The sequence below is a fragment of the Lathyrus oleraceus genome, chromosome 2, assembly GCF_024323335.1.
Source record: "Lathyrus oleraceus cultivar Zhongwan6 chromosome 2, CAAS_Psat_ZW6_1.0, whole genome shotgun sequence".
Lineage (NCBI taxonomy): Eukaryota > Viridiplantae > Streptophyta > Magnoliopsida > Fabales > Fabaceae > Lathyrus > Lathyrus oleraceus.
The window spans coordinates 479798919-479915749 of NC_066580.1; the positions used below are offsets into that span (position 1 = coordinate 479798919).

Genomic DNA, 116831 nt, shown 5'->3' on the forward strand with positions numbered 1-116831 from the left:
CATACATCAGAGTATATGACTTCAAGAATTTCCTTCGACTTATTTCTTGCATCCTTATTGAAGTTGTTCTTATGTTGCTTCGCTTGCACACATTCTTCACAGACTTCATTTGGAATATCGATTTCTGGTAATCCTGAAACCATATTTCTTCTCTTCAAATCTCGAATGTCTTTGAAATTGAGATGGCCAAGTCTATAATGCCATATCCATTCATCTCTGCTGGTTGTTGTTGCAAGACACTTGTGCTCCATCATATTTAGTTCAATCTTGAAGGTTCTATTCTGAGACATTGGAGCCTTCAAGGTCAACCTTCCATTTAAGTCGAGAACTCTCATCATCTTGTCTTTGATCGACACTCTGTAGTTCTTTTCAACTAAATGCCTTATGCTGAGCAAATTGCTCTTCATGTCTGGTATGTACAACACATTTAAAATTACTGACCTCTTGCCATCTTTCCTCATAATCAAAACATCACCAACACCTTCAGTTGCTAGAGTGTTGTCATTTGCAAATTTCACCATATTCTTCATTGAGGGCTTTATGTTAACCAACCAATATTTTCTTTCAGACATGTGTGATGAGCATCCTGAGTCCAAGTACCACTGGTCCTTGAATCTCTCTTCTTCTCTTGTTGTAACCATCAGCAACGCCTCTTCTTCTTCTTCATGTTTCGCCAGCTTTGCATAAGTTTCTTGATTCTTCTGCTTTTCTGGACAATCACTAGAATAATGACCATACCTTTGACAATTGTAACACTGAATGTGACTCTTGTCTGCCTTTTGACCACCACCTATTCCTCTACCTACAACACCACCTCTTTGGTTGCCTTGGTTCCAGGGTTTTCTCTTATTCGACCAGTTTCCTTCTTGTTGATTTGACCAGTCGAATTGTTATAACCTCATCTGCCTTTGTTGCCTTTCCAGCTTCCTTTGTCTTTTCTTTCTTTTGGTGATTGAGCTTGAAAATCCATATCACTCTTCGACTTTCCTGTAACTCTTTTAACCATTCTTTGTTCATGAGATTCAAGCGTCCCTTGAAGCTCTTCCTTTGTCAATTTTAACAAATCTTTCGACTCTTCTATGGCTACTATCACATGGTCAAACTTTGGAGCCAACGACCTCAAGATCTTTCCAACAGTAGATCTTGATGTCAACACTTCTCCACATACCTTGATTTGATTCACCAGTTTCGTAACCTTGGTGAAGAAATCAGTTATGCTTTCACTGTCTTCCATCTGAAGCAATTCATACGCTCTTTTGTGAGTTTGTAACCTCACCTCTTTCACCTTCTCCGCGCCTCCAAATGATTTCTCCAGAATTTCCCATGCTTCTTTCGCTGACTCTGCATCACTAACCTTTTCAAAGTTATATGTATCAACACATTGATGGATTATAAAGAGAGCTTTATAGTCTTTTTTCTTCAATTCTTTATGTGCAGCATTTTCTTGATCTGTCGTGGCTTCTACAAGCTTTGTTACTCCTTCCTTCACAAGATCCCAAAGATCTTGATAACATAACACAACCTTTATCTGCTTGCACCGATTCTCATAATTTTTGTTCTTGAGAATCAGAAGATTTGCTGGAAAATGCCCGTTTGGATGATTCGTTGCCATGGTGATTTTCTTTCCACAAATCGATTAAACCAGAGCTCTTGATACCAGATGTTGGAAATCCCCAAAAACCTATGGAGAAAGAAAGAGAATTTCAATCAATCTTGATGAACAAGATTGTTATCACCCACACGATGATAATAAAAGAAAAGAACACTGGAGAAAGAAATAGTGTAAAGAACGATGAAGAAGAAGAGTAATAGAATTCTGCAGAGTTTCTCTTTGTCCACAAACTGTGGAATACTTCTTATTCACTTTGCAACTGCAAAATACTGCGAATACAATGTTATGAATACTCTATTCACTTCTATTACAAAAATAAGGGTTACTCCCTCTATTTATAGATTTAGGTTAACTTGGACCTCAAGCCAAAACCCAAAACTATAAAAACCCAAAATAGCTAACAATACTAAAATAGGCATAAGTCAAAATCCTGTGTGAAGCAACATGCTTCGACACTTCGATACACTAACACAACTTAACCCACTAGGTGGTTCGACACTTCCTTGTTCCTGTCGAGCAATCTGTTTCGACACAAGGAATTACAATTCAACAATTCTTTTAAGATCAATGTTTCAGAAACACTTTTTAATCATTTTAAATAGAGAAAATATTTTTTAAATAAAAAAATTATTTTTATTTTTAATGCAATAAATAAAAATATTTAAAAGAAAACATATATTTTTATTTTTTAGAAAAATCAATTATTTTAATATCCAATATATTAAATACAAATATTGAAAAGAAATACATTTCTAAACTCTTAATGAATGCTTCTAAAACATTTATTAGCAATTTTAAAATTTTTTATATAGATGTGAAAAATAGAATTTATTTGGGCGGAAATATTATTAATTAAGACAACACGCTATTTGTTTCATTCGAAAAAGTTATTAGTTTGCAGTTAACAATGATGTTGATTGTTTTGCCACGTTGTTCTTTACTTTCCTTTTCTCGCATATTGGATTTTGTCGTTTTCTTTTAATTTGAAGTTTTACTTCCACTTAAATATATCCAATATATACTTATTGTATTAAACATTTATAATAATCAAAAACTATAATCAAACAAATTTGTCAAGACTAACTTTTATTTCATGAAGTGGGTTCAAACATGTAGTTCATAAACTCCATAGAATCCAAGGGAGCCATTTATAGTTCAGGTAGGGATTAACCAACAATCCCCCACCATTTTCAAAATATATCTAGATCCATTATTCAAAAAACTTCATGGTTTCAGATAAAGGTATCTTACGATTTGAATCATTACTTAGCAAATTAAGTTTTCACTCATCCCCGAATAGATTGATAGAGAAGCTTTGAACCAATTATTCATTAGAACAAGCGCGCATAACTCACACATGAAATCTCGATATCATTGATCAAATTATAAATATGACAAATTTAATAAGACTTTGTGTCTCATATCATTTTCATGAGAATTTAAGAGTCAAGTCCTTGAACTTTATGAAGCGACATCACTTTATTCTCATATAGGAAGACTATATCTGAAATGCATTCATAATTATACATTCCAGTAAACATATGCTATATGTCTATTAAGAGAAAAAAACTCATCCTACCAAAAAATTTCTTATGGTCCAAGTACTTTTACCGATTTGAATGTATCTAACGTTAACCTTGAGATGTATCTAACGTCAAGTACTTCAATCACTCTAATAGTGTACTGTCATTATTGAACTCAAGTACTAATATTAATCAAGTGTGAGTTGAGTTTCCACTATTGATGATTAATTAGATATGAACTTGTCCTACATCCCTAATGATGTCTTCATTGTCTTTAATTATATCCAAAGACATCATATCATTTTCAATCACTTCGTCAAAGAATTGTAAGATTTTTCAAACTTTAATAAATTTCGAATATTGAATTTTTCAACTAATCATGCATATGATTACTCTATGTATTCTTCATAGTATTTAACATCTATCATCAAACCATGATACTTTTGACATATTAGTGCAAGTATCATATACTAAACATATTCTTTATTCTTGATAGTTTCGATAAACTATTATTTATGACACTTTTATCATTCATTTTGTTATATACATAAATTTTATGTCATTCTTCATTTGCTAATCTTTTTAATTTGAAATTTTACTTCCAATTAAGTATATCCAAAATATATTTAATGCATTAAACAATTATAACTCTATAGAATTCATTTCTATTCTTTTAAAATAAATAATTTTCTTGGTGTCCCGAGTTCAACACACAAGATGTGCAATTATTTCAGAATATTTTTACTTTTCAAAATTAAACAAATAAAATCATAAAACTAACAACACCAAGACTTGAAACTAAGACATCAACTATGTCACCATCTACTTCAACCACTATGCCATTTTCTTGCTCATTAATTAACTTATCAAAAAATATATAAATATATATTTAAGATATGTTAGAAACTCTCCAATATATTTTACGGTCGATCAAACATTCGTCGGTTGTGTCTTCTTCCAAGACATTGAGGACTATAATCAGAAAAAGAATTGTGTGACAAGATATTATGCACAACTATTTTATAAAATAGTCGAGATATCAAGGGAGCCATTATAAGTTCAGGTAGGGATTAACCATACAAAGATGGACAAATAGTTCAAAGAGACTTTATTATAATAATAATAATAATAATAATAATAATAATAATAATTTTGTTTCAAAATTAGTGAAATTACTATTGCCTTGTAGAAATTATAACGCTTACCACATGTGAGCTTTTGTTGATACAAATTACTACCTATTGTAGGGGTTGTTTGAAAATATGTTTGTTGAAGAAATCTCACATCGCTTAATTTTGTACAAGAAGGGGGAGTCCAAATCTATATAAATGATTCAAGTTCTTCGTTATAAGATACACCACTCAAAATAACTTTAAGCTTTGATTTCTTTGTTCTTTTATACTCTTGTGTTAGAATATTGTGAGATGTAGTTAAATATATTATTTGATGGTGTGGGTGTACTAGGGGCCTGAGGGTGACTGATGGTAAATAATGTGTTGTAATAATTTTCATATAATGTTATTCTCTGGTTGTCATTTAATAACCGTCATGTTTTTTTCTCCAATTTTAGAGTTTTCCCGTTATGTCATTGTGTTGTGATTATGTTCCTCTTTTTCTCTATGCAATTGTTTTTCCTAACAATTGGTATCAAGAATCTTGGTTTTGGGGGTATAAATTTTTTAGTATGCTCTGTGGTTGCAGTTTTGTCTGATCTTCCACATCATAAAAGAAATTGTATACTCTATTGGTTGGAAAAAAAATTTGTTGTAAATCAAAGTTGTTTTGATACAATTAGGATTATAGAAGGCGTTGAAAGGAAATATTTCCAGCATGGACTACGAGAAGTGGGAGTAACTATATTTGAGAGTTTTGAGTATAATCCACATGTCTTTGGCTAAGAATATTCTTGCGAATATTCTTGGCACGTCGTCAGCCAAAGAGCTTTGGGAGAAACTTGAAGAGCTTTATCAAGGAAATGGTATATCAAATTGGTTGTTGTTGAATGATCAATTTCATAGCTTGCATATGTATGAACATACAATAGTACATGGTCATCTAAGTATTATCAATGGTATTATTTCTTAATTAGAAACTATTGGAGTTAAGATTAATGTTGAAGATAAAACTTTGAGACTCATATGATATCTTCCATTTCTGTTGAGCATATTAAACATGTTTTGATAAGTAAACTTTGAGTTTTGAAGAAGTTTTTAGTAAAATTAATTATGAAGAAAGAAGATTAAAGAGCGGGGATAATACTTCATCAAACTCAATATTGGTTGCTAGAGGAATGCTTCATATAAAAAACAATGAAATAAGTGTGAGATGTTGGAAATATGGAAAGATTGAATACATAAAGTATAAATGTCATGATTGGATAGTGTTAGAGAAGGATTCTGAGTTAAATACTAGCAATGTCTCCCTCGATGTTGAAGAGGATGATCTTCTCTGAAAATTGCGAAGTGTGTCCTCATGACATTTTTGTTGTCATAGAAAAGAACGAGTTATTGCTAGCGGATTAACACATGGACATTGATGCAAAGTGTGTTGTGAGATTATGTCGATGTTTGAAGAGCTTCCTACCAACATGAAAGTTGCACCATAAGTTTTGAATCTGATTTTTGACATGTGAAAATTCTTGTTGTGGTGTATCTTCAAGTGATTATACTTCTTTAGGTGAAATATGATAGTTTTTGAACTATGATTATTGGTGAAGACAATGTGAAAATTCTTGAAATGCTGCAGCTTTAAGTGACTATACTCTTTATGGTGGAGTATGATTGTCGTTGAAGACAATTAAAGCTAATGTATTATTATGTTCAATCAAGGTGGAGATTATTGGGGTTGGTTGAAAATATACATTTTGAAGAAGTCTCACATCGCTTAGTTTTATAAAGGAAAAGGGAGTCCAAGGTTATATAAATCATTCAAGGTACTCGTTATAAGAAACACTAGTTAAAAACACTATAAGCTTGTATTTGACTATTTTTTTATTCTCTTATACTCTTGTGTTAGAGTGTGGTGAAATTTAGTTAAATATTTGTTTTGAGGAGCATGAGTGTATTAGGGCCTGAAAGTGGTTGAGAGTAAATTATGTGTTGTAACAGTTTTCACATAATGTTATTATTTGATTTTCATTTGACAACGATCATAATTCTTCTCTAGTTTTAGAGTTTCTACGTTATATCATTGTGTTGTGATTATGTTCTTCTTTTTCTCTATGCATTTGTTTTTTCTAACACACTTTGAAGTGCTTATTTATTAAAATAAGTAAAGTTGTGTAGTGTTTCAACTCTAGATGTTTCAAAAATATAGAATTAAGAAGACATTGACACAAAAATTTGAATAAAACAAGAAGAATGAGCAAAATTGATAGATTTCTTAAAGCTAAAGTTTTTGCCAACTTCTTAAAAAAAACGTGTTGCGTATGAAAAAGTAGTGCTCACGTTTTAACGATCCTCCAAAAGCCACATCAACTGATGACACTCAAACATATGATATTTTTGTTATTACATTCTTTTAATTGTAAGTACTTTTACTATTCATGCATTTCTATTTTGCATGTTTTTAATATAAAAAAAATAAAATTCATTGAAAAAAACAAATACAGTCGAAATCATCATAATCAAATGAGTTTTATATATTGAAAGTTATAATGATAAAATAAAATAAAAAACTAATGCACTCAAAACGGAAAGAAAATAGAAGAATCTACAAAAGAGAGTAGATGGTTGTGCATATATAAGTCGTAGTGATCAATAATAAGTGATATTTTTATGAATTTGTATTTTGATTTAATGGTAAAAAAAGAAAAAGAAAATCATTTTAACTAATTAGTGAATTCTTATGTATCCATTTTTTAATAATAAATTCAATTGCAGTTTTGATTCTAACATTTTATTTCATTTATGGAGTTGTTCCTTCTATTTTAAGGAATAGACATTTTCATCATAAAAGAACTTTATACCAGTAGTCTATGACTACTCTGTACTTTATCCTATTTTTATAGGGTTATTTATTTTGAAGCTGACAGTATGTTATGAAAAAAAAATGGAAATTTTTAGTGCTCATGAGTTTAAGTTAAGTATTAATATCTTTATTGTAAATTAACATTTTAATTTATTTTAAAATAAAATGAAATGAAAACTAAATTAGAGTATTTGATTGGTTGAGTTGAGGGTATCTATACTCAACTAAATTTAAAAGTATTAAAGTGTTCACAATAGAACAATAGTTCTCTTTCATTGGATATCAATGTACCACCTTGTTTTAGTAGTCCAACAATTAGAATTTTATTATTTAAATTGTAAATAAATAATTAAATAAATAAGATGTAATAGATTAAAATTTGTTGATATATTTTGGACAACTAACAATTAAATTGATTTAAGGAAACATCAATGTAATACTTTTTAATCATTTTAAATAGAGAAAATATTTTTAAATAAATAAATAAAATTTATTTTTAATACAATGAATACAAATATTTACAAGAAGACATATATTTATAATTTTTAGAAAAATCAATTATTTTAATATCCAATATATTAAATAGAAATATTTAAAAAAAACTACATTTTTAAACTCTTAATGAATGCTTCTGAAACATTCATCAGCAATTTTAATTTTTTTATATAAATGTGAAAAATAGAATTTAATTGGCCGGAAATGTTATTACTTAATTAAGACAACACGCTATTAGTTTCATTCAAAAAAAAGTTTTCCAGTCAACAATGATTTGATTGTTTTGCCACGTTGTTCTTTACTTTCCTTTTCTCGCATATTGGATTTTGTCGCTTTCTTCTCATAATTCAAAAAATTCGTCGCAACAATGGCTTTCCATATTACAACATCCTTAAAAATAAAAAATAAAAAAAATAAAAAAAAAATATATATATATATATATATATATATATATTATCATCTATTTTATATTATTTTATATATGTTTTAAATAAGAATCAGATTTTTTTTAATATCTAACTTGTATAATTAATTGATGATTATGTAAATCTTTTTATATTATTAATATATTTCGATTAAATTATATATATATATATGTATATATATATATATATATATATATATATATATATATATATATATATATATCAACTTACCTCAAGAAAAAAAATTAATTATATTTTTTAAATTTATTTTAATTTAATAATTAATTAAATAAAAAAATAATTTAATTATTAAATTAGATTCAATCCACAAAGATTACAACTTAAAATAAATTAAAAAACTTAATTTTAAAGTGAGTTGATTTCATATATATATATATATATATATATATATATATATATATATATATATAATCAAGAGAGAAATATGTAAGCATGAAGGAAAGGAATAACTAATGAGTAATGAATGGTAAAGACTAGGCTTTTCCATACTTTTGTTTTAAAGAAAGGTTCTATCATACTTTGCTTAAGAAGCCATATCTTAATTATCGTGCTAAATGAAAATTAGCATCAAATCTCAAAGACTTTGCTAGAAAGAAAACATTAGAAATTCATATTCATATTCATAGAGACTTCACTTTCACACAATTTAGATATAAAGAGTTGTACGATTATGCTCAAATGCTATAAATATACAATTTTTTATTTTTATTTTATAATTTAAATATTTAATTTTAATATAAATCATTTAATCTTGATTGAATACGGATAAACTAAATGTTTGAATGCATGAATTCTTGTCTCTAAAGAGTTTAATCCTTAATTGAAGGGGTTTATTTTGCATTAATAAAAAAATTATTTCTCTTAAATGGCACTTTTTTCTATTACAAAAAATAACAATTATTCCTTCTATTTAATTTTTAAATTATTAAAATATTATTTTTGATATTATTATTTTAATATCATTTAAAAAGTAATATTAAAATAAAATTATAAATAACATTCCTACTCATCTATCATCATCCACTGAAGGCAAATATACAAAATTCAAAAAAGTCAACATCTTAATACTAATTAATGTGGTGTTGACTTGAAGTTTCTACAAAAGTTTAAAATAATTTAAATAATACTTATTACATTTTCATAGCTCGTAAGAATATAAGAGTGATATTTAAGAATAAATTTAACAAATTTTTCAATGCATCTAGTTTGAAGATGTGTCTTAAAATCTAAATTGTGACCTTCACCGACTTCGTATTTTAAGTGGATGCTATGGTAGATGTTATGCACACAATATTATCTTATTATACACTATCAACACCTAATTTTGTCTATATTTTTTAGTTTTATCATTCGCTATGAACATCTTTATTAGAATCTTCGCCATAATGCCATCAATCCATTTGTGGTAGATGATTTGAATAAGAGAAGTGAAGTAGAAAGAAAAGAGAGATTCGAATTTGATATGAGGAGAGTGTTCGATTTCTAATTGAAATTTAGAATCATTTGAAGTGAAGAAGAAAGAAAATGAATATTCATATCTGTCATGGACCGACCAAAGTTCAATGAATCAAAATTCAATCTATGTTAAAGTCATTTTATTTGATTTAATATATAAAATAGTTTATATATTTAAAAAAAATACATAATCTCTGATCTCTAATTAAACTTTACTTATCTTAAATCTTGGATTGATTTACGCGTTGGAATGCTAATCATCAACAAAAGTTAATCTCATCATTTTTTATTCCTTCGAGAGATAGAGTCCCAATTTTTGGTTCTCAGACGGAACAATGACGTCGTTTGTGGGAATGGATTTTTAATTCCTACGATTTTCACGAAAATCACGTTCACTTTGCAAATACCATCAAACGAACTCAGAAAATTGTGATTCAGATCCAAACTTCCGATTCACCTATTTGTAACTTTCTCGGGTTACTGCGACAGGAAACCGTTTGGTTTTCGACTCAGATGATCGCCGCGAAAAACGTTCGCTTTTCGGTTTCATCACTCACGACTCCTTCAGATCTCAAATTTGAGTAGCGTAGGGAGGCGAACACTGAGGTCCATGGAAAATAGTTTGGTGAACCTTCTAATAGGCCGCGATCCTCGTCATCAAGATCTCCATCTTCTGCGAGAAGTCGACAGAAGAGTGGAAAAAAGGATTACAAGTCCAGATCTAGGGTTGGGTCGTGGCCTGAAGGAAAATTTTGTGAATGCCGAACTCAAGCCTCATAACTCCATGCCCAACTTGGCTACACCCATATTCTTCGTTGTTTCTGGGATGAATCTAGGTCCAACACCAGAAGGATATGGCAAATTTCTAGTTAATGGTGCGCGGGTACTACAAGTTTGTAGTTAACGTCGGGCTCCGATCCCCCACCGGGGTGCCTCGTGGAAGGGCCATGGAATTTACACGAGATGCACCAGGGTTTTCACCAACCAAATCACAAAGCAGAGGCCTACTAGGAGTGCTCGAAGAATGATACATTGGATCTCAATTGCAAAGGAGTCGGCCAGTAACAACTTCTAAACTGCCACCCTGCATTTTCGTTCCTAAGGAAAGACTAGATGGACTAGTCGAGAAATACCATCTTCGTTCGACCATGATTTCGGACCCAAGGAAAATCGACCGGCAAGCCAAAGTCACCAAAGAGGACCATGGACCTACTTGGAGTAGATATCCACTCTGGGGTCGGCTGCATGAGGAGCATCACCGAAGTATTAGGCAAAACTAGGTAGCGAGCTCTAAGTTTGAGGGTCGAACTCAATCTACCTGACACACATCAACAGACAAATGCAAATCAAGATACCCTAGACATTGTCCAAAGAAAAAGGACCTCACTGAAGCGCGAGGCTTGTAACACCCCGATTAAAATAAAAGAATTATTTAATTGAGTTAATATTATTTTATTAATTTAATTAAATAAAGTTGAATTATTGGATTATTATTATTATTATAGATGTCATTTATTTTAATAATAATTAATTAAATAAAATAATTGGAATATGAAGAGTGGAAGGGTAAAAGTGGAAATTGGATAAAAGAGGCCAAAGTGAGGACTCAGGTGGTTTTTCACGTGTTTTGCCTCAGAGTCAGAGAAAGGGGGGAGAAACGCTGAAGAGAAAGAGAAGGAAGAGGAAAAGGCCAAAGATTGCTCAGAGCTTCCTTCAATCCAAAGAGGTAAGGGGTCTGAACCTTATTAAACAATAATATACTGAAAATGGGGAAATATTGGATGAACGAAATTGGGATTTTAATCGAAGGAATTCGTAGAAATTATATGCAATGATGTTAGGATTTGTGAAATCGAATAGGAGACTAATTGTATTAGATGATATGAGTGATTTTGTGCGAAATTTGGACTGTGGGAGGATGAATTCGGATAGATCCCGTAGCAGAGAAAGCCATTGCAGATCTGGAGATCTGGTTTCTGGTCATACGCGTATGGCACTAGGCAATACGCGTATGAAATGGCTGGTACGCGTATGGCGCTAGGCAATACGCGTATGGACGAGGACGATGATGTTTTGAACGTGAAATTGTCTCTGTTGGTACGCGTATGGGGATGTAGTACGCGTAGCATACGCGTATGAGAGTGGGCATTACGCGTATGGATTTGGTCAGGCGTGGGCAATACGCGTATGAGCATAGGCAATACGCGTATGGGCAGACTGTGGTCTTTCCTGGGCTGTTGTTGTGCAGTTTTTGGTTGTTTAGGCTGAGCGAGGTAACTTAGCTGATGCATAGTATATGAGGGATCACTTCCCGTTGCTTTGAGTGGTATAGATATTAGTAGAGTGTGATAATACTGTGTTTCATTATGTGGCATGATGTGATATGCTTTGTGATAGAATGTGTTAATGATGATGATAACATGACTATATGATGCTGTTGTTGCTATTTTGATTATGATGCATGCTTGGTGTGCATGCATTCATGAAAGGCCGATGCCTAGTGATGAACGGACTGAGTTCCAATGATGTTGTTGACTCCGGGCTTGTTGAAAGGCTTGGTTCCTTACGGGGAACTCGGATTCTATGGTGATGAATCTGGGAGTGGTGATCCTGTAGTTGGTCACAAAATGGGTATACCGAGTCGTGTTGAGTCATGCATGGGTGTGTGCATTGCATTTGATATGTTGTTTTGTTGATGTTCATGAGTACGTTGATTATGATGATTATGATGAGCTGTGTTGGCATATGTGAATTATATTTATGTTTATATTTCTGTCGTTATATTATTATTTAATAATGTAATTCTCACCCCTTCTGCATGTGTTTATGTTCATCTATGATGAACAATGTGCAGATAAAGTGGAGTAGCTATTGTTGAGGTTCGAAGAATAAGTGTAGAGTTATTCTACAGAGTCGAGTCAAATGCTCTGGTCATGTGACACCGGGGATTATGGGATTCGATAGCTGAATTATTATTACTTACGTTGTTTATGATGACTAATTTGTTGAGATAATGTTGAAACATTTTTATAATATTTATGTTGTTGTCCGCTGCGAAGTTTTAATAAAATAAATAATATGATTTATGTTGTGATGCGATAAGTGTTATGTTTTAAGAAATGTAAACTCTTCTACATGTTGTACTCTGATAATCTATTTAAATATGTCGTTTGGGTAGAAGGGTGTTACATTAGTGGTATCAGAGCATGGTCAGTCCAGTCGAGTCATAATGTGATGTTTTCCCTGTTGGTCGATTAGTGTAAATGACACTGTCGATATTTAACGGTTGTAGTTGTGTTGTGCAGAGTATGGCTGGAGAAAATGACCGTGCGATTGCCGAGGCTTTGGCTGCTATGGCGCAAGCTATGCAGGCACAGCAGAATCCGCCGGTCGACGAGTTTAAGAATTTGGGAAGGTTTCTGAAGAATAACCCTCCTACATTCAAAGGGCGCTATGATCCAGATGGTGCTCAGATTTGGCTGAAGGAAATTGAGAAGATTTTCCGGGTGATGACGTGTACTGAAGCACAAAAGGTGCAGTTTGGTACGCATGTGTTATCTGAAGAGGCTGAAAACTGGTGGGATAACACTCGCCAGAGAATTGCAGTACCAGGTGCTGAGATGACTTGGGAAAGGTTCAAGACGGCCTTTCTGGAGAAATATTTTCCTGCTGATGTGCGATGTAAGAAGGAGATGGAATTTCTAGAACTGAAGCAGGGTAACATGTCTGTTGCTGATTACGCTTCGAAGTTTGAGGAGCTGGTGCAGTATTGTCCTCATTACAATAATGCTGATGCTGAAGAATCCAAGTGTGTCAAGTTTGAGAACGGGTTGCGTCCCGAGATCAAACAAGGCATTGGTTACCAGGAGATTCGTAGGTTTCCTACACTGGTTAACAAGTGCAGGATATTTGATGAAGATAGTAAGGCTAGGACTGCTCACTACAAGAGTCTTAGTGAGAAGAAGAATAAGGATCGTGGTAGTCCTTATGCATCTCCGAATGGTAAAGGTAAGCAGAAAGTGGTAGATGAGAAGAAGCCAAGTGGGGGAGGATCTCCCATAGCTGGTAAATGTTTCAAGTGTGGCGAGCCAGGCCACCGTGCTGATAGCTGTACCAAGAAAGTGCTAAGATGTTTCCGATGCGGTCAGGCTGGTCATAGAGTTACTGAATGTAAGGATGCTGGTCCGACATGTTTTAATTGTGGCGAGAAAGGCCATATCAGTTCGCAGTGCTCGAAACCGAAGAAGGCGGCTACTGCAGCTCATACTACTGGTAGGGTGTTTGCTCTGAGTGGGACTGAAACTCCTAAAGAAGATAATCTAATTAAAGGTACTTGCTTGATTAATAATGTTGAATTGCTTGCCATTGTTGACACTGGTGCTACCCATTCGTTTATTTCGTATGAGTGTGCGACCAGGATTGGTGTGATTATGTCGTCCCTAGGCGGAAGTATGGTGATAGATACTCCTGCTAATGGTTCTGTGAAAACTTCTGTTGTCTGTCGAGGTTGTCATTTGACGATCTTTGAGAGAGAGTTCGTGGTGGATTTGGTGTGCTTACCCTTGCACCAAATTGATATTATTCTGGGAATGAATTGGCTAGAATTCTATGGCGTGTTTATCAACTGCTATAGGAAGACGGTGCGGTTTTCTGAAGTTGGTGAGAATGATGAGGCAAGATTTCTATCTGCTAGGCAGGTGGGGGAATTTGTGAAAGATGAAGCTCAGATATTCGCTTTATTTGCGTCTCTGCAAGCGAATAAGAAAGTGGTGAGTGTAGATTTGCCTGTTGTCTGTGAATTTCAGGATGTGTTTCCGGAGGATGTAAGTGAATTACCTCCAGAACGTGAAGTCGAATTTGCCATTGACTTAGTACCAGGTACGAGTCCAGTGTCGATGTCTCCTTATAGAATGTCGGCAACTGAATTAGTTGAATTGAAGAAGCAACTTGAAGAATTACTTGAGAAGAAGTTTGTGCGTCCAAGTGTTTCTCCTTGGGGTGCACCAGTATTGTTAGTGAAGAAGAAAGAAGGTACGATGAGGTTGTGTGTAGATTATCGGCAGTTGAATAAGGTGACTATCAAGAATCGGTATCCATTGCCGAGGATTGATGATTTGATGGACCAGTTGGTTGGAGCTCATGTTTTCAGTAAGATTGATTTGCGGTCGGGTTATCATCAGATCCGAGTGAAGTCAGATGATATTGCGAAGACTGCTTTCCGTACGAGGTATGGTCATTATGAATACACTGTGATGCCGTTCGGTGTGTCTAATGCTCCAGGTGTGTTTATGGAATATATGAATCGTATATTTCATCCATACCTTGATAATTTTGTTGTGGTGTTCATAGATGATATATTGATATATTCTAAGACGGAAGAAGAGCATGCAGGACATCTGAGAATTGTTTTGCAGGTGTTAAGAGAAAAGAAATTATATGCAAAGTTATCTAAATGTGAGTTCTGGTTGAAGGAAGTGAGCTTCCTTGGCCATGTGATTTCGAGTGGTGGGATTTCTGTTGATCCTGCTAAAGTTGTTGCTGTATTACAGTGGGAGACTCCGAAGCCTGCTACTGAAATACGCAGTTTTCTGGGGTTAGCTGGTTATTATCGCAGATTTATTGAGGGCTTCTCTAAGTTGGCATTGCCGTTGACGCAGTTGACTAAGAAGGGTCAAGTGTATGTGTGGGATGCAGCTTGTGAAGCGAGCTTTGTTGAGTTGAAGAGACGGTTGACTAGTGCTCCAGTGTTGATTTTGCCTAATCCTGGTGAGTCCTTCGTTGTTTATTGTGATGCTTCCTTGATGGGTCTTGGTGGTGTTTTGATGCAGAATGGTAAAGTTGTAGCTTATGCTTCTAGACAGTTGAAAGTTCATGAGAGGAATTATCCTACGCATGATCTAGAACTTGCAGCTGTTGTATTTGTGTTGAAACTGTGGAGGCATTATCTGTATGGTTCCAGATTCGAAGTGTTCAGTGATCACAAGAGTCTGAAGTATCTGTTTGATCAGAAAGAGTTAAATATGAGGCAGAGAAGGTGGTTAGAATTACTGAAGGATTTTGACTTTGAATTGAGTTATCATCCCGGTAAGGCTAATGTAGTTGCAGATGCGCTGAGTAGGAAGTCTCTACATATGTCTATGATGATGGTTCGGGAGCTTGAGTTAATTGAACAGTTCCGTGATATGAGTTTGGGTTGTGAAGTTTCCGCTGATAGTGTAAAGTTGGGTATGCTGAAGTTGACTAGTGGAATTCTGGAAGATATTCGGAATGGTCAGCAAGTTGATGTCGCTCTAGTTGATCATATTACTATGGTTAACCAGGGTAATGGTGGTAATTTTGAGATTGATGAGAATGGCATCCTGCGAATTAAAGGTAGAGTTTGTGTTCCTGAGGTGTCTGAATTGAAAAAGAGTATTCTTGAAGAAGGCCATAGGAGTGGATTGAGTATCCATCCAGGTGCAACTAAAATGTATCAAGATTTGAAGAAGTTGTTTTGGTGGGCTGGTATGAAAAGAGATGTTGCTAAGTTTGTGTATGCCTGTTTGACTTGTCAGAAGTCAAAGATTGAACATCAGAAACCGGCAGGTATGATGCAACCTTTGAAGATTCCGGAATGGAAGTGGGATAGCATTTCCATGGATTTTGTGACGGGATTGCCGAGGACGGTGAAAGGTAATGATTCTATTTGGGTGATTGTGGATCGATTGACTAAGTCGGCGCATTTCTTGCCGATGAAGATTAATCACTCTTTAGAGAAGTTGGCAGAGTTGTATATTGAGGAGATAGTGAGGCTGCATGGTATTCCATCCAGTATTGTGTCCGATAGAGATCCCAGATTTACTTCTAGATTTTGGGAAAGTTTGCAGAAAGCGTTGGGGACTAAGTTGAGGTTGAGTTCAGCTTATCATCCTCAGACTGATGGTCAGACTGAAAGAACTATCCAATCCTTGGAAGATTTGTTGAGAGCTTGTGTGTTGGAACAGAGTGGTTCTTGGGATAGTTATTTGCTGTTGGTGGAGTTTACTTATAATAATAGTTTTCATGCTAGTATCGGTATGGCTCCATATGAAGCATTGTATGGTAGGAGGTGTAGAACTCCATTGTGTTGGTATGAATCAGGTGAGAGTGTGGTACTCGGACCTGAGATTGTGCAGCAGACGACTGAAAGGGTTAAGATGATTCAGGAGAAAATGAAGATTTCTCAGAGTCGTCAGAAGAGTTATCATGATAACAGGAGAAAGGCACTTGAGTTCCAAGAGGGAGATCATGTGTTCTTGAGAGTTACTCCGACGACAGGTGTGGGTAGAACTTTAAAGTCTAAAAAGCTTACTCCGAGGTTTGTGGGTCCGTATCAGATTTTGAAGAGAGTTGGAGAAGTGGCGTATCGGATAGCTTTACCGCCGTCGCTTTCTAATCTGCATGATGTGTTTCATGTATCTCAGTTGAGAAAATATATTGCGGATCCTTCGCACGTTGTTCAGTTGGATGATATCCAGGTGAGGGATAATTTGACCGTCGAGGTGTTGCCAATTCGGATAGATGACCGAGAAGAGAAGACCCTGAGAGGTAAGAATATTGCTCTAGTAAAAGTTGTTTGGGGAGGTCCAGCTGGTGAGAGCTTGACTTGGGAGCGTGAAGATCAGATGAAGGAGTCGTATCCGGCTCTATTTGCTTGAGGTATGTTTTCGAGGACGAAAACTCTTTTAGTGGGGGAGAGTTGTAACACCCCGATTAAAATAAAAGAATTATTTAATTGAGTTAATATTATTTTATTAATTTAATTAAATAAAGTTGAATTATTGGATTATTATTATTATTATAGATGTCATTTATTTTAATAATAATTAATTAAATAAAATAATTGGAATATGAAGAGTGGAAGGGTAAAAGTGGAAATTGGATAAAAGAGGCCAAAGTGAGGACTCAGGTGGTTTTTCACGTGTTTTGCCTCAGAGTCAGAGAAAGGGGGGAGAAACGCTGAAGAGAAAGAGAAGGAAGAGGAAAAGGCCAAAGATTGCTCAGAGCTTCCTTCAATCCAAAGAGGTAAGGGGTCTGAACCTTATTAAACAATAATATACTGAAAATGGGGAAATATTGGATGAACGAAATTGGGATTTTAATCGAAGGAATTCGTAGAAATTATATGCAATGATGTTAGGATTTGTGAAATCGAATAGGAGACTAATTGTATTAGATGATATGAGTGATTTTGTGCGAAATTTGGACTGTGGGAGGATGAATTCGGATAGATCCCGTAGCAGAGAAAGCCATTGCAGATCTGGAGATCTGGTTTCTGGTCATACGCGTATGGCACTAGGCAATACGCGTATGAAATGGCTGGTACGCGTATGGCGCTAGGCAATACGCGTATGGACGAGGACGATGATGTTTTGAACGTGAAATTGTCTCTGTTGGTACGCGTATGGGGATGTAGTACGCGTAGCATACGCGTATGAGAGTGGGCATTACGCGTATGGATTTGGTCAGGCGTGGGCAATACGCGTATGAGCATAGGCAATACGCGTATGGGCAGACTGTGGTCTTTCCTGGGCTGTTGTTGTGCAGTTTTTGGTTGTTTAGGCTGAGCGAGGTAACTTAGCTGATGCATAGTATATGAGGGATCACTTCCCGTTGCTTTGAGTGGTATAGATATTAGTAGAGTGTGATAATACTGTGTTTGATTATGTGGCATGATGTGATATGCTTTGTGATAGAATGTGTTAATGATGATGATAACATGACTATATGATGCTGTTGTTGCTATTTTGATTATGATGCATGCTTGGTGTGCATGCATTCATGAAAGGCCGATGCCTAGTGATGAACGGACTGAGTTCCAATGATGTTGTTGACTCCGGGCTTGTTGAAAGGCTTGGTTCCTTACGGGGAACTCGGATTCTATGGTGATGAATCTGGGAGTGGTGATCCTGTAGTTGGTCACAAAATGGGTATACCGAGTCGTGTTGAGTCATGCATGGGTGTGTGCATTGCATTTGATATGTTGTTTTGTTGATGTTCATGAGTACGTTGATTATGATGATTATGATGAGCTGTGTTGGCATATGTGAATTATATTTATGTTTATATTTCTGTCGTTATATTATTATTTAATAATGTAATTCTCACCCCTTCTGCATGTGTTTATGTTCATCTATGATGAGCAATGTGCAGATAAAGTGGAGTAGCTATTGTTGAGGTTCGAAGAATAAGTGTAGAGTTATTCTACAGAGTCGAGTCAAATGCTCTGGTCATGTGACACCGGGGATTATGGGATTCGATAGCTGAATTATTATTACTTACGTTGTTTATGATGACTAATTTGTTGAGATAATGTTGAAACATTTTTATAATATTTATGTTGTTGTCCGCTGCGAAGTTTTAATAAAATAAATAATATGATTTATGTTGTGATGCGATAAGTGTTATGTTTTAAGAAATGTAAACTCTTCTACATGTTGTACTCTGATAATCTATTTAAATATGTCGTTTGGGTAGAAGGGTGTTACAAGGCTCATTCAACCCAAGGCCTCAAGGAAGAGCAATGGTTGAAGACCTTGGATATCGTCTGGTCACTCCAGATCACCGTCAAGGGTTAACCACCCCGACAGTTCTTTATTTATTTGTGATAAATTCAATTCATTATTAATATGAAAAATATGTGTATATCTATTTCTTCTTCTACTATGTGCCTCTCTCTCTCTCTCTCTCTCTCTCCCTCCGATATGAATACATTTCTAATACAGGCTTAACGCACTAATGTGATTCTGACACGGCTCACGCATATTCAGATCTCATTGTGCACTTGATACAAAATTAATGCACTTATGCGATTCTGGTACGACTAAAAGCACACTCCGCATCTGGTTGTATATCTGATACGGACTTAACACAGTTTTGCGAATCTGATACAACATAAACACGCTCCAGGTCCTATTGTGTATCTAATACAGACTTAACGCATTTATGAGATTATGATACGACTTAAAATGTATCGTTTGCATGAATGTGTATTCGATACATACTTAACTCACTTATGCGATTCTGATACGACTTAAGCACATTCTGTGCCCAATAGTGTACACGATACAGACTTAGCACAATTCTGCAATTCTGATATGACTTAAATGCACACCTCGCATTTGAGGCCTATTAAACACACTTCTGCCTAGCTGGAACATTCCCCATTTGAATCTAGCCAATCCTAAGGCATGGGTGGTGGAGCTTGGAGACGTCTACCTATATCAGAGCCCAGCCTCGGGGGCAGGGACGTGGATCCTACCCTTGGCCGGGGAACAGTCCTCTGTGACGTGGAGTGTAGTTTAAAATACGATCACCAGACATCTACTTTCTCGATCATTGACATTCCCTATAGAGCAAAAAAGAACCGCCAAATGCAGTATATGCATATTCAGGGTAATACACTACTGTAACCATCGCTAGAAGATAGCGATCAAATATAGAGAAAAAAATGATAGTCGATGTTAATCAATACATCTAGTTGCAAGAAACAAGAAATTTCTAGGGGCATATTTTCCACTACATTACAACCACATGCATTATTTTCTTCATAAGGCAAGCAGGTAAATCTCTCACACCCACACAGGTGTTTCTCCATCATTGACGAACACCGGTGGTCCTTTATAAATTCTAAAACAAATGAAAACTCTGCATGATAAAAGATAAATTCTCGGAGTTACAACAAGTCGTGAACAACGATAATGATAAAGCAAAGGTTGTGGAACATTAAGTCTTAGGCCTTTGGCCGGCACGAACAGTTGCCCTTAAGACTCGCTGGGAACTCTGGGTATCGGAGGAGTCTTTAGTAGTCGTGGCCGGCCCTTGAGAATAGTTGCATAGGTGCCAGATGGCAATTACTTTCTAATTGCCAAAGAGTAATGGAGAACGTAAGCATTAAATGCAATCCCATCATTGAAATGTTAAGCCTTTTTTCTCTTGATGAGTGACCTAAAAAGGTGCAGAGTGGTGTGATATAACTTAATGTTCACTTGATGGCTCTTGAGTTTGGGTGGGTTCTCAAGACGAAATCTGACTATTGATCTATACTTGCTTCTTCCTTCAATCTGATATGTTTGATTTCCTTTGCCTATATAAGGACAGGGAAATAAAATGGAAAAATATTTTGCCCATTTCTCATATTGATGTCCCTTATTTCCTTTGCACCTTTTCCCTATTCTATAAGAGCATTTTTCCATGAGTAATCATCATTGTATGCTCAAAGTCCCAAATCCTTAAAGCTTCAACCTTCGACCTTCAGTCGCCTTCTTTGCCTTTACTGCCATTGACTTCATATTTCAAGATACCTTCCCTTACCTTCAGCTTTTTCATTCCATCATTTTACTATATTTTTGCTATTATGAATGATAACCATATCATCATCGAGATTGATCTGGAGGGAAATACTTCTTCTTCGAGAGAAGAGGAATGAAGTCTGATTCGATTTCTATTCCTTTTGTAAGTGGGAGTTTTACACGGGAAGTCGTCCTTTTGAGTGATGCTTCAAAAATGGATGGATCTTTTGGAGAATCTCTTTTAGATTAGACTCCTTCTATGGATTCTTTGGGGACTCTCTTTCTGGGGATACTTGATAGAGGTGAAAACCTTGTTGAGAAATTGATGTCTCCTCCTAGCGTGACTGAGGCAGAAGTAGAATTTGTCCGTTGAAGGAGGGAGAGTGCTAGCTTCTTCGTTAAAAAATATTGGGGGTGACTGGCCAGGAACCTAGCGATGTTGAAATTTCTCGTCACTTGGAGTGTTAGGGGTAGTTTGATGTCGTATCTTGGGTCAACCCTAGTGACCATTATAAAGCTGATGTGTTATCTTGTAAGGGTCTTTAATTAATTAAACTGGATAACGCCAACATATATCATTGGGTGACTTCCATAATAGTTAGGACTCTTTTCATCTTGAACACTGTTGAGGTTGTCATACAAGTTGAAATCACATTTGGTAATCCCTCAGATTAGTTAATCTTCCCAATAGGCTTAGATGAAAGGATATGCAACTCCTTTGAGGGTTTTTCGGTTCCTCTGTATGAATGCCTTTTCACTGGGTTAGGAATGTGATTTCCCTTATCTGGTTTTGAGATGGTTGTCATGGGTCATTTAAAGGGTTATTCCCTAACATCTTCATCCCGAAGCGTGGGATTTCATAAAGGTGCTTCGACTCTATGTTGAGTATAAATCTTAGAAGCCTTCCTTGAAGCCCTTCTTCGATCTTTTCTCAGTGGCTGGTACTTCGCTAAATGATGCTCAAGACCAAGGATTGATCTCTCTTCGTCCCCGAGTACCTTGGTTTAGCCATTTTGCCTCTGACTGGGGTGATATCCTAGAGCATTTCATTATGGTGAAACATGTCACCTCTGAGTCTCATCTGGCTTGTTGTTCATCTTCGGCCCCGATGGGGTGTGCCATCTCTTGCAGAGGGGTTTTTCAGAAGTATTGATCTTGGGTTTATTTCCAGTAACCTATTTCTTCATACCATTTTGGGTTAACTCCTTTATCCCCAAGGAAGTAAAGATGAAATATGATTTGTTTTCCTGGTATCAGGGACTCGTATATGAAGAAGGATTAGGCCTTGGTGAAGTACTCTTTTTCCAACAAAATAATAGACGGATAAATAGTTGGTCCATTATTAGTAATTTGATCATTCTAAGAAACAATAACTCTTTGGCGATAATGGGGTTCGGGGAACCCCTTTTTTAACATTCTGCTTGTGCCTTGTAGATAAATTGGAACAGTTTAACAAAGCTCTTGCATTTGCAAATGATCGGGGTCTTACAACCATATCGTCTCTCTAAATGCATATGGCTCATATTGTTACTTCTACTCTTGTTCTGGAGGTTCGGGTGTCGGCTGTAGTGACGACTCCGGTGATGACAACACTATTATCCCGTGTATATCTCTTGAGGTGGAACAATTGACTATTGCAGCACCTGAATTTTCTATCACTTTGTTTTAAGTTCGCGTAGGCGGATTACACAAAACTAGGTTATTTAGGTAGGAACTCCTTCCAATTGTATCTAATACAACTCTCGAATATTTTAGTTGGGTGAATAACTCCTTATTCCAATCCATCACATGGATCATTTCCAACTCTTGCTTCTAAACGTATATAATCTTTTTATAATTTGTTTAGTTAAGTTTGACCCATTGTTTTAGCAATTGGATATTACAATTATCCCATCGCACCTTACTAATATAGAACATGCACCTCGCGTAGGCGAAACCTACATTATTCGATACTAGTCTTGATGAGTGCTAACACTTGGAAAGCATAAACTTAATATTTAATTTGAGGGAATTTGCAATTATTCTGATCTCACCGGCTTATTTATCATATAAATCGTCTCTCACATGCATCAACATACATACAAAATGAAACAGTTATGACCCCTATCACAATTGTTCCCCCAGGCCAATGAGAGAACCTAAGCTAACCTAATAACGATCTAAGCTTCTCCAAGAAATATCTTCAAGGTTGTCCTCCTTTGATATTATATTCTTATCTTTCTTCATAATATTACATTACATAAAAGAAACTCGTTTTACATACAAGGGAGTGAGATGAGAAAAGAAGTTACATTAAGAGATTAAAAGAGAGGCGCGACAGGCAGGTTGTATTTTAAAATCCCAAAACAAAATAAAGGAAAACTAAGGCCATAACCGATCACCACAAGACAATAATAATAAACACATTATTATTATTATTAATTTAAATTATGTTAATTAAATAAACCAAATTAAATTTCGACGACTGATCACACTACGCGGAGTTAGCCGGCGACTGAACAATTCATTTGAAATTGATGTTGATTTTCGCATTAACACTTGATACTTGAATGCACAACTCTTGCGCAGTCACAACCCTAATCATATAACTCTTTGACAGCACAACCTTTGTACCGTCATGAACCCTAATGCACCAATTGCATATTGTCAAACACACCTCGATTGTTAATTCAGTATAATTGATCAACATGTTATTGCTTCATCATACTTTCGTCGGATTCTGAAGCAAATGACCATTGATCACTCAAAGGAAAACAACCATTAAGTGTTTGAATGAACGAAACAGAAATAGTATATCATATATACCATATTTTGCATCAGAATTACTTATATCATATATATAACTTGATCGATCTCAATTATGTAACCTATGGACGATCGATGTATCGCTGCTTCACCATACTAACGTCGGATTCTGAAGCATAGTCAACATCAATTATCCAAATCGTACACACATGATGCCAAATTTAATTACTCATTTATTATTTAATTCATTCTGTCTTTTAATCGCATTATAGAAAATACAGAAAATAAACAGCTATCAGATGCATGGTTTCGCAAGTGGATCTGATACCACTGAAGGAGAATAGCGATCCAAAACACAACGAAAATTAAAAATTTCTCCTTTGGTGATCCTTACGAATGGGCATGATCAGTGATAGAATCGTTACCTCTTGTCGCGATTGAAACCTTGCCATATTTCGTATTCTACTTAAGTGCACCGTACCTTACGATGTTCTACAATTCACTTAAGTGCACTATATCTTACAATGTTCCTTATTTACTCTATCTCTCATCAATCCGTCCTTTTGTGTGTGACCTTGTAGGTTTTCGCGGCATTGACAATTATATTAAATCACGTATTTAACATAATAAATCGTGAGCTTTATCTAGCAACACATAACTTCTACCCAAGACACGAAAATGTCATGTGATCTGACAAATCCTTTTGTGCTAATACTTGTGTGTACAATTCCTCTTTTGCCCTTATGTCTATATTGAACACAAGGCATAGACTGTGTCATCCTTATCCAATTCAATATTGAGCCCTTAGACATTTATCCTGTTACGCAGGATGCGAAAATTCCATCTAGGTCACTCATGTCCCTTAGCATGCTTCGTGGAGTACCCGTCAACTGTCTTTATGGTCATCTAGTTACGGGCAACATTTGATCAGCAATAAAGCACTCGACTCTACATCTAGGGCCCATAGTTGTTTCAGGTCGAAGGTTGGTATACACCACTATCACCATGAGAATTACTTATGACATTTTGCATAACATTCTATATAGTATTCTCATAGCGGGTCAATCCAGTATAATTACTACTCCTAATATTCATACCTATGTTTAAGACTTGATAACTCCTTATCCATGATCCATGAGATGCGATCATCAGTCTATATACATAGTAGTCTTAATGCTTAAATATTATCCCACTTCACAAGAAAGCTCAACTACGGATACTTTAAGAATAGTGTCCTTATGTTTAATGGGATCTCATGATTAAGTCACATTTGATACATTAAACGGACTAGCTATTCTAGGGACTTTATTAAACAAACATAATAAAGAAAAAAAACATTTTATTATTAATAAATAATTCGATACAAGTACCAAAAGTATTGACCTCTAGGGCTTACACCAACAGTTCTGAAGGTTCGGGTGTCGACTGTAGTGACGACTCCGGTGTTGACAACACTATTATCCCGTGAATAACTCTTGAGGTGGAATAATTGACTATTGCAGCACCTGAATTTTCTATTCATGAGTCTCCGTTGTCCCTTTCTCTTGTTAAAATAACTTGAGGTGGGCTCGCCTATCAAAGTGTACCGAGCATGAGGCTCTCACTCCTTTCTTTTGGCTTCCCGTCATTATTCCATCTCGAGCTCTTAGCACCCTAGAGGAATTTGTTGTTGTCGTGGCAAATGAGGACCTGACTTTTGTCTAGGGATTATCAAAAATTGACAGGAAGAGTCATTTCGCAGATGTTTCTCGTACTTTGTTCAAGGTCGGATCCCTGATCTCGATAGTAGCTGCTGGTCAGGACAATATGTTAGGATCTAGCAAGTTTTTGAAGGAGCGGGATGAGCTGGGGGAGAAATGTGAAGCCCTTGAGTGGGGCAATCCATAACTAAAAAGGAGTTGACTCTTCTGCGAGCAAAAGTTGAGGCAATTAACTCTTTGCAAGAAAAGGTCGAATTGGTATGGTCGTTCGTCTACTTTGGCTGCTCAAATAAAGAAATTGATGGCTTCTCTGCCTGATGTAGAGGAATGTCGAAAGAATGCTTCTGAGAAAGTTACAGAGGCGTACCCAGCGTTTGAAACATATCAGAAAATTCTTCAGCAGAAGAAGGATGACCAAATCAATATTTTGAAAAGCCCGGAGGAATAGATAGCTGTCGCACGACAGAGATCTTAAGAATCCCTTAATCGAGTTGTGGGAGTCGTATTTAGGGTCCATAATCAAATATTGGAGCAGGCACAAGAGCTTTGTCCCGGTCTTAATGTCACTGCTGATCAACTATATCCTTTTTTAAAGGTTTCAGGACAAATTCCCGAAAATAATCTGTGTGCCCTAGAATCGGATGCCAACGCTTAAAGACTTCTCCTTTCCCTTTTTTTTTCTTATTTTTTAAGATTGCCTATCTTTCTCTCTTCTTCTTTTTATTATTTTTTCTTAGTTTCATCTATTCTATTATACTTGTTTCAATTGAAGGAGAAAGAAGAATAGAAGAACATCCATAATCGCCTCTTGCTTTATTTTGTTTGTTTATGTAAAAACACCTCTAAAGCAAACCGATGTGGGTGCTCTAAATTCTCTAAAGCCATTAACATCCCATTCCATCTCTCTTCTCACCACATCACTAGTATACACACCATATTCTCTATTTTATTTCGCTTTCAAGATGTTATTTGGGTGTATAAAAATATGTATATCTATGAAATATTTCTGTACAAAAAAATAAACTCATATTTTGAAATGATAGAAATAAACTCATACATCATTTACTATTTTGATTTAAGTAGAGATGAAAACATTGCTTTCAAACAAAAAGTAAAGAAGATAACATCATCCTAAAATGCGCCCGCCACCAGCAACAGTAACTTTAATCATACTCTCTTCTTTATAAACAATCTCTCTTCCCTCCATCCTGCCTTGTAATCCTCAATTCAATTCAAATCCCCTCTCTCTCTCTCTATCTCATTATTACTCTCTCTTCTGTTCTCTCTTCCTCTTAATAACAAACAATCAATGTCTTCTCCCATGTTGCTTCTTCTACTACTACTATGTTTCATACTCTGTTTTTCACCCTCGTCTCAAATTATTCTATTACCCTTAACACACTCAATTTCCAATACCCAATTCAACAGTACCCACCACCTCCTCAAATCGACCTCAACCCGCTCCATAAAACGCTTCCACCACCAACACAACAACAACCACCACCAACCCCAAGTTTCTCTCCCACTCTCTCCCGGTAGTGATTACACACTTTCTTTCAACCTAGGTTCACACCCTCCACAACTCATAACTCTCTACATGGACACAGGCAGTGACCTTGTCTGGTTCCCTTGTTCTCCTTTCGAATGCATCCTCTGTGAAGGAAAACCACAAACCACAAAACCCGCAAACATCACAAAAGCACACTCTGTTTCCTGTCAATCCCCTGCATGTTCCGCTTCACACGCAACCTTGTCTTCTAGTGATCTCTGTGCTATTTCTCGTTGCCCTTTAGACTTCATTGAAACTTCTGATTGTTCTTCTTTCTCTTGTCCACCTTTTTACTACGCTTATGGCGACGGAAGCTTCGTCGCTAATCTATATCGTCACACACTTTCTCTTTCTTCTCTTCTTCTTCATAACTTCACGTTTGGTTGTGCTCATACCGCCCTCGCTGAACCCACCGGCGTCGCTGGTTTCGGCCGTGGACTTCTCTCTCTCCCTGCTCAGTTATCCACTCTCTCACCTCATCTGGGTAATCGTTTTTCTTATTGTTTGGTTTCTCATTCATTCGACAGTGACCGAGTTCGTCAACCGAGTCCACTCATTCTCGGCCGTTACGATACTACCGCCGGAGAAGATATTGAGTTCGCCTACACTTCCATGCTTTCGAATCCTAAGCATCCTTATTATTACTGCGTTGGTCTCGCCGGAATATCCGTCGGGAAGAAAACTGTGCCGGCGCCGGAGATTCTCAAAAGGGTTGACGAGAAAGGTAACGGCGGGATGGTAGTTGATTCTGGAACTACGTTTACGATGTTGCCGGAGATTTTTTACAACGCGGTGGTTGCTGAGTTCGATAAACGAGTTGGACGAGTTCACAAGCGAGCGAGTGAGATAGAAACGAAAACGGGTCTTGCTCCGTGTTATTATTTAAATGGATTTTCACAGATACCAACGATGACGTTGCATTTTGTTGGGAATAGTTCGGGTGTGGTGTTGCCTAGGAAGAATTATTTTTATGAATTTTTGGACGGTGGTGATGAGAAGACAAGGAAAGGGAAAGTTGGATGTATGATGCTGATGAACGGTGGTGATGAGACTGAGTTAGATGGTGGACCTGGAGCTACACTAGGGAATTATCAACAGCAAGGATTTGAGGTAGTGTATGATTTGGAGAAAGAGCGCGTGGGTTTCGCAAAGAAAGAGTGCGCGTTACTTTGGGATAGCCTTAATAGTGAGAAAAACTAACGTCCACGGTGTTCTGAGTATCACTCGATTATTTGCATCTAACTGAAGTTTCACTTATGGGTCGGGTCGGGTCGGGTCTAATGTAAATGTTAAATAATGCGGCGATGATTCATCCATGGCCCGTTATCTTATATGTGTACATGAGCCAAGTTGATAAGATAGATTTAATTTAATTTAATGTTTGTTTATATTGTACTAATAGACATTATTAATTCATTATGTAATTAACACTCGGTAAAAAGTGGAATCTGAATAGAGTGGTGTATGTTTTAGTTATTTGTTAATACTTTGGGATAAATTATTTTTAAATGTTAATAATTCTTTCATAATAAAAATTTATTGTATTTTGTTATGTTAAAATGTTACGGATTTTTTAAGTATATTATTAATTTTATGTTCTAAATTTTTTTATTATAACGATTTGTTAAGGTTTTTATTCAATATAAAGTATAATCACTAGGGTCATATTTCATACTTTCATAAGACAATTTATGTAACTGGTAATTGATTTGCATCCAACTATATAAATTTTAATGTCTTAATAATCATATCACACATAATTAAAATTTGATAATGATTAGACGGTAATTAGTGATTTACGGTAGATTATTCACAACAAATAAATAATTGTATCGAACTCAAGGTTTTTTTTTCATTTCCTATAAAAGGTGGTATGTTTTCGGCAATTCTTAAATGTGATGAAATATGACTTAAAATTTCAAGTAATAAACAACGAAGAGGAAAAAAAACATGTTTTGAGATTGTGTGAAATCAAAAAGTTAGAAAAGTAGGCAGATGGCGACTTGATTTGATTGACAATAGACCGTAAACGATGGTGGTCAGTTGAACGAGCAACAAGTTTGATTCAGGCAGTTAACAGGTGTTGGGCTGTTCGTTTGGTTCGTAGATATGTCCGTGTATAAGTTGTGTTTTTGCAACATTAAACTTCCGTTGAATTTCAACCGTTATAAATATGTATCTCTATCATTTTTGTCTTAACAACCATAAGAATTTCAGAGTTTAAGACATAGATAAATGTTAGGACTTAGGAGTTCTATTGGAAAACTTAAAGAGACAATTATATAAAATTATTGGAGTTCTTAGAATTTAGAAAATCCTTGGAGGTGTCTAAAGAGATTGAGAAACACTTATAAACTCCTTGGTCTTATGTCATTCATATATAGAGAATTGAAGATAGATTGAGAAACACTTGTGTAGAAAATAAGGTTTATTCTTAGAAACTTGGATAACTATTTTTTTGTAACTCTTTTATAATTTATTGTAACAACTTCTGTAAGTATAGTGAAATGAAGAGACGATCTCTCTCCTAAAATAGATCAGTATGATCAAACTGGGTAAATAAGTTAATTTGTGTTATCGTCTTTTAATTTTTCTGCCTTGTTGTGGATCTGATTTCACTTTTGGCAAGTTACCAAGTTATGTTATTGTTTTTGGCCATTTGTATTGCTTTTCATCATTATTTGACTCATACATTGAATTTCTTAGTGTGTTTGAAGTTATCAACAAATTTGCTAGAATTGTTAGAGTTTTCAAAACAAAGGGTGTCCACCGTAGAGGCAAACAGATTTTGTTTACAAGTGAGCGCCATGAGTCTAAACGGTAGATTGAGCAGTTTTTCTGAGACAATGATTTTGGAGGGGGAGGCATCAATGCCTGCACATCTAACATAAGCAAAGAAGACTGAGATGGTGGATAAATCCAATAGTGTCATTATCTCATGCTTTGGAGATAAAGTTCTAAGTGAAGTTGTTAGGGAGAAGACTCCAACTTCGATGTGGAAAAAGCTTGAATCGTTAAATATGATCAGGTATTTATCTCCTAAGTTATGTATGAAATAACAACTCTACTCTTTCTGAATGATTGAGAAATCCATAGATGAAGAGTTAATAGAATTTCACAAGATCATTGATGATCTAGAGAATATTAATGTGAGGATTTATGATAAGGTCGTGGCTATACTCTTGTTAAGCTCATTACTCATATATTTTGAGCACTTCAATGGCTCCTTTATGTATGGTAAGGAAGACATTATTACTTTTGAATAAAGTTCAGACAATTGTGAGATCCAATGAATTTTGAAAGGTGAAATATTTGAAGAGAAGGAAATGAGCATAGAGGGATGTACGAATCAAAGAGTTGTGACAAGTCATGGTTAAAATGATCCACTTGTCAAAAAATGAGTCACTTCATGAGGGATTATTTTGAGAGGAGGGGCAATAATAATTATATTCATATTATAGTTGCTTGGGATGAGGATAGTTGTGAGAGTGTTTGTGCACTAATTGTTGGTGTAAGCCCTAGAGACCAATACTTTTGGTACTTGTATCGAATTATTTATTAATAATAAAAGGCTTTTTCTTTATTATGTTTGTTTAATAAAGTCCCTAGAATAGCTAGTCCGTTTAATGTATCAAGTGTGACTTAATCATGAGATCACATTAAACATAAGGACATTATCCTTAAAGTATCAGTAGTCGAGCTTTATTGTGAAGTGGGATAACATTAAAGCATTAAGACTATTATGTATATAGACTGATGATCACATCTCATGGATAAGGAGTTATCAAGTCTTAAACATAGGTATGAATATTAAGAGTAATATTTATACTGGATTGACCCGCTATGAGAATACTATATAGAATGTTATGCAAAGTGTCATAAGTTATTCTCATGGTGATAATGGTGTATACCACCCTTCGACCTGAAACCATTATGGACCCTAGATGTAGAGTCGAGTGCCTTATTGCTGATCAAACATTGTCCATAACTAGATGACCATAAAGACAGTTGATGGGTACTCCACGAAGCATGCTAAGGGACATGAGTGACCTAGATGGAATTTTCCCATCCTGCGTAACAGGATAAATGTCTATGGGCCCAATATTGAACTGGACAAGGATGACACGGTCTATGCCTTATGTTCAATATAGACATAAGGGCAAAAGGGTAATTGTACACATAAGTATTATCACAAAAGGATTTGTCAGATCACATGACATTTTCGTGTCTTGGATAGCAGTGATGTGTTGCTAGATACCGCTTACTATTTATTATGTTAAATACGTGATTTAATATAATTGCCAATGCCGCGAAAACATATAGGGTCACACACAAAAGGACGAATTGATGAGAGATAGAGTAACTAAGGAATACCGTAATGTACGGTGCACTTAAGTGAATTGTAGAACATCGTAAGGTACAATGTACTTAAGTAGAATACGAAATATGGTAAGGTACCACGCGCTTAAGTGATTTTGGCATATTATAAGATATGGGCCACATACACTTGAGTGGTCTTTTTAGCTTGCAACCCACACAAGTGGTTCTATAAATAGAACCCTTGTGTAGAAGCATTTGTGTAGTTGCAATTTCGTTTCTCTCTCTCTCTCACTCAAAGCCTTCATTCATAGCAGCTAGCACCGAGATTGAAGGAATCCGTTCGTGTGGACTGAGTAGAGGCGTTGTCATCGTTCAACGTTCGTGATCGCTCCGTAGATCTGCATCAAAGGTTACAATCTCCACAAGAGGTAACGATTCTATCACTGATCATGCCCATTCGTAGGATCACTAAAGGAGAAATTTTAAATTCCGCTGCGTTATGGATCGCTCTTCTCCTTCACTAATGATGTCGAGTTTGGAGACTGGAGAGAGTTAGGTCATGGAATCAAGTCTCTCTTAACACATGTGTTCAAAAAAAAGAATACTTTGAGACTTTGAAGCAGGCGGAAGGTGGAGTACTTCTCATTGATGACAATAAGGCTTTCAAAGTTCATGATATTGACACAACCAGACTTAAAATATTTAATGATTATGAGTTTCTTCTTCACAACATGAGGTATGTTCCATAGCTTAGGAAACTTTTTTATCCATAAGCATGTTTTTTGATCTAGACTATTGCATCACAGTTTAATATGGAGTGTTGAAGATTTTGTATAATAGAGTGATCATAGAGTTAAAGAGTCTAAAATATGTGGCTTATATATTTTTAGAAGGTTCAATTGTTGTTTCTCAATCATCATTAACTAGTGAAGAGTTTTATGATAAGAACAAGTTATATCTTTTGATTTCATGGGTGATTGTCTTAGAGAACTTTTATAAATTTAGCAGAAGACAATGGATAAAAACATATTTGTTAGTTGAGTTTTTTATTGAGTTTTTGAGGTAAGAATGGTGCCAAAATAACTTACCTAGTTGGTAGGTGTTCTTGTATAAGAATAAACTTCAAAACACTTATGGAGGTTTGGAGTAGAAAAATTCTAACTTAGATTTGCCTATTGTGTAAATCAAGCTTATCCATCTTGATGGAAAGGTTGTGAATTGTGTCTTTAATTGATATCCAAAAGGTGGTAATGGTTATGTGATGTGAGATGTGGGTCCCGGAGGAACAAAGTTAATCATTAAGAAATACATTACTTTCAGTGAGTCTCGTCAAGGGAGGGAGAGTAAAGATTTAGAGATGAAGGTTTTACAAACTATGGCGGAGAAGACTCAATTTGAGGTGGAGGTTCCTGCAATAGATACTAGTTATAGTGAGAGAATAATTGCAGATGCCTCTGATTATCATTTGACTCGTGATAAGGTAAGGAGGTATATTATACCATCTCAAATGTACGGTTATGTTAGTCATGAGTGTTATGCTTTAAATATGCATGAAGGGTTACATAAATCATAAATAAGGACCTTTAGGGAGGCATTTGAAAGTAGGTGGAGTAAATATATGGTTAAAGAACCTAAGAAAAAGCGATTGGATGCAAGTAGGGGCATTATTGGTTGCGGTAAAGCAGCAAGCAAAAGTAAGTATTTTGTTTTATCGTCTCCACAGGGATTAGTGCGACATCAAATGCCGTTCAACGGTCTCTATGTTTCTAAGCTTGATATTAAGGGTTTCAAAGTAAATAGATGTGGAAAGCAAGACATATGCACAAGTAATTAAAGTAACGAAGAGAACTCATCAAGAATGAATTTCATCCACCTATCTAATACGCAAATTTATCAATCAATTGTACATAACCTAAAACACTTATAAATATCATCACGTATCGCTCACATCAGTGTTCATATCTGCAACACTTACGAGAGTTCTACCGTATTGTCTAATCGACGATCTCTCGTCCTATCAAACAATATGAAGAATTAATATTTGATACTCACATGAATGTTAAACCTAAATCTATGTCTAGAGTTTAACGCCTAACAGATGATTATCCTAGATCTAGATTCGAAGAGTATTTCTCAATAAAGGCTCAAATCAAAAGATAAACAAGTGAACAAGGATAACATCGATGTAGATTCAGAAAATAGATCGTATGCAACACCATGATTAATAAATATACATAATATCAAAGTAATCTTTCATACAAGACCCTAATAAGAAAGGTACGAAGAGAAGATGAACAAGAATCTCTCCACGTGTCAAGCAGATTGATGCAAATCGCACTCCAAATCTTCAAGATTCCAACCCCTAATGTTGTTTCTAAGCTACACTCTCCAAGAAATGGTTCTGATGGAATTGGGGTTAAAAGTTTCCAAAACCATCCCTAAAAATCGGTTCACAAATGAATATATAGTGTCTGAATAAGTGGAATCATTCTAAGCCCGTGCAGAGCCCGCTTAGCGCGACCACGATAAAAAATAGAAAACCGCCATAACTCGTGCTAGGATCACGCTTAGTCTGCTCCTAGCACAAGCGCACTTAGCACGCTCAAAGCATTCTCCTAGCACGAAAAGTGCAATTTTCTCCTGTCCTTTTTTTTATAAGCGCGCTAGGACCGCGCTAAGCCCACTTTGCAAAACTTTGAATCTTCCAAAATGCCACTTTGGGTCTTGCTTTGTGCTAGCAATTATTCAAGGCTTCCAATATGTTATAAAACCTACAAAAATACACAAATTTGATCAAACAAAAGATATTTACATGAAAATGCAAACTACACAATGTATGCGCAAAAGTTGAGGTTTATGCATGAAAATCAATTCAAAGAAGTCAATAAGTTCCAATTATTCACACACACAATTACCACAATTTATCACTTATCAAACTCTCCCCAACTTAGAACTTGTTTGTCCTTAAATAATAATCAATTACCCTAAAGAAAACAAAAGTAATCAACAAGTTTTTACAAACGGAAACAAATGGAAGGTTCAAATTTCAAAAGTACAAGCAAAGTAATGCTTACCACTATACTACAACGACACAATAACTATGAAACAAACTCTAAGCACAAAACACATGTAAAAAATTCTAAAGTAATACATTTTTAAAGATGAATAACACCTACACACAACTTCATCAATGGATGAAGAACAAATAAGAGGGACTTTACTCACGCCTAACAAACTTGCTAACATCTAGATCAAATTATTCATTTATCCAAAAAATTCATATCGAAAGTATAAAACACAAATCACAAGGACTTCAAGGGTTGTAATGTGGATTGGGTAACAAAGAAAGGTCATTGAAACAAAAATATTGCCTAATCATATGAGAGTGATCACCTATCATAATCTCAAGCATTCACAACTTCATTCACTTTTTTTCTCTTTTCCCAATTGTTACACCATTACACACAACTTATTAGCACAATGTATTTGCTATTTTATTTTTTATTTTTCAAGGCTTTTTCTTTTTCACTTTTCTCTTTACTTTTCCAAATTTTTCTTTTTCTTTCTCGACCTCTTCGTAACCAACATTTTCTCCCCAACTTGAATGCAATCAAATATTGTAATGTGAATGCTCCCAAACTTTCTAAGGCAAGTGTAAAAATTAAAACCACAATTTATGATTGAGGGTTCAAGAAAAAATTTCAACATACAATCTAAAATCAACAATGAACTAGTTAGTTATGTACAAGTTCCAAAAGTTGACATCAAAGTGGATCCTAACACAAGGCTCAAAAGGGGTAATCAAATTCTCACCCACTCACAAGGTAGGCTTGATCATTTTAGTGCTTTCATACAAATCAACACAAGTGCAAGATTAAACATAATTCAAACGAGTTAAAACAATAATTATTGGTATCATGTGTATATAGTAAACAATGGAAAGACTCCTCACATTTGGCTATGATCTAAAGTGATTCAAACGTGAACAAGTATTGCAAAAGAATGAATGACATAGTATTTGTACATTGCATAAGTTTCATATTCATGATATGTTGTAGAAAGAATTAAACATGTATCTTAATAATGTACTTTTATTTCAAACTTTTATCATTACCGTGACATTTTCTTGTTGATCCAATCAAACTTGAAACAATCACTCCATGCCTCCTCAAGCCAATCAAAAACAAGCTTTTTGGACAAATACAAAACAAATCTCTAACAACTTGATAACTTAATATTAAACTAAACTATGAAACATAAAACAAAATCAATTCAAAATGGGTCAAAAGACCTGAGTGAAAATGGATAAGTGGCTGATATATTTTTCCATGTGCAGCAGAGCGCGCTAAGCGCCCTCTGGTTGCACTAAATGGCATCAGCAAAATAAGGTTTTTCAAAAATGCCAACTTTTTTCAAACTTTTCATCCACTATCACTCTTTAATAACTATACTACTAAATGAAAAACTATTAAAGAATTAAAAGGTTGGGTTGCCTCTCAACAAGCGCTTGTATTACATCGTTAGCTCGACGCCTTTATTTATTAGACGCTCCTCCATGTTGCCTCTTTTGCGTGGCTAGTTGTTCGCCCAAAAGCTACCCCGTACCCAACACTTGAGTAACATGATGGAAAACAAGAATATATACAATATAAACAAGTATAAAGAAAGTATATATACAATATAGATACATTTATATACAAGTATCTCTATATTATACACAAATATACAAAGCTTAAAAAGATAGAAATTATTGTGATGCTTTCAATATCTAAACACCAATCCCCGACAACGGCACCATTTTATTGGTTGCGATAAAGCAACAAGCAAAAGTAAGTATTTTGTTTTATCGTCTCCACAAGGATTAGTGTGACATCAAATGTCATTCAATGGTCTCTACGTTTCTAGCTTGGTTTTAAGGGTTTGAAAGTAAAAAGATGCGGAAAGTAAGACATATGCACAAGTAATTAAAGTAATTGAGAGAACTCATAAGGAATGAATTTCATCCACTTATCTAATACACAAATCTACCAATCAGTTGTACATAACCTAAAACAGTTATCAATATCATCATGTATCGCTCACATCAGTGTTCATGTCTGCAACATCGACGAGAGTTCTACCGTATTGTCTAATCGACGATCTCTCAGCCTATCAAATAATATGGAGCATTAAGATTTGATACTCAAGCAAATGTTAAACCTAAATCTATGTCTAGAGTTTAACGTCTAACAGATGATTATCCTAGATTTAGATTCTAAGAGTATTTCTCAATAATGGTTCAAATCAAAAGATAAACAAGTAAACAAGGATAACATCGATATAGATTCATAAATTAGATCGTATACAACGCCATGATTAATAAATATACATACTATCAAAGTAAACTTACATACAAAACCCCAACAAGAAAGGTACAAAGAGAAGAATGAAGATGAACAATAATCTCTCCACGTGTCAAGCAGATTGGTGCAAATCGTACTCCGAATCTTCAAGATTGCAACCCCTAATGTTGTTTCTAAGTCACTCTCTCCAAAAAATGGTTCTGATGGAATTGGGGTTAAAAGTTCCTAAAAGCATCCCTAAAATTTTGTTCACAAATGAATATATAGTGGCTGAATAAGTGGAATCTCGCTAAGCCCGTTCAGAGCTCGCTTAGCGCGATCACGATGAAAAATAGCAAACCGCCATAACCCGTGCTAGGACCGAGCTTAGCCCGCTCCTAGAACAAGCGCACTTAGCATTCTCAAAGCATGCTCCTAGCACGAAAAGTGAAAATTTCTCTTGTCCCTCTTTTTCTAAGCATGCTAGGACCGCGCTAAGCCCATTGTACAAAACTTTGAATCTTCCCAAATGCAACTTTTGGTCTTGCTTTGTGCTAGTAATTATTCAAGGCTTCCAATAGACTATAAAACCTATAAAAATACACAAATTTGATCAAACAAAAGATATTTACATGAAAATGCAAACTACACAGTGTATCCTCAAAAGTTGAGGTTTATGCATGAAAATCAATTGAAACAAGTCATAAGGGCCAATTATTCATACACACAATTACCATAATTTAGCACTTATCAGACATTTGGAAAGATCAATAATCAAGCGTGACATGAACTTGATTAAAGTTGTTAACTGATGATTAATATTAGATAGAGAAACAAGGTGGCTGATAGATAAATTAGCATCACTTTAGTTTAAAGTCAAAGTGAAAAATTGTAAAAGTATGCTTTAAAAACTCAAGCAATAAAAAATATAAAATATATTTCGAGATTGCTATAAATTAAAACACCACAAAAGTAGGTGGATGGTGGCAGAGGTCGTCTCGGTCGACTGCAGGCTAAGGAAGTTTGTCGTTCAATAGCGGTGGTCTGCCGATCGAGCAACATGTTTAGTTCAAGTGGATTGTGAGTATCACACATGGTCGTTTCGGTTCGCAAATTCATTCGTTAACGAGTTGTGTTTTGGATCCATTTAAAATTTATTGGATTTTAACATTTATAAATATGTATCTCTATCGTTCTTGTGTTAACAGTCTTCAGAACTTCAGAGCTAAAGACAGAGAGAATGGTTAAAAATCCTATTGAAAAACTTAGAAAGACAATGGTAGAAATTCTTTGAAGTTCATGAAATTTGGAAAATCCTTGGAGGTATCTATAGTGATATATTTGTAAAAATCATAATAGGGCGATACAAGACCAACCATCATCAGGCGCCTGCCCCTGAATATGTCGCTAAGTATGATCCACACTCATTAGGTGACTCTCCCTGAAGGGAAATGTGGATGATGACATGTACGTAGACCATAACCACGTGTGGAAGAAGTCATGACCATGATTCCTTAAGAAGTAGGTCGTCAACATGTTCCCTAGTTAAGGTGAAGCGGTTACTACTTCTAGGATTCTCCAAATACATACCCATAAATCTCTATAAATATATCAAGCCTTAGGGTTGAGAAAGGACATTCGAAATTCACCATAAAATACCCCTAATGCAGAGCTTCTCACTCTCGCGAGCTTGCTCTCACCTCACAGAAAACATCTTCAAAACAGGACTTCTCACCCGCGCGAGCTTGCTCTCACCTCACAGAAAACACCTCCAAAACAGGACTTCTCACTCGCGCGAGCTTGCTATAACCACCACAAACTCTAAAGTCTTTGGCAACCCCTATCAAAGTAGGATTGCTCTGCATTTGTATTTTTTTAGCAAATACATTATCTAAGGAGATTGTGAAACACTTTTAAACATCATGGTTTTGTGTGATTCATATATAGAGATTTGAATAGAGAATGATAAACTCTTGGGTAAAAAATAGAGTTTGTTAATGGAAACTTGGGTGACTATTTTCTTATAACTCTTTTATAATCTTTTGAAAATATAACGGATCGAAGAGTTGCTCTATCCCTAAAATAGATTGGTTTGATCGAATTGAGTAAACAAATTTCTCTATGTTCTTGTCTTTTGTTTTTTTCTGATTTATCGTGAATTTTTTTTCACTCTTGAAAAATTACTAAAATATAAAATTATTTATGGCCATTTATTTTAATTAAATTTTTTTTTTGTCTTTAAAACTACTAACAAATTCATTGAAATTGTTACAATTTTCACATTAAAATATCGTTCATATCAGTGTTGGAATCCTTCCATATACACTCTCTCTTTTGAGGAGCAACATGTACGTCCACCCTCGACTCAATGATTACATTTTCAATACATCAAAAAATCTCTGATTTTTCGAAAATCAAAATCAAAAATATTTTATAACACAACAACTACATCCATCAATCCAACAAAATACTTGTAATAAAATGTCAAAGTTATGAAAGTTCATCGAAAAAGTAGTGATTCAAACTCGAGGTAGAAACAAGTTTTGATTAATCAAAAAGTTTAACATTTATAATAAACACTACATCTCTTAGAAATGTCAGTCTAGTGATAAAAGTCTAACCATATAACTTTAATGAATTGAAAATAGGTTGGGTGATTAAAAACAATATATGTTAGGACAAGGAAACACTACCCAAAATAAGTTTGGTGAAGTTTGGTTGGAGCATTACCATCAAGATTGTTCATTATTGTCACGGAAGATATGGGACATGGAATTCCTGATGTTTCCTTGCCTGGACTCTTCCTAGCGTCCCCTCACTAGTGGTTAGGGTGTTCACATTTATGAATCCATAATAAACCTGGTCCTAAACTAATTCAATATTAATTAGGAATGAGTTACTTCAAATGAATAACATTTGAGTCAAAAAGTGTTTAGTTTGAATCATTAAAACTAAGAGTCCCACATCAAATATGATATTAGATAAATATATGTTTAAAAATGAAATAATCTTTATTTTACAAATTTATATTATAACCATAATTCTAAAATGATAATAGTTGGACACTTCTATCATATTTTTGCTATCAGTTCGTCAAGTTCAATAGTATTTGACATGAGTAGTGTATTGAAACATATATTTATATTGAAATTCTCAATTCATCTAATTCATTTTTTAGGAACATTCTAAATTGTCAATGTTGTTATTTAACAAAAGGATCCATTCAAATTCTATTTTGTTCCGGAACGATCCTTCTAGGGCATATACTATTGCCTTCTTCTATCCCATTCCATCAACTTTACAAATTTCAAAACTCCGAAATATTTCTTCAAAAGACTACAATTTTTTTCTAATCATTAAACAATATTCAGTAGGTTTAAATTTATCATGTATTTTTCATTTACATAGTATTATAAGATTTTGGAAATCTTAGGTTAGTTGTTATTGTTTATGATAACAAGATGGATTCCTCTGAAACCATGATGAGGACTCTCTAGATGGACCCTTTTAGATGACAGGAATCATTTATGTTTTGCATATGTTTAAATAAAGCCTCATCTTATTTTTAATTCTCATTTTTATTTGAAATTATAGAGAAATAAAGGATAATAGTAATATTTAAAACACAATAGACTTAAGTGAGGTTAGTCGTCACAGACTCAAGGTCCGAAATATGAGTCAAGAAAGACATCACAGATCCAGGGTCTGTAGTATGAGTCAAGGAAGATGTCATAGATTATGGTTACGCAATATGATTTATGATTCAGGACAGACGTCTGAGACTTAAGGTTCGCAATATGAGTCAAGGCAATCATCTCACATTAAGGATTCTTAGTGTTTGGATAATTCATGTTCTCATACGCAATTTAAAGTTGAGCCTCGGACATTAACTCAAGCTTAAACTCTTTTTCCATGACGACCATTTAATTTAATTTTGGTTTGTCAATTATTTGAGACACTGAAGTATGTAAGTCATGATTGAAAGATATTTAATATCATGCATCCTAATTTTGGTTTGTCAATTTTGGGGTCTAATAGGCATATTCGTACCGTTTATTTTTAAAATAGTTTAGTTTAATAAAATTTGGGAATGTTGAAAAAAATAAGTGTGAGTTGAAGATATTAAAAAATAAAATGTGAGAAAGACTTACATTGATTAGAAAAGTGAAGATATGAACATTTATAAATGAGAGAACTCACACCTATTATCTTAAAGTTTTTGGTAAGTATGTGACGTGTCTTTCACAAAGCGTGAGCCTTAGGTTCGAGTAAAGAACCAACTCACTTGTATCGAAAGTCCTCCCCGCATGGTGGTGGGTAGGAGGCATGTCCCATTTGAAAAAGTGTCAACAATGATAGAATTCTATGTGGATGAAAGAGTTTATGTTTGAGAGGGAACATTATGGATAGACTCACACTTGAGAAGGAATGATGAGAGAAGTAAATATGAGTTGAAAGTGTTGAGAAACAAAGTGTGGAGAAATCCCACATTGATTAAGAAAAGTAGAGACTTAAACATTTATAAGTAAGAGAACACACACCTATTACTTTAAAGTTTTGGGTGAGTATGTGATGTTAGGGGTGACAAAACGAATCCGATCCGGTGGGTATGTCCGTTTTGCCCGCACTTTAGTATGGGGCGGACCAAGGATTTAGGCCCTCACCCTCTAATGTGTCTACCCCACCCCGTCCCGTTTTCTTCGCGGGCTTTTGCGGGCACATGAATTTCCCTAAGTTTTTGTATTTTTAAATTTAAAAGATGCAGTGTCTGCGGGCTTTCCCAACCTCGCCCTCACAGTTTTGCGGGACGGATCTAAATTTTAAACTCACATCTTCAACTATATCCGTCCCATCCCGCCTCATTTTTTTCCACTTTTGTTAGACGGATTTAAACGGTACGAATATGCCTGTTAGACCCCAAATTGACCCAACATAGAATAGATTCCACCAAGTAAAAATAATTATCTTGGTGAAAGATTTCAAAAAGTAATAATAAAAAAAGTAAAGCAAATACAACTATGGCTGCGGTTTCTAAAGCACAAGGAAACAAAATGTGGAGATTAAAAAAAGCTAGGACCGCCAAAAAAGAGATACACTCCAATAACAATTCAAATAAAGGATATGATGCCATTATTTATTTGTCTTTTATGCTGATGAAGTTCCGTAGTGCAGACTGTGGAGATTCGCTAGGACAAAGTGAGAAAAAAAAACTGTTTTCTGAAAAAGGAAATAGAGATTGAGATTATCGACTTGGAGGGAGGAAGTACAGACTACAGACGGCCCCATCCCATTCACATCCTTCCTGTCTATTCCTCATTGTAGACGTGCACTGATGCTGCATGTACGTCGGTAATAGATTTGATTGATTTCAGAGCTTTTCCAAGCTAGGACAAACAAAGCCAGGACCACGTTTTTGTCTCCTAAGAATATACAATGTATCCTTTGACTCAAAGAATCACAATGGTATCGAAATACTAGTAGTTTTTTAACTTATTTGCTCTCAAAATGTATTCCAAATATAAGCATATCTCATGTATTGTCACAAATATGACTCAAACTAGTCATACATATTAATTCAAACAACATAGTGTTTTGCTTTCCACCATTTAGTACAACATAGCCTTCGAGACGAGAAAGTGAAAAAAAAGAGTGTTTTACTCGGCTGAAGGTGCAGACACGTCCTTGACTGATTCACGCCACGCGTACTCTCTTGCACCATCCTTGTCAACAATCTTGATAACAAAGTTTGGAGGTGCGACAACCAACCTTAATCTGATTTCCATAATGCACTTATCAACAAGATCGATTGCTTCTTCCACGGACATTCCGCTATGGAAGTGTCTGTCCATCATTGACAGTGAGAAATAGGAACCGTAACCAAATGCTCCCTTTTCGAGCTTGTGAAGTGTTGCAATGTAGTCGATGTAGTATAGTGATGGGCCTATATCTTTGTCATAACCAGCAAGAAGGATGTTCACAGAGTAAGGGTTCTGAACAAAATAATCAAATTCACCTTATCAATAATCACAATGCAACATGGCTAATAAATAGTAGCTAAACAACTTAAATCTAAGCATATCAGTAGCTGCATTTATAAAAGCTTTTAATTCTTTTCCCAATTGCCATAAGCCCTATTTGGATAAATAGCTTGATTAATCACTTAAAGTATAAGTGCTTATGTATAAACTATTTCTATACAAATAGACAAGTCAAGGATTGCTGATTGTTTATACCTTAACATGATAGCCACTAGCCACATCTTATGTTAGTTGTTTAGTTTTTCAGAAAATGCCAACTTGCAATTGCCAACCTTATTCTTGATGAAATCAAACTTAAGTCTTGTTTGGATAAACAACTTACTTAAACACTTTAAAGCATTAGCATTTATCAAATGCTATTTATATAACAAAATCAAACAGTAGAATGAAGTCAAACCATCATACGAGTTAACGAAGTGGTTATAGCAACTAGAAACTCACACACAGATCAGTAAAAGTCAGGGTTCCAACCCTGATGATGACATCTAAATTCAACCTAACAATATCGACTTTTGTCAATTGAACTAGAATTTGTAGACATCAAACCGCCAGTTTACCGCCAGTTTTATGTATGATATAAGCTGTTTTAGTAAACTATTATGGAGAGCTAATAGAAATAAGCTAAAAACAGCTTTTGGATAATCCTATGTTGTTTTTATTAGCTCTCATAAATCGTCTCGGGAGTGTTATTGACAATAGGTCAAGTTAAACAAGTCAATCCAAACAGGCCTATGAAAAAACATGCAATTATTGCCTATGGTATCAAAATGGTACTAACAATTAGGGTTTCAAAGAAAGAACAAAAGGGGTATTTGGATACCTTGCGGAGAGCGGTGGCGAGCTCGCCACGAGTGAAATTAGCGGCGGCGGCAGTGGTGAGAGGGATCCCATTACGGAACTGATACAAAGCAACGTTCTTTTGAACATACTCAGTAAACTGAACCCTAAAAGTGAAACCCAATGAATCAAAATCAAAACTTGTGGTTACTCAGTTAGAAAGAGAAGAAGAAGAAGAAGAAGAATGAACCTGTCACCGGGTTCGCCACTAGCAGCAATGAGTTTATGGGAATCGAGGAACATGATCTTGTCTTCATTGGATTTGTGTACGAGGATGCTGTGTACTGCTGATGAATCTGCCACCACAATAGCGAAGTCATTACCTACTAATCCGAATACGCACTCCATGATTGATTTCTGAGTTTTTCTGATTTTCGATTCTAATTTCAGTCACCTGAAACTGTTTATGCTGCAAAAATATAACTCCTTTTCGTGTTGAAAACGAAAAGCCATGTCAACTAGTTACACCCCCTTAATCTTAATTACACCCCCTTTCAAAAAGAAAAAGAATATAAAAAAGAAAAGATACCGACCTTGTATTATTAGTTTTCGCGCTTTCTTGGAACGCAGGCAATTCCAATTCCATCCTTATCAATCAACATCATGTGCTTCACAACAATTCTTGTTCTTCATTCTCCTTCGGACCGGAATTCCTTCTTGTAAGTAGTACTGCTTTTGTTTTATGTTGCTTCTCATTTCAATTTTTTCATAAATTGTTTCTGCTAATAGTTTTGAAGGTAATTCGTATTCAAATACTCGGGAAATTTGTATGAATGAGTACTCTTCCGAGGACGAAGTGTGAAAGAGACAGAGATATTACGATAACAAGAAGTGATATAAAAGATGAATCATCTTCTAGTGTTAAGGGGTCGAAGTTTAAGTCTGGTAGTAGTGGTGGCATAACCAAATCAATTCATCCTCCGATTGAATCGCATTGGGACCTTCCTACACCAAAAGGAAAGAAAAGAGCTTCCTTCTCCATCAAGTCAATGCTGTCTTACCCTCTTATGAAATTTGGAAGGAGTAAAAGTATGGAAATGGTTCTAGGAGGAACTCATGATCCAAACGATGAAAAAATCGTTGAGAGTTTTCGTGAAATGCTTTCTCAAGAGGGGTTATTACCACCTAAACACAATGACTATCATACTCTTCTAAGGTAAAAGATACCATCTTTCTGTTTTGAGTCTGCGTAGGCAAGTTTATATGGATTTTGTTTCTTAATTGTGTTAATTCCCTTTGATGTTAAGGTTTCTGCGCATGAATGATTTTGATATGACAATATCCAAAGATATGTTTCTCAATTATCTTAAATGGCGAAAGGAATTTCGAGTCGACATGATTCATAAGGTGAATTTTGATACGAAAACTTTTTAGAAACTTATTATGTAATTTTAATGTTCTTTACATATGTTGTGTTCATGCTAAGATTCGGTTTAATAATGATGCCACTCACCCTAGAGGAATTTGATTATTATTTTTATGTGATTCGTTTTTCGGGTACGTAATCAGGAATTCAAATTCACAGAATACACAGAAGTGAAGAAATGCTACCCTCATGGATACCATGGAGTTGATAAATGTGGCAGACCTGTGTATATAGAAAGACTTGGGATGATTGATGTTAACAAACTGTGGCAAGTAACAACACATGAAAGGTTTATAAAACATCATGTGTTAGAACAAGAGAAAACGCTACGAGTACGATACCCTGCATGTTCATTAGCAGCTAAAAGACACATAGCATCCACCACAAGCATCTTGGATGTCAAGGGAATAGTAAGCAATTTTTTTCATTTAGTTTAATTTTTTTGTTAGGACTTGTTTTCCATTTTCTTTCATAGTGCTTCATAATCAACTGTATGAAATAGCAGCGCTGATTCGGTTATCTGGTTGTATTATTATTCTTCAAGGGAATGTCGAATTTCTCAAAGCCCGCAAGGTACTTGTTTATGGAAATTCAGAAGATCGATAGCAGTTACTATCCTGAGGTACTTTTTGATGATCATTGCTCATAAGAAGATGATTTGGATATATATGTTTTGAATTGATGTGTGAACAAGTTAGATCATTATCTGATAATGGAGGTTGATTAGTATTCATCTTTATTTTTGCAGACTCTAAATAAACTCTTCATTGTTAATGCTGGTTCTGGATTCAAGATATTGTGGAAAGCAGTGAAGGCATTCCTAAGCGAACGCACAGTAGCGAAAATTCAAGTACGTATAGTTTCTATATTGCACATTTTTTCATCTCAGATGCAGGGTCGTCTTAAATTTTTTGAGGCCCTGTGTAGGTTAGCTATGGTTCAACTTTGAAAAAATTGATATAGGTCCTATTTAACTGCGGTTTAATCGTTTAAAATATTTTATGAGGCCTATTTAGGCACGATTTAACCATGAAAATTTTTGGACCCCGTGTGCGGTAGCCTTCCTTGCATGCTCTCAAAACGATCATGCTCACATACAATGAAATTGCACAACTATATTTGATTATACCAATCTCTATTAGACAAACCCGTGTTTTGATTGAATCTCCAACTTTTCTGTTTCAGGTTTTGGGTCCTGATTATCCTAGTGTGCTGCTAGAGGCTATTGATCCAAGGTAAAAAGACTTTTGCATAGTTAAGCCATGAATTTTTTGTGTTGTAGAAACTTTGGGAAGTTGAAACCTCTTCGATGAATTTGTTACTACTTATAATTGTTTAATTTTACAGTAACTTGCCAACTTTTTTGGGTGGTAATTGCATATGTTCTGATTACGGAGGTTGCTTGATGAGTGATCAAGGTCCATGGAAAAATCAAGAGTTCTTAGAAATGATTCAGGTTTGTCAATATCATGAACACATTATTTGCTGGTAGAAATAACTCACAAGGTCGCATAATTATTCGCGCAGACAGTTTCTTTAACAGAAGAAACCGACGGTGCGTGCGAAAACAACAATGTGGTTTCAGAAGGATTCTTGATGCACAAAAAGGTAACAAAAACATTCACAATTTTTTGTACCGATCACACATCGATCCTTACTTTAACATACTCAAATGTAGGTTGACATGAAAAACAAAGACGATGTTAGAACAGATCTACCATGTAGGTTAGCATTACAAAAAATCGATTGCCTTGAAGATAGTCTGGGAGACATCAAGAATGTGAGTTTTGATACAATGATTTATTTCCCCGTGTTAAACATAGGTAATTAATTCAATATGGTTAGGGTAATTTTCTGATGTATTATACTTGTAACAGAAAATCAAGACACTGGAAGATGCACTTCAAGAAACTAAGATGGTGAGTTTAGCAGCATTGTTGAATCTTTTCTTTGTGTTTTGTCGTTTTGTCAAATCAACGTTTGTTCTTTTTTCTTTTTCAGGCATTGAAAGAAATTGGACAACATATAGAACAACAGAAAATGTGAATTTCTCAAGTGTAAACAAAATTGCAATGAGACAGCAACTTATATTCCTATGATCGGTTATGATCAATGAAAGTTAAAAGAAGACTGTTAATATTATATCATAGTGGTTAATGGTTATGTAGCAACCTAAAATAAAATTTGGTAAGTGTCTCTGACTAGGTGGTGGAAATAGTTTAAACCTATAAGGTTGATGATCTAGTCTATTTTAGATATAAGAACAATTTTTTTTTTAATCATAAATATATATTTCCACCATATATATGTGATCTAATCTAATATTTTTATTTAGGAACTAAGTTGATATACATAAATAAATATAAATAATTGTTTTTCATTTCAATTATTATGATATTCAATTTTTTATTTTGAAATAAATTATATATATATATATTTTTTATTCAATAATTTACTTTTTCTCTTATTTTAATTTTTTATTTATAAATATCAATTAATGCATAAATATACAAAAATATGCTATCACGAAAGATTGAATTTTAAACCAACTATTTACGCTAATTTTACTCAATTAGGACATACCATTTTTTGTAACTCAACTATATAACTTTTTTATTTTAGTCCCCAGTAATTTTATTTGTTCGATTTTGATCCTTTCAAATACATGTTATTTTGCTTTTAGTCTTTGCTTTTTTGTTTAAATATTTATAAATATATGTATATATTAGACTAAATATAGGGATCGTTCTAATATAACCCAAACTTATAAGGATTAAAACAAGAAAACAAAGACCAAAATAAAAATGAAATATAAAAAATATTATGATAATTTCAGTTAGTTAGTTCCTCGTTTGCAAAGTAACTACCTTTTAGAGATAATCTTGGTGTAAAACATATCAAAAGACATTTAGAACTCGATGCTAAAGAAGTAGCAAGGCTCTACTAAGATGAAACGTGCACAACTAAAAATTCTTCGCAGAGAATTTGAGATTCTTTGTATGATTGAGCACAAATTTGTCACGTATTACTTTGTAAGAACTCTAATTATCAACAACTTCTCGGTTCACGGGGAGATGCTGGATGAAATCTTGGTTGTTAAGAAAATCTCGAGGCACTACGCCAAAAACTGGAATAGACAGCGCCCCTTAGAGGGCGCTTTATTACAAAAGCGCACTCTAAAGTGAAGAGAAAAAATAAGGAGCGAACAACTGGAATAGACAGCGCACTTTAGAGGGCGCTTTTGTAATAAAGCGCCCTCTAAGGTGAAGCGAAAAAATAAGGAGGAGATAGAGGGACAACAATACAGGGCGCTTTTTAGAAAGCGCCCTCTAAGGTTACCCTTAGAGGGCGCTTTTAAAAAAGCGCTCTATAAGTCCATGTGCATTTCCAGTTTATAAAGCGCTTTTGGAAAGCCTTAGAGAGCGCTTTTAGAAGCGCCCTCTTAGGCCCCCTTTAGAGGGCGCTTTTGTAACAAAGCGCCCTCTAAAGTGAAGCCAAAAAAAATGGAGGGACAACAATAGAGGGCGCTTTTGTGAAAGCGCCCTCTAAGGTTACCCTTAGAGGGCGCTTTTGAAAAAGCGCTCTCTAAGTCCATGTACATTTCCAGTTTATAAAGCGCTTCTGGAAAGCCTTAGAGAGTGCTTTCATAAGCGCCCTCTTAGGCCCCCTTTAGAGGGCGCTTTTTTTCCACAAGCGCCCTCTAATGTCCCCTTTAGTAAACATTAAAATTATAACATACTGCGCGTTTTGTTATTTCACTATCTGTTATTAGCGTTCTTTTTCATGTTAGGGTTCTGAGGCGTTTTCCTTCCACCTCTGTTAGATCTACATGCGCGTTTCCTCCTTCTACCAATCAAAGGTACACGCTTTTCCCAATTACTGTTTTATGTTATTGCTTTGTTTTAGCTTTGCCCAATTTCTATTTTACCTTATTACTGCGCGTTTCCTCCTTCTACGTTTGTTTCGACCATGATAGCGGATGCACTAGGAAATTGACGGTTGATTTTTAGTGACCATGATTGCGGATGCAATGGGTTATACGACCTATGAACATCTGATTTTGTGTCAACACCAGTATCATTAGAAACCTAGGTCCGAATGTGTTTGAACTCTTCTGAAATTGTTTTTTATTTATTCTAATTAGTAATGGATAATACATGGATGTCTTCCAATCGATTGTCGAGAGAGTACGAGAATGGGGTATCAGAATTCGTTAAGTTTGCCGTTGCGCACGCCGAAGACCCCAGTAGAATGATATGTCCTTGCTTGGGTTGTTGTTATGGGAAACGGGTTGACGCAGTTCAGTTGACATCGCATCTAATGAGGCATGGAATTGATCGAAGTTATACATGTTGGAATTTGCATGGTGAGAAAAGTAACGAGAATGTTGAACCGGGGGATAGTACGACCTATGCCTCAAACTATAGTGGCGCAGATACATACGATTGTGATCGAGTTGAAGAGATTGCAGAAGCACTTGAAGGAGATCTTAAGGATTGTCCCGAAATGTTTGAGAGGTTGGTAAGTGATGCAGAGAAACTTTTGTATGATGGTTGCACTAAATTCACAAGATTGTCTGCGGTATTAAAGTTGTACAACTTAAAGGCGGGCAATGGGTGGTCGGATAAAAGTTTCACAGAGTTATTAGCCCTTTTGAAAGATATGCTTCCTGAGGATAATGTTCTTCCCAATCGAACATATGAGACCAAAAAGATGTTGTGCTCTATTGGCATGAGCTATGATAAGATACATGCATGTCCAAACGATTGCGTTTTGTTTCAAAATGAGTATGCATCGTTAAATGAGTGTCCTAAATGCGGTGTCTCGCGATATAAGAACAAGTTGTCTCCAGCAAAGGTCTTGTGGTATTTTCCTGTTATTCCGAGATTTAGACGCATGTTTCGTAGTGAAACCGATTCAAGACACTTGACCTGGCATGCAGATGAAAGAATTATAGATGGAAAGTATCGACATCCGGCAGATTCACCACAGTGGTTGAAAATTGATAATGATTATCCTGAATTTGGAGAAGAATCAAGAAACCTTCGCTTGGCATTATCTACTGATGGAATGAACCCACACGGTATCCAGAGTATCTCACACAGTACATGGCCTGTGATTATTATGATTTATAACCTACCTCCATGGCTATGTATGAAGCGTAAGTACATGATGTTGTCTATGTTGATTTCTGGACCTAAACAACCAGGGAATGACATAGACGTGTACTTGAAGCCCTTAATCGAAGATTTAAAGATTTTGTGGGAGACCGGTGTGGAGGTTTATGATGGATATAGGAAAGAAAGTTTCAACTTGAGGGCGATGTTGTTTGGCACAATTAATGATTTTCCAGCATACGGAAATCTATCAGGGTATAGCATAAAAGGTCAATGTGCGTGTCCTGTTTGTGAAGATAAAACAGATTGGAAGCGCTTGGAGTTTGGTCAGAAGAATGTCTTTCTCGGTCATCGGAGATTCTTAAATTCAAATCATCACTACCGTGGATGGAGAAAGGCGTTCAATGGAGAGACAGAACAAGGCAGAGCTCCACCTATATTGACGGGTGATCAAATTTTTGAAAAGGTGAAAGATTTGGATACTCAGTTTGGCAAGCCTTTTGCCCACACACTTGTCAAAAGTGGGTGGAAGAAGAGGTCAGTTTTTTTTGAATTGCCGTATTGGAAGTCCTTGTATGTGAGACATTTTCTTGATGTTATGCATATTGAAAAAAATGTATTTGAAAGTGTTATTGGCACGTTACTCAATATACAAGGAAAGTCTAAGGATGGCCTTAAGGCAAGAAAGGACTTGATAGCGATGGGAATAAGAACTGAATTAGGACCCTTGAAGAAAGGAAAACGAACATATCTACCGCCTGCTGCTTATACTCTATCTAGAAAGGAGAAAAAAACATTGTGTAAGTTTCTAAGTGAAGTTAAAGTTCCAGAAGGGTACTCTTCAGATATTAGAAGACTTGTGTCTATGAAAGACCTCAAGTTAAAGAGTTTAAAGACCCATGATTGTCATGTTATAATGGAACATTTTCTCCCAATAGGTATACGTTCTATTCTTCCAGAAAAAGTAAGAAGCTCTATAACTAAGTTGTGTTCTTTCTTCAAGTCAATTTGCAGTAAGGTGATCAATCCTGCGATCTTACCAATGTTGCAAAAAGAAATCGTTATTACTTTGTGTGAGCTTGAAATGTTTTTTCCTCCATCATTTTTTGACATAATGGTACATCTAGTTGTTCATCTTGTGAAAGAGACACAATTGTGTGGACCAGCTTATATGAGATGGATGTACCCTGTTGAACGTTATATGAAAATATTAAAAGGGTACGTGAAGAACCGAAGTCGACCAGAAGGTTGTATGGTTGAAAGATACATTGTTGAAGAAGCGATTGAGTTTTGTACTGAATATTTGTCTAATGTTCAGTCAATCGGACTCCCCAAGTCTCAGCTTGTCGAAAAGAAAGAAGGAAAAAATCTAATTGGAAATAAAATCGTGGCAGTATCAAGGGTCGAACGGGATCAAGTGCATTTGTATGTTCTGCACAATGAGAATGAGGTTGAGCCGTATGTTGAAATTCACAAGGATGTTCTCCGAGGTTTAAATCCCAATAGAAATGAAAATTGGATAGTACGAGAGCACAATCGATGTTTTATACCTTGGTTTAAGGATCATATTTATTCAAAGTATTATTCAGATCCCGCTTCAATAACAGAAAGGTTGAGATGCTTAGCATATGGTCCAAGTTTCCATGTTTTTTCTTATAGCGCATACGCGATTAATGGATACACATTTTATACCAAAGAACAAGATGATAAAAGTACTATGCAGAATAGTGGTGTCACCGTGGTAGCTGAAGCAATGCACATATCAAGTGTGAAGGACTTAAACCCCAAATTTGCAAATCTGTCGTATTTTGGTGTTATCGAGCGCATTTGGGTGTTTGATTATGAGAAGTTTCAGATTCCTATATTTGGTTGCAAGTGGGTTGAAAATAATAACGGCATTCGAATGGATAAGTCAGGATTTTTGCAAGTGGATCTTAATAGGGTGGGATACAAAGATGAGTCTTTTATTCTAGCCTCTCAAGCTAGACAAGTGTTCTATGTCAATGATCCGAAAAGTACGAAATGGTCTATAGTTCTTTTTTCCAACAAAGTAATTGATGAAAACACTGGAGATCAAGGTGATATTGATGTTGAGATTGAATCGTTTACCAGAAATGATCAAGATGAGAATATTATATCAAATGATTCATATATTAGAAATGATCATAATGAGGGTATTTGGATCAATCCAACCGTCCGTGTTGTTAAGAGACATGTAGAACATATTCCAACCAAGAAAAGAAAGAGAACTTAGTGAAAAAGGTACAGGTCAAATGATTTTAATTGTTTTCTTTATTACAGGTAAAATGACTTTTATGATTTTAATTGTTTTTACATTTGTCATCTGATTTTAATTGTTTTCTTTTTTACAGGTAAAATGATGATGCTGGATATTTGTTTAGATGGAGATGCTCTATTGTCGTCAAGCCTCATTCGCGTAGATGATGATGCTGGATATTTGAAAGTATCCCTCTACGACAATGGAACATGTCCATCTAAACATATATCAATTCTATCTTCAAAAGATAAGGGTTCAATGTTGGCAAGTTACATTGGTTTCCTTGTTCGACAACATATTCCGATTACATGTGATAATTGGAGAAGTCCGGACTTGAAGGTTGGCAAAGAAAAAATATGGTCGGAGATACAGATACTTACCATATATTGTTATATGTTTTTTGTTGCATCAACTTTGCAGCCCTGTATTGTAGGCAGAATTTAGGACTTCTCAAAGTTGATTTCTTGTTACTTTGTCGTTCATAAAATACACCACTAAATTCTCTGCGTTTAATTTTTAATTTTTTTTCATCAGGCTTATGTCTCAATAGAGGATGGGTATCTACCTAAAGTTACTTTTGTAGTGGTCCAAAAGAGACATCACACCCGTCTCTTTCCTGTCAACCCCAAAGAGACCGATAGAAGTGGAAATATTATGCCAGGTTTTTTCAATATATTTCTCAACGCAGCTGGTATATATTATCATTTGAATTTATCACGTTTTGCTGATTTTGTTGTTCTAAATTGTCAAAGGAACCGTGGTAGACACCAGCGTTTGTCACCCTAGGGAATTTGATTTTTACCTTAACAGCCATGCATGAATTCAGGTAATATTAGCTATGTCATTTAACTTTATGCCATTGTTTACTATTTGTTGCTCAATCGCCTTTTGACAGTTCTGTGTTATTTGCATTTGGACGTGTTCTTTTTGCAGGGGACTACTTATGCTGCCATTTGTTGTTTTGGTTGAGCCTTATTTTGTATGGATGTGCGATAGAACTACTAGACAGCTTTTGGATATACAGAACATGTTTGCCACCATGGGTGGATGGGCGTTTTTGTTTAGTATTGGTTAGAACTACTAGACAGCTTTTGGATACAGTGGTCACTGGGTGTTGGTTGCTATGTTTTATTCTCTTAATTGTAGTACTTTGAGAATATGTTGTTGTATATTGTTGATCAAAGAATCATATATTAATGTTGTATATATGGAGGATTAATGTTGTATATAAATGGATTCATGTTGTATATGTCAATGGATTAATGGTGTATAACATTGGATTAAAGGATGAAATCAATATGAATTTTACACTTTTGCAGCATGCGAACAGGTTACCAATTAAATATATATCCACTGTTTTTCAAACAATTTTTTTTAAAATAACTAACACTTTAGAGGGCGCTTTGTCCAGAAAGCGCCCTCTAAACACTTTACATTGACAACTTTAGAGGGCGCTTTTTCCTGAAAGCGCCCTCTAAACACTTTACATTGACAACTTTAGAGGGCGCTTTTTTCTGAAAGCGCCCTCTAAACACTTTACAATGACAACTTTAGAGGGCGCTTCTTCCAGAAAGCGCCCTCTAAACACTTTACACTGACAACTTTAGAGGGCGCTTTTTCCAGAAAGCGCCCTCTAAGGTGTCCCTTTATGGACCACTCCAGAGGGCGCTTTTTTCTTAAAGCGCACTATAATGTGGCCACTTTAGACAGCGCTTTCTCCAGGAGAACAAAGCGCTGTCTTTACCTATGCCAGCGCCAGATTAGAGGGCGCTTAAAAGCGCTGTTATAGGCCAAAATAAGCGCCCTCTTTTCCCTTATTTGGCGTAGTGAGGTCTATGACTGCAAGATTTGACTATATTTTATACTCCATTGAAGAATCCAAGGATGCCACTACCCTATATATTGATGAGTTGCATAACACTCTTTTTATGCATGAACAAAGAATGAAGGCACACAAGGATACAAATGACGAACATACCCTTAAAATTTCCCGTTTTGGCAAGGGTTATGGTCGTGGTAGAGGTCATGTAGGGTCAATAGGACATGGAAGAGGTAGAAAAGTAAAGGATTTTGTGGAATGCCTCAAGGGTCACAAGTTGGACTATATTATAATGAGTATTCTAGTTTGGAGGAAAATGCTTTTTTTTAAAATTTTGATTAGAGTGAAGACTTGTTCCTCATGGCTCAAATGTGAGCATTAACATCAAAGAAGAAGTTTGGTTCCTTAATTCTGGATGTAACAATCACATGATATGAACTAAGGAATAGTTCTTTGAGTTAGTAGACACTTTCATAAAATTAGTGAGACCTGTAGTCGATTATAATATTTCAATCATGGAAAGAGGAAATATAAAGTTATGCATAAGAGGAAAGATTCAGGTCATTATTAATGTATATTACCTGTCAGATAAGAGAAACAATGTTTTGAGCATAGACTAAATGTTGCAAAAGAATACAACCATTGTGTTTCAAAATGATATCTTCAAGTTTTCTCATGGAGTGAAAAGCTTGATTGTGTCCACAAAAATGTCCTTACGTAGAATGTTTATGATTTTTACACATGTTGTGGTTCCTATGTGCTTACATGTAACCAAGGAGAACAATAGCTATTTGTGGCACTACATATATACTCACTCGAATTTCAAAGGATTAAAAATCCTATGAAGAAGAACATAGGATGTGTTGCTTTATTTGAAGAGGCTTGATGATATATGCTCAGACTATGAGACTAACAACCAACATAGGGATAAAATCCCTAAATATGTTGCATGGAGAGCCATTAATAAGTTGAAGCTCACACACTCTCAAACATTCCGGACTAACTAATCCAAAATTTAATGGAGGTAATAGGTATTTGATTATATTCAAAAATTATTTTAGTAGGAAAATCAGACATATGCCTTGCATGAAAAACCAAATTCATTTAATGTCTTTAACGTTGTGTTTGGATTGATGAAATGGGATGGAATGAAGTAGTATTCCATTAGTTGGATCAATTAAAATTGGATGGAGCAAATCAGAATGGAGTGGTATGTATTAGATTACATTTCATTCTATCACTTACTATCATATTTTTCCCCTTACTATTTGGGCGAAATGAAAATTTTGTCTTGTTATGCCTAAAATACACAAATTATTGTTCCTTTTTGGATTTGTTGCATCATGCAAAACAATATGGTATACTCAAGTTGTTTTTGGATTTGTTGCATCATGCAAAATAACATGGTATGCACTTCAAGAAACTAAGATGGTAAGTTTAGAGGCATTTTTGAATCTTTTCTTTGTGTTTTGTCAAATCAACGTTTGTTCTTTTTTCTTTTTCAGGCATTGAAAGAACTTGGACAACATATAAAACAACAAAAGATGTGAATTTCTCAAGTGTAAACAAAATTGCAATGAGACAGCGAATTACATTCCTATTGTGTTATAAATAAAATTTGGTTACCGTCTCTCGCTAGTTGATGGAAATAGTTCAAACCTATAAGGTCGATGATCTAGTCTATTTTAGGTATAAGAACGAGTTTTTTTTAATCATAAATATATGTGATGGAAGACTAATGCTTTTCTTTTTAAGTTATTAAAAAAAGTTAATGGAATAGTCATAAAAATGTCATTTTAGGGCTATCAAGTTTATCTAATTTTTTTAGGAAGTAAGTTGATATACATAAATAAATATAAATAATTGTTTTTCGTTTCAATTATTATGATATTCAAATTTTCATTTTGAAATAAGTTTTATATGTATTTTTTATTCAATAACTTACTTTTCGTTTTAATTTTAATTTTTTATTTATAAATATCTACAATATACTAATTCATAAATATAAAAAAACATTGCTATCAAAGATCGACTTGTAAATCAACTATTTACACCAATTTAATTCAATTAAGACATACCATTTTTTGTAACTTAAATATATAACTTTTTTATTTTAGTCCCTTGCAATATTGTTTGTTTGACTTTGATCTTTTCAAATACATGTTATTTTGCTTTTTTGTTTAAATATTCATAAAATAGGTATATATTAGGCTAAATATAGGGATCATTCTAATATGACCCAAACTTACAAGGATTAAAATAAGAAAACAAATAGCAAAAGTAAAATGAAATACACTGCAAATGTTATGATAATGTCAGTTAGTTAGTTCCTTGTTTGCAAAGTAACTACCTTTTAGAGACAATCTTGGTGTGAAACATATTAAAAGGTATTTAGAATTCAATGCTAAAGAAGTATCAAGGCTCTACTAAGGTGAAACATACACAATTAAAATTTCTTTGCAGAGAATTTGAGATTCTTGGTATGATTGAACACAAATTTGTCACATATTACTTTATAAGAACTCTAATTATCAATAAATTGTCGGTTCATGGGGAGATGAAGACTGAAATCTTGGTTGTTAAGAAAATCTTGAGGTCTATCACTCCAAGATTTGACTATATTCTATACTCCATTGAAGAATCCAAGGATGTCACTACCCTATCTATTGATGAGTTGCATAACACTCTTTTTATGCATGAACAAGGAATGAAAGCACACAAAGATACAAATGATGAATATACCCTTACAATTTCCTGTTTTGGCAAGGGTTGAGGTCGTGGTAAAGGTCATGTAGGGTCAATATGACGTGGAAGAGGTATAAAAGCAAAGGATTTTATGGAATGCCTCAAGTGTCACAAGTTGGGATACTATTATAATGAGTGTTTAGTTAGGAGGAGAATGCAATTTTAAAAAAAAAATTGATTAGAGTAAAGAATTGTTGCTCATGGTTCAAATGTGAGCATCGACGTCAAATAAGAAGTATGGTTCCTTGATTCTGGATGTGACAATCATATGATATGAACTAAGGAATAGTTCTTGGAGTTAATAGACACTTCCATAAAACTAGTGAGACCTATAGTCAATTCTAATATTTCAATCAGGGGAAAAGGAAACGTAAAGTTATGCATAAGAGGAAAGATTCAGGTCACTATTGATGTATATTACCCGTCAGATAAGAGAAACAATGTTTTAAGCATAGACTAATTGTTGTAAAATAATATGACCATTGTGTTTCAAAATGATACCTTCAAGTTTTCTCATGGAGAGAAAAGCTTGATTATGTCCACAAAAACGTCATTACGTAAAATGTTTATGATTTTTACACACATGTTGTGGTTTCTATGTGCTTACGTGTAACCAGGAGCACAATAGTTATTTGTGGCACTACATATATATTCACTTGAATTTCAAAGGACTAAAAACCTATGAAAAAGAACATGGAAATGGATTTCTTTATTTGAAGAAGCTTCTTGAATTTCAAAGGACTAAAAACCCTATGAAAAAGAACGTGGAAATGGATTTATTTATTTGAAGAAGCTTGATGATATATGCTCAGACTGTGAAACTAACAACCAACATAGGGCTAAATCCCTAAATGAAGGACAAATGTCACAGATAAGGTGTCAGACACGAGACCCCTGTACAAGAGCAAAGATGACTACAAATCTAACAAAGACAAAATAGCACAATGTTATGGATGTGGAGGATTTGGCCACATTAAAATTTGAATGTCCTACTTTTCTAAAGAAATTAGAAAAGGGATTGTCAATCACTTGGTCTGATTCTGATGATGAAAGTGAATGATAAATAGCTAATAAGGTGACGACGTTCATTGGAAAATATGACTCTTGCAGTGAGTCTAGTGATAAAGATATCTATAAAAAGAGATAATTGGAACATGTAGACATTTGATCACTGAGTGGAAGGAATCTTGCTTAAGAGAAGAGAAACAAAGGAAGACCATAAGTTTTTTACTTTTGGAAAAAAGGAAGCTTGGCTCAACCATTGAAGGTCTAGAAGAGGAAGTTACATTGTTATAGTCCAAACTTGACAATATGATAAAATTTGTCCGTATGTTGAACAATGATTCTTATATGTTACCTGAGATCTTAGAGATTTGAGAGAATATAGTTATAGGGTTTGACTACAGCTCCATAAACAAAAGGGTCAAAATTCCCAATAAGAAGTTTGTTTCTTCTGAAAATAAAACTGAGTTTCTAATGAAGGACCACATGTCCCGACGTCCTGCTTAGCATGTGTACTCTCACAACAAAGGCAACAAGAAATCATCTTAGAGGTGTCACCACTGTGGAGGATATGATCATATAAGACCCTTTTTCTATAAATTGTATGGGTATCCTCAGTCCTATAGTCAACCAAGGCTCACATAAGGAAAAGGAAAAAAACTCAAGCAAAAAAAGTGTAGAAACCCAAGGAAATTGTCTCTTGTCTTAAAACTCATACATCTCTTAGAGTCCCCTCAAGAGAAGATTGGTATTTTAATAGTGGATGCTCATGACACATGACTGGTGAAAAGAGTTATCTTGAAGAGTTGAAGCCATACTCTAACAGTTACGTCCATATTTCCTTATCTTGATGATGTGTTGTTGGTAGAAGGATTAACTGCTAACTTGATCAGTATAATCCAACTATGTGATCAAATTTTCTACACCAATTCTAAATGTATTATCTCTAGCAAAGATCAAGAGTTACAATGAATGGTTCAAGATCCAAAGACAATTGTTATATGTGGATCTCTCAGCCCTCATCCAAGGTTAAGAGCATAAAGGAGATCATATCGAAAGATGATGTCAAAGGATTTCCAAAACTCATGATTAAAGAGGGAAAATTTTGTGGAGTGTGCCAAATAGAGAAGATGTCCCACAAGATTCTCCAACACCCTACCTCCACTAAAGCACGTAAAAAAAGAGAAACCGCTTCAAATTCAAATTTCTCTCAATCACTCATTCCTCGTGCGTAAGAGTAACCTAACTCTCTCTCTCTCTCTCTCTCTCTCTCTCTCTCTCTATCTATCTATCTATTTATCTATTTATCTCTCTCTCTCTCTCTCTCTCTCTATTGTGCTATCACATTTGTTTCCTTTCATATCTCTCAAACCAATTTCAAAATGAGCCAAAAGATTGCGGATGTTAAATCTGATAAACCCAAGCCTGTTACAAATTCATATGGGATCAATGTAACACCATAAACCCCAAGACTTATAAATAAATAGTTACTCGATAATTTAAGGTGTCACCAACGATAATCATCCGACAACACATAAACATTAAAAAAATACGCAACAGAAAATAAACAACATATAACACCTGTCATTGCATGCTCACCTTAACTTAGTGTGTCATCACAGCGAAATCATATCAATCACAATAATAAAATATTTAACTTCAATTTTCGTCTTATAAAGACTAATCTTTCACAAAATAACTCAAAAAGGAAATTCAATATCCAACTCTCAACAACTTCAAAAACATCTCAACAGGAACGTTGTTAAACTTTGGAAAATAAGCACACCAACATCAACATAATAAACAGAAACATCTATCCCCCCTTCCCCCAGTGTTATAGAATCAGAGCATGACGACTAATAATAAAAGCGATAACTAATGAAAATAACTCTAAGAGTTATTTCTCACTCACAACAACAACTACTCTGAGTGTCTGCAAGATGTCCATGGTGGACAACTTCAAAGCAAAGGGGGTGAAAATTCACTAACGATATAAACTGCAAGGTAGAATTCAAATATTTACTCATACAATAACAACCACACAACATCATTCTCAAACCCAATCCATCAACATACACAAACAATCACATGTTCATCATTTAAATTATGCAATGAGACTCATAACCTCAATTAGACTCATATGCATGTGGTACCATATCATCATCAATTGGTTCACCCTGCTCGAACCCCGAATCCACCTTACTCGGATTAAGGACAAGTAACCAATCCACCCTTATCGGATTGCAACTTGCCTTTTTCATCAATAACAACGACATAATAAATGCATGTCACAACACGTCAATGCAGCAACAACATGATGTTTAAAGTTCTCTCACGATAATAAACAAAACATGCATTGACCCAACGATAACAATTCTCCTCTCGAACTATTATCCCACAACGACATCAGCATAACATGTTTCATTATCAATATGCTCAACAATCATTCATAATCATATTCAACGTCATATTCATCAACAACATCCAATTAATCGTAATAATTCACAACACCAATTAAAATCATGTTAATCAACAATTTACCACAAAACAACATCAATCAGCAACTAACAGTAGCCAAATAATTCATAAAAGTCGAAAAATTAAATTCTGCAACTCATTACAAGCAAACAACCCAACTGTCGGGCTTATGACGCCTTGGGGGTCACATGCATGACACCCGTCATCAACAACCAAAGCCAACCCGACACCACTATGATGCTCTGCGTCAACACTCACGATCTGGAGCCATAACAGGCTACCCGTTAGCGCTTCAAAAGGCATGACGCCTTGGGCGCCACCAAGCTGACATTTGTCAATGACCTGCAACAACACCAGAAATACGGTTTTGCAATTTGGAGATCATGACATCTCCCAAAATCAATTTTAAACGTCCCAAAATCACTTAAAATATACCAAACCTGTCATGTAATCCATTCTAACACAGAAAATCATTATTTTAACATATTTAATCAATTAATTCCATATTATCATGTTCATCCCAAAAACTTCAAACCCTAACAGTGGTGAACATATCACAACAATAACGAAACATAATTTATTCACATAATAATGCACGAATTTCCATATCCAAAATAACATATAACATCAGAACATCATCACAATTCAAAATTAAATCAAAATCTCAATTGCCTTAATGGAGGTTAGGGACTCCTCAATTCTACCCCTTATGAATATAACTATTATTGAATCAATTCTTCCTAGAATATTTGTTGTCTTCGATTCTCTCTCTCTCTCTCTCTCTCTCTCTCTCTCTCTCTCTCGTATCTCCCCTGTGCCTCTAATTCTCTTTTCATGTACTGACAAAAGTCTCATAAACCTGCGTTATCTCCTAGTTTATATAATTAGGTTAATCTATTCATAATTATAATTCTCTACCCTACTAATATTTACTCTTACTCCTTCCTCCCCTCTATTTCTCTTAGTTTACAATTTGAACCAAATTTCTCTAAATTCTTATTTTTAATTAAATAAAACCACTAAAATAATGTTATTTTAATTATTAAAATAAATTTCAATTATTCTAAATAAACTCCACTAGCCTATACTTACTCTCTACACCCTCATCCCCAAACTAATTCAATTATCACACATAATAATTAAATTAAATTACAATTAAATAAATCAAGATAATAACTCGAAAACCGGTGTGTTAGACCTCTTCTCCACTTAAAGAATTTTTGCCCTAAAAAAACACCTTAAGTAAATAGATTCAGATAGGACTCCCTCATCTATCTCTCAAGCTCCCAAGTCATATTTTTACCGGTTGGTTCTCCTCAATCTGCATTCACTAAGGTAATCTCTTTACCACACAACTGTTTCACTTCCTGATCCTCTATCTACATGGATGATGCCTCAACAGTCAGGTTATCTCTCACATGCACATTATCCACTGGGTTCACATGAGGCAGATCTAGAATGTATCCCCTCAACTGAGACACATGAAACACATCACGAAGATTAGCAAGCGACGACAATAAAGCAATCTGATAGGCCACTTTTCCTATCCTCTGCAAAATCTGGTAGGGACCAATGAAACGCGGAGTGAGCTTTTGAGACTTCAATGCCTGACCAACACTAGTTACCAGAGTAACTCTCAAAAACACGTGACCCCCTCTTGAAACTTCACTTATCATGATAGCTCTTCTGGCGACTCTGCGAAACTCTCATCTTCTCTTGGATCGCTTTGATCTTCTCTATGGTTTGTTGAACGGTCTCTGGTCCAATCATAACATCCTCTCCCGACTCATCTAACATAAATGTGTTACATCTTCTACCATACAACGCCTCAAACATTGTTATTCCGATAAAAAAAACTATTCCAAAAACTTCCTTGTAATTTTAATATATTAAATAACAATTATAATAATATCCCACACATTCACACATCGATAGACCAAAACAATTCTTTAATTTTTATTTCGAAGTGTTTGGATTGTTAGTTAAAAATTAGTTTATTTATAAGTTTGAAAGCATATTGAAATGAATGGCCTCACTCTCCACCACAGAGTAAATAGAAAAGAAAATGAAATTGAATGAGAATCCTTAGTTCCCTGTCTTAATCACATTTTTCCCATTTTCATTTTCAATTTCAATTCCCTTTTCATTCCACTTTCTCGATCTTTCCGTTCGCATTGCTTTCGTCACAACCAGATTCTGCAGATCGCGATTCCAAGATGATGTCCACTGGTGACCTTCTCAATATCGAACCCGTCGAACTCAAGTTCATCTGTACGTTTTTTCGTTTCAATTTTTCAATTTCCGTAGATCTCTTTGCATTTTTCTAGGGTTTGTTCGTTGTTTGATTTTGGTTTTGATTTTGCATGATCATTCCCTGTTTCAGTTGAGCTCAAGAAGCAGATCTCGTGCTCTCTCATATTATCAAATAAGACAGATAGCTATGTAGCTTTCAAGGTAAATTTCCTTTCACATTTGTTTTTTCAGAATGCTTTATGTTTTTTATTTTTCTCTTGTGATTTCGAAGCACCATTCCATTGTCATATTGATTTTGCCAAACCTACATTCATGATCTGTTTAATTAATTTGAGCCTAATTGAGTTTGGATTTGTAATTTGATACATTTATGTTTTGCTTAATTGAGTTTGTAATTTGATGCATTCATGTTTATAGGTAAAAACAACTAATCCGAAGAAATATTGTGTTCGGCCAAACACTGGACTTGTGTTGCCTGGATCTACATGTGATGTTATAGGTACTGTATGTTACTACCTTTCTAGTTTAAGTTATCGTGGGTTAATGGCATTGTGATGTTTGGTTGTTTATAGTTACCATGCAAGCGCAAAAGGAAGCTCCACCTGATATGCAATGCAAGGATAAGTTTCTTCTTCAAAGTGTAAGAGTGAATGATGGAGCCAATGCAAAGGAGATTACTCCTGAAATGGTATGATACATCATCATAGTTTCCTCTGGTAAATTTTTTGTATTTTTTTTTGGTTGGTTATAGACTTGTGCCAATTGGGATTTTCTAGTTCAACAAGGAAGCAGGGCATGTGGTTGAGGAGTGCAAATTGAGAGTGGTGTATGTCGCTCCACCTCAACCTCCGTCTCCAGTCCAAGAAGGTTCTGAGGAAGGATCATCACCTAGAGTTTCTTTTAACGAGAACGGTGGTGCTGACTCCACAACGGTGGGTTCTTAACTTATTCCTTCTTTAAGACAGGCCTTTATCTTTTCTCTATGAAAATTCTATTGGTATTAACTGGGACACATTTCTTTTTTTGTTATTTCAGATGATGAGAGCATTTACAGAACGTCACGAATCTTCAGAAAAATCTGCAGAGGTAAACAAAGTGTCATTTTTTCTTCTTCTTTCTTTTGAAGTAAATTTGTTGTTTGTCAACATGCATTTTTATTTGTGGTTAGCTTCTGTTTTATTTAGTTTACTGATATTAGTGTTGCTTGTAAGCATCTGTTTTATTTAATATTTAATTAACAAGAGTATTCACTAGTGGTAATGACTTCAACGATATTTCTTTGGTATGCTATTATTAAATGATTGTTTAGATTTCTTTAAGTCATAGCATATAGTCCTAAAGAATGACATGATATTGAATACATATAAATATAATAATTGAAGTAATCAAGTAATGCAGATTGCTTAAACAAATTGCTTCATGAAATAATTTTTTTAGGCCTAAAAATGGCGTATTTGGGGTTTTTTTAAATTAATCATATCAGCAGTGCTAAAAACTGATGCTTTAACGCTTGACAGAAAACAATCTGTGGGTTAGTGTGAAAACCCACGGTTCATGATTGTTCCCTGTGTTTTGTCGTTCATTCTTTCATAACAGTGGGTATTATCCAAATCTCATATAGCTGGGGGTGTCCCTTTAATATCAATTCCAAGGGATAAGTTCATATTTTCAAGTAGCAAGTACAAAGACTTTATGTTGTATGACCTATATAGAGTCTTCTGCTTTTGAGTCACAGAATGTATATTTCTTAAAGCCGTAGTATCTTGAGTTTTTTTCTATGTAGTACAAACACTTCTGAAAAATATTGTGTCCGTGTTGGACACCGACACATACAACGACATTTGTAATTACCTTTAATTCATTCAATTTTCAAATTATTACCGGTGTTGCCTTGTCGGTGTCGTATTGGGGGTGTCCGTGCTTCATAGGTTTTTTATCCATGTGTGTCACAACTTTATTGTAGGCAAAAGCTCTCATGTCAAGGCTGACTGAAGAAAAGAATAATGCGATTCAACAAAATATCAAGCTTCGTCAGGAACTGGTGAGGATTTACAAAATATATATGGTAGATAACTTTTATTTCCTAATCTGGTGGGTCAATGTTTTGCCTTTTTCCTGATTGGAGAAAGGAGATTCTAATTAAATATAAAATCTGAACTCCCTTGACCAGGAGAATGGAGATTTTAAATATGAAATATGGCCTCGAGTCTACTCTCTGACTTATCCTGGTAGATGCATTGTTTTTCTTTAAAAGGACTTGGTTCTTTATATTTTTTTAAACTTCCATATAATTTTACTCATGAGATTTTTTAGAATAAAGGAAAGAAAGAAAAGAAGAGAGATGAAAGAATTCTGTTTGTATTCCTTGAATATTGATAGTACAATAGGTAGCTATATATAAGGCACGTGTAACAAACTAATTGACAGCTAAGCTAGTTTGTTGCTATACAAAATATAACCTATATCAAGTATATTTTATATATATCTCTAACATTCCCCCTTAGAAGCTGAGGGTGAATCAAGTAAACTTCTTTTGTTGAACACTCTAAACTTATCACGAAGAGGAAGGAATTTGGCAGCAGAGAGGGGTTTTGTTAAGGCATCTGCCCACTGATCCTGAGCAGGCACATGAGCTACAGTCGGGCTTCTGTTAAGAACCTTTTCTCTCACAAAGAAAATGTCCAGCTCCATGTGCTTTGTTCTGTTATGAAGAACAGGATTATGAGCCAATGTCACTATACTGAGATTATCACACATAATTTTTGGGGTCTGAAACTGGCAGTGTAGTTCAAGTTCAGTGAGGAGCGATTGAATCCACAACATTTCTGCAGCCAGTTGAGCCATGCTCCTGTATTCTGCTTCTGCACTGGGTCTTGCCACTAGTTGTTGCTTCTTTGACCACCAAGATATAATGTTAGGACCTAGAAACACACAAGCCCCTGAGGTGGACCTCCTGTCATTAGGGTTTGCTGCCCAGTCAGCATCACAGAAGCCTAGAAGGGACAGGGGTTGATGCCTAGGAGCAGGTTGAAGGAGTAATCCATAGTGAAGTGTGCCACTTAAATACCTGAGGATTCTTTTCACTGCTTTCGAATGCTCCTCCAAAGGATTGGACAAAAACTGACACCCTTTGTTGACAGAAAAAGATAACTCAGGCCTAGTCAAGGTAGTATATTGAAAGGCACCAACAATAGATCGAAACTGAGTTGGATCTGAAACTGTGTCAGAACCAATTTTTGACAGTTTGCTGCTAGAGACCATGGGAGTAGGCATTCCATTAGCTGTAGACATATTCACTTTTGCAAGCAAGTCACTCACATATTTTGTTTGAGAGAGAAGTAAAGAGCCATTGGATAAGTGAGTAACCTCAATCCCTAGGAAATAGTCCAGCTGACCTAGATCTTTGAGTGCAAACTTTGTGTTGAGACTCTTGATAAGATTAGCAATGAACAATTGAGAACTCCCAGTGATGATGATATCGTCCACATATACCAGGACCATAATAGTTAAGCTGCTGGTATGGAGAAAGAACAAGCTAGGGTCACACTTGCTAGCTTGAAAACCATGCTGCAGTAAGGAACTTTTGAGCCTATCAAACCAGGCCCTGGGCCATGGCCTGTTTTAGCCCATATAAAGCTTTGTTAAGCCTGCAAACAAGGGACATGTCAGTAGCTTCAAACCCAGGGGGTTGAATCATGTAAACCTCTTCCTCAAGAAGCCCATTGAGGAAGGCATTGTTCACATCGATTTGCTGAATTAACCACCTATTTGTGACTGCAAGTGTTAGAACAGTTCTGACAGTAACATGCTTAACAACAGGAGAAAATGTCTCAGTGAAATCACTACAAGCCTATTGATGAAATCCTTTGGCAACAAGTCTTGCCTTGTACCTGTTTATAGAGCCATCAAGATTCTCCTTTACCCGAAAAACCCATTTGCAGCCAATGGGCTTTTTAGTAGCAGATGGAGACACCAAAGTCCATATCTGGTTCTTCAAAAGAACCTGATATTCCTCTTGCATTGCCTGAAACCAGTCAGGAGTAGCCAAGGCTAGCTTAACAGATGTAGGTTCCATATGAGTTAGGAGAAGGTGGGATGAAGCCTAGGTTGAATAATCCCACTCTTGGCTCTAGTTTGCTTTGGATGAACATTAAGAGGATTGAGAATAGGAGGAATTGAACCAGAACTGGAAGTTGGAACAAAATTGGAATTAGGACTGTTATTTGTGACAGAATCTGGTAGGGAAGATGGGGAAATAGTGTTGGCTTCAACTAAGTCAGAAAAGGCAGAATTAGGTGAAGGAGAGTTGGACTGAGAGATAGACAAAGAACTTGGTATATTTGGGTTGGGAGTAGCTGCAGCTAAAGAATGGGCAGGGGTGGAAGGAGACTGCCTGTCAGTGGGAGAAGCAGCAGAACTAACATGTTGTAGAGGAGGAACATGATGAATAGGAAGAGGTGATGAAGAAGCAGCAGATGAAAACCAAGACATGGCAGAGGGAGAACTAGAGGGATAAGAAGTAGAGGTAGAGGTGGGAAAAAGGTCCAGATAAGGAAACCTGGACTCATGAAAAAGCACATCCTTAGAAATATATATGTGTCCATGCAAGGCACTTGTAACCTTTGTGAATAGTTGAGTAACCTAAGAAAACACACTCTTGGGATCTAAAAGCAAGCTTATGAGAATTATAGGGACGAAGGAAAGGGAAGCATGCACAACCTAACACACGGAGACAAGAATAATCAGGAGGTTTGTGCAGTAAAATATAGTAAGGGGACTGGTTTTGGAGGGAGGAACTGGGCAACCTATTGATAAGATAGGCTGCAGTGACAAAAGCATGATCCCAATACTTGAGAGGCAGCTTGGAATGAGCAAGTAAGGCCAAACCTGTTTCAACTATGTGCCGATGTTTTCGTTCAACTATACCGTTTTGATGATGGGTATAGGGACAAGTAAACCGATGGAGAATTCCTAATGCAGTAAGGTACTTGGTGAAACGTTTGAATTCACCACCTCCATCACTTTGAACCCCTTTAATTTTGCAATTAAATTGGAGTTCAACCATGGATTTGAAGTGAATGAATTGAGTTAGAGTGTCGGATTTTAACCTAAGAGGGAAAACCCAGACAAATCTGGAAAAGACATAAACACAGGTGAGAAAATAAGTGTAACCACCTGAAGAATGAACTGGTGTAGGGCCCCACAAGTCACACACAACAAGTTCAAAGGGATGATGGTAGACAGTGATAGATAGAGAAGTTGGGAGTCTGTGAGACTTGCCCTAGCAACAAGTGAACATAAGTTAGTAGGAGGTCTATGAGGGATGGGAATGTTGCATAGTTTGAGAACTTCTGTAAGGGCATGGTGATGAGGGTGTCCAAGTCTTGTGTGTCATAAAGCATATTTGCTATTAGATATGGAATTTGGACACGACATATTTTGATATGAATTAGGCATATTAATGGTAGAAACATGTGCAGTAGGATGAGATTGACAACTAGAATCATGAACATTTTTATTAATATGTGAAACAAAATTACAAAGGGAGATACAATTGCAAGTAGCAGCTGAGTTACAAATTGAACTAAGATTATTACAAACACTATGACTATGAAACTTGGACATGGATGAGGCAGGATTTGCAAATCTGTAAAGACCATCAGCTCCAACAGTGCCACGAAGAAGGACTTCAGAATAATCCTGCGATTTTACAAGACACATTTGAGGATGAAACTCAAAGAATACACGATTATCTTGTGCGAATTTACTGACACTTGAAAGGTTTTTAGTGATGTGAGGGACAAGAAGAAGATTGTGTAGAGTTAGAGATGAATTAGGATGATTGGATAAAGGAAAATTCATGGAACCTACAGAGTTAATGGACAAACCTTGGCCGTTTCCAATAAACACTTGTTCAGCTCCAGACAGTGAAGAAGAATCAGACAAGTTTGAAGCCTCAGGCGTGACATGGTGAGACGCACCTGAATGAGGATACCACCACTGGTTGTTGAAACCTGGATTTGAACCTATGAGAAACGCCTGTGGTTGAAGATGCTTGGATGGCGTTGGCCTTGGAGCAGCTGAGTATCCAAATGAGGGGGGATAGGAGGGGCGCGGAGCCACCATGTAGGGATTGAAGGGAGCTCGTGGTAAGGGAAAAGAAGGTGCACCTGAGTAAAAGTATCTGTGATAGCATACAGAAGCATCATGTCCAGACTGATGGCAAATCTGACATGAAACCTTCCCAAAGCGGCCACCACCACGACCAAAACGGCTACCACCACGACCAGATCGACCACCGCGTGAACCATAGCCATGATTTTCAGTGTTTGCAGTCACATAACTTGTTCCAACAGGAAAATTAGGGTCCGAATCAGCACCTGAGATCTCAGTCGAGAGCGGTGCAGATGACGACGGAGCTTGTGTGAGATTCACGGACACAGGTTCAGTGAGTACAACTTTGCGATTCTTCTCAAGTCGCGATTCATGTGCAAGAAGACTCGATTCGAGTTTATCCACCGAACACAAATCCTCTTTAATGTTCATCGCAGCAACAATTGGATCATATTCCTCAGGGAGAGCATCGAGAATAACTTCAATTAGGTTACGAAGAGGAGCCGGATCTCCAATCGAAACCAAAGATTCATTGATTTCGCGAACACGAACAATAAACTCAGCAATCGTGCGCGATCCTTTCGTCAAACTTCGTAACTCAGATCGGAGCTGTCTCGCCTTGGTGGTGAGCAAGGTGTTGAAGTAACGGTGAACTTCAGACCACACTTGCCATGAATACGTGCAATCGACGAGTTTCGGAAGAAGAGAATCGGAGATCGTAGAGAGAAGCTAGGTGCAGATGAGCGCATCTTGTTGCTCCCAGTCGAGAAACGCTGGATTCTCACCACCGACAACTGGATCCGCACCGGGAAGAAGGCGCAGAGGAACAAGAGGCACCGTAACAAAGCGCTGCAGTTTATGGCCGTGAATTACGCCATCTATCTGTTGTTTCCATTGTTTGAAATTCTTATCATCCAGTTTAACTGAGATGAGATGTGAGAGTTTAACGTGAGATGAGGGAAACACGCCCACAGAATTGAACGGAGACGCCATGGAAGCGCTAGATCGAGAAAAGAGCTCTAGATACCATGTTAGAATAAAGGAAAGAGAGAAAAGAAGAGAGATTAAAGAACTCTGTTTGTATTCCTTGAATATTGATAGTACAAAAGGTAACTATATATAAGGCACGTGTAGCTAGATCGAGAAAAGAGCTCTAGATACCATGTTAGAATAAAGGAAAGAAAGAAAAGAAGAGAGATTAAAGAATTCTATTTGTATTCCTTGAATATTGATAGTACAAAAGGTAACTATATATAAGGCACGTGTAACAAACTAATTGACAGCTAAGCTAGTTTGTAACTGTACAGAATAGAACCTATATTAAGTATATTTTATATACATCTCTAATAAGATTGATTCTGGTTCATGTTATATTTTCACCCATCTCTCTTGTATTTTTCTTGCGAAAATACAATTATGTGATTATGACAGCATTTGCTTAGGGTACTGTTATTTATCACCTATACGTATATGTCTTGTCGTCTTATACCCTTTCTGACAATACAATATTTGGAAGCCTAATGTGAACTAAAAAGTAAAAACACATATGATGACTCTGTTAGATGTGGAATTGTATAAGTATTTATTGGTTTTTGTCACTGGCTGTATAAGAGACTTTTTCTTGAATACAATTACTAATATACTATTATGAAATATTTTTGGAATGATGAATCCATCTTTCCTCTTCTTGATATGCGGTATTGTTTACAAGTGTCAATTGTGTGGCAATGAGAGACTGCAGCCATGTAATATCATCTCCATCATTTAATCTCGAAATAACTTATGCAAGTGTAGGAGATGGTGGTCATTTTTGTGTTCAACCTGTGGATTTTTGCGTTCAACCTGTGCATTTTTGCTTTTGTTGTGATCTCTTAGAACACATTTTCCTGTCTATCGCTTTGTCATCTTATGTTGAATTTGAAAGTTGAAACTACCCAAACGTCTTACTCTATTAGTCGAGTAAAGTTGTGACATTTATTTGAAGCATTTGAGGCCAAATTTTTGTGTGATATATTTGTATGAATGCAACTCCACACACCTTGTAATGCTGCCTGCTTTGAACTGGGAGGAATCCTGACTTCAATGATCTTATTACTTGCAGGACCTGCTGAAACGTCAAAGCAACAAAAGTCGCGGGAGTGCCTCGGTGATCTTTGTCATATTTTTTGGTCTACTTGGCATAATTACAGGGTATCTCCTGAAGAAGACCTAAGCTCTTTTAGGCATTCGATCTTTCTTCGTGATTCAGTTTCCAGATTGTTCCTGACTATTCAGTTCAAGAAATGATGACGAAAAGCAAAATAGGTTAATTTAGCTGGCATTTTCTTTGGGAGGGCCGCGTAGAAACATTAGTTGGAAGTGCGGGTTGGTTGCTTGAAGAGTATATTATTATGAATTGACCCATGCTTTTGGTAACAAGCATTCTTTTTGTAACTTATGGGGGGAATTTATTGTTTTGTGTGGTTCATTTCATCGATCCATTATATAGAAATGTTAATGAAGACCACTGGTAACATGCAAAGTAAGAACATCAGTTTCTTTTTCTTCATTCGTTCATGCGAAGAATATTACTTCGTAGTTGTTAGACTACCAAATATATGAGCTCATTCTTTGATCTGTGTCATCATAGTATAAATATATTATACGCAGTTGTTATAATTTCAATAAAATGACGTTGTTTAGAAATCCAAAGAAATAACATTAGAAAGTGTCTATAAAACTTTATACTTAGCAAAGAGAGATTAGATTATAATGCAACCACTCTGTAAAACAAACTGAATAAAGAAACATCTTATTCCTTCTAAATATAAAAAAGTGGTGGAGCAGAAAGAGAGATTAGATAAGTAATTAAGAATCATCATTATCTTTGTTCTTGGTCGTGGGCTTCCTATAAGCATGCTCTATGCTCTTAGCCATGGAAAGAGCCATGGAAGCGAGCGTCTTAACGTTGGGTACGTTGTAGTTCTGAGCTATGTACACTCCGAAAGCCGTGCCTGTAATGAATGAGAAGCTGCTTCTAATAATCGAAACCATCATCAATAAGCTGTTTTTAGATCTGGAAAATGCCAAACAGATCGCTACAGCTTTTCTGACCTATTATTATTCACCTATTCTTGTATTACGCTAATTGACTTTCACATTTATATAGTGCATTTTTGGTCTTTGATTTAACCTCTTCAACCAGAATATTTGCTTTTAAATTTTAAATAAAACAAAACCCCTTCCCCAAGTATTGTTATTTTCTTGGAGAGGAACAAGTCCTTTTCGCAATTTTCCTGTATAAGTCCTTTTCACAATTTTCCTGTATAAGTCCTTTTCGCAATTTTACTATATAATTACACCCCTTTCTTAGTAACTTTATGGGTTGGCTTAAAATTTGAACAACTAAGAATTTAGATCGAGAACTTATTAAATATTTTAATTTTAATACAATTTTAATGCATAAAGTTTTATATTATACTAAGACGAATGCTAGCTATACTTTAAAAAAATTATGTTGCTAACCTTATCACAAATCTTATATTTAATTTTATAACTAATTATTATGAAGTCAAATGTTTTTTTAGCGATTTACAACGATTATGATCATTTGACTGTCTAAAAAATTTCTACATAATTTTTTTATAAACATTTTTTTCAAACTATGAGTTTATATGAATATAGTTTTTTGTTAAATTTTTTTAGAGTTTATTAATTGTACATAATATATAAATAATTCAATTACATATTTGGTTCATTAACTTATTTTCAAATTCAAATTGATACTTTAATTAAAAAAAAGTGTCACTTTGATTGTATAACTTTATTTTTTTTAGATTAATAATCATAATTATATTATTTAAAGATGAATAAGTGATCGGATTCAGATATTCGCTTTTATAATCGGATCTCCATATACTACCAACTTAGTTGTATTAAATTTAATCTATTAATTCACTTTAGTCATTTTAATACATGTAAACAATTTAAAATTATCTTGTTGGGTTGTGACCTTTGGGGATATGAGGATATATTACTGCAGGGTCTTGACTTCAATTGAGAGACATTATTTGTTGGAATAGTTTTGCCGCATGATAAAAGTAATCAAAAGAGGCTATGTTAATTAAAGTTTAGTCGATGGTTGCTTTGATATCATGTTTACTATTATTGATAAGTCATACAACTTCGATTGATAAAGAGTCTTTATATCGTTTTTGTGGTATTTGGATTGAACTTTACTCTCAATAAAGTTATGTTTATGGTTCGGCAGTAGTCGAAGATGTGCATGCCGTAGTCAAAGTCTGTTCTTGCATGCAAATGTATATGTTAGCTTGTTGTTTAAGTTAACATGTCGAATTGAGTTAGTCTGTTGGGCCAATTATTTAGTATGTTAGTTGAAAGCCAGAGTTTAGTTTTCTTATAAATATCATACTAGTCACCACTTCTCCTTAAATCCCCGATAATCCTAATCAGAGGGAAAAAATGGTGTGGTTGAGTTTCAATTGTAAACATTGTTCCCTAATGTGTAATTGAATCAAGAATCCAGTTTTATGCCACTTTGAATTGTCTTTCTCCTCTCTTATCTATTTTTCTTTACTTTGTGGTTTTCTTGTTAATCAAGAAACCAATCATACTCTATTTTATGGGCATCGTTTTCACAACAAATTGGTGTGGTGAGCGTGAAGGAGAAAATATCGTCAACAAAGTATGAGATTGAGAAATTCATCGGTGTGAATAATTTTGGTTTGTGGCACTTAAAAATGCAAGCCCTACTAGTTCAACGGGGTTTGCTAGAAACGTTGAAAGGATCCAAGAAGATGGATGTTTCCCCAACGGAGAAAGAGAAAACGACGATGATCGAGAAAGTCCACAATGCCATCATATTGGGCCTTGGTAATAAGGTTCTCCGGTAGGTCTCGAAGGAGAAGACGACAGTGGGTGTGTGGAACAAACTTGAGGGATTGCATATGACCAAATCCTTGGTCAATTGTCTCTACCTGAAGCAATATTTGTATTCATTCAAGATGAGTGAAGACAAATTCTTGGATGAGCAACTAGATATGTTTAATAAGTTGATTCTTGATCTTGAGAATATCGAGATCAAGATTGATGATGAAGATCAAGCGCTGTTGTTGTTGTATGCTTTACCAAGATCTCATACCCACTTCAAAGAAACTCTCTTGTATAGAAGAGATTCGTTGACCTTTGAAGAAGTTCAACCAGCCTTGTACTCGAAGGACTTGAATGAAAGAAAATAGCAAAAACCATCATCTGTTAGTAAAAGATTGTCCGTAAAAGGAAAGTTCTTGAAGAAAGATGGTAGGTTTGAGAAAAAGAATGGTAAAGTTTTACATAATTCTTATGGTGGTAATGCTCATGATATTAGGTGTTATCATTGTAAGAATGAGGATCACACAAGAAAGGTGTGCCCTGAATGCTTGAATAATCATGGTGGAAAGGATAATGGTGATGCAACCATTGTGCAAGATGATTATGAATCATTTGATGTCCTGGTGGTTTCAAGCAGTGACTATAGCAAGAAGTGAATTATGGATTCATGTTGTACTTGGCACATGACTCCAAAAAAAGACGTGCTTGAGGAGTTATGTGATCAAGATGGTGAATAAGTGCTATTGGGAAACAATAAAGCGAAGAAGATTGCAGGAATTAGATATGTCATATTCAAGCTCCATGATTAGTCAATAAGGTTATTGACTGATGTCAGGTATGTACCTAAAATTAAGAGGAACTTGACTTCTCTTGGTGAATTTGACAAGAAAGGATATGTTTTCAAAGGATAAAAAAGTATCCTAAGGGTAATGACGGGTTTGAAGGAAGTCTTAAAAGGCATCAAGAGGCAAGACCTGTATAACCTTGAAGCTGGGGTTGTAAGTAGTTTAGCAGATGTGGCATCCATAAAACTTGTGTCGAAGACTAAGCTATGACACAAGATACTTGACCATGTCAGTGAAAGAGGCCTGGTCAAATCGTCGAAACAAAATCTTCTATGTGGTGACAAGGTCAAAAAACTGTAGTTTTATGAACCTTGACTATTTGGTAAATCCTGTAGGATGAAGTTTAACAAAGGTAAACAAATAACACATGAATTCCTTGATTATATACATGCTGCTCTTTGGGGGCCTACAAGAAATCCTTCACACTCAAGTGCAAGATATTTTCTATTCATAGTTGATGATTACTCACAAAAGTTATGAGTATTCATTCAGAAAGCTAAGGATGATGTCATACCCCAATTTTACCCCAAGTATTCAATCATAAAAAACATTTGCATCATTTCAGTAAAAGTCAAAATTCAGTTAACTTTCAAATCGTCTTAAATTCAAAAATATAGTTACTTGCATTTCATGCATTTTCATCACCTCATGCATTGTTTTAAAGCAATTCAAGGTCATCATAATAGATTTTCGGTTATATAGACAAACTGATTGAACTAATTCTAAAATGCACGTAAAATTAGCGGGTGAAAAATCTCAAAATCGAGCTTGAAGACATCATTTTTATTAATCTACGGTTCGTGTAGTTTAACGTGGCGTGCTCATTTTATTTTTTCGACTCCTTTTTCGGTCGCATTTTGACCAACCCTAGCCTTTTCAATCTGACATTTTTTACTTTAAAATCTGTTTGTTTTCCGAAAGTATATTTCACACTGATCATTTTAATACATTCATTTTAATTTTTCTGACATTTTTGCGTCCAATTTTTATTCATTTTTTATCCTTGTATTCTTTTTCTTTTAACCAAAATAATCAATATAATTAAATAGAATTAGTGAATGCTTAGTTTGATTTCATTAAAAGTATTGGATTTTATTTTTAATTTAGTTACTAGACTCATTTTTAACAATCAAAACAAAAAGAATAATAACAAAAACAAGAGAAATCACACTCAGATTTTTCTCTTATTTGTTTTTTTTAGTAAGACCCATTACTCTCATCACTAAATATTCTATCCTCTCTCCACTTGGAATTCGATATATGGCCCACCCTTGGAGGCCACCAACGGAACTCTCACATTTTTTCAGGCGGAAGATTCTCTCTTTTTGATCCTATCCACACCCACTTATTCACAACATACCATACTCTTAATAAAAACATTTGAGAAGGAAAATAAAAGGGGGAAGTTTTTCATCATAACACATATACCTTCTCTTCCCCTCAATGGCTTCATCACACAAAACCTTCTTCTCTATATCATGCATTATCTCTCTCACAACCACAACAAAAACCTCACAAACTTCATCGCTACTCCATAACTCCTCCAACCATAGCCACAAGCTTCAAACACAACCTATACTATATATAATACACAAACCCACCTTTGGCTCATATCATCTTCAAACACAACTTTAACTGTTTATAAACCATAACATAACATCACCACCTTCATTTAACATCCACTCCCATCTTCTTTCTCAAAACAACACATTTTAACACAACTCACATTACACAACAAGAAAAACAATCTCTCACCTTCCAAACTCACATACACATGAAACCCTCTCATACTTCATCCATATTGATGGAATTTGAAAATAATAGAAAGAAGTAAAAACTACCAATCGTAATATAAACAAAAGTTGAGGAAAAGCTTTCTTCTTCTTGTGTACATATTCTGACGAAACCCTCTAACGCTCGCCTTCAACAACAACAAATAAACAATGATGAGACCACTCGCAACCCATCGGAAACGACACACCCCACCCTCGACGAACCACCGACGAAAACCAATGCACCACCCTTAATCTCTCTATCGAAACCAAACACAAACGGGCACAAAGTGAATGTTGAAGGGTAATTCAATATTTTAGTATTTTTCCTATGTGACATTACTATTTGTGTATATATAGTACTGTAGATGTCACAATTGTATCCACTGAGTAATAGCTATAAGAGCAGTGTGTGTGTGTGTCCAACCATTTAATGTAACCGTTTTAGCAGAGTAGTGGAAGTTTGTTATCATCTCTCTGCTTCCATCTTCATCCATTTCACCTTGTGCATCAACAATTGGTATCTAGAGCTCCAGTTCAAATCCATGGGGAAACACGAGTGAACGGTGAGGCGTTGTGTGATTGATTTCGTTTCTTGAGTTCATGTTGAAATTTTGATTAGAATTGTAACAGAATCACACTTCTTGATTCTGTGGGATTGGAAACACTAGTGTTTGGTGAGATGTGAGTTTTTGCACAAGGTTGAAGATGAACGAAAATGGTAATTTGAGTATTAAGCTTCCAATGTTTGATAGCAAGAACTAGAATCGTTGGATGATTCAGATGCGTGTGTTATTTGGCGCTCAAGATATTCTCGATCTCGTCAACGAAGGTTACGTTCAGTTTGCACTTCCGAAAAATGAAACGGATGCAAAGAGAAATATTCAGCGTCATCTGAGGAAGAAGGATCAAAAGGTGTTGTTCTACATCCATCAGTATGTGGATGTGAACGTGTTTGATAAAATTGTTGATTCAACAACGGTGAAGGCTACATGGGACATACTAGTACTGTGCTACGATGGTGATGCATCAGTGAAGAAGGTGAAGCTTCAGTCTCTATGTAAGCAATATGATAATCCCATCATGAAGAACAGTGAGAAGGTACCTGACTACATCTCTAGAGTGAATTTGATCATAAATGAGATGAAGTCGTGCGGAGAAACTCTCTCTGAAGAAAGCATCATTGAGAAGGTACTTAGATCCCTTACTCCTTGATTTGATTAAATCACTATAGCAATTGAACATTCTAAGGATCTTAGCACCATGAGGATAAAAGAGATGCAAAGCAGTCTAGAGGCACAAAAGTTGCGTGTGACTGAGAGAAAATCTAAAATGGAGGTAGAACAGCAGGCTCTGAAAGCAGCTTCTGGTAAGAAATATCAGATGCAGTCTTGGTCAGAAGCCATGAAGAGATCTGATGGTGTTCAAAAGTCAGAAACCTAAATTTCTGGAAGGAAAAAGAGTGCTCATAAGGGGAAGGACAAGTATGACAAGGAGAAAGTTCAGTGCTACTGTTGTAAGAATATTGGCCATTTCGTTGCTGATTGTTGGTCAAACAAAGAAAAGAAATATGAAAAAGCAAACATAGCCAAACGAGATTCTGATGATGAATCTATGCTATTGATGGCTTCTGAATCTAATGATGCGTATTTGGCAGTCTGGTGGTATATGGACACTGGATGCTCAAATCATCTTACTGGAAATAAGAAATGGTTGGTTGATTTGACTATGGGAATAAGACCAAGATCAAATATGCTGATGATAAATACCTCAGTGCTAAAGGTATGAGAAATGCCAGAGTAGTTCTGAATAATGGTAAATTATCATTGATTCAGAATGTGTGGTATGTTCCTGACATGAAAAGAAATATGATGAGTGGGGGTCAATTAATTGAGAAAGGTTTTTCAGTTACCATGAAGTACAATCTTCTAAAGCTGTATGAATGTAATAAGAAGATGATTATGAAGTCAAAATAGTGGAGGAATAGAACATTCAAAGTGAATGTTAAAACTGCAGACTCTGAATGCCTTAGTGCAACAAGTGTTGTGAAGGAAAGTGAGATGTGGCACAAAAGATTTGGTCATCTAAACTTCAGAAGCTTAGGGCATCTGAATTCAAAGAAGTTGGTACATGGAATTCCTAAAATTAATAAGCCAGAGAAGTCATGCAATGTGTGCATGAGAGGGAAGTAATCAAGACTTCCATTTGCATATGAAATGCCTCAAAGAGCAAAGCATACTCTGGGTGTGGTGCATTCTGATGTGTGTGGACCATTTCCAGTACCTTCACTTGGAGGAAATAAATACTTTGTGTCATTTGTTGATGAGTTCATAAGAATGACATGGGTATCCCTTATAAAGTTCAAACACTAGGTGTTTGCTAAATTTAAGAAATTCAGAATCAAGGTTGAGAATCAGTGAGGTTAGAAGCTGAAAATTCTCAGAGCTGATGGTGGAGGTGAGTATAACTATACAGAGTTCAAAAATTTATGTGAGGAGAATGGAATTGAGCATGAGGTGACTTCTTCGTACACTCCTCAACATAATGGTCTTTCTGAAAGAAGAAAATGAACCTTGCTTGATATGACAAGGAGCATGCTGAAGGAGAAGAAGCTACCTCACACATTGTGGGGTGAATCTATTGCCACCTCAGCGTAAGTGCTCAACAGGTGTCCAACCAAGAAGCTGAAGGAAATTGTTCCTTTAGAGAAGCGGGCTGGAGATAAGCAAAGTGTGAGCCATCTGAAGGTGTTTGGTTCTATTTGTTACAAACATATTCTAGATGCTAAGAGAAGGAAGTTGGATGACAGAAGAATAATCATGTTGCTTGAAGGGTACCACAGTACATGTGCCTATAAGCTCTGCTGTCCTGTCACTAACAAGGTTGAATTCAGTAGACATGTCATTGTGAGGGAATCAAAAGCGTGAAATTGGAGTAAATCTCAATCCAACTCTGTTGTAATGTTAACCTCTAAAGATACTTCAGAATATGAAGGTTCTGAAGATGAGTCAGAGTCAGAAGATGAATCTGAAGCTGAAGATGAGTCAGAGTCTGAAGGTGGCTCTGAAGATGAAGAAGACTTTGAAGGCAATTCTGACTCTGAAGGTGAATATGATTTTGATCTAGATTCTGATGATGACCAGACTCTGGTGGTCAACACTCTGAAGGTGGTCATGCTTCTGAAGGCGGTACTTCCGGGGTTCCAGCATCTGATACTGTTTTAGAGGCCACAAAGAATCAGAAGCATACCAATAAGGTTTGCAGAGTTTGACATGTTGCAAGATACTGAAGTAGACTCTAAAGGAGAAGTCATTTAGTGTGACATGTTAGTAGGATCTGAAACAGTCAGTGTTGAAGAAACGCTCAAGAAGAAAGTGTGGTTGAAGGCCATGAAAGAAGAACTTGAGGCTATAAAAAGAAACAAGACTTGGAAGTTGACTAAGCTTCTAAAGGACAAGAAAGCCATCAATGTCAGATGGGTTTTCAAGGAGAAATTAAAGCCATATGGATCAATTGGAAAACACAAAGCAAGGTTAGTAGCAAGAGGATTTCTACAGAAACCTGAGTTAGATTACTTTGAAGTGTTTGCTCTTGTAGTGAGACATGAGACAATCAGACTGGTGATTCCGATAGATGCTAACAAGAATTGGCTTCTAATGCATCTGGATGTGAAATCTGCATTTCTAAATGTCCCATTATAATAAGAGGTATACGTGTCACAACCTCCTGGATTTGAGAAAAAGAATCAGGAAGGGATGGTGTACAAGTTGCATAAAGCCTTGTATGTACTGAAACAAGCTCCTAGAGCTTGGAATTTGAAGATTGATTCATTTCTCAAGCATCAAGGATTCAAAAAGTATGAGATGGAGTATAACGTGTATGTTCAACATACTTCTGAAGGTAATATGATTCTGATGTGTCTCTATGTTGATGACATATTGCTAACAGGGAGTTGTGAACATAAGATAACTAAGTTCAAGAAGGTGTTGATGAATGAGTTTGAGATAACTAATCTAGGAAAGATGACATATTTCCTAGGGATGAAGTTTATTTACTCTGAGAAGGGTATCATTTTACATCAGCTGAAGTATGAACTTGAGCTTCTAAAGAGATTCAAGCTATTGAATTGTAAGGCTGATGTCACACTGTCAGAAATAAATCACAAATTGGATTTTGATTTTGAAGGTGATAATGTAGATGCCACAACTTTCAAGCAGTTAGTTGACTTTATGAGGTATTTGTGTAATAACAGATCTAAATTTTGCTATGCAGTTGGAATAGTTAGTAGGTTCATGAGTAAACTGAAGTGCTCCCATTACCAAATTGTTGTCAGGATTCTAAGGTATATAAGGGGAACTCTGAAGTATGAAGTTTTGTTCTCTTCTATAGGAAAGACTAATTCAGAGCTGATGTGCTACTCAGACTCTGATTGGTGTGGAGACAGAGTTGACAGAAGAAGTACTTCTAGATACTTGCTTAAGTTTTTGGGAAGTCCTATTTCTTGGTGTTCCAAGAAGCAACCAGTTGTTACTTTGTTAACCTGTGAAGCATAATATATTACACGTGTTATGGATGTGTGTCAAGCTGTTTGGTTATGAATATATTACAGAATCTGAAGATCAAGGTAAACAAGCCTCTGAAGTTGATGATTGATAACAAGTCAACAATTAATCTTGCCAAGAATCCAGTGATGCATGAGAGAAGCAAACATATTGAGACTAAGTATCATTTTCTGAGAAGTCAGGTTTAGAATGGAGTGTTAGAAGTTATACATTGTAGCACTCAAAGGTAATTGGCATATGTTATGATGAAAGTGATCAAGGCTGATCAATTTCTCCACTTGAGGGATATAATTGGTGATGTTAGTTTTGATTAGTTAAATCCTGAATTAAAGGGTGGTATTTAAGGGTAATTCAATATTTTAGTATTTTGTCTATGTGACATTATTATTTGTGTATATATAGTACTGTAGCTGTCAACAATGGTATCCATTAAGTAATAGCTGTAAGAGCTGTGCGTGTGCAACCATTTACATAATCATTTTAGTAGAGTGGTGGAAATTTGTTACTTTCTCTTATCTCTCTTCTTTCATCTTCATCCATTTCACCTTGTGCACCAAGAGTGAACTCAACCACAACACTATCCATAAACCGCACCACCAGAAGCCAACTGATCCATCCTTCATTCATGCATGAATTCGATCACTAGCATCACACGTCCACGATCTCCTTTTGGTGAGGCCATTTTTCTCTCTCTGTTTGCTTTTCATATTATAGGCTATGGATTTCTTATTGTTCTAGTGACTGTATTTGATGCTCTATTTCTTACTGTAGTTTAATTCATTGTGAAATATGGACTTAAGTGATTCATTTTGCTAAACTCATTAATTCATCCAAACATGATGTTGCCATTTTAGCCTTGTAGGTTATTGCTTTTTGTTTTTGTTATTGTTAATGGTGTTGTGGCAGGATAATAAAATTCATATTGTTATGGTTAGATTTATCAAATATTGTATTTCTATTTTATAAAACCTTTAGCTTTTTTCTTCTTAAAAATGATTTAATCAATATTTAGATAAATGTCATGCTAATTTTTAAATAAAATTAGACACTTGTTTTAATTGCACATACAAGTACACATAATTAATAATAAAAGTAGTTATAAATGCTATTATCATTTTTTTAAAGTATATTGTTAAATTTATTTGCATGTTGATAAGTTGGTTAATTGATTAAATTTTTGTTTAATTAGTTGATTATTAGTTTAATTAATTGTTTTTTTAAGGAGATAAATTTGATTATATATTTAGTCGATTTTAATATATTTAGTCGATTAATATTTATCCATGTTCATTGCATGCATGTAAATAATCGTATTCAATTTCACTAACCCTTCATTTGATTTCACCAACAATTTCAATTTCAAACTCTTTTGCAAAATCAAATTTTCAATAAATTCAACCATTTCACAAATCAACCCATTTTCGTACTAACACGAGTACACCCTCGATCAAACGTCGAGTATCTCCTTCACTTACATAAAAATTCTTTTGTAAATCAACTTGAAATGCTAGTTCCAACGTCAAGATGTTTTACGTGCAAATTTCTTTATCTTAATAAAATCGAAAGACAAAGTGACAATTGGTTCACACCTTTTGAATACCTTGGTCTTTCGCTTTTTCTTAATAAAATCGAAAGATAAAGTGACAATTGGTGCACACCTTTTGAATATGTTAATCTTTCGCCTTAAAATACTTAACTAAACAAGGACAACAAGTGACAATTGGAAGCACATCCTTTTGAGTATCTTGGATAAACGAGTGCTAGGAGCGCATCTATGTTCAAATGTTTACTAAAAGTCCGCAAATATTAATTCTCATAAACTTGGATAACAAGTGACAATTGGAAGTACCTTCTTTTGAATACCTTGGGTAAACGAGCGCTTGATGCACGCCTATGCTCCAACATTTACTTAACTCAATATAAAATCAACTCAACTAATCAAACTTCTTTTTTTGCCCGTGTGCGACTTGAAACCTTTTTCAGAAACGAGTATGCTATATCCATTTTGACGCGAAACAAACAAAGACTTCAGCCTCCAAAAGTGAGCAAAAAGTAAAGGTTTAACCGCTCAAATGCGATCTAAGCAACACTCTCTAAAAGAAATCAACCAACACATGGTTTTCTATAATAAATTATGGAGCTCTGATTTTCTCATTGCACCATGAGAATACGTAGGCACACGATTATGAAATCTTGGCGAGCATAATAATAAAAAACTTAGGTTTAGTGCCTTTCTTTTCTTTTCTATTTTTCTCACACAATAAGTGGAAGATCACAAATAATTCACGCTAACACTCAATCTCATAACTAACTAAATGGGTCCCGTTGAGTACAACGGATGTGAGGGGTGCTAATACTTTCCCCTTGCATAACCAACTCCCGAACCCGATCTGGTTGTAACGACCATTTCCCTTAGATTTAAAGGGTTTTATTTGATAATTTTCCATTCCTTTGGAACAAATAAAGATCGTCGACGACTCTGTTGTTTACTCCGAGCGTGAGATGCGCTCGGGTGTATTTTTCGTGCCGCGACAACTAGCGACTCTGCTGGGGACATAATTATCCTAAGCGAGTCCACCCTAGTTTAGTTAGCTTTTGATTTGTTTGTTAGCTTTGTTGTTTCTTATTCTTTGGTGGCATGTTTCCTTTATTGTTGCTTTATCGCATTTTTATATCTGTGTATATTTATGTGTGGGCTTTAGGATTTGTTACTTTAGTGAAACTCTCTTCCCGAGTTTTAGGAAAAAAGAGAATGAACATAAGTTAGGAGGTGGTTGTATAGTGTTAGCCCTCAAGGAGCACACCTTGAATGGTTAACATGAATACCCCACTTAGAGTAGATCTTCTTTTTTGAGTTCGTCATAAAATGGATAGTCCGTTGCATGATAGAACTCTGATTAAGATCGATGACTCTAAGGACCTTTTAAAACCCATTCCATTTATGGTGGTTGTGTATTATTGATCCCCGAGGAGCACACCATGTATGATCAATATAAAGACCCCACCTAGAGTAGATATTTTCATGAAGTTTGTCATAAAACGATTCGCTCGTTGCATGGTGAAATTCCGATTATGGTCCATTACTCTAGGTAACCTTTTGTCCAAACCCTAGAGTTATCCCTGGCGAGGAGTTGGGAAGAAAAGTTTAGAGCTTTCCAATTATAAGAGGCTTGGCCAAATAGGTTATTCTATGGTTCTGTTACCCATATCGTCTTGAGCCCACACATGAAATTGCATAAAAAAATATGCATAAAATTGCATAGTTGCATAAAAATAACAAAATTTCATGCATCCCCATCCATCAACATGCATGTATAGCATTTTCCAAAAACAAGAAAACTCATGTCACCTCTTATTCATAACGTTAGCTGATTCCTCGATACCCATAGCGAACTCGTGGTAGCTACTGAAGAATAATGGAACGTTTGGAACTGAATCAAGTTGCATTGAGAGAATACATGGTCGCTATGAACCATAAGGTGAGCCAGATGTTGGAAGCTTTGCTACCTTTGTCGAAGAACAATTTCCAGCATATCGTTATAAATAATGTTGATCCTTTATCACGATTTACTATGGTAAATAACCCACTATACGATTCTCCTCTGCAAATGGATGACCCTATCCAACCTTAGCCAGCGTACAACGTTGTATCCAATAAAATCCCTACAGTGCAAGGACACTTCACTTTTCAAGCTGGGAATATCCCACCTCCTCACAATACTAAAAACCTTCAAGAGGTAGATCCAATGATCAATGTCAGAACTCATCAGGATAACGAAGCTGTTCAAATGTGTCGTGTTCTGGGTGAAAAAATAAGAGCCCTAGAAGGAAAAGATGCATATGGTCGGGCTGCTGTTGACATGAGCTTAATGTTAAACATCGTAATCCCACCAAAGTTCAAGATACCAGATTTTGAGATGTATAAAGGGGTTAGCTGTCTAAAAACTCATTTCAGGATGTTTATTCGGAAGATGGTCATGTACGATCATGATGATAAGTTTCTCATCCATTATTTTCAAGATAGTCTTAACGGGGCATCATTAGAATGGTATACACATATGAAAATAAATAATATCTAGACTTGGAAAGACTTGGCTATGGCGTTCCTGAAGCAATATCAATACAACACTTATATGGCTCATAGTCGTACTCAATTGCAAAATCTTTCTTAGAAGAGTAACAAGTCGTTCAAGAAGTACACCCAAAGATGGAGAGAGTTGGCTGCCCGCGTTCAACCACCAATGTTTGATAAAGATCTGATTGATATGTTTCTGAGTACCTTGTAGAGCCCATACCTAGAAATAATGATAGATACTGTTTCATCAGGCTTCTCTGACCTAGTGATAGTTGGAGAGTACATCGAGAGTAGTCTCAAAAGAGGAAGACATCAAGGCGCCTCGGGTAGCCATACTAGTGAGAAGGAATCTTCTAGCGATTCACAAAAGGAAGAGAAGGACGAAACTGATACAATTTGGGAAGCTCCTCAAGCTCCGCCTCAGGTATCATATGGTCAACATCAGCATGTAACAGCTATTCAATGCTGTCGTATTACGCGAAAAACCGGCGGGAAAACAAGAACAACAGAGCCGCCACCGTGCGTTATTTATCCCAAAAGTGGGAAAGGAAACGCTCAGAGTAAACCTGGAAAAAGCATGGTCTCGCGACCAAAGAGAATGGGATCGGGAGTCGGTTATGCGAAGGGAAGGTATTAGCACCCCTACGCATCCGTCGTACTCGACGGGATCCACGCACAAAAGGAAGGAAAATGGTTGCTAAAACACTGCTCAAACACACACACGCTGGCTGAAAGAGACACAAGAAAACAAACAAGACTGACTCGGCAGGATATCGCATCCTGGGCCTACTTAGTCTATCAGGCATAGACATCAGAGTCAAAGTAGTTTGGACTGGGGCAACGACACATGCTCGCTAGGATGTCGCATCCTATGCATACGTATCTCCTTTGGACGAAGGAGAATCAGAGCATCCGTAGCTCGGCTAACACGCACACAAACAAACACAGGCAAAGGCAAACGTGGAGCCTGAATGCCAATCACTGGACTTACATCAGCATCCGAACCAAAACACACGCACACTGGAACCCGAATGCCACTCGATGGACTTACGTCAGCTTCCAAGCACACAACAAGACAAAACAAAGACACAGGCGCCCGGAGAGATCTGCTCATCTCCTGCCTACGTACCTCATCTGGTATGAGGATCAGGGCGACGTAGTTCCCCTACGAAGGGACACAAGACTAGCCTAACCAGATAACAGAGGGAGACACAACTAGGGAGACTACGACTCGAGCCTAGATGTTATCATGCAAAATCATCCCTAAGTCAAGGTTTCTAGCTAACTTGCACAGGAAGCAAGCCTATCCTAAAGCACAAGCAATAGCAAACAGTCACAAACAGCACACACTATATGCACACAAGTGAGGCTTAAACAAGGGTGGGGTTGCAAGAGCAAGCCAACTGTACGGGGTGAGTTTTGCTCTTAACCTTGACATTGAGAGCCAAGGTGAAGCAGATGAAAGGTGAGTGAAGATAAGACTTCACAGCTCTTATCCCTGGCCAGGGAGAGCTTCAGACAAAGAAGTGTGGGTCCAGAAAGTGGGAACCCTTCTACACTTAAGACACTGACTCAACTGTACAACAGTATAAGATCTTGGGTTACTGTCCTCAATGCATCAACACAGTGGTGTGAGCAGAGGGACGACTCAACAGAAGAGTGGAAGATAGATTGCATATCTCTCTTATCCGCCAATTGCCTCATAGAGGTCTTTACCTGCTTGGGGACAAAAGTAAACAAGCACAAACATCGCCTCTTAAGGAGGACTTCAGACAGGTGCCTGGCTAGGTAACAAGCCAGGTCTTCCAGACTACATGGAGACAAGAGTGTTATACCTCAGTGCAAATTGCTTATCAAGCAAAGCAAAGCAATCTTAGCAACTAATGTACCTGAAATCAATCAAATACAATCAGTATACCAATCACAAAACCAAACAGCAAATGGTTCACAATTAACTATACACAGACAAACACAAGCCAATGCACAAAGGTGCAAGCCATTAAGGCTCAAACTCAAGTATCAAACCCTGCAAAACAAAGTCAAAATTAGCTATATACAAGTCACAAGTCAACTCCAATGGAAGCACACCATCAAGCAAAGGCCATTTGTGCTATTAACCTGAAACACAACTCAAAAGTGAGATCACAAGCCACTAGTCCAAGACTAGGGCCAAAAGGAGATGAAAAATCCAAAATAGCAAGTGAAAAATGATCAAAACCAAGATAAATCAATTAATAAGAGAATCCAATTGGTCTCATATCAAAACTATGCACCAAATTCATTTCATGCACAATCTAGGTCAAAGTAGGCAAGTGTGAACCACATATGAGCAAACAGAATGATTTCCATCAAACAAATACCAAAACAGCTCAATAAATTCCACAAAAATTCCAGTTCAAACAGGACACATTCAATGAGCTTCATATCAAATTTCATGCTATTTGGACAAAAGGAAGTAGGGAAATTAAATTCAACAAGTCAGGACATGCAAAAATCAATCCAAACTAGGTCAACAAGCATACCTCAACTTCAATCAAATGTAAAACAGTGAAAACAAATGAGAAATGAATGGGGGAAAGTAAACCAGGCAACTTCAATCAATACTGTTCCACGGGGGAAAGTAAACCAGGCAACTCTCTGGTGAAAATGCTCGCTGGGGAGTAACAAGACGACTTTACCGGGGAATGATAAAGCGACTTCGCTGGGGAAGACTCAACCAAACCTCAGTTAGGATAGCCTTGGGGAATAATTGCTACTCCACTGGGGAACAAACCATGCAATCCACAGGTAGAATAGACTCAGCTGGGGATGCAAACAACATTCCGCTCCGGGAACTCATCCAATCCCCTGGTAGGATAACTGCTGGAGATATATTTCATTGATACCCGCTCCACTCGGGGAACTTATTGGGGAAAACCTCTGTTGGGGATGAAACACTTCTCTGCTGAGGATGAACCAAAATTCTGGCGGTAACACAATATGCCAGGCCCTGTGTTGGGAAGAAACATTCACAACCCTGTTGGGAAACAAACGCTCACGACCATGCTGGGGATGGCAATACTATTTCAAACCCGACTGCTGGGGAGAGAATAAACTCTGATAGCTCTCGAATTTGCTTGGAGAGAAAATATCTGCTGGGGAATGCTCACAGATAATGACCTGCAAAACAACCACAATCAACATGCCCCAGGGATACATGGACAAGATACGCTCAAGTGTCCTCAACATTCAAAATGATTTTCAAATGTTTTATCTTTCTGCAAGTTATTGTTAAGCCTTCATGTTTTTATATGCAATGTTTATCAAAAATTCGGACGTTTTTGCAAACAAAACAGTAAAATAAAAACAAGAGAGCTATTTATCTGAATAACGACTTTTATTGATTGAAAATGCGCCTGAAAAGGCGAATACAATTGGGAAGCAATTCCTAGAAAGAGGCAATTACGCACAAAAGGAAAAAATCTATCCTAATGGCAATGTGAACACGACATCCACTATTTCCCAATCCTGTTATAATTCACAGATCATCAGTTTTCCTCCCAACTCCTTGCTTTCTGAGAAGAATGACTGGACCGATCACATCTTTCGAGATGACACATGACGAAGCGCGATGAAGTACAGATAACTCAGACTGTAGTCTTCGCTTTAATCCCTCTTTTGGCTGGATCGCCCTTTCGGGTTTTCAATCCACCGGGATACCCATTTTTGCCTAAGCCGCCCTTGCGGGTTTTCGACTTACCGGGTGTACAAATTCTTTTCATTTTATCCCTAATTTTTGCCCGAACCTTTTCTTTCTGTTTTTTGGTTCGCCGGGATGCCCTTTTTTGCCTGGACTCTTTTATTCTTTTTGTCCAGCGGGTCAATTTATGCGAAGTATTTTTTGACTACATCTGAGTTAACAGGGGACGGGAAATCTTCACCATCCATAGTTGTAAGCATCAAGGCTCCACCGGAGAAGACCTTCTTCACAACATATGGACCTTCATAATTAGGAGTCCACTTGCCCCTGTTATCTGTACCGGGAGGAAGGATCCTCTTCAGAACTAGATCACCAGTCTGAAATGTCCGAGGACGCACTTTCTGTTCAAAGGCTCGCTTCATCCTTCTCTGATACAACTACCCATGGCACACAGCTGCTAGCCGTCTCTCTTCGATAAGGCTTAACTCGTTAAACCTTGTTCGAATCCACTCGGCTTCATCCAGCTTGACATCCAATAATACCCTCAGAGAAGGGATTTCCACTTCAACAGGTAGGACCGCTTCCATACCATACACAAGGGAGTACGGGGTTGCCCCGGTCGACGTACGTACTGAGGTACGGTATCCATTGTAACACCTCAAAATTTGCCCTCCTCTCTTGGGACTAGCTTAACATATTGCATTGCATTTTTTAGGTCATTAGTCATTGCATATTTGCATATCATGTGGCAACAAGCAAGTCATCCTCCTAGGTCTTGGTCAGAAGATAAAAGGTTGATGTAGGCAAGCTAGGGTTTCATTGGACTGATCACTAACTATCTGAGGGTGGTGGTTCAAATTAGGGTTTTGATTCTCAAGGGAGATTGATCTTGATTTTGGTTGCAATGATACATCATCATCATCATGGTTTTGTTATCATCCAGAGGATTCAAGAGATTGAGCAGATACCTTGAGATTAGGGTTTTGACCACTGGTCAACCCTAATCAGTTGCATTGGGCCAATCAGGGCATGGCAAGGAGATGGGGTCTATAATGGATATGGGGATCATCATGTGATTGTATTGAGCTTATAGAAGCTAGGGTTTCATCCTTGAGCCATTTCATCAGAGAATTGGGGCTCAACTTGATCAGTGCACAGCCAAATTCATCTATCAGTTGAAAAAGTCAGCTGCGGTCAACTGTGCTTGATTTTATGGATTTTGAGGTGGGAGAGAGTTGGATACACTTCATTCATGTTGAAACAAGGTTCATTGGGCATTTCAAACATCAAGAATGAAGAAAATAAAATCAGGAGAAAAGTTGCCAAAAATGGAAAGTGACTTGTAATGAAAGTTTCCAAAAATGGAAAGTTTTTCACCACAAAATTACATGTCCAAAAAAGCTTTAAATGAAATTTTGTTCAACATGAAAGTTGTAGATCTTGCTCTCACCTTTCTAAAAAAGTCCAAGAACTTGAATTTCTCTTGAATGGTTGACAAGTTATGGTCCAATCATTTTTCAAAAATGCCTAAAATCAAAGTGGCATAACTTTCACATGGAATGGCCAAAATGGATGATCTTTCTTTGAGCAAACCCCATTTCACATGTACTTTCATGATGCATGATCAAAATTCATCAAAAATGGTCAAGGCAAAAAGTCATTTTTTAAGTGAATTCTTTTGAATTTTTGGTGTGAGATAGTGAAATTGAGAAATACAAGGCCAATGCACATGAAACCACTTCCAGCACACTCCAAATGCCAAATATGACTTGTGTGAACCGTCATGGTACTGTTACATTGCCAATTTGAAAAGGTCATTTTTGGACTTTCACTTAAAACCACATTTACACTAATTCATCCAATTTTGCTAATTGTGATTAGCAAGTTGATTAGGCATTGGTATAAAGCCTTAACTGTAACAGAATTGGTAATCATACTCACATTCTCCAAGATTGCAACAAACTTTTTCATCAAAACCTCTCAAATTCTCTCAAAACTTCATCACTTTTTTTCACATTTCTTCATGAATTCTTCATCATTTTGGTTGATTCTTCGTGGATTCACACTCCATAATCATCATTGAAGGACTGTTTCATTGAATTCGTGGCCAAAGCTTCAAGAATTGGACTGTTGGAAAGCTTGATCTACAATGGCAACTTCATGATTCTTGCACTTGGAGCTGTTTCGAGCTGAGCTTATCATTCCAATCAACTTCCTTATCAATAAACTGCATCTGTTTTTGGTTTTTACATCTTGAAACGTCCAGATTCGCATCTGCCATCATCACCAGGTATTTTTTCGAAATTCTTCATTGCTCAAATTGTTATATGGCTTGTGTAGGTCTTTGATTGTAGATTAACATGATGCTCATAGTTTTTGATTTGGTTGAGTGTTGAATGAGAAATTGTGAGTTGAAGTTTGATGATCATTTCTTCTTTTGCTCGATCCCGTTGCTACGGTTAGAATTAGGTTAAATCAATTACATATTCATGATGTGCTAGTTGAGACGGTTCTTTTGATATAGAGTTTGTAGATTTTGGTTGAGATTTGATGTTCTTCATTTTCTGGAATTTCTGGAATTGTTCATAGTGAAGAACGCGTTCGAATGTGTGTTTGATTCGCTTGTTTCCATTTCCATTTTGAATTCATGTTTGCCGCGCCTTCTGGCCATTCACAGCGCGCCAACACATTAAAAGCATACGACGTCGTTTTTCCTGAGCGGTTAAATATTACAAAAATGCCATTATTCCATTTAGTTTCTTATTTCATTTTCTTTTTTTTCATTTCAATTCCATTTTTGATCTATGTTCTTTAGAAATTCATAAATAATTCATCCTTTGTCCAGATTTTGTGAGATTTTTTTCACCATGCTCCTTACAATGTGTAGAATTTAATCATGATTTTTGTGCACGTGTAAAAAATTAAAATGCCTAGGGTTTGATTGAATGTGTCACATTTGTACATGCTTTGCCATATCTTTCATAAAATGATGATGCTTTCAAAGAAATGGATGAAATTTTTTGTGCTTATTCTGGACTCTTTGATGGTGATTTTTATGTAGAGTTTGTAATTTTTGGATACCTGGATGTTGAGATATGAATTTTTGAATAGAGGTGTGACAATTTGTGTCACACCAAGCTTGATGAATTTCATGATTTTATTTTCCTTGCCTAGGGATGTTGGATTGAGCTAATTTTTTGCATGAATGAACATATGTATGTTGAGATGACATGTGAATTTTTCTGGATTTATTGATGGTATTTCCTATTTGATTGGAATTTTTCCCTCTGTTTGGTCATTTTGTTGATTGTTTGTGACACATGTTGGTATTTGCTTTGTGAAATTCTGGTCATTGATTGTATGAGTATGAAATTTGGTATGGGCATTGTAGACACATTATAGGTCATTATGGTTTTGATCCCATTCATTTATCATGTATTGTCACTGATTTATGATTTTTGGAAGTTGATGTTTGTTTGGATACCATGTGTTGGTTTGCTTGAACTTGTCTGAACTTCTTGATTTTCATTGACCTACTTCCTTTTGTCCAATTGAGCTGAAATTTGATATGCTACTCATTGAATGTGTTCTGTTTAGGTTGGAATTTTTGTGGAATTAATTGAATTGTTTTGGTATGGATTTGATTGAGATCTTTCTGTTTGGTCTTTTGATGTTGCAAATAGCATGCTTTGTGATATTTTGTGCACAAAATGATAATGGTGATGGATATGAGCATGGGACCAACTGAATTTGTTTCTAAATTGATTGATTGCGATTTTGGATAATTTTCACTTGCTGTTTTGATTTTTTCATCTCCTTTGGACCCTAGGCTTGGCCTAGTGGTCTTGTTTCTCATGTTTGGTTTGGATTTTCAGGTTGAGATGCAAATGCCTTAAGGAGGAAAATGCAAGTTGATTAAATTGAGTTTGGTTGCTTGTTGTAAACTAATATTGTATGTTTTGTAGGATGCTTGACTCAATTGAGTTGATTGTGCTTTGCACATTGCATTGGTTGACTGTACAGATTAACTGTTTGACTTTTGCTGTTTAATGTTGGTTTGTCTGGTATACTGACTGTATTAGATTGATTTCAGGTACCATAGTCGCTTTAGTTCTTTAAGAACTTGCTGTGCTGCTGCTTGGTTGTATAAACCAGTTGAGGTAGACTCTCTTGTCTCCATGTAGTCTGGAAGACCTGGCTTGTTATTTAGCCAGGCAACTGTCTGAAGTCCTCCTTAAGAGGCGATGTTTGTGATTGTTTAATTTTGTCCCCAAGCAGGTAAAGACCTCTATAAGGCAATTGGCGGAACCCAAGGGATATGCAATCTATCCCCCGCTATTCTGTTGAGTCGTCCCCCTGCTCACACCACTGTGTTGACGCATTGGGACATTAACCCAAGATCTTGTACATTTGTACAGTCGAGTCAGAGTCTTGAGTGTAGAAGGGTTCCTCCATTCTGGACCCACGCTCCTTTGTCTGAAGCTCTCCCTGGCCAGGGATAAGAGCTGTGAAGTCTAACCTTCACTCACCTTTCATCTGCTTCACCCTGACTCTCAATGTCAGGGTTAAGAGCGAACACTACCCTGTACAGTTGACTTGCCTTGGCAGTCCACCCTTGTTTGAGCCTCACTTGACTGGATATAGTGTGTGCTACGTGAATGTTTGCTTTATTTTGATTGATGCTTGCATGCTTGTTTTTCCTGGTTAGGATTAGCTTGTTGTTGTGCAAGTAGATAGAAACCATAACATAGGGCAATGATGCATGATAACACTAGGCTCGAGTACAGCTCCCTAGTAGTGTGTCTCCCCTTGGTTTCTGGCTAGAATTTCTTTCCCTTTCAGGGGAACTACGTCGCCCTGATCCTCATACCAGATGAGGTACGTAGGCAGGAGACTGTGCGAGGTCTCTCCGGGCACTTTTTTTCTTTTTGTGTGTGTTTGCTTGACAGCTGCTAGGCTCGAGTTCCCGACTCCTTAGTAGCTTGTTTGCTTGTTAACTCTCTTGTGTGTCAGGATATGGACGTAAGCCCAGCGATTGGCTGTCCGTACCCTGAGTGTGTTTGTTTGGTTCGGAAGCCGATGTAAGTCCAGCGATTGGCATTCGGGTTCCATGTTTGCCTGTGTTTGTGTGTGTCTTGTTTGGCGTGCATGAGCCAAACTACGGCAGCTCTGATTCTCGTTCCAGACGAGATACGTAGGCATGGGATGCGATGTCCTAACGAGCCCTCTCCTCTTTTCCCCCACCTGTGTTGTCTTCGGTGTGTGTGTGTGTGATGTTTTGTTTTAGCAACCTTTTCTTTCTTTAGAGCGTGGATCCCGTCGAGTACGACGGACGTGAGGGGTGCTAATACCTTCCCCTTGCGTAACCGACTCCCGTACCCTTTCTCTTTGGTCGCGAGACCTTGCTTTTTCCAGGTTTACTCTGAGCGTTTCCTTTCCCTCTTTTGGGATAAATAACGCACGGTGGCGGCTCTGTGTTGTTTTCGTTTCAGCCCGCCGGTTGTTTTTCGCGGATGCGACACCCATGCAAAGCAAAAGGCAACATCTCATGCCAATCCTTGTACGTCACGACCATTTTCTGCACAATCTTCTTGATATTCTTGTTAGCCGCCTCTACAGCACCATTCATCTTTGGTCTGTAAGGAGAAGAATTGTGATGTTCAATCTTGAAATCTCTGCAAAGCTCTTTCATCATCTTGTTATTGAGATTCGAACCATTGTCAGTGATGATTCTCTCAGGAACTCCATAACGACAGATGATTTCTTTCTTGATGAACCGGGCAACCACTTGTTTGGTAACGTTAGCATAGGAAGCTGCTTCCACCCACTTGGTGAAGTAGTCAATCGCAACCAGGATGAAGCGATGTCCATTCGAAGCAGTAGGCTCAATCTTCCCAATCATGTCAATGCCCCACATGGCAAACGGCCAAGGCGAGTTCATGACATTCAACGGGCTTGGTGGTACATGCACCTTATCAGCATAAATTTGACACTTATGGCACTTCCGAGCATACTTGAAGCAATCGGATTCCATAGTCATCCAGTAATAACCGGCTCTCAACAATTTCTTTGACATTGCATGACCACCGACATGGGTACCAAACGAACCCTCGTGCACTTCCTGCATCAACACGTCTGCTTCGTGTCTATCTACACATCTGAGCAAGACCATGTCAAAGTTCCTCTTATACAACACGTCATCCTGATTCAGATAAAAGCTTCCAGCTAGCCTTCTCAGGGTTTTCTTATCATTCTTTGACGCCCCTTCAGGATACTCCTGAGTCTTGAGGAAGTTCTTGATATCATAGTACCACGGCTTCTCATCGATCACAACAGCCTCGGCTGCAAACACATACGCAGGCCTCTCGAGTCGATTCACCGCAACATGTGGCACATGATTCCACCAATGAACTTTTATCATGGAAGATAAAGTTGCCAAGGCATCAGCCATCTGATTCTCATCCCGGGGGACATGATACAACTTCACCTTCTTGAAGAACGTCAGTATTCTTCTGGTGTAATCTCTATACGGAATCAAATGTGGCTGGTTCGTATTCCAATCTCCATTGACCTGATTGATCACTAGAGCGGAATCTCCAAAAATGTCAAGCGTTTTGATCCTCAAATCAATGGCTTCTTCTATTCCCATGATACAAGCCTCATACTCAGCTTCGTTGTTGGTGACATCAAACGTCAATCTAGCGGAAAAGGGTATATGAGCACCTTTCGGATTGATCAGCACTGCACCAACACCATTACCATTCACATTCACGGCCCCATCAAACATCAGTGTCCACTTGTCATCAGGATCCGGTCCTTCCTCGACAAGAGGTTCTTCACAATCTTTCATCTTAAGATACATGATGTCTTCATCAGGGAATTCAAACATCATCGGCTGATAATCATCAATTGGTTGCTCGGCGAGATAGTCTGACAAAACACTACCCTTGATAGCCTTCTGCGACGTGTACTGAATATCATACTCTGTCAAGATCATCTGCCATCGGGCAACACTTCCAGTTAGAGCCGGCTTCTCAAAGATGTATTTCACTGGATCCATCTTAGAAATCAATAGGGTAGTATGGTTCAACATATACTGCCTCAGTCGGCGAGCAGCCCAGGCCAAAGCACAGCAAGTTTTCTCAAGCTGTGAATATTTGATTTCACAGTCGGTAAACTTTTTGCTAAGGTAGTATATGGCATGCTCTTTTCGACCAGACTCGTCATGCTGTCCCAATACGCACCCCATTGAGTTCTCGGTGACTGACAGGTACATTATCAATGGTCTCCCTGGAACTGGAGGAATCAGGATTGGAGGTTTCTGTAAATACTCTTTTATCTTGTCAAAAGCCTTCTGACAATCATCATTCCATTTGATTGCCTGATTCTTTCTGAGCAATTTGAATATTGGTTCACACGTGGCTGTTAGGTGAGATACAAACCTTGCAATGTAATTCAATCTCCCTAAAAACCCACGAACCTGCTTCTCTGTTTTTGGTTCAGGCATCTCCTGAATAGCTTTGACTTTTGCTGGATCAACCTCAATCCCTTTCTCACTGACAATGAAGCCTAACAGCTTCCCTGATCTCACGCCAAACGTACACTTGTTTGGATTCAGCCTCAGTTTGAACTTGACCAATCTGTCGAACAACTTCTGCAAGTTAACCAGGTGCTCCTCTTCTGTCTGCGACTTCGCAATCATATCATCCACATACACTTCAATCTCTTTGTGCATCATGTCATGAAAGAGAGTCGTCATTGCCCTCTGATAGGTAGCACCGGCATTCTTCAGCCCAAATGGCATCACCTTATAGCAGAACGTGCCCTAAGGTGTAATGAATGTCGTCTTTTCCATGTCCTCTGGCGCCATCTTAATCTGATTATAGCCCGAGAAACCATCCATGAAAGAGAATACCGAGGATTGAGCCGTATTATCCACCAATACATCAATGTGAGGTAATGGGAAATCATCTTTCGGACTCGCTCTATTCAAATCCCGATAATCGACACACATTCTGACTTTGCCATCCTTCTTCGGCACAGGAACGATGTTGGCTACCCACGGTGGGTAAGTTGTTACTGACAAGAAACCCGCATCGAACTGCTTCTGAACCTCTTCCTTGATTTTCACTGCCATATCAGGACTCGTTCTACGAAGCTTCTGCTTAACCGAAGGACAATCATCTCTGAGAGGTAGTCTATGAACCACAATATCAGTATTCAGCCCAGGCATATCTTGATAAGACCAGGCGAATATCTCCACATACTCCCTCAGCATCTCGATCAATATGCTCTTGATCTCTGGTTTCAAAGCAGCCCCGATCTTGATATCTCTTCTGGCGTCCTCAGTACCAAGATTAACAATCTCCAACTCCTCCTGATGAGGTTGGATGACTCTTTCCTCTTGCTTCAACAATCTAGCCAATTCTTTCGGGAGTTCACTGTCTTCCTCACTCTCCTCTTCAGCTTGGTAGATGGGATTGTCAAAATCATACTGAGCCATAACAGGCTTGTTCATAGTGGATGCCATAAGGTCACTTCTGCATGTTAATGCTTTATTTTAGAAAAAGATTTCAATAAAGTCACAAAAACAAAACATTGCCATTTTTATTTTTTGAAAAATGAAATACAAAAATAGAAAGACAGGGATCACAAAATTGTTTGCAAAACGTCCTTTATTAATGATAATCATTGAAAACATGAGGCCCTATAATGAACCACTACGTCTTGGGCAGAACGTAGGGTTTTGTGCAGAATGAAAAAAACAAAAGAAAATTACTCTGTCTGAAGAGTAACTTGGACTATATCCTCCGCAGTCCAATTGTTGATCACTTCCCCTGGTGCACTCGGGCGAACCCAGCAGTCGAGATCAATGTCACTGTCACTGTCTTCAACATCAGCTGTGAAGACGTCACCGTGGTTCATCAGCCCTGCGCTGGTAAAGGTACTAGGACCTGCTGCCCCCTGCTCTGCTCGGAGAGGCTCATATCCAATGCCAAACTTGTCCTCCTTGACAGGCAAGTCCACCATCTTGCCCCATCCTTCATCTCTACCAGAGTCAACAACCTCCTTAGCTTGCTTGTAAGAAGTAATTGAAGCACCTGGCTTCCTCTGTTCAGCATACGCCACCTTCTCAATAGCCACCGTCTCGAACGCCTGGCATAAAGTCTCGTGGATCTCGCCATCCACCTCGACATATTTGAACGAGGACAAATGACTCACCAAGATATCCTCTTCACCGCATACGGTCACAATCTGACCATTCCAGACGTACTTGAGCTTCTGGTGGAGAGTCGACGAGACTGCCCCTGCTGCATGAATCCATGGACGTCCCAGTAGGCAACTGTAAGCAGGCTGGATGTCCATGACATAGAAGACGATGTCAAACTCCTCAGGACCTATCTTCATGGGCAAAGTGACTTCCCCAAACACAGAACGTTTGGATCCGTCAAAAGCACGAACTATGAGGTCGCTAGGCGTCAGCACAACCCCTTCAACAGGTATCTTCTTCAATATTTGCTTCGGCAGCACATTCAACGAAGAACCCGTGTCCACCAGCACGTGAGATAACACAGCCCCTTGCACTCCATAGTGATGTGCAAGGCTTTGTTATGATTGCGACCCTCGGGCGTCAGATCAAGATCTGTGAACCCCACGCCATGTCGGGTACTCACGTTGGCAATTACACCCTCAAGCTGATTGACTGAAATCTCCTGAGGTACATACGCCATATTTAGCATCTTCAGCAAGGCGTCTCGATGTGCCTCAGAGCACAACAGTAGAGACAGAATAGAGATTTTGGAGGGAGTTTGATTGAGTTGATCCACAATCTTGTAATCACTCTTCTTAATGATGCGCATGAACTCCTCTACGTCCTTTTCGAACGAGCCACCAGGCACATTCGTTTGAGCAGGCGCTTCATCAACCACGGCCTGTTTGCCCTTAGCTCTAGTAGATGCCTCCGCATTGGCATCCCTCAATGATTGAGGCGCAAACAGCCGACCACTGTGAGTAAAGCCTCCTGGACCACCCACATTGTCCACAGCTGGACTCACAACCACAGGAGCTTTACTGACAGGCACATTAATCGTCACGGGCGCTTGATTCGAAGGTTTGACCCTGTTTTCAGCCCTTCTGTTGCTTCGATAGGCGTTATCGTACCTCCAAGGCACAACTTTACTGTCCACGGCCCTTCGTACCGGAGCAATAATTGTTGTCGGAGTACTGGCAGAAACTGGTGCAGCAATGGTGACTGGATTACCACTTGTTGTAGGCGCCCGTCCTTCAGACGGTTTGAAAAAGATTGTGACAGTAGACACTGCCCCACGATCTCTGTTGTCAGCCCGGCCAAACTGCACACAGCCCTCGTCAATCAATCTTTGGACACCAGCCCTTAACAGTTCACAACCGTTCTCAGCATCTGCACAACCCACACAATCTTCATCACAGCCCGGATGAATACCGCTACTCAATAGACGGTTCTTGACAACCAACAACGAAGTCTGAATCCCTTCAACATTGGTAACAAAGTCTTCAGATTCACCCCCTTCAACACAGTTCACCCTATGAGCACCATACGCGGGCATAGGATTATTAACAACATCGGGCACTGGAGAGAAATTGATCGCCTTGGAATCGATCAAATCCTGGACTTTGTGCTGAAAAGCCCGACACTTCTCAATATGATGTCCTGGTGCTCCAGAATGAAAATCACACCGGACATTTGCATCATACCCAGGTGGCAAAACAGTCGGCGGAGCCATAGTTCTCAATTCCATAAAACCTAATCTGAGCAACTCAGGCAGTAGCTCAGCATAGGTCATGGGCAAGGGATCAAACCGTCTGTCAGGATGCAGCCTTTGCCTCGGCTGATAAGGACGTTGCTGCTGTTGTTGTTGTTGCTGTTGTCTCGATTGTTGCGGAGGTTGACGTTGTTGAGGTGCAGGGATGGTCACTGCAGCAACCTGTCTATACTGATTCTGATTTCTATTCGGCCCTCGGCGGTGCTGAACAGCGTTGGTTTCACCTTCTCTACGGCGAGGTGCCCCAGAGAAAGGTTTCTTGGATGAAGAGGCACCAGCATCACTGATCTTCCCAGCCTTGATCAAGCTCTCCGTCCTCTCACCGCAGATCACAACATCGGAGAAACTTCCAAATGGGCAACTCCCTATTCGGTCCATGAACACTCCCTGAAGTGTGCCGATGAACATATCAGTCAACTCCCTTTCCAGCATAGGGGGTTGGACTCTCGCAGCAAGCTCACGCCACCTCTGGGCGTATTCTTTGAAGCTTTCATTGTTCTTCTGGAACAGACTCTGCAGTTGAGTCCGGCTCGGTGCCATATCCATGTTGTGCTTGTATTGTCTGAGAAAAGCTTCTCCCAGATCCCTCCAACATCGGATAGAATCCCTTTTGAGCTCCATGTACCAATCCAAAGATGCCCCAGATAGGCTATCTTGGAAAAAGTACATCCATATTTTCTCGTCATCGGTATATGCCGAGATCTTCCGATAATACGCATGCACATGAGTGCGAGGGCAAGAAGTACCGTTGTACTTGTCAAAGGTGGGCGCTTTGAATTTGTGGGGAATTCTCAGACCTTCCACTAACCCCAAATTTGTCACGTCAAAACCAAGAGAGTTCTGACACTCCATCGCTCTTATTTTTTCAGCCAGGGCATCAACCTTACGATCCCTATCCTCCCTTCTGACCACATCACCATCATCTTCACTCAGCATTGTGAACATGTCCTCTTGTCTGTCGACAATAGGAGCTGGATGACGCACCGGAACCTGGGTAGCTCTGACATTGACCTCTGCAGCAAGAGGCTGTCCATCCACTCTTATACCCCTGAGTTCATCTCCCGTAGCATAGCCATAAACGGGAGCAGCAGCAACATTAACAGTCTCATGAACAGGTGGAGCAACAGGTGAACCACGGTTAGACGCCTGGATAACCGTCTCTTGTCTCTGAACCAAAGCACGGAGCTCCTCCTGACCCTGAGCAACCCCTTGCATCATCGTCATAAATTGGGCCATGTTCGCCCTCATCTCAGCCAATTCGCTCTGAACCTGATCCATGCTCCTTCGTTGATTAAGTCTGGTAGAATACCGGTGCGGTCGCTGATCAGCTATCCTGTCTGACACAGGAACCAAAGTGAGAAGTCGGCACAAGAACACCTGTTATGCAAATGTTATGAGTATGATGCTAATGCATATGATGCAAATGATAATGATCATTTCTCAGGCATCCAAAGAGCCTGATCCATCTTCAAAAGATGGCAACCTGCAACAACACGAAAGCAACAGGGAGATACAGAAATAGCATACAACAGAGCAATAAGTACAGAGTGAAACAACAATCTCATCTATAAATGAGCAACTGGATCATACAACAAAAATCAAAATATCCAACAAGGTACAACAAAGAATCCCACCCAACAAGCCTGGGGGTGATTCTCAACATACATCAGAAAAGTACAAGCTAAGACAAGCGGCTTCCAGGAATGAGCGTCTTCAAGTAGTGACACTGGTCTATCAAAAGTTCACACTCTGAACATTCTGGCAAGGGAGTGATCTTCTCCTTCAACTGTCTTCTAAGCTCGACAACCTCTGCCCCAAGCCGGGTCTCTGATGCAAGTCTCTGGTCGACTTCCTTCTTCAACTGGATATCTTTGTCTTTGAGTTGCTTCTCCAAGTCTCTGATCTTCTTTAGATAACTGGCTTCAGCTCTCTGCAATCTCAAACACTCTCTGTGCTCTGCATCTAGCAAGGTCTCCATCTCTGCATAAGATCTCTTCTTGCTCCTTACTCCACCAATATCTGCACTCTGGGCATCTCTGAGTTGATGAGTCAAACTCAGCCTATCAGCTTTGGCTTGATACAACTCCATTTGGGCGTCTTGCTCTTTCTCCTTCAGGCGACGATTCTCCATCAGGGCTTGCTTGTACTGCTCGACAGGCACAGCTTCAGCAAGAATCAAAGGTGGTTGCACTTGCAACGGATTCATCCTATCATAGGGCAACAGCAAAGTTTCCACTCTCTTCTTCACCCAATCGGTGTAATCAGGCATAGCAATGGCGAACTTCTTCCCTAAGACAGATCCATCTCTGACGCTAATGGACTTCCAAGCTCTCCCAATCTGCTCCAATCTAACAGGGTCGCTTCGCTTCTCAAAATACACACTCTCAGCGATCTCAGCTTCAAGTGGCCTTCCACTCATCACGAACCCTAACTGGCGAAGAGAAAGAACTGGGTTGTAATTGATGCAACCCCTGGTCCCTACAAGTGGCACATTCCGGAATTCTCCACAACTCATAATAACATCTCGCACATCCATCCGGTAAGACTGCCATCTGATGTCGTATGAAGTAAGAGACATCACCCTCTGAGTCCACCTATAAGTGCTCTGAGCATCAACAAACGGTTCGCTGACTGGCAGGAGAGACATAAACCATCTGAGCAAAAGTGGGAGACAACATCTGATAGCTCCACCCTTACCATGCCTACTGTGGATAGCATAATAAGTGTCTGCTAAAAGAGTAGGAACCGGATTTCCTCCAATGAAGATGCAGACTGCAGCATAGTCAACAAAGTTGGGCATACTCGGAAACAGGACGATCCCATAGATCATAACAGCAAGCTGGGCATAAAAAGCTTCCCAATTCCCCTTCTCTGCTTCTCCTCTAGCAACTCTCAGCAGAAACTTCAAAGGCAGGCCCATAACATCCCCACAGGTCTTCCAACTACCACTGATCTCTCTAATACTCAGATGAAGAGCCCTAGCAGTAACCCTGAAGTCAACTTCCTTTGGTACGTCCAAGAAAGGAATCTGATGCTGAATAGGGACGCACAACAGAATGGAGTATTCCTCGAGAGTAGGCGCCAACTGATAGTCCTGGAAAGTGAAGCATCTCAGCTCCGGGTCATAGAACTGTAGGAGAGTCTGCAACGGCACCGGGTCGACTACCATCTTCAACAAAGTCAACAGATCCCCATACCGGTCACTGAACCCCTTCTGATGATCCCTGGTCACAAGGCTACTCAACTCAATCAGAGACGTCAGAGGCTCACGGTGGAAAATGTAGGAACAAGTCTTCCGCTTCGGCTCTGGGACCGTTGCCATCTCTATCAGTGAACAAGCTCTGGAATGTACCTGAGAAATGATATGCATGCAGGGATTAGTTTTTCTTTTTTCTTTTTCCTTTTTTTTTTCGAAATTTTTTTCATTGCATTTCTTTTGAAAAATAAATATGCTATGATGCACATGATGCAGACACGACTGGCAAACTGTGCATCTCTGAACACAGGATCGAAGCTTCGGCTCGAACTCTGATCACAATCATCTGAAACCCAAAGTCAACTGATCAACTGTTATCTGAACCCAATCTGAGAAACTGAGTCACCAACAGAACCCTGAGTCACCATCAAGTCACCATCAGTCACCAACAGTCACCAACAGTCACCAACAGTCACCATCTGTACCTGTTAAAGTGATCATTCCCTCCCCACTCACGGGTGTCATCTAGGCTAGGGTAAGGTCGAGAGAAACGCAGGATAAACAACCCTTTCAAGAATATCATCCTGTGCACACCAGATGTATGCACCGATAATACCCCATCAGAGTCTGAACTGCTCGTAATATCAATGTTCCGCTAAGTGGCGTACACCACCCGCTTCCCATGAATCACTCTATTCCTAGGTTTCCTAGATTTCACTCATAGCCTGGGTATTGGGCCTTTTACCTCGAGTAACTCCCACCCCCAAACAGAGAAACACAGCCATCACAGCAGATGAACATGAATGAATGCAAACATTAATGCACACAATAAATGCAAACAATAAATGAGATGAATGCAATAAATAACACAGCAAAAAGCAACCAAAGCCCTAACCTAGAGAGCGCTAGGAGAGACTCGCTTAGGGAAGATGGACCAGCACAGGTCAACTTCGGGTCCCCAGCAGAGTCGCCAGCTGTCGTATTACGCGAAAAACCGGCGGGAAAACAAGAACAACAGAGCCGCCACCGTGCGTTATTTATCCCAAAAGTGGGAAAGGAAACGCTCAGAGTAAACCTGGAAAAAGCATGGTCTCGCGACCAAAGAGAATGGGATCGGGAGTCGGTTATGCGAAGGGAAGGTATTAGCACCCCTACGCATCCGTCGTACTCGACGGGATCCACGCACAAAAGGAAGGAAAATGGTTGCTAAAACACTGCTCAAACACACACACGCTGGCTGAAAGAGACACAAGAAAACAAACAAGACTGACTCGGCAGGATATCGCATCCTGGGCCTACTTAGTCTATCAGGCATAGACATCAGAGTCAAAGTAGTTTGGACTGGGGCAACGACACATGCTCGCTAGGATGTCGCATCCTATGCATACGTATCTCCTTTGGACGAAGGAGAATCAGAGCATCCGTAGCTCGGCTAACACGCACACAAACAAACACAGGCAAAGGCAAACGTGGAGCCTGAATGCCAATCACTGGACTTACATCAGCATCCGAACCAAAACACACGCACACTGGAACCCGAATGCCACTCGATGGACTTACGTCAGCTTCCAAGCACACAACAAGACAAAACAAAGACACAGGCGCCCGGAGAGATCTGCTCATCTCCTGCCTACGTACCTCATCTGGTATGAGGATCAGGGCGACGTAGTTCCCCTACGAAGGGACACAAGACTAGCCTAACCAGATAACAGAGGGAGACACAACTAGGGAGACTACGACTCGAGCCTAGATGTTATCATGCAAAATCATCCCTAAGTCAAGGTTTCTAGCTAACTTGCACAGGAAGCAAGCCTATCCTAAAGCACAAGCAATAGCAAACAGTCACAAACAGCACACACTATATGCACACAAGTGAGGCTTAAACAAGGGTGGGGTTGCAAGAGCAAGCCAACTGTACGGGGTGAGTTTTGCTCTTAACCTTGACATTGAGAGCCAAGGTGAAGCAGATGAAAGGTGAGTGAAGATAAGACTTCACAGCTCTTATCCCTGGCCAGGGAGAGCTTCAGACAAAGAAGTGTGGGTCCAGAAAGTGGGAACCCTTCTACACTTAAGACACTGACTCAACTGTACAACAGTATAAGATCTTGGGTTACTGTCCTCAATGCATCAACACAGTGGTGTGAGCAGAGGGACGACTCAACAGAAGAGTGGAAGATAGATTGCATATCTCTCTTATCCGCCAATTGCCTCATAGAGGTCTTTACCTGCTTGGGGACAAAAGTAAACAAGCACAAACATCGCCTCTTAAGGAGGACTTCAGACAGGTGCCTGGCTAGGTAACAAGCCAGGTCTTCCAGACTACATGGAGACAAGAGTGTTATACCTCAGTGCAAATTGCTTATCAAGCAAAGCAAAGCAATCTTAGCAACTAATGTACCTGAAATCAATCAAATACAATCAGTATACCAATCACAAAACCAAACAGCAAATGGTTCACAATTAACTATACACAGACAAACACAAGCCAATGCACAAAGGTGCAAGCCATTAAGGCTCAAACTCAAGTATCAAACCCTGCAAAACAAAGTCAAAATTAGCTATATACAAGTCACAAGTCAACTCCAATGGAAGCACACCATCAAGCAAAGGCCATTTGTGCTATTAACCTGAAACACAACTCAAAAGTGAGATCACAAGCCACTAGTCCAAGACTAGGGCCAAAAGGAGATGAAAAATCCAAAACAGCAAGTGAAAAATGATCAAAACCAAGATAAATCAATTAATAAGAGAATCCAATTGGTCTCATATCAAAACTATGCACCAAATTCATTTCATGCACAATCTAGGTCAAAGTAGGCAAGTGTGAACCACATATGAGCAAACAGAATGATTTCCATCAAACAAATACCAAAACAGCTCAATAAATTCCACAAAAATTCCAGTTCAAACAAGACATATTCAATGAGCTTCATATCAAATTTCATGCTATTTAGACAAGAGGAAGTAGGGAAATTAAATTCAACAAGTCAGGACATGCAAAAATCAATCCAAACTAGGTCACCAAGCATACCTCAACTTCAATCAAATGTAAAACAGTGAAAACAAATGAGAAATGAATGGGACCAAAGCCAAAGTGAGCTTAAACATGTTAGGAACCACTCCACCAAATTTCATCTTCATATGATAAGGGATGAGAATTTCACAAGCCATGTAAGTTGATCACTCAAGAAAAGTTCACAAAATGGTAAACAGAAAACAAAAATCCCAATCAAATAGGAAATTGATCAACAAATCCTACAAAAAACCATGTTGAAACTAGACATACAGATGGTATCTCATGCAAAATTTGGGAACAAATGACACAGCACAAGCAGGGAAAAAAAATTCATGAAGTTGACATAACATAGTGTGACGCACATTGTCACACTCAACTTAATCACATCATATCTCTCTAACCAGGAACTCAAAATTAGCAAACCATACATCAAAATCACCAGGAAAGAGTCAAGAACAAGCCTATAAAATTTCAATAATTTTGGACAAGGCATCAAGATTTCATGATAAAAATGGTAAAACATACATCAAATGCATACATGATCAAAGGCATTAGGCAAAGTCAAAAAAATCACCAGACACAACTTTGACTATCATACCTAAAAAAAACTAGAGAAAATTTGGAACTCAACAAAATAATCCTCACTCAATTTGGATTAGGGATGAATTAATTAGGATTTTTTGAAGTTTGATTAGAAATTGAAATAATTATTTAAGTTTGAAATGGAATTAATTAAATGGCGTGGCATTATGGTAATTACTGAGCCAGGGACTAAAACGCTGCAGTTTCATTAAACTGCATGGCGCGTTGTGATTCGTTGGCCAGGGCGGGAAACGGAGTTTCAAACGCGAAGGCAAGGAAGAAGGATCTATCACGCGTTTTGGAACTGTTCTTGGAGTGTTCTTCATTGTTCAAATTCCAGAAACCGTTATGAACATTTTTGCACGAAAATATACAAATTATATATGGTTCTCTTCGTCTTTCAACGAGGATCATGGATATGGTGATGAAAATGTCCAGAAATCAACATACAAAGAGAATCGAACAGAAATAGTTTTGGTATCTAAACTTTGATTCAAGATTTCTCAATGAATATCCAACGAAAATACACGATTCAAGCTTTAGGTTACTCAGCAATGAACACTCTATCGAATCCCTATCCTAATTGAAGCAAATATGAAGTTCGATTTCCAACCTTAAGAATGTGCAGATCTTGAATCTGGTAGTTTTTGGCCTCAATAATGTGAAACAGATGGCGTATGTTGATGTAGAAGGAGTATGCAAATGATTGTTTAGCTCAACGATGCTCTATCCTCAAGAAACTTCCAACTGTTATGGAACTCGAGCTTGCTTCAATGGTGAGAAATCTTCAAAGATCTTCCACTTTCTTGCTTCAACAGTTCTTCTAATCCCTCTGCACATGAAGAATCAACAAAGAAATCGCACAAGTAATGATGAATTCTTGATGAAATGATGAAAAATAGTGTGTGTGAAATTGAGAGAAAATGAGAGAATTCGAGAATTTTTCTTTTTGGATCTGAGAATATGAAAATGTGATTAAGCATTCTGTTATGATTAGAACCTTTATACCTCCTGCTAATCCAAAATTTAATCTCAATTAAGCAAATTGGAGTGATTAGTGTAATGTGCCTTTTTCATGATTTTGGCCAAAATGCCCTTTTCCAAACCAGTCAATGTAACAGTCCAAACTTGGTTCAAGCAAGTTCTAAATACCATTTGTGATGTGTATGAAAGGGTCCCATGTGCAAATTCCATGTAATTCACAAAATCACTATTTCACACCAAAAATGCTAAATAGTTCACTTAAAAAATGCCATTTTGCTATGATGATTTTTGATGAAATGTAATGATGCACCATGCAAGTTCATGTTAAATGTGGTTTGCTCAAAGAAAAATCAGCCAATTTGGCCTTTCCATGTGAAAGTTATGGCACTTTGAATTCAGGCATTTTCTGAAAATGAATGGACCATATCTTGCCAACCACACATGGGAATTTCAAGTTCTTGGACTTTTTGGAATGGTGAGAACAAGATCTTCAACTTTCATGTTGGACAAAATTCCATTTGAAGCTTGTATGATGAAGTAATTTGAAGGAGCAAAACTTTCCATTTTGGGCAGTTGAAATTACAGGTCACCTGCCATTTTAGGAAACTTCTTGTCTGACCTCCAATTCTTCAACCTTGGTCTTTGATATGTCAAATGAGACTTGTATGGACATGAATGAAGCCTTTCAAACCATCTCCCACCTTCCAATCCATAAAATCAGGCACAGTTGACCACAGTTGACTTTTTATGGTTTCAGCTGAAATTCAGCTTGACTGATGACTTCTGAGCATCCAATCTTTGGCCAAACCACTTCACAATGATCACATAATCACATGAACTTGATAACCTAACCCTAGGGTCTTGTCTTCTTGAGAAATGCACATGCTTGCTTGTCTGACCTGATCTCCTGACCAGTTTGACCTAATTTGTCAGCTGGACTTGCACTTGGGCAAATGGCTATGCAATGCTATGCAATGGACTTTGTTATGTTAATGACCTAAAAATGAAAATGTATGTACACAAGGAGGGTGCAAATTTGAGGTGCTACAAATGCCAGCAACCACTGCTTCTCGGTCCTCAATACTAGCAACCATGGGTCGCTCCTCACTCAAGTCAGTAAGCCTAAGACCGTGAATATCAGAATCAACATCATAATCAACACAAACCTCGAAATAATTTGGAAAGAAGGAATTCTCCTCTGGATCCAATCTCTATGACGTACATTACGCTCCTGCCACGTCTGGTTCAAAGCTCACTGGTGGTTCCTAAGATTATTAAGCCACCACCACAACCATTCTCACATGGGTATGATCCCAATGTGCAATGCAGATATCACACTGGATCAACAGGGCACTCGACCAAGGACTACAACACTTTCAAAGCTAAAGTACAATAATTGATTGGCAAGAAGTACTTAACCCTTCAAGAAAGAAACATGTTGGTGAATGGCAACCCCATACTTGAGTGAGGTCCAAGACTCCAAAAAGCATTTCCTAAAGCTGGTGAATCAGAAGGGAGGCTCATCCTCATAGATGATAATCATCAGGCTGTCTTTATCATTTCTATTTGCAGTTCCTTTGATTGCTAAAGTATTTTTTTATTTTAAGTTTGTTGTTTTTTAAATGTTAATATTAATGAAATGAACATGCATTTTCTGAATCAATCCATTTGTGTTCACTATGCACATATTCATTTTTCATAAAAAAAACAATGTCAATACTTCTCTCATTCACTTTTCTTTATCAAACTTTTGATTAAGCATAAACGTGACATATGTCTTTAGTGCTATTGAAATGCTGCACATGCATGTGCTCAAGCAAGGCGATAAATGAAGTACCACCACACGAACCAAAAACAGGGATGAAAACATAACAATGACACACAATCAAGAATATTGCAAACGATGTAACATGTTTAATCATAATTCATGAGATAAATAGATAACAAACCGATGCACCAATCACTATATTTCAAGGAAAAAGAAGATATAATAAAGTCACTATAAGCATATAAATTGACATACATCAATTGGACATTGTAGAAAGTGAACATACATGAACTATCTTATACGTCAAGAACATCAATTATATGGACCATAAACAACATGTGAAAGGAAAAACTTACACAAAAGCGGAAAATGAAATGATAGTACCTTGCTTGTGAAATGATGAGGAATGCACTCTCATGAAGTATTCCTTTCAAGGAAGGTTAGATGGAAAAGGTATACTCAAAGTACATTAACATAACATTTAGGAAAGTGTTGGATGTCAAGAATGCCTAATTCCCGTCGAATGTTAAAGAAGGGTTCAGTCGCATATGGTTTTGTAAAGATATCGACAAGTTGATTTTTACTATCAACATGCTAAAAAATGATGTCACCTTTCTCAACATGATCGCGTAGGAAATGATGAATAATCTCAATATGCTTAGTGTGAGAATGTAGTACCGGGTTTTTAGTTAGGTTAATGGAACTAGTGTTGTCTCACATAATTAGAGCATAACAACTACTGGTCGCTATGTATTCTGCCTCGGTAGTTGACAATGCAACCGAAACTTATTTCTTGATATGCCAACTAATTAAGGAATTTGAAAATATGTGACAAGTCCCACTATTAATTTTCCTATCCAATTTTCAACCGGAAAAATCAAAATCGGTGTAACCAACTAAGTTATAATCACTTCCTTTGGAATACCAAATTCGATAATTCGAAATACCATGAAGATACCTAAAAATACGTTTGACGACTTTGAGATGGGATTCCTTAGGAGCCGATTGATATCGAGCACACATACATACACTAAACATGATATATGGCATATATGTAGTGAGATATAGAAGAGAATCGATCACACCTCTATATTTCTTCACTTCCACATCCTTACCATTTTTGTTCCTTTCCAAGTTACCGTTTGTAGCCATCAGAGTATCAATCTACTTTGCATCAACCATGCAAAATATCTTTAGCAATTCCTTGTAATACTTGGTTTGACAAACAAATGTGCCTTTATTAAGTTGTTTGATTTGAAAACCTAGGAAGTAATTTAACTCTCCCATGAGGCTCATTTCAAAATATCCCTGCATAAGCTTAGAAAACTCTTTGATAATTTACATATTAGTAGATCAAAAAATAATGTCATCAACATATACTTGAACAAGAAGGGTATCATTTCTATGACGTTGAATAAAAAGAGTAGTGTCAACCTTTCCCCTTAAGTACCCTTGATTAATCAAAAACTTGCTTAGTCGCTCATACTGTCATACCCCAAATTTTAACCCTAAGATCCCACATCTCATTTGCATCTTTGGCATACAAACAAGGTCACATCTTGACCCTCCCCCTAACCATCTTTGGGTTTGCTTTTTATAGAGATCACCAAGAACCTCTTTGTTTTACCTTTGTGTTTATTTTATTCATTATTTATCTAACAACTAATCAAAATACAAAAAATATGTCTTGTTTCCCTTAAGTCTATTGTGCAAGGTAGGGTTCCTCAAGCCAAGAGTACCTCAAAGTTTGGTGGCTTAATTCTCAAGAAAAGTCAAAGGTTCATATGTTTATTTCCATGCCTTCTTCAATAAGTAACTTTAAGCTTTGAGTAATTTGATCAAGAGACCATCAAGGGAACCTTATTTTGACTTCATATTATCACCCATGTGCTTTGAAGTGCAAGAAAAGTCCAAGTACACAAGCTTGTTCCTAGGGGTTTGACCTAAAAGTCAACATTTTGAAGTCAAGATTCCAAGGATCACAACTCCTTCAATTCTCAACATTTTTGAATGCCTCTTTTTGCAATTGACTCTTATCAAAATCCTCTACAACTTCTCTTTACATGATAAGATCCAATAATGCTCAGAGGATCATTAAAAGTTTGGAGACATTATAGGTCATTTATGGACTTAGTGAAATTTGACTTATTTTCAAGTGATTTTTTGCCAACTTTCAAAGATCATAACTTCTTCAATTTTCAACATATGGAATTGATTCTTTTTGAAAAATGCCATTGGTGGTACCCTCTACACATTTTATTCAAGTACCAAGGTCAAAATATGCTTGGAAGGCCATGGACTTCATTGGGGCATTATAGGTCATTTTCAGCCATGAAACACTCAAATGTTTCTAAGTTATATGACCAGTATATTATGCCAACTTCAACACACCAAAACTTTGTCCTCAAACATCCAAATGCAACCTTGTGTTATTGTAATCTTGGCCATGATGTTAACACATTGCAAAAAGAATGGGATCAAAAAGCCTCTTGAGTAGGATGCCCCATTGAGTTGAACATGGTGACTCGGAACTGAAGAAGTTACCATTGCCCGAAATTTTCACATGACTAATCTCAATTCCAAGCCAAATTAGTAAGTGTTTCGGGTTTAAACATGTTTTAACAAGTCTCCAGAGGTTAATTGACACTTAAAACACACCATTTGGCTGAGTTTTGAGGAGTTTCAAGTCACACTTTTCACACACTTGGATCAAATTCGTTTTGCACGAATTCAACATCATACCACACATATTTGGATACAAACACATTCCCTATAAATAGAGGAAGTTATTGCCTTCATTTTCAAGCTTTGGAGAGCCAAGAAACCTCTGCTACAACTTGAAATTTTTTCAGAAAATTCAACTATCGTGTTTTGAGTTTCAGCCTATTTCAATCCATTTTCTTGATTCCATAGCTCCATCGGCATCCTCTGAAACTTTTGTAACAATTTCCAAGCTCTGAGACCTCCTAAAGTGCTTTAACTAGATCAAGCTTCATCAACTTCTGATCACCTTCTGGACAAGGTAGTTTTAAGCATCATTTGAACTCAAACAAGTTACCACAATGTAGTCCTTTACTCTCTGATGCTTTCCCCTAACTTATCTGGTGTTGATTGATCGTGTTCATCATTTAATTTTATTTTTCGTGGCTAGCTTATTTATGAAACTTCTTTGAAATTCCCTCTGCTCAGCTTACATAAATGAATTTGGAGTATGAGGTTGAATTCAGGATGAGAAGAGGATCACAATGGTGGTGGTCTCGTGTCTTAAAGTTACCAAATGATGAAACTCCGGTGAGAGCTCATCGGAGTATTTCTCAAGTGGTCTTATTTTGGACCAGACACGTTGATATTTTGAAATGTTTTGATTGGTTAAATTCAAACTGGATCTTATGCTTTGCTTGCAGCGCGTTCCATCGTGTTTCTCAACATTTGGAGTGTAGGAACTGCCACATCAATTAATGAGGCATGATCCAACGCTCCTGTTTTTTTCTTTCTGATTTACTTATTTTTCTATTTTTATTTTTAAATTGTTTTTTCTTTAAAAATTCATAGTAATTTCATTTTTTATCCAAAAAATCCCAAAATAATTTCTAAAATTCTCTTTTATTTTTCTTCATCTGGTTTTTATTTTTTCACATTTTATTTTATTGATTTCCTATTTTTCATGAACTTTCTCTCTTCTCCCTTGTTTTAATTAGATTAAAAATACTTTTCTGCATTTTTAAATTCGGAAAATTTTATTATGTGTTTCTCTTTTTATTTGGTGTTTTGAAGGACTTTGTGGATTTTTCTCAATTTTAAAAACCATTTAAAAATACCTTTGATGCATTTTTATTTCATTTAATTGCATTATAAATTTGTATGATCTTATGGATCTCTGTTGGCTTGGATTATGATGATTTTGACTTCAAGTCTCATCAAACTCAATGGATCTTGGGTGTTGATGGGGTGAAAATTCTAATCCACCAAAATGGATGATTGATTTTGAGGATGACTTGATCAAGTTTTTTTGATCCAATTTGGGTGTGATCTCTCTGATCCCCCTCTTTTTCATTTCCTTCTTTTTCTTTTGATCAATTGGATGGATTGTGTCCATCTTGTTCATGATGTGTGGATTGGTACTTGATAAACTTTCATCATTTGAAGTTTACCTTCTAAATGATCATGAATCATTTAAGGTACTTTGGATTGATGCATAAGTTTGTCCTAAGTGTCATGAAGTATGGATTGAAGTAGTGGACCATCCTCTTAGCCTTTGTGCTTGATCATCCCCCTTCTTTTTCTTTTCTTGTGTGGCGTGGCTTTAGGAGTATTATTTTACATATCATTTCTCTAGCATGTATTAACACAAATATTATTATTGACCGGCCTCAGATAGTTGTGACTTCTACATAAGTCCAATTACAATTGTTTAACATAACACTAAATTTGTCCCAAAGGCAATGACATTTTTATAAGTGAGATTGTAAGTCTCTTTTTCCTCATGGTATTGTGTGAAAATGTTACTTCTTTTCCTTTTGTGGGATCTAGTGGCATACTTATTGATTTTATCCAAGTTGGAGCCCTTCTCATAAATGATGTATAGGTTCATATTTTCATGCTTGTGAGTGGATGGTTGAGTGTTCTCCAAAAAATGACCAAAACATCTTTTCATCTTCACTAACATCTTTTACTAACATTTTACTTGTATTAACTTTTACTTCAAAGTAATTTACCTTTATGCCTTTATTTTATGCCATTTACTTTATGCTTTATGTTTAATATTTCATATCATATTATTTGTGTTTATGACATTTCGTTCTTTGTCCATTTGGATTTTTCTTTTTATATCATTGTTAAGAAGACATTAATAAAAAAGAAACTTATTTCTCCTAACTCATGGACTTGTGGTTACTATCCTTAGCATCATCATGGAGTTATGGACTTAGGATTAAGATCTCGACCTTTGATTTGGGATTTGAGACTTAAGACCTTGGAATCCATCTGATACCTTTGACTTTGGACATCTCTATGAAGATTTGGCTTGGTTACCTTGGTTACCTTGGTTTCATCTGACACATGGATTACTATTTGCTTATTTGTCTTGCTTGAGGCTTAATCCAAATGAGGTAATTCTTGCTTGACTTATATCATAAATCTTGCTATCTCTTGGTTAGATCTTTCATTCCTAAATTTTAATTTATGCTTTAGGATAGTCTCTTCTTCTCCTTCCCCAATTTCTTAAATTTTCAAAACCTTCTCTCTGTTTCAAAACCTTCTTGTTTTCTAAACTTGAATCATTTTTTCTCAATAAACCTTGACTTTTTACAAGTGATTTTCAAAATCTTTTTTCTTAATAAATGCCAATCCATCTTAAGCATGTTTAGACTAGTTTCAAAAGACTTAAGAAATGCATAACCCATTCAAACCATTTTGTGCCCTTTGCGCACTTTTCCTTTTTAAACCTTTCTAAAAGCATTAAACATGAATCATTTCCATAGTTGAGTTATAATTCTTCTATCTCCATAGTATTGATGATAACTCTTTTCCATCTGTGGGAGCTACTGGCATATTTGTTGATCCCTATCCAAGTTGGAGCCCTTCTCATGATGATGCAAAGTTCTCATACTTGTGGGTGACTAGCTGAGTATTCTCCTTAAAATGACAAAATGTCTTTTCCTAAAAATGAATCAAAACAAACTCCTTTTGTTATTTTTACCATGAACTACGAGGTTTTGATCCTCCATTGCACTTTGTTAGTACGTAGGCATGAGACTTTAAAAGTCTTGGCAAACACAAAAATAAGAAAGTATACTTCATTTCTCATCTCTCCAATCTTTTAACAAATAACACCTTTTTCAAACCAAAACGTACATATTTTCGAAGAGGTTCCCATGGAGTACCATGGATGTTTAGGGTGCTAATACCTTCCCTTTGCTTAACTAACCTCCAGACCCTTGTTCTCTTTTTATTAGTTTTGTTTTAAAAATTCTTTGGGTTTTGTTCGTAATTTTCCCTTTTTCCTTTGGAAATAATAAAAGCGCGGTGGCGACTCTTGCTTTGCGAGTTAAGTTAATCAATAAATTAATCTCAATTTTTTTACTGCTACACATACCAAGCCCGATGTGCTTGTTTGAGACCATACAAAATGCGTTTTAACTTAAAAGCATGATTGGGATACTTGTGATTTTCAAAGCCGGAAGGTTGAGCAACATAGAAACATATACCTCTTCATTAATGTAACCATTTAGAAACACAGTTTTCACGTCCATTTGAAATAATTTGAAATTCTTAGAGAAATCAAAGGCAAGAAGAAGGCGTATAGCCTCAAGTAGAGCGACCGGAGCATAAGTCTCCTTATAGTCAATACCCTCCTCCTGGTTATACCCTTGAGCGACTGAACGAGCCTTATTTTAGGTTATCATTCCATCTTCGTCAAGCTTTTTTCCTAAAACCTCATCTTGTACCTATTACTTGATGATTTTTTGGATGCGAAACAAGGTCCCAAACGTCATTCCTTTTAAATTGATTTAGCTCATCTTGCATTTCCATGAGCCAATTCTCATCAAGTAATGGATCTTTAGCATTTTTAGGCTCAACCTGTGACACAAAAGAAAAATGATAACAAAAGTTACTTATCTTAGAGCGTGTTGTCACGCCTCTTGTGATATATATTATCAATAGGGTGATCTTTGGATGTTCTCCAAGTCAAAGGAAGGTTATCCACTGCAGCCGGACTCTCCTCTTTTTCCTCTTCTTAATCATCATCTTCTACTTTCTCATTTCATCCGTTTAAGGTTGATCAATCCATTTATCGACTTCCTTGAGAATGTCATACGGAGACACACCTATATCATGCAAAGACATACCTTTCCCAACATTTTTTGGAAAAGACTCATCAAAAGAGACATGAACAAACTCCTCAACAATAAGTAGCCTCTTGTTATAGGCCCTATATGCCTTACTAGATTGTGAGTATCCGAGGAAGATACCCTCATTGACTTTAGCATCAATTTACCTAGATTGTCCTTTCCATTATTCAAAATAAAACATTTACATCCAAAGATATGAAGGTGAGAAACATTAGGTTTTCTACCTCTAAGTAATTCATAGGTTTTTTTATTAGAATAGGACGTATTAGAATCCTATTCAAAACATAACACGCCACACTAATAGCATCGATCCAGAAGTACTTTGATAAATTACCTTTATTAAGCATCATCCTCTCTAACTCTTCTAAAACTCGATTTTTACGTTCCATAACCCAATTTTATTGTGGAGTTCTAGGAGCCGAGAAGTTATGCTCAATACCATGTTTTTCATAACACTTTCAAAGAGAAGATTTTCAAACTCTCCTCCGTGATCAATTCGGATGGAAACGAGTTTCAAGTTCATTTTATTTTAAAACAATCTAGCATATTGTTTGAAAGTCGGGTAGGTCTCATTTTTACTAGGCAAAAACATAACCCAACAAAATCCAGAATAATCATCAACTATAACAAAGCCATAATAGTTTCCACATAAGCTTTGGGTCCTAGAAGGACCAAAAAGGTCCATATGAAGAAGCTCAAGAGGTCTAGAAGTTAAAACAACGTTTTTTGATTTAAAAGAGATCTTCGTTTGCTTCCCCATTTGACATGCTTCACATAGGTGGTCTTTTGTAAAATTCATTTTAGGAAGAACAATTACTAGATCCTTAGAGGTTACCTTGTTTAGTAAGTCAAAGTTAATATGAGCTAAGTGCCTATGCCACAACCAAGAGTTTTCACTCATGGTAGCAAGACACTTAGTACCAACCAATGACACATTATCTAAATTTAGCATGTAAGTATTATTGACTCTCAAGCCCTTAAACAAACAATCCTTCTTCTCATTATGCTCAAATAAACAATAAGTATTAGTGAAAGTGACTTTAAAACCCTTGTCACAAAGTTGGCTAATGCTAAAAAGGTTGTGTTTAAGACCATCAACAAGCATTGCATCAAATATAAAAGTAGATGAGGGATTACCTACACTACCTTTTCCAAAAATAGCTCCTTTGTTGTTACATCCATAAGTGCCTAACCCATTTTTATTTGGCACAAAGTCAATGAAAATCGATATGTCACCCGTTATATGCCTTGAACATCCGTTATGAAGATTATCAAGAGCGTCTTGTAATTAAGAATAAGATAAATCACTAGTAAGCTCAAGTTTAGAAGGACTTACTTG

General features: G+C 36.9%; 6 protein-coding genes across 7 annotated transcripts; 4 read left to right on the top strand and 2 right to left on the bottom strand.

Moving 5' to 3' along the window:
- The first annotated feature begins 26373 nt into the window (after window positions 1-26373).
- Window positions 26374-28287, top strand: LOC127120624 (probable aspartyl protease At4g16563). Its single transcript, XM_051051130.1, has one exon. The coding sequence runs from the start codon at window positions 26564-26566 to the stop codon at window positions 28001-28003; it is 1440 nt and encodes a 479-aa protein (XP_050907087.1). The 5' UTR covers window positions 26374-26563; the 3' UTR covers window positions 28004-28287.
- A 13665-nt stretch (window positions 28288-41952) lies between these two features.
- LOC127120626 (proteasome subunit beta type-2-A) lies at window positions 41953-43667 on the bottom strand. The gene is made up of 3 exons (XM_051051132.1): window positions 43510-43667; window positions 43303-43426; window positions 41953-42434 (listed from the first exon to the last, which is right to left on the bottom strand). Exons 1-3 carry the CDS (start codon window positions 43665-43667, stop codon window positions 42099-42101), a joined length of 618 nt encoding a protein of 205 aa, XP_050907089.1. The 3' UTR covers window positions 41953-42098.
- Window positions 43668-43764: 97 nt separating this feature from the next.
- On the top strand, window positions 43765-46925 carry LOC127120625 (phosphatidylinositol/phosphatidylcholine transfer protein SFH11). The gene is made up of 12 exons (XM_051051131.1): window positions 43765-43978; window positions 44049-44475; window positions 44567-44666; window positions 44829-45095; window positions 45230-45307; window positions 45434-45535; window positions 45871-45920; window positions 46033-46141; window positions 46213-46293; window positions 46364-46465; window positions 46563-46604; window positions 46687-46925. The coding sequence occupies exons 2-12, from the start codon at window positions 44093-44095 to the stop codon at window positions 46729-46731; spliced, it is 1359 nt and encodes a 452-aa protein (XP_050907088.1). The 5' UTR covers window positions 43765-43978; window positions 44049-44092; the 3' UTR covers window positions 46732-46925.
- A 15207-nt stretch (window positions 46926-62132) lies between these two features.
- LOC127120627 (vesicle-associated protein 1-1) lies at window positions 62133-71105 on the top strand. Of its 2 annotated transcripts, XM_051051134.1 has the most exons (8): window positions 62135-62395; window positions 62508-62578; window positions 62795-62876; window positions 62950-63065; window positions 63154-63309; window positions 63413-63463; window positions 64341-64418; window positions 70593-71105. In XM_051051134.1, the coding sequence occupies exons 1-8, from the start codon at window positions 62341-62343 to the stop codon at window positions 70701-70703; spliced, it is 720 nt and encodes a 239-aa protein (XP_050907091.1). In that variant the 5' UTR covers window positions 62135-62340; the 3' UTR covers window positions 70704-71105. The 2 variants fall into 2 exon arrangements, with proteins under 2 accessions (XP_050907092.1, XP_050907091.1); XM_051051135.1 differs by lacking the exon at window positions 64341-64418 and having other exon boundaries at window positions 62133-62395.
- Window positions 71106-71251: 146 nt separating this feature from the next.
- LOC127120628 (uncharacterized) lies at window positions 71252-71639 on the bottom strand. Its single transcript, XM_051051136.1, has one exon. The coding sequence runs from the start codon at window positions 71525-71527 to the stop codon at window positions 71339-71341; it is 189 nt and encodes a 62-aa protein (XP_050907093.1). The 5' UTR covers window positions 71528-71639; the 3' UTR covers window positions 71252-71338.
- A 7298-nt stretch (window positions 71640-78937) lies between these two features.
- On the top strand, window positions 78938-80530 carry LOC127123847 (uncharacterized mitochondrial protein AtMg00810-like). The gene is made up of 4 exons (XM_051054027.1): window positions 78938-79064; window positions 79121-79233; window positions 79799-79877; window positions 79926-80530. Exons 1-4 carry the CDS (start codon window positions 78938-78940, stop codon window positions 80528-80530), a joined length of 924 nt encoding a protein of 307 aa, XP_050909984.1.
- The last annotated feature ends 36301 nt before the right edge of the window (window positions 80531-116831 follow it).

Bases quoted from the DNA above. Each gene is read 5' to 3' on its own strand.
- LOC127120624 (XM_051051130.1), top strand. From the start codon at position 26,564: ATGTCTTCTCCCATGTTGCTTCTTCTACTACTACTATGTTTCATACTC.
- LOC127120626 (XM_051051132.1), bottom strand. From the start codon at position 43,667: ATGGAGTGCGTATTCGGATTAGTAGGTAATGACTTCGCTATTGTGGTG. The intron at 43,427-43,509 runs GTTCATTCTTCT...TTTCACTTTTAG, and splicing joins AGTGGCGAACCCGGTGACAG to GGTTCAGTTTACTGAGTATG. The intron at 42,435-43,302 runs GTATCCAAATAC...TATTTTGTTCAG, and splicing joins TCGCCACCGCTCTCCGCAAG to AACCCTTACTCTGTGAACAT.
- LOC127120625 (XM_051051131.1), top strand. From the start codon at position 44,093: ATGAGTACTCTTCCGAGGACGAAGTGTGAAAGAGACAGAGATATTACG. The intron at 45,536-45,870 runs GTACGTATAGTT...TTTCTGTTTCAG, and splicing joins GCACAGTAGCGAAAATTCAA to GTTTTGGGTCCTGATTATCC. The intron at 46,466-46,562 runs GTGAGTTTTGAT...TACTTGTAACAG, and splicing joins GTCTGGGAGACATCAAGAAT to AAAATCAAGACACTGGAAGA.
- LOC127120627 (XM_051051134.1), top strand. From the start codon at position 62,341: ATGATGTCCACTGGTGACCTTCTCAATATCGAACCCGTCGAACTCAAG. The intron at 62,579-62,794 runs GTAAATTTCCTT...TCATGTTTATAG, and splicing joins ATAGCTATGTAGCTTTCAAG to GTAAAAACAACTAATCCGAA. The intron at 62,877-62,949 runs GTACTGTATGTT...GGTTGTTTATAG, and splicing joins ATCTACATGTGATGTTATAG to TTACCATGCAAGCGCAAAAG.
- LOC127120628 (XM_051051136.1), bottom strand. From the start codon at position 71,527: ATGATGGTTTCGATTATTAGAAGCAGCTTCTCATTCATTACAGGCACG.
- LOC127123847 (XM_051054027.1), top strand. From the start codon at position 78,938: ATGTTAACCTCTAAAGATACTTCAGAATATGAAGGTTCTGAAGATGAG. The intron at 79,065-79,120 runs GCAATTCTGACT...GATGATGACCAG, and splicing joins AGATGAAGAAGACTTTGAAG to ACTCTGGTGGTCAACACTCT. The intron at 79,878-79,925 runs GTAATATGATTC...TATTGCTAACAG, and splicing joins TGTTCAACATACTTCTGAAG to GGAGTTGTGAACATAAGATA.